The sequence below is a fragment of the Peromyscus eremicus genome, chromosome 7 (assembly GCF_949786415.1).
Source record: "Peromyscus eremicus chromosome 7, PerEre_H2_v1, whole genome shotgun sequence".
Classification (NCBI taxonomy): Eukaryota; Metazoa; Chordata; class Mammalia; order Rodentia; family Cricetidae; genus Peromyscus; species Peromyscus eremicus.
Genome location: NC_081422.1, coordinates 51,529,190 through 51,663,420, shown reverse-complemented (window position 1 = coordinate 51,663,420; position 134,231 = coordinate 51,529,190). Strand labels below are relative to the sequence as shown.

Here is a 134,231-nt window from a genome sequence, read left to right as displayed (position 1 = left end):
ACATTGCTCTGCCCAATGGGCTGTGTTTGCTCATGCAAAGCATCTTCCTGATTCCTGTTGGATTTCCCATATGGCTCTGGTGAATGTCAACTCTGCTCACCGGATGGTTTTCTTTGGTCTGCGGCAGTCGCTGTCCTCTTTGGGGTTGGGCCCAAGGCTGGACAAGTATATTCAGCCTGCAAACAGGTGTGTCCTAGAAATATCAGTGGATGAGTGAGTAGATGTGGAAACGGTCTGGCGAGTCAGTTGTTCTTGTGTGTAACTCAGTCCGTGGAGGCCAGGAAGCAACTGATAAGCACTTAGAGAGGTACTGTGAAGAGCACCCTAACAGGACAGGACTGGCTCCACGGGACAGGACTGGCTCCACAGGACAGGACAGGCACCACGGGACAGGACCGGCTCCATGGGACAGGACCGGCACGACGGGACAGGACTGGCTCCACGGGACAGGACAGGCACCACGGGACAGGACAGGCACCACGGGACAGGACTGGCTCCACGGGACAGGACAGGCACCACGGGACAGGACAGGCTCCACGGGACAGGACAGGCTCCACGGGACAGGACAGGCTCCACGGGACAGGACTGGCTCCAGTACAGCCTGCATTGTCTTTCCTTTCTTGTTGCCTCTGGCCCTCTCTTCATTCCTCTGATTTTATCCCTCAGAAAGAGGCTGGAGCCAAGGATGGTGGTGCAGATAGAAGGATCACAAGGTTAAACCCTGCCTGGGTAACTTAGTGCAACCCTTTTTTTTCCAAACCTGAAAAAGGGCCAAGGTTGTAGCTCACCAAGGAGTATGATCATGTTGGAGGCCCTTGGTTCAGTCTCTAGTACCATCGACACCTCACCTGGGGTGGAAAGGAGAGCAAGCTGCTAGAACCCACAGGCTTTAGCTCAGGCTCCTCTGGGGGAATCCAACCCAGACAGCATAGAAGTGACTCTAGAGGGGAGATTCTTAGAACAGGGTTCTAGAACTCACTGTCAGATGGCAGTGAGTCCCAGCCACACCGAGGTGCTACCTGATGTGTATTGAAGTGTGCTGACGTAGGGACAGACACTCGCGTGCTGTGGACAGGGGTGAGGTACCAGGGGTGTGGCAGAGACAAGGCTGGCTGACACAGCAGCTCTGGACCACAGGTTCTCCAAGTTAGCCTCCTGGACCAACTACATTAGCACCACTTGGCATGTTAGCAGAGATCCAGTCTTGATTCCACCGTCAAACTCCAGAATCAGAGTGTGGGGTGAAGGCAGCCCCCGTGCATTCCCAGCCTCTGTGTGAGTCTTAGCTGGATAACATCTGTAAATGCTATCACTGTCTGGGTTGAGCTCTTCTGATCAATACTGGCTTCTACATTTCCAGATAAAGTATTGTTTCTGTTTCTTCTGGAACCATTTTTGAAATAAATCAACTGCAGTTTTCAATGTTTCTTCAACCATTACAAGTACATCTTTATAGAGAATTTTACATAATACAGCTTGACAAATTTCTGCAGTTGATTGCAATTGTTCTGAGTACATAGAATCCTAATGGCCATTAATTGAATATCAGAGAAGGATCTTGTCTTCATAGCCATTATCTGTGACATAAGTTGGTGGCTTTCCAGGATAGCAATAAAGAATGAAGTCTCGATTATAAATTGGAGAAAGGACTCTTAGTTTCAACTGGCCAGCATTCTCCTTGGGATCTCCAAGCTGTTCTAGATATTTCTTAAAAGATTCCTCCACACGAGACTCAAAAGTTTGTTGATTTTCCTTCATATGTGAGACACAAACGCTCCTGACATGTAAACGATGGATATGACTATAAAAAAGCCTCTCAGAAATAGCTCAAAAGAGGCAAGAGATGATCACTTTCAAAACAGCTCTAAAGTGCCTAAACTCTAAAGCACCCTATCAGTGCCTCATTCAAGACTTCTGGGCGAAATTCTTTTTCCATTCTTTATGCGTTGTGCATGGTGTTAGATTATTTAAGGGCAGCTGTAGAAAGGAATATTGTCTCTTCATGCCACCTGATATTTACTATATAACATTGGCTAATGACCTAGTCTCACCTTGGAGTCAAAAATAACTGGGCGACTTGCTGCCATCTTGGCGGCCACATGACACAGCTACCATCTTTACTAAGGTTAAAAAAGGGCATGCCATGTGACCACCACCATCTTGGTTAAGGTGACCACGTGGTATAAATCAATCAAAGTAGTACCCATAAAATGACTAGACCCATTGAGCCCTCTGCTAATCACTGTATTTCCTTTTTATTAGACTAAGGAGGCCATACCAGGTCTTCAATATGGTTTGTTTTGTTTTATTTTCCCTGTATTAAGGAGGCAATAGCAAGTCTCCAAGATATTTTGAGTTAGGATGGACTTTTTTTTTGTGTGTGTGTGTGTATGATGAGTTTTGTTCTAAAAATGAAAAATAGCCAATGAGGACAAAACCATGCACAAGGTCAATGTAATATATGTTTGATGACTAAGTCCTTTAAATTCCTGAAGTTATATTGGTCTATTCTAGCTAATGAAACCTGACTCAAGGAGGTATGTCTAATCATTTATGCCTTTGCTAATTTTGTTAAGCTTTAGCTATTTGGTGAAATAAATTATATAAAAAAACCTGATGTTTTATAAAGGTACACTATAAAAGGATCAGGAAAATAAGGTTCCCCATCTCTCTCTGGACTATATTCATGGTTTAAAGTTTTTTTTTTTTTTTTTGTTTTTTTTTTTGGTTTTTCGAGACAGGGTTTCTCTGTGTAGCTTTGCGCCTTTCCTGGAACTCACTTGGTAGCCCAGGCTGGCCTCGAACTCACAGAGATCCGCCTGGCTCTGCCTCCCGAGTGCTGGGATTAAAGGCGGGCGCCACCACCGCCCGGCGTTGGTTTAAAGTTTTTATTTGATACTAAAGGACCTTTAATTCAAGAATTATAATTTTTAAGGCTCAAACTTAATGGAATGAAATCATAAAATCCTAATCTTATAAAAAGGCACCAACTTGAGCTAGGCAGTGGTGGCACAGCCTTTAATCCCAGCACTTGGGAGGCAGAGGCAGGTGGATGTCTGAGTTTGAGGACACCTCTGTCTACAGAATGAGTTCCAGGACAGCCGGGGCTACACAGAGAAACACTGTCTTAAAAAACAAAAACAAACAAAAAAGGTACCAACTTATTGTAAACTGTTAAAGATAATTAAGACATGCAAGTTAATGGTCAGTCACCTTACAAATGATAGAATTATGAAATGTGCTCAGAGCTATGTAGCCATGCTAAGTACAAATGTAATTCATTTACAGAGACAAGATTGGAGGGAGAGGCCAATTTTTATTTCCCATCATATAGTATTCCATGTGTGTCATCAAAATTAAACCTAAAGCAAGTAAAGGAAAGCAAGTTTAAAGTAAACTTAAAGTTTAATGTTAAGTAATATTCAGAATCAAGTATATAAAAATTGGTTATAAAAAATTAAATGCTTGAGTAAAATGGATTAAAATTGCAATAAACTTGCATGGCAGGGAGTCCCTAGGCTCAGGTAGTTCTGTAGGATGGAGTACTATTGTTGTACCCATTTCTCAAAAACCCCAGAGACCACCAAGGAGCTGGTTTCCAATGCAAGCACATAAGAGTCCTTTTATTCAGGTTCAACTTGGGCCACTGCAAGGCAGATGGAAGGAAATGTGGCAGCGGCCACAAGCCCAGGTGAAGAGTTTTTATAGGGAAAGCCACAAGCCAGGAATTGGCAACTTGGAATTGGGTAGAAGGGGTATGGGGCAAGGTGATTTTTTGAAACTATTGGTCTAGACTTTGGGCATGAAACCACATTTGAAACCATTGGGTTAGACTTTTGGCGGGGAACCACAACCCGCTGAACAGGATTATCTGGACTGCTCGGCAGGATTATCTAGATATCTTCAAGGGCCATAAACCACGGACAGGATGTCTGCAGGAGGATACTGCACATTCCTGAGGTCCTTCCTGGAACTGAGTACAGCAGGTGGTCTGAGATGGTGGCCCTTTCCCTAAGATGGAGCCTGTAAAGTCAAGTCTAGACCTTCACACTATCCCACCAGAGTAGGTTTTGGGCTATCCACATTACAGGACAAGGATACATAGGAAGTAAGACCTGCTAGAAGTCTGTTGCTTCTGCCTCCAACTGTATAGCCTCTTAGCTCTGGCTGTGTAGATCTGACCAGCTCTGGTCATTTTGGCCAAACCAGGAAAAACTTTCCTTAGCTAAAGATGATTTACACTTCATGTCTCTTCATGACAGGGGGATGGTTTTTTTTGCCAGTAGAAGATCTCAGAATCCACATCCACATCCTAAATGTCTCAAACAACAGAGAGGCAAATAACAATCACTTTGTTCTCAATGTCTCTCAAATTGGCATATGAGGATGCTGTGACCAGGGGAGCCTTTATACAAGCCTACCACCCGACTGCTATGGGACATGCATACTTTTTCAATTGGCCATGCCCTTTATCAGTTTTTTCTCTTAGCAAAAGCTAATTTCAGAGTTTAAACCCCAACCTCCATAGTCCCTGATAAAAGGAGGATGCCAGATACTCTGTCATCAACCACACAAGCTTTGGAAAGCTATTCAGAATATACGAACAGTGTCTTTGACAGTTGGTTTTATATCTGTGGATTCCACAAATGGTTCTATTAAGTGGTATTCCAAACTCTCAGATTCTTCAAGAGGAAGTAACTTCAATTGTGGGGCATACACGGGCTGCAAAGATGGTACTGAGAGGAAGTTAGACAGAGGGAGCCCAAGTTGTTTATGCTTAGATTAGATACAAATGGTGCTAAGAGGAAGTTAGCCCAAGTTGTTTACACTGAGATTAGATACAAAGATTAGGAGATGATGTCAGTGCATAAACAGCTCATAAACAAAGAAATGAGCATAGCATGACCTTTAAAATGATTGGTTGGTTCCTTCCAACCCCTCCTAGGGGTTTGAGGCTTTCTGATATAAAAGAGGCTTACTGCCTAACAATAAACGAGTTCTTGCTTGACTTGACTCCCCGCTGCATCTGATTGTCTCTGGGAAAGGAGGTTCTTTCTAATTTGGGCTCTGATTGTCTCTGGGAAAGGAGGTTCTTTCTAACTTGGGCTCACTCATCATGCCTTGACAATACAATCTGGTCTCTACCCAGATGGGGAGCTCCAGGGCCAGTGTCTGTACTCTCATCTGAAAGTCTAGAAGGCAGAGAAGTGTTGTGTGATATTTTGTTTGTGTTCTGACAAATAAAGCTTGCCTGGGGAATCAGAGGGTGGAGCTAGCCACTAATTAACCATAGAGGTCTGGAGGTCTGTACAGATAGGAGAGACAAGCCAGGGCAGAGACAGGAAGTGATAAGGTGGGGCACAGAGGCAGGATCTCAGCCGTTTTGACCAGAGGATTCTGAGAGGTAGGAAGTGACTGTGACTGCTCCTCTGCTTCTCTGATCTTCCAGCTTTCACCCCAATATCTGACTCCTGGTTTTTATTAATAGGACTAATTAGGATCATGCTGCATATAAGGGCTTTAGCAGTGAGCTTGTGGATATTTCCTAAGAAATTCCAAAAGCCAAAAGCTCATTTAATTTGGTTATCTTGTGATTAGGCTGGCCTCGAACCCACAGAGATCCACCTGCCTCAGCCTCCTGAGTGCTGGGATTAAAGGCATGCGCCATCACTGCTTGGCAAAATGTTCTTTTAATAGGGTTAATTTTAGAGAAATATTCTGTTTTTTCAGGGTAATCTTTGTAAAGTGAATCATTTACTGACATGGGTCACTCACTTAGGTGGTAACTTTGGATGTTCTAAAGTCTTCTAGAGAAGAACGCACTGAGGAGAGTGTTCTACAGAAGTGCCCATTGAGGATAGTGTTCTAGAGAAGTACCTGTTGAGGAGAGTGTTCTACAGAAGTACTCATTGAGGAGAGTGTTCTAGAGAAGTATTCATTGAGGAGAGTGTTCTAGAGAAGTGCCCATTGAGGAGAGTGTTCTAGAGACATGCTCATTGAGGAGAGTGTTCTAGAGAAGTGCCCATTGAGGAGAGTGTTCTAGAGAAGTACCCATTGAGGAAAGTGTTCTAGAGACATGCTCATTGAGGAGAGTGTTCTAGAGAAGTACCCACTGAGGAAAGTGTTCTAGAGAAGTACCCACTGAGGAGAGTGTTCTAGAGAAGTACCTATTGAGGAGAGTGTTCTAGAGACATGCTCATTGAGGAGAGTGTTCTAGAGACATGCCCGTTGAGGAGAGTGTTCTAGAGACATGCTCATTGAGGAGAGTGTTCTAGAGACATGCCCATTGAGGAGAGTGTTCTAGAGACATGCTCATTGAGGAGAGTGTTCTAGAGACATGCCCGTTGAGGAGAGTGTTCTAGAGACATGCTCATTGAGGAGAGTGTTCTAGAGACATGCCCATTGAGGAGAGTGTTCTAGAGACATGCTCATTGAGGAGAGTGTTCTAGAGACATACCCATTGAGGAGAATGTTCTAGAGAAGTACACTGTAGGCAGAAGTTTCTCCCTTGCCTTTCTGTTCCCAAATACCCAGCAGCCACTTCCCAAATAGTTGACTTGGAGGCTTAATATTATTTATAAATGCTTGATGGTAGCTCAGGCTTATTACTGACTGGCTCTTACACTTAAATTAACCCATAATTCTTATTTATGTTTAGCCATGTGACTTGGTACCTTTTCTCAGTCTGACATTCTCATCTTGCTTCCTCTGCATCTGGCTGGTGACTCCTGACTCTGCCCCTCCTCTTCCCAGAATTCTCCTAGTCTGGTCACCCTGCCTATACTTCCTGCCTGGCTATTGACCAATCAGCATTTTATTAAACCAGTTCCAGTGACATATCTTTATAGTGTATAAGAGCATTAGCCTACAGCAGTACCCATTGAGGAGAATGTTCTAGAGACATTGAGGAAAAAGCAAGGTAGTCACTATCTCTGGGGGTATTTTTAAATTGAAAATTAAAAATAATTTCTTTTCCAGGAAATACAATTTAGAATTAAACTATCTCTTGGAATATAGGTATAACAATTTGATTTTAAGAAAAATATGTATTGTTATGTTTTTAAATACTAGATATGGTCATTTAAGGTAATAGTCCTAATTTAAAAAATTAGTTTATCAAATTGTTTCTAATCAAAAATTGTGTTTTACTTGAAATACTCTGTTTTTGTTCATTATTGTTAATATTTCAAACAAATATACAAAGTTAATCACATGTAAAAGCAAAGAACATCATGTAGACACTTTAGACCCTGTTCAGATTCATTCCTTGGATGCTGACTTTAACTGACTTCTGTTACACAGCTTCCAGGTGCTTGTTGCTGATGCAGGAGTCTAGTGTAAGCAAACACTAATTGCAGTTACCGTCTCCTTCTGCAGAGCTCTGGTACATGGTCCAGTGCAACTTGTCTTGGTTGTTCTCATGCAACTTTGTCGCTTAATGTTCCCCAAAATTGTAGAGTTCTTATCTCCTGACTTACGTTCTAGATCTTTGCACACTGTTGAGTTTTATCATGGCCCTTTGGATGGACCCAGCCCTGATCAGCTTAAAATCCTTCAGGACCAGCTCGACTCCTCAACTGCTGCAGGACTAAAAAGGGCTAGCTCTGACTGCTGCTAAGGGTGGGATCTGTGCCCTCCTCTAAGAATGATGCTGCTTCCATGGCAACAAATCCTAACTGGTTTGAAATGGGGCCTAAAGACACAGGGACCAGACAAAAATTCCTTCTGGATCCTGCACTTTGGCTCTTCCCCTTGACCACTCTTCCCTCCTTATCCTCATACTTACATTTTCACCATCTTTTAAATGTTTTACTTACTTAACCTCACCGTACAAAATGTTCCACACAAGGTCTCCCAATAGCTCTCACCCTATCACAGCTTGCTCCTAATACATCTGCAAAAAAAGATGCTTTAGAGAAACTGGCTAAAAAGGGCCTTCATCCCTTTCACCACAGGCCAGATACAGTTCTTTACACTAGCCCTGTTTCCCTGTCCCCTCCTGTGATGCTCTGATACTCCCTGCTACTCTGCTAGCTCGTTTTGGTGCTGCAATCCTGGTAACAACTCGAGGCCCACTTCCTCTCACGGGCTCACTCTGTCTCTCCACCTCTGCTGCTCCCCATCCCTCAACCTTCCTCAGAAGTCTCCCAGTTTTTACTCTGTAACCAAATCGTCTGCTTACAGCCCTCTAGTGATTATTTTCCAAGTCTTCTTCAGGAATACAGGATGGCAATCACCTGATCCATTGCAGCCGATCAAGTTAAGACTCTCCCCTTGCTGTCTCCTCTTCAATGGACCCAGAACTACCCACTCCGACAAAGACCTTCCTTTGAAGAAAACAGCTATAATGCCCCTGCCCTGCATTTTGATATCCTCTCAGAGTTAAGAATGATAGTTTCCAGCGGGGCGGTGGTGGCGCATGCCTTTAATCCCAGCACTCGGGAGGCAGAGACCGGCGGATCTCTGTGAGTTCGAGGCCAGCCAGGTCTACAGAGTGAGTTCCAGAACAGGCACCAAAATTATACAGAGAAACCCTGTCTCAAAAAACCAAAAGAAACCAAAACAAACAACAACAACAACAAAAGAATGATACTTTCCAGCTAGGTGGTGGTTGCACATGCCTTTAATCCCAGTACTTGGGAGGCAGAGGCAGGCGGATCTTTGTGAGTTTGAGGCCAGCCTGGTCTACAGAGCGAGATCCAGGAAAGGTGCAAAGCTACACACAGAAACCCTGTCTTGAAAAAACAAAAAAAAAAACCAAACAAACAAAAAAAAAAGAATGATAGTTTCCTGCTGAGAGATTACACTTCCCAGCTTCCCTTGTGGACTACGAAAGTCATTCATTTTGCATTTATGCCTCTAGAAGGTTCCATATCCTATCTTTCCCCATAGGCATTTTGGCCATCTGCACACACAGGTGACAAAATGCTTCTTTGCCATGAATAAACATGGTCCCACCTAAGGTCAGACTGTTGTGGGGTATCCACCAGAGAAGACTGCTCAGACATGAGTTTAAGTAATAGAAAGTCTTCTTTAGCTGGCTGGTGACTACACTGGGTGGTTGGGAATCTCAGTGTAGCCCCAAGCCTCTCTCGGGGTGAGCTTTTAAGCACAAAATCCATGTCCTGGGTTGATACACTTCAGTTAACAAGAACAGTTACAGAAGCAGAACTACAGAAGCCAAAAAGCAAGGTTAGCACATTCAGAGACTTTCCCAGAACTGTGGACTGTGATGGATTAGGTCTCTGTTTTCATTTTGGCAGGTGTTGCTGTCTGTGTGCTGAGTTTTACAGCCTGAATGGCACTTCCATCATGGAGTCAGTTGTGCTAAGGTCTGGAGGACTCCTAAGGTCTGGGGCCTCTCTTTCTCTCCACCTTCCATCTCTCTACAGCTGCCTTTTGTTAATCGAACACAGGCTACAATGTGCGAGGCTCTGGGAGCTGTCCAGGGTGTTTAGTTTGGGAAGAGGGTGTGGCAGGCATTTTACCAGTGGTGTTAGGGTCAGCGTTGCCTGGGCAAATCAGACCATGCAAGCAATGGCAGCCCTGCCCAAGGGTCTGGTTCCAGGGGTGGGGCTGCAGTTCTGTGCTGGCAGTTTGGGATTCCTGGACCTGCACGTGTGTGAAGATTCTCTCACAGGGGTCCAACTGGTCTCTAGTTAATGGCCTTCCCTCATAATAACCACACTGATTACAATTCCTAAGCAGAAATGACAATAATACCGCGTATCTGGAGACCATCAGGTCTGATCACACTGACCCCAAGTCCTGCATGCTCTCGCTTAGTTATGCTAATGTGCTGCTATTTGTGCTACTCACTGATGTGGGGGGCCAGACAGATTTGCTGACTGGCTCCATTTCAGTTTCTCCCTGTTACTGAAGGCTCTCACGGCCAACCTGGGCTACAGGGTCCGAGTTCGGAGTGCTGACAAGAGACTTGATCAAGCACAGCAGAGAAGTAGTGGAAGTAAACAGAGCGGAAGTGAGAGTCACAGGGGACCACATCACCCAGAACGGGAGCAGGCTCCAGGGGGGAGCAGACTCCAGAAGGGAGCACTCCAGGGCATCCAGCGGCATTTTACTTCTTTCAGCCCAGGTCTCCACCCCCATGCCAGTGGAATAATTTCCAACACACACCTCTTCATGGCTGCACCAGGTGCCCCTGCCCTTCCAGCTCCTCCTCAACTCGGTGACCTTCCTCTCAGCCTCCTGTTGCTTCTGCTCCAGCTCTGCCTGCACCAGGCCTGTGTCCTTTACAGTTGACCACATGAGACTTGTTTGTGAGTGGGAAAGCTCAGAACCCGTGCTAGGATGGAGAAACCTGTGCTGCTATGTGGCTTAAGTCTACATATGCACAAACATCTCCATGCCATACACCACACACCCACACCATACACTCTACACACCTCGTACACCACAAACACCCCCACCACTCCACCACACCCCACACACAGATACACAACTCACAACAGGGACACCACATACCAAACTCAGCACCTTGTGTGGCCCAACACCTGTAGGACGACTCCTCAGCAATCTTTTTTTTGTTTTTGTTGTTTGTTTGTTTTTGAGATGGGGGTTTCTCTGCGTAGCCCTGGCTGTACTGGAACTCAACCTGTAAACCAGGCTGGCCTTGAACTCACAGAGATCCTCCTGCCTCTGCCTCCTAAGTGCTAAGATTAAAGGGGTGTGCCACCACTGCCTGGGCTCCAGCAATCTTCTAGAGGCATGAAAACGGGGCCCGATCTTCAGTGTTCCTCCTGTAAGAGAGTACTAGTCAACAGTTGAGTTTCTTCTCTCATCCTCTGGCTTTCACATCTCTATATTAAAAATGTCGTTTTCTGACAAGGCGTGTTCATGATCATAGCTTATCTCCGAGGGGAAGTGGGTTCTTGGAAATTTGGGCTGGACACCCTGTGTCCGGCTGAAATTAGTTGTGGGAGGAGCAGAAGCAGTGGGGGATTGGGAGGTGACTGGTCTGTTTTTAACGTATTTTTTAAAGTGATATTACATTGTCCTTTCAAACTATGGCTTTCATAAATTTGCCTCAGTTTTGGCCTTGGAACTTCCTCAGCTATATGCTTTTTCTTTTAGTCTTTAGGCATTTTCTAGAAGGTTCTAAGTTTAGTAAACAGAAGAGAAAATGGCCACAGCTTACTTCTCAGCGTGTTTGGGAATGTCTTGATGGTGATTGGGTAATGGTGTGGGTCTCTGGGCTCTCAGGCTTGTGCTGGAAGATAAAATGTAAACATCCGTTTCCCCCTCTCCTTTCCTAGGCCAGGGGCGGTGACAAGGCAAGGAACAGGGCAGGGGAAGCCGCTATCCCAGAGGCCCACATCTGGAAAGCCGCTATCCCAGAGGCCCACATTTGGAAAGCTGTGGCAGATTAGAGCCCCTGTTTCTCAGTTCTGAGTCCATTTTCTGCCGTTCGGACCTGCTGCCTGGGTGTCTGCTCACCTTCCCCTCCAGCATGGCTGTGCATATGGGAGCTTCTGTCCTAGCTACCTTCAGTCTTGCATTCTAAAACTTGACTTCCTTCCAGCAATCCCTACCCGGGGCTGCTGTAGCCTGAGACTAACTCCAGCTTTCATGTCTGCCCCCACCCCCTGCTCTGGCCACACTGGCCTGGCTGTCCCCAGAGCATGGCTCGTGGGGACCTGGATTACCTCCATCTTCCCGCACTCCCCTCCCTGTACACTGTGTGGTCCAGTCACGTGGCTGGGGGTTGTGTTTCAGTACTCTGAATGATGCCTCGTCTCTCACCATCTTCCTCTATGACTCGGTTTCTTCACAGCATCTATTACTGCTAGACACACTCTCAGTTGTTTCTGTGGGTCACTCCACATCTTTCAAGGCCGTCCTCCAGGGGTCAGTTCACTGTGGTACACCCACACTCATGGCCACAGAGCTGCAGCAAACAGCTGTTGGGATGAGTGTATCCTGCGGAACTTCGGGTGTCTCACCGACATCAGCTTTTATTGGTTCTTTTGTCCAGCAGTGAGGCTCCGTGCTTGACTTGGGGGGACTTAGGCAGCATGTGCTGTCCAGGCTTCAGTCTGCAATTTTCTATGACTCCCCACTAGCTCCCAGGATACTTTCTCTGCAGAACACCGCTCTCAATGTCTTACCCAACATCTGCAGTATACGTGTGACAGGTACCCCAGACTTTACATGTTCAAAGCTCAGCCCTTGAGCTTTCTCCGTGGGTTTGCCCGCTACAACCTTTCTCACCCCCGTTAATGGAGAATCTAGCTTTTTAGCCGATGGAAGACTCTTTTATGGCAAAGACCGACGCTTTCATTTAGGGTCTGAGTCATGGGGATATTTGCTGGACAAAACAGTGGCCTTAGTCAAGTGCAGGATGTGTGTCCCCAAGAGCAGGCAGGAATACAGTGAAGGCACAGGAGAGCAGGACACCCAGCTTTAACTCCCATGAGACTCTCAGCTTGTTCCCCTTGCAACAGGTTCTGTGCTTAAGAGCAACACTGCACGCCCGAGAGCTGGAAAGCTTAGGCTGGGATGCTGAAGTCAAAGCCGGTCCAAAGTGAAAGCCTGGGCATCCTTCCTTCTGGGCCCCCGTTAATGGAATTGAGGAGTGGGGTGACAGTGGGTCGCAGGAGAGGAAGGAAGAAGGAAAGGAAAAGGAAAAGAGGGGAAGAGGGGTGCATGGAGTCAGAATGCCTGGCTTCTGTCTTGGACTGGCTACTCCAGTGTGTCCTCCACCTACCTTGTTATTCTTTTTTTGTTTTGTTTTGTTTTTTGTTTTTGTTTTTTCGAGACAGAGTTTCTCTGTGTAGCTTTGTGCCTTTCCTGTATCTCGCTCTATAGACCAGGCTGGCCTCGAACTCACAGAGATCTGCCTGTCTCTGCCTCCTGAGTGCTGGGATTAAAGGCATGCGCTACCACCGCCCGGCCTCTACCTTGTTATTCTTATTGGGCCTTGGTTTCTACTTCTGTAACCGAGGGTTAGAATGAGGTTCTTTTCGGCATCTTCTTCAGGATCCTTTTGCCCCGGTCACCCCGACTCCCAAGCCCAAGGCACTCCCCCATTCACTTGGAAAGGTTAGGCTGACTGGGGCGGCTTGGAAGAGTGGGGAGTCTGCAGCCTGAGGGCAACCCTTGTGACCATGGGTTCTGCACAATCTGCAGCCTGGTAAATGACTCAGGCTCACCTGAGAAGGGGAAGCATCCCTAGCCAGGGAAAAGTGGTAGAGGAAGGGATAAAGGACTTTGGAGCAGATGGGTAGCTGCTTTAGGCTGCCATGGGGTGTAAAGTCAGTTGGTGGCCAAACACAGCACAATGGAGCTGCTAGTCATTGCTGCCTTTTTGCCCTTGCCTGGCCTTGTCTTTCTGCCTTATGGCCACCAGAGGGCAGGAAGAGATTGAGTTTCTGGCAGCCTATAGCTTCCTGGTTTCCTTTTCGTCCCTTCGCTAGGAACAACACAGGTGGGAAGAAGGCGAATACCCCCTCTCTCCCACCTTGGCCTGCTGCAGGGTCTCTGTGGGTTCTGGGGTGTCTTCCTCCCAGTCATGGTACCCATTCTCTATGCAGGACCAGATATGCTGCCCAGGTGGTCTAGCCCTCCCATGCCAGCCGTGCCTAGCTTCCTGAAGCCAAGGTTTTCTTTTTCCTAGGGTAGGCTGGTCTGAGGACTAGTCCTGGGGACTGGGGACTGAGAGCAGTCGTCTGTAAGAACTACTTTCACAAGCCCAGCCTGTAAACAGGACACATAATTCTCTGCCCCATTTCCTTCATGTGTGCCCTTCAGAGACTGTCTTCCATGGGTCCCTAGCAGATCCCAGGTCCCCTACTGTCACCCCTCCCCTTATCCTGCTCATTCCCCTCATGCATATGCCCAGTTTTACCTGTGGGTAAAATCTTTCTCACTGCATCCCTCCTGTGTTGGTGTCATGGCCCCTCACTGGGTCCCTTGCCCCCTGATAGCACAGCGGCTAAGGGGGACGGCTGAGCACGTCACCCTCCCTTTCCATGTTTCAGGCGCCCTGAACTAGGGGCCCCAGATTGTCGGTGGCCATGTCAGAGAGGCTGTAGTCAGCAATGGAGCTTACGGAGTTCAATCACTGAATAGCAAAGCTAAACCCTGGAGAGGCAAAGTCCCCCTCCTTCCCCTACCCCGGGCTGGGGGAGGATTGTCTCCAGAATGTTGCTTCTGCTGTACTTCCTCTTGCTTGCTGCTGCCAATGTGCCTGCTGTATTTGGCATGGTGTGATTACTATGTGAAGGGATCCCACTGTATCTAGTATAGTGTGATTGTTTCTTGGGAAAATCCCTCTCCTCACTGGGCAATTTACTTGCAGATCATAATGAAGATGATTCTTATAAGAGCAGTGAGGATGAGTTATATCTATGATTTAATTGGACTTTCTGAGTTAGCCTAAAAGATACAGGTGGTTGGGACAGTGTTTAGGTTATTTTGCCAATTGCTCCAATAACAGATGCAAAAAAGGCAAAAACAGGTTAAAAGTTATCTTCTTTTTTGTTAGATGTGGGATTTGCAGAGAGTAGAAAATAAGAACAAGGAGGTTTCATGCATTATAGACCCATGAATTCTGCCTGTGGAAAAACAGGCTAAGATTAAAGAAAACAATTATGTCCCTACACCCAAGGTTAGGCCTGAGTTCCTTGGTCATGTAGCTTACAGAATTAATCACAGGCCACGGTATGCGCCTTGAAAAAACGCAGTTGTCAAAGGAAAATTAAGTGACCCTATTGTGTGGAAAGAAAAATAGGTGGTGCTGACCACTTACGTGAAGTTTTGTAGGAATCTGCTACACTGAAGCCTCAAACAGCTGCCTACCACCACAAAAAGAACTGGCTGAAATACACTTAGCTCGATTAAAACTGTTAATCGGACTGGAGACATGGCTCAGAGGTTAAGAGCATTGGCTGCTCTTCCAGAGGTCCTGAGTTCAATTCCCAACAACCACATGGTGGCTCACAACCACCTAAAATTATATCTTTTGCCCTCTTCTGACATGCAGGCTTACATGCAGGCAGAACACTGTATACATAATAAATAAATTAAAAAAAAACTTTGTTAATCAATTATAAAAGAATCATTGCTTTGGGTCTAAGATGTTATGGTGGGAAAATTAATAAAAAGAAAAACTCATGGGCTTCTAAGGGAAAACATGCAAATTGTGATATTATTGTGATTTTTTTTCTTCTGTAAAAATTTTAATTTGTATTAGGAAAAGATATAACTTGTGGTTGTGAGGTAATCTTTTCTTGAATAGAAGCCTTTGTCTTGGGTGGTATAGAAGAGATAAGAAAAAAAATTAGAGATAGAAGAAGGAAAGATGTAGAAGGAAAAATATCAAGGAAGGTTTAGGAGGAGAACATCAGGGAAGATGGAGGAGGAGGACATCAGGGAAGATGGAGGAGGAGGACATCAGGGAAGATGGAGGAGGAGGACATCAGAGAAGATGAAGGAGGAGGACATCAGAGAAGATGGAGGAGGAGAACATCAGGGAAGATGGAGGAGGAGAACATCAGGGAGGATGGAGGAGGAGGACATCAGGGAGGATGGAGGAGGAGAACATCAGGGAGGATGAAGGAGGAGAACATCAGGGAGGATGGAGGAGGAGAACTTCAGGGAGGATGGAGGAGGAGAACTTCAGGGAGGATGGAGGAGAACATCAGGGAAGATGGAGGAGGAGAACATCAGGGAAGATGGAGGAGGAGAACATCAGGGAGGATGGAGGAGAACATCAGGGAGGATGGAGGAGAACATCAGGGAAGATGGAGGAGAACATCAGAGAAGATGGAGGAGGAGGACATCAGGGAGGATGGAGGAGAACATCAGGGAAGGTGTAGGAGGAGAACATCAGGGAAGATGCAGGAGAACATCAGGGAAGATGGAGGAGGAGGACATCAGGGAAGATGGAGGAGGAGGACATCAAGGAAGATGGAGGAGGAGAACATCAGGGAACAAAAGTAAAAGCAAAAGAACAGGATGAAGAACAGAGTAAAAATAAGCAACTAAATGAAAAATAAAATGAAGAATTAAGCTTTGGCCCTCAGATAAAGTTCCCGTGTGTGTCTGTGTGTCTGTCCAGTAGTTTGCCCACTCTCCATCTCCTCTCCAGTTTCTCTGACCTGCTGGGGGCTGGGCCACTCAGCAGCACCTGGCACCATGACACCTCCTTGTTCTTATTTTCCATCCCCTGCAAATCTCACATCTAACGAAGAGGAAGGTAACCTTTAACCTACGTTTGCCTCTTTTGCATCTGTTATTGGAGCAATTGGCAGAATAACCTAAACCCTGTCCCAACCACCTGTATCTTTTAGGGTAACTCGGAAAGTCCGATTAAATCATAGATATAACTCATCCTCACTGCTCTTATAAGAATCATCTTTATTAGGATCTGCAAGAAAATTGCCCAGTGCTTTAAAACTTTTTTTTTTTTTTAAAAAAAAACAAACCTTTGAGCATGGGGCCTAATGGAATTGACCTCAATTTAATTGAATATCCTGTGAGATCTTTCTGTGGGCTTGCTTATTCCCAGTACTGTGGCACTTATGCACAAAACCATTCTATCAGTATTTACAAAGTTGAGTCTGGGGTATAGTTGGAGAAAAAAAAAGACCCTCTTAAATCGCACCATCTAATTTAGTTGGGAATACACCTTCCCAACAACTAAATATTGAATATGAAGTTATGATTATCCATGGCAACTTTAGAGCTCAATCTGAAGCTGTCTGGAATCGGCACAGTCTTGAACACCTACCTGCCTTGCACTGTTCTCATTTAATCAATTCAGGTCAGGGCGTGCTGTGTTCACTAACAATGGAGGCTCCACCAGCCTTCAAGTAGGAAGTGTTTGTGATAAATCCATCTCCCACCTTGTTCATAGCAGACTGGGGTGTAATCACTTGTCCTGTATCTTAGTGTAGATGAGATGGTACTTTATTATTTCATATGAAACTCTTAGTTTAGAAAAAATTTGAGGGCTGACCCTGGCACTGAATCTGCCAGTAGTCCCTGCTACTCAAGAGCCTATGGCCGAAGGCTCATTTGAACTTTGTAATTCCAGGCCAGTCTGGGCATCAAAGTAACCCAAATCTTTAACTAAGTGACTTTTTACTCCATGTAGTCACTGCTCGCCCATTGGCTGCAGCCTCTCATTTCCATCTGGGTAACTGGTTCCACTTGTTCCTGTCTTTTCTTTTGTGTTTTGTTGTAATGGCCAATGAAATTTCATTTACAGTGAGTGTTTGATTATATGAGACAGGCAGAGAGAGAGAGAGAGAGAGAGAGAGAGAGAGAGAGAGAGAGGGAGGGAGAGAGGTACTCACTTGCCAAGGTGTGCATGATGTGGAGATCAGAAAACAATTTCAGTACACTAAAGAGAGGAGAATTGAAAGCCAGGGTAGAAGGCATGGCCAACTGAACTAGCATGCAGGCCTCATGCCAGTCAGGTGGCGGGCTTAGATACAGGTACATATAGCATCCTCTTCCAGCATCCTCATTTCTCAGTTCTAGAGACATTGTGCAGGTTTATTGCTATTTGCCTCTCTGTTGTTTGAGACCATTTAGGATACGGGTATGTACTCTGAGATCCTCTACTGGGTGAAAGAATCCATCCCCTGTCATGTGAGACACGAAGAGGAATTCATCTCTCCTACAGATGGGTTTTTCTGGCCTGGCCTACACAGCTGGAGAAAGGAGCCGCAGACTCCTGGCAGGTCTCATTTCCCAGCATCTTTATCTGGTAATGAGGCTAGCACGCCGTTTACTCTGATGGGGTCTGTGTCCCATCCAAGAGAAATGACACTGTGTGAACCTGGGGCTGTCCTCTCATGCAAGTGTATCTGCAGATGCCATGGACAGCAGAGTAACGATCCATGTGAGGCAAGAAGGAGTATGGTTCAATATTACTTAGCAACCAGTGTTGGTTCAAACTTCTAGAGTCTGACCCTGTGCGATTTTTAACACATTTTACTCAAGCATTCAAATTTCCACAATAGACCCAATTTTGAATATTATTTTATATCAAACAAGCTTTAAGTTTACTTTAAACTTCTTTATTTTTTTAAAGATTTATTTATTTATTATGTATACAGCATGTATGCCTGCAGGCCAGAAGAGGGCACCAGATCTCATTACAGATGGTTGTGAACCACCATGTGGTTGCTGGGAATTGAACTCAGGACCTCTGGAAGAGCAGCCAGTGCTCTTAACCGCTGAGCCATCTCTCCAGCCCCTAAACTTGTTTCTTAACTAATTTATTTTATTGGCATTGTCAGCTGAATACCATGCAGGAAACCAGGAAAACCCATAACTGCTCTGTGTTTCAACACTGATGTCATTCTTTCTTGAAGTACACCCATCTGACTCCAGTGACGCTTCTGGAAGATCGGAGAACAGTGTACACATCACACCTGCACTACAGTCAGTGTAGGGAAGGTTCAGTTTATAGGAGTGGGACAGTAGACACGGAAGAGTAGTGTGAATGTGGGTTTGGGCATGGTAGCAGGTGGCCACATCTCAATTGCTTTAATAGACACTTGAAAACGGAAATTTGCGCAATTTCTCGGTTCTCCATTCTGTGAAAGATGACACTAACATCTCACAAGGACTCATTATGACCCCAATGAGACTAAAAAAATCCTCCAATGAATGTAAAGCCTTAAGGAAAAGCATGTACAGAAGTTCTCTGTGAAGCCTGCTAAGTGTCAAAGAGCCAGCTAGACCACAGTGGCTGGAACCAGAGATGGTGTTCGCATGGCCTCGGGGCAGCACACTTGGCTCTTCTCTTCGTTCTTCACACAACCATGTTTCCAGTTGGCCAAGAAACGCCTGAGAGCGAAGATGGCCTTGGACCTATCATGTGCACACATCCTGCCCCATATTCTCCATCAATGTGGAATTTTCCCCTTCAGCTATAATCAAGAGTAACCCTTCCTCCTCTGATTAGCTTCCCATCAGGCCTTTGGTGACAGCAATGAGGAAAGTTACTAACACAGTGATTCAGGGGTAGAGTCCCTTCGTTACTTTTGCCTATTTGGAGGTACATTAAACTGACTCGCTCCTTCCCACTGCCTCTCAAGCAGCTGTTATACCAGGACTGTTCCTGGACTCTTCCATGGGAGCAGACTAGAAGTGCCATCCTTATCTACCAGTTAACCCTCCTTGCTTTGCAGGTCCCTCACACTTGCCTGCATCTTCTTGTCACTGTTGATGGTCTGCTCAGACCATCGCTGTCTGGGAGAGAGTCAGAAGAGAGTCCCTCACACACACACTGGTGTCTGTAACAGGTGAAGAAGCCACACTGCCTCACACAAGAACAACCTTGGTATTACTGTGCTCCATATCATTCAAAGAGAACAAAATGGCTATTTAGATGCATTTTATAAATATGTCTGTGTTGCCTACATGTATGTCTCTAGTACGTGTGTGTATTCCTGGTGGAAGTCAGAAGAGAGTGACAGATCGCTTGCTACAAGAGTTACAGATGGTTATGGACCACCATGTGTGCTAGGAATCCTCGGTCCTCTGCAAGTGCAACCAGTGCTCTCAATCACCTTGAAATTCAGACCTTTAAATTCATTTTAAATAGCTTCACACATGCTGTGGTTGTAGTTCTCATGAGCCAGGTAAATTAATATTCACATATTAAAAAATATTGCTTGACACAATCATCTCTTTCATGAGATGCAGTATAATCTATAACAATGGTGAACAACAAACTAATCTTATAACATCCACAACAGCTTCCAAAGCGCTGCAGTTCTGGGCTTCCTTATGATATTCTACTGCAACTACAGCACCATGTCCCAGCAACTCGTGCCTCAAATGTAATCTTCTCACCACAGCTGAAACTAGAAAGTATTCACAACCTAAAGAGGGTAGCCAGCTCAACAGCATTTACAACTATAGTCTATCCGATGTCTTGAGTCACTTCCTTGCAGGCACACAATGTAGGTTTGGCATTGTGCTAACCCACTAAATGGTATTGAGGAAAGCCGAGTAAAAAGAAGATCCTCCAAAAATAAAAGGTTCGTGGAAGTGGAATTAGTTGGTGGGAACCCCTACCACTTAACCATTTAACTTAGCTTCCATTATACTGCCCGCTTCTTCGGGCCCCCAGCAGCTAACCACTTAGCCTAGCTTCTGTTAGGCTGCTTGCTCCTGTGAGGTCCCTCTCCAGCTGCTGAGCACGATGCCAGGGTGTGATTTTTGTCTCCAAACACCTCCTGCTCTGGACACTGAGAACTGAACTTTGGTCCCGACACCTAAGTGTAGTCCTAGCCAGCTGGAATAAAGACTTGCAATTGGCTGTAAATCCCGAGTGCTCATCTCTGGTGGGCTCTCTGTAACAGGGTGTTCCATGGAGGGACAAAGGTGACCGACCACTCTAGGTGTCTCTTTCCCCATCCTTCACTGCTCTCTGCAGTTTGGGAAATTTTTTTGGCTGACTTGGGTCTTTCTCTGTGTCCCATGCTAGGGATGACTCTTCTCTAGGCACCAGGCTCTCAAGTGCTGCTCTCCTGTTTGGACAGCAGGTTGCCAGCAGCCCTTCATATCTGCATCTAAATAAAAGGAGTGAACCAGATGACATACTAAGTCCCAGATTACTGTCTTTCTAGAAATGTTCCTAAGAAGTGTTCAGTTCTGTCCTGTCACCGCTGGGCTCAAGTCTGTGCGAGCAGCATGTGGGGGCGTCACGCAGGGCTGGGTTCAGGAGAAAGGTATCTTAATGGTGAATGAAGAGCTACTAACACAGCGTCAGGTCTGAGGCTGGGAAAGCACACAACAGAGGTTTAGGTCAAGGCATACAGACAACAAGATCAGGGACACGGTTCTGGAGCATGGTGGTGGGTAAAGGGATCCCAAAGCATCCATGTAAACTACCAGATAAACCAGTGCCAAGAATGGCCCAGAGCTACAGGAAGGGCGGGAGAGGGTTTGGGTAAGAGGTAATAGAGAAAGGGTAACTGAAGGATGTGACGGGGAGGTGGGTTCTTGGGGGCTCTGCAGGACATGCTGAAAAGCCGCAGGAGCACCTAGGACACACAGGACATGTCGGCCAGACAGTTCCATTTTGTGATGAGTAGACAGTTGAGGGGAAAGGCTGATTGGATTCTATTTATTATGATTAGAGTATAATCTAGTGTCTTAGAACTGAGACAGCTCAGAACTAGCCAAGAATGGTGTACACTTGAGTACCAGAGAACTCAGAGGACAGACATTGGAAATAGACAGACACAAGTGATGGGAGAGACAGGGAAGGAGAGTGAAGCTTGAACACAAGGGAAGCAGAGGCCAGGAGTGTAAGCCCCTTGAGCCACACAAGTGGCCAGGCCCCTCCCCCAAGGGCCCCCAACTGCCAGACTCCACCCACAGGACACTCTAACTGCCCTAACTGTGGGCCCAGCCCCAACCCCACAGAGTAAAAAGCCCAATCTCTGGACATGAAATCCCACCAACCTCCACCCTGAAAAGTTTCACTCTCCCTCCCCAAGAAACTCTATATAAGCCCTGTATCCTGTTCAGTTTTCTACTGGTTCCCACCTGAGCAGAGGGAGCCACCCTCCTGTTTTTTTCCCTCCCAATAAATCTTGTGTGAGGTTTGTTGTGGGGTGTGACTTTGTGGTATTCCCTGGCTCCCGACTGCCAGGATACCTTGCCATCCTCACTGTAAGGCTTACAAGGAGAGATCCCAGAGTTGACATACTACTGTCCAGGAGTTTCCCCTTATGAATTTTAGTGGTAGCTGGGGTGGGGGGACTTGCAAGCAAAACTCAAGCATCTTGAGTACTCAAGAATACTTGAAGGGGGGAGGAAGTTGAACCAAACACTCATACACATCATCAATCAGTGGGTCTAAGGATCCTGGACAGACAGGCAGTCCTCTGACCTCCCTTGCCTGGTTCCTGCAAGCCCCCGAGGGTCAGGAGAACAGCCTGGAAATGAGTTGAATTCCTAATTGCTGTGATCGCTTCCCAGGACACTGCAGCTGCCACAGGGAGCAGACAAGGGTGACTTGTCTTTCCTTAGGTGTGCCCTTTCAATATTTTAATTGTGTGCTTCATTATGATGCTTTATGGCAACTGCAGCTCTGTGTCTCAGCAATAAAAAAAACCCAACAACTTAGTATTCTCCCCATAGCTAAAAATGGAATGGATGTATTCACAACAAAAAGAGGCTGGTTGAATGGCATCTAAAAGTTTAGTCTATCTATTGAGTCACTTCATTACAGGGAAACATGTAGGTTTATCTTTGTGCTGACCCACTAAATGCTATAGCGGGGACCTGAGTACAAAGAAGATCCTCCAAGGATCAGAGGAGTAGGAAGATCTGAGCTGGGATTCAGATTAGACATGGGATGTGTAAGAGGCATTCCCAAGGCCTTCCAAAGAACCCAGAAGGGACACAGGTGGAAGGCTAAGGCTGGATTGTTAAGGTAGACGATTGGCATTCATGCATTCACCACTGGATCTGTGTGAGACCAGGTCAAAATACTTACATTGGATATATGAGTGACCTGGTGCACTCTGGCATTCACAGTGCCCGGGAAGTTTGAGCTGCTCAGGGCCAGGGCCCAGCTCTACACCCAGACTGAACCCTAGTTGGAGCAAGCATGTATGGAAAGAATCCAGCTACTTGGTAGAAGGTTAGGCCCCACCCAACTCTCATGGCCCCAAGATGTATCTACTAGAAAGAGACTACGTATATGCCTAGTCATCTAGGTTTAGAAGCCACATGAGTCTGGGCTGAGGAGAGAAGGCTGCTAAGACAGTGGCCACAGCTTCTCCCCTGGACACCACAGTCCTGGGAAGAGCTGGTCTTGATTTCCACTAAGGGCTGGGGCTGTGTTACACCCATGTGCTTCTCTTCCTCTTTCCCTGTCTCTGATGAGCAGAGCAGGGTTACACCTCTGACCTGGGGTGACGGGGTAAAACAAAGCCTGAAGTCCCACAGGGAGGCAGATGGACAGGAGCGCCAGTGAGATGTCTTGTGAGATGGCACAAGACTGTCCACGTATCATTAGAACCTGGGGTCTTCTAGCCAGCTGGAAAGAAACAAAGAGGGACCCTGTTTGATGGAAGGGCAGGGCCCAGCACGCAGACCTGCCTCTGACAAGGACTTCCCACCTTCTGGGAAGCCTTATTATAGCCAGACTCCTATAATAAATGCATGTTCTCCTGGCCACACACCAGAGGTGTGGAGGACGTCTCTATGACCCTGGGCAAATTAATTTACTAGGCTTACTTAGAGAGCAGGCATGAGGGGTTATGGGCGGGAGTGGCCCTAGAGTAGCCTTGCTGGGAGTCTGCATCCAACGTGGATGATGGCTCCCCTATGGCTGCATAGATGGAGCTGCTATAAGTTAAACTACCCAGACTATATGCTATGTAGCTCCTCTTCATCATCCCTGAGGCTACCTACAACCAGATCTAATTTTTATACAAATGGTTGGAGAGGTGACCAGATACTCAGTTGAGAGTACAGTACATTCCGTGAAAGTGTGTCATCAAAGCCAGCCTTGATTAACTCTTACAAATAGGTGGAGCTGGTACCACTCATGAAGATGGTAGCTGTTCTGCTCAGAGGATATTGCTGTACATGTGTCCATTAGTAATCACACTACCATCCCTGAGAAATGCTACAAGAGCCAGGCTGCTTGGGACCTGGGGCCAGCAATGCCCATGACACCAGGAGAATGGCTGAGTCAAGTGTTGGCACGTTGTCAATCACAGAAACACTAGGTTGTTTTCAGATGGCTGACGAAAGCTGGGGACCGTGACCGTCACTGGATGTGAAGACCACACTGGAGAATCACAAGACAGATTTGGGGAAAACCAGTCCCTTAATAGTTGAAAACTTTTACTACCTGCTAAGCTTGGTGATGCCAGCATCATGGAAGGCAGGGCTGGGGTAGCACCTGGCTGTGGAGGGAGACTGTGGCTCTAGGAATTGAAAGCATAGGACTCTGAAACTGCTGGTTAGAACTGTGGGAGGCAGTAGGTGTTCTGACAAAGGTCATCTTTTTTTGTTTGTTTGTTTTCTTTTTTTTTTTTGCTTTTTAAATTTATTTTCTATTATCAGCTTGATACAGTATAAATTCTTATCCTAATTGTGAAATGTTTCATTGAGGCTTGCCCAGTAATTGAGTAAAACCAAAACTTATTATAAGCCACAGTCATCCTAGGGTCCCCCCTGCTATGTAGCCTCCCTGGTTCTGTGGGTTGCAGTCTGATTGTTCTTTGCTTTATATCTAGAATCCACTTATGAGTGAGTACACCATGTTTGTCTTTCTGAGTCTGGGTTACCTCACTTAGGATGATTTTTTTTTCTAGTTCCATCCATTTGCCTGCAAATTTCATGCTGTCATTGTTTTTCTTTGCTGAGTAGTACTCCATTGTGTATACGTACCACATTTTCTTAATCCATTCTTCAGTTGACGGGCATCTAGGTTGTTTCCAGGTTCTGGCTATTACAAATAGTGCTGCTATGAACATAGTTGAGCATGTGTCCTTGTGGTATGATTGAGCATTCCTTGGGTATACGCCCAAGAGTGGTATGGCTGTGTCTTTAGGTAGATCAATTCCCAATTTTCTGAGAAACTTCCATACTGATTTCCACAGTGGTTGTACAAGTTTGCATTCCCACCAACAGTGGAGAAGTGTTCCTTTTGCTCCGCATCCTCTCCAACATTGACTGTCATTAGTGTTTTTGATCATAGCCATTCTGACAGGCATAAGGTGGTATCTCAGAGTCATTTTGATTTGCATTTCTCTGATGATTAAGGATGTTGAGCATTTCTTTAAATGTCTTTCAGTCATTTGTGACTCTTCTTTTGAGAATTCTCTGTTTAGCTCTTTAGCCCATTTTTTAATTGGATTGTTCAGTATTTTGATGTCTAGTTTCTTGAGTTCTTTATATACTTTGGAGATCAATCCTCTGTCAGATGTGGGGTTGGTGAAGATCTTTACCATTCTGTAGGCTGTCATTTTGTCTTGTTGACTGTGTCCTTTGCCCTACAAAAGCTTCTCAGTTTCAAGAGGTCCCATTTATTAATTGTTGTGCTCAGTGTCTGTGCTGCTGGTGTTATATTTAGGAAGTAATCTCCTGTGCCAATGCGTTCAAGAGTACTTCCTACTTTCTCTTCTATTAAGTTTAGTGTGACTGGATTTATGTTGACATCTTTGAACCACTTGGACTTGAGTTTTGTGCATGGTGACAGATATGGATCTATTTGTAATCTTTTACATACTGACATCTAGTTATGCCAGCACCATTTGTTGAAGATACTTTCTTTTTTCCATTGTATAGTTTTGGCTTCTTTGTCAAAAATCAGGTGTTCATATGTGCGTGGATTAATGTCAGGGTCTTCAATTCGATTCCATTGGTCTGTATGTCGGTTTTTATACCAGTACCAAGCTGTTTTTATTACTATAGCTCTATAGTAGAGCTTGATGTCAGGGATGGTAATTCCTCCAGAGGTTGCTTTATTATACAGGATTCTTTTAGCTATCCTGGGTCTTTTGTTTTTCCATATGAAGTTGAGTATTTTTCTTTCCAAGTCTGTGAAGAATTGTTTTGGGATTTCGATGGGGGATTGCATTGAGTCTGTAGATTGCCTTTGGTAAGATTGCCATTTTTACTATATTAATCCTACTGTCCATGAGCATGGGAGATCCTTCCATTTTCTGTATCTTCTTCAATTTCTTTCTTTAGAGATTTGAAGTTCTTATCAAAAAGGCCCTTCACTTGTTTAGTCAATGTTATCCCAAGGTATTTTATACTATTTGTGGCTATTATAAGGGTGATGTTTCTCTGACTTCTTTCTCAGCCCTTTTATCATTTGTGTATAGGAGGGCTACTGATTTTTTTGAGTTGATCTTGTATCCTGCCACTTTACTGAATGAGTTTATCAGCTGTAGGAGTTCCCTGGTAGAATTTTTGGGGTCAGTTATGATACTATCATATCATCTGCAAATAGTGAAAGTTTGACTTCTTCCATTCCAATTTGTATTCCTTTGATCTCCTTTTGTTGTCTTATTGCTCTAGCTAAAACTTCAAGTACTATATTGAATAAATATGGGGAGAGTGGACAGCCTTGTCTTGTTCTTGATTTTAGTGGAATCGCTTTGAGTTTCTCTCCGTTTAATTTGATGGTGGCTGTTGGCTTGCTGTAAATTGCCTTTATTATGTTTAGGAATGTTCCTTGTATTCCTGATCTCTCTAAGACCTTTATCATGAAGGGGTGTTGGATTATGTCAAAGACTTTTTCAGCATCTAATGAGATGATCATGTGTTTTTTTTTCTTTCAGTTTGTTTATATGGTGTATTATATTGACAGATTTTCGTATGTTGAAACATTCTTGCATCCCTGGGGTGAAACCTACTTGGTCATGGTGAATAATTTTTTTGATGTGTTCTTGGATTCGGTTTGCCAATATTTTGTTGAGTATTTTTGCATCAATGTTCATGAGGTTGATTGGTCTGTAATTCTCTTTCTTTGTTGCATCTTTGTGTGGTTTGGGTATCAGGGTAATTGTAGCCTCATAAAAAGAGTTTGGTAATGTCCTTCTGTTTCTATTGTGTGGAACAATTTGAAGAGTATTGGAGTTAGTTCTTTGAAAGTCAGGTAGAATTCTGCACTGAAACCATCTGGTCCTGGGCTTTTTTTTTTGGTTGGGAGATTTTTGATGACTGTTTCTATTTCTTTAGGGGTTATTGGTCTATTTAAATAGTTTATCTGGTCTTGATTTAACTTTGGTATGTGGTATATATCCAGAAAATTGTCCATTTCTTCCAGATTTTCCAATTTTGTGGAGTACAGGTTTTCAAAGTATGACCTGATGGTTCTCTGGATTTCCTCATTGTCTGTTGTTATTTCTCCCTTTTCATTTCTGATTGTGTTAATTTGGGTGCTCTCTCTTTGCCTTTTGGTTAATTTGGCTAGGGGTTTGTCTATCTTGTTGATTTTTTTCAAAGAACCAACTCTTTGTTTCATTGATTTTTTGTATTGTTCTCTTGGTTTCTATTTCATTGATTTCAGCCCTCAATTTGATTATTTCCTGGCGTCTATTCTCCTGGGTGAGTTTGTTTCTTTTTGTTCTAGAGCTTTCAGTTGTGCTGTTAAGTCATTGGTATGGGATTGCTCCATCTTTATGTGTGCATTTAGAGCTATGAATTTTCCTCTTAGCACTGCTTTGGGTATGTTGTACTTTCATTTTCATTGAATTCTAGGAAATCTTTAATTTCTTTCTTTATTTCTTCCTTGACCCATTGGTATTTCAGGTGGACATTATTCAGTTTCCATGAGATTGTAGGCTTTCTATAGTTTTTGTTGTTGTTGAATTCTAACTTTAAGGCATGGTGGTCCGATAAGATACAGGAGGTTATTCCAATGTTTTTGTATCTGTTGAGATTTGCTTTGTGACCAAGCATGTGGTCAATTTTAGAGAAGGTTCCATGGGGTGCTGAGAAGAAGGTATATTCTTTTGTGTTAGGATGGAATGTTCTGTAGATATCTATTAAGTCCATTTGAGCCATAACATCTGTTAGGTCCTTTATTGCTTTGTTAAGTTTCAGTCTGGTAGATCTGTCTTTTGGTGAGAGTGGTGTGTTGAAATCTCCCACTACTAATGTGTAGCGTTTGATGTGCGATTTAAGCTTTAGTAATGTTTCTTTTATGAATGTGGGTGCCTTTGTATTTGGGTCATAAATGTTCAGAATTGAGACTTCATCTTGATGGATTTTTCCTGTGATAAATATGTAATGTCCATCCTGATCTCTTTCGATTGATTTTAGTTTGACGTCTATTTTATTAGATATTAGGATAGCTACACCAGCTTGTTTCTTAGGTCCATTTGATTGATAAGCCTTTTCCCAGCCCTTTACTCTGAGGTAGTGTCTGTCTTTGAAGTTAAGATGTGTTTCTTGTATACAGCAGAAGGATGGATCCTGTTTTCTTATCCGTTCTGTTAGTCTGTGTCTTTTTATAGGTGAGTTGAGACCATTGATATTGATGGATATTAATGGCCAGTGATTGTTAATTCCTGTTATTTTATTTTATTTTATTTTAATTTTTTTTGTTTTTCGAGACAGGGTTTCTCTGTGTAGCTTTGTGCCTTTCCTGTGACTCACTTGGTAGCCCAGGCTGGCCTCGAACTCACAGAGATCCGCCTGGCTCTGCCTCCCGAGTGCTGGGATTAAAGGCGTGTGCCACCACCGCCCGGCTAATTCCTGTTATTTTTTTTTTTGTGGTAGTATTACGTTTTCCTTCTTTGGTATTTATTGGTGTGGGATTATCTATTGCCTGAGTTTTCATGAGTGTGTTTAGCTTCTTTAGGTTGGATTTTTCCTTCTAGTGCTTTCTGTAGGGCTGGATTTGTGGATAGGTATTGTTTAAATCTGGTTTTATCATGGAATATTTTGTTTACTCCATCTATGGTGATTGAGAGTTTTGCTGGGTATAATAGTCTGGGTTGGCATCCGTGGTCTCTTAGTGTCTGCATAACATCTGTCCAGGACAAAGGTCATCTTTCAATGGAGGAGCCTCCAGCAAGCACAGTGGAGTCCACGGCCAGCACTGCTCACCCTAATGCTCTGAAAGGCAAAGCACACACACTTCCGGTGTCTCATCCCTTCTCTGCTCCCTCAGCCTCTGGAGCACAAGGTGTGACCTGGATGCTCCCGGTCCCACTCACTGCATCCCACAGGGACGCTTTGACTTTACCCCATTCTCCTCCCCTCTCTTCAGGGTCCTTAGATCCCAATGTGCCATAACTGCTATATTTGTCAAAAAGAAGAGACACTGGCTCCATCATTCCTGCCTGTGCCAGGTGAAGCCACACGGTTCAAGAACTTTCCTCTGGTTCATGCTTTCCCTCCTGTTTCATCAATATCAACTACAAAAATCACTTAATTATTTCTCATGTTATTTGTGTGGACCCCGTTTTGTTTCCCGTTTTTGAAGAGTTAGGATTCTTGTGTCTCTCTCTGAAGATGTTGCCCTTGTTCATACTCAGGAAGCTCTCTAGAAAGCACCTATGTTACTAAAGCTGAGAGGCTTATTCCTGAAGGCTGTGTGCAGAGGAAGTAAAGCTGTAGGTGACTGTTACAAAGAGTGTGTGTTAGTGTGTACATGGTGCACATGTGTGGGTGCAAGTGCCCGTGTGCTGGCCAGAGGAGCACCTTGGTGTCATTCCTCAGGCGTTGTCCCCCATTTTTTCTTTTCTGAGAAAGGTGGTCAATGACCCACAATATGACACACAGGCTAGGCTGCCTGGACATGGAGCCTGAGCTGAAAAGGGGGGATTGAAAACTCCAACTGCTCCCCCAGTGCACAGCTTCTCTCATGAGCTTCTAGGACTACAATCGGGGTCTCATGCCTGCAAGGCGAGAACGTTACTAGCTGAGTTGTCTCCCCAATGCTAGAAAGAACGTTCAGTGTTTTGACCGACTGTTGCTTGTCAGTGAAGCCTGATCTTTTAATCCAATGAATGACATTTTTGCATTGAATATCTGTGATTTTAGACATATAAATTCTTAAGGCTTCAGATTGTTTATGTGATATATGTTCCTTTTATCTCGATTCTCTGTCAAAATAGATTCTCTATCTCACGTTATGCTCTTTCAAAAAAGAAAATATGCAACATATAACAAACTGTTATAAATGAAAGCAGAGGTAAGCAAACAGGCTTTGCTTTGATTGCCTGAATGATCAGGGGAAAATGTGAAAATTTCTGAAAAGATGACTTGGCAGATAAAAGCACCTGCCAGCTGTTCCAGAGGACCAGGGTTCGATGCCAAGCACCAACATGGTGGCTCAGTGTCATCTATAATTCCTGTCCCAGGGCATCCAACGGTCTCTTCTGGGTTCCTGGGAAGCCATGGTGCACAGACATATATGTAGGCAAAACATCCTCATATATAAAAATAATAAATAAAATGGTTAAAACATTTTTAAGATGCCGTACAATCTCGTGCAAATGAGGCTCAGTGTTTTAGAGCTTTTGGAACTCTTGTAGTTGACTTTGGTTCACTCTCTTGCACCCATGTGGTGTTTCACATCTATCTGTAACTCCAGTTGCAATTATTTGGTATGCTTGTTCTTCTGACCTCCACAGGTAGAGGCATGCAAGTGGTACATTCATATACTCCCAGGCACACCATATATATGCAAAATTTTTTAAAAGTTGTATCATTGATATTTTACCTTCTCACCCCCTCCCCTGGGGAGTCATTAGGATCCAGCAACAGACAACCTGAAAGTTACCTTTTCCCTTGTGGAAATTTGATACTGTGGAGGACAAGACAATCTCCACTGCGATGGAAAAACTGCAAGTTTTGCTACTCAGCTTTTATGCCATCAGACAAACACAATAATGTTAAAGCCCTCCTCTCCCCATTTTTTCTTTGATATATGAGCATTCTGTATGGTTTCCCTGAAGTCACAAAAGATTTTGGTTTTCACAAGTGTGGTTCAAAGTAGAGGTAACACGTGTGAAATCATTGAACTACTTATTAATAAAAATGCCATGAGGATAAAGAGGCATTAAGTACTGGGAACATACCCTCTTCTTCAGTGGAACCTGAAGGATGATAAAAATGTATCATATGGGAGAGTGAGTCCTTGTGTTTCTACTGAGCATCCATTGTGTGACATGAGATGGTCAATATATACAAGGTCTTAAGTCACATAGCTTATGTTCTGGTTTTGAAGGTAAAGTGTCCCTCACAGCTTCCTGTGTCTGAACTCAGCTGGGGGTGCTGTAGGGAAGAGTTTGGAACCTTTAGAAGATGGAGTCTCTCAAAAGAACGTGAAAACTGCAGGAAGACTAGAGGTTCAAGAGTCGAGTCCCAGTTCTGTTTGCTTTCTGCTTCCTGAGTCTGGATGCAATGTGACCAGTCTGCTCCCTGGACCTCTGGCCACACCTTCTCTGTCCACTGCCCTGTCTTCTCTGCCATGATGAGATGACAGCCTTGAAGCAAAATCCAGAATGACCCCCCTGTACCTCAAACTGCTTCTCATTGGGTCTGTGGTGGTAGACTGTCACCATTATTCTACCCCGACCAGGGAATCCATGTGATTTACTTTCCCACTTCCTCTGCCTCTCTGGTAGGAAGAGACACCCAACTCCTGCTGCACTGTGTCCCACTATCTGACTAGGAATCTCATTAACTGATGCCCCTTCCTTGCTTTGGAGGTTCCTCACATTTGCCAGATCATCCTCGGTCTTATCATCCAGCATGTTTTCAATGTTTTGATCTCACTGTCTTGAAGAAAGTCAGTAGACAGATGCTCACACACATGTTGCTGTCTAAAGCAGGCGGACCGCACTGCCTCCTACAAGAAAAACTATTTTCCTCTGCTTCGTGGCATTCAGCGAGAAGCTAAATGAGTATTTTAATTCTATTTAAAAGTCTTTGGTGTCGAGGGCTGTGTGGAGCCCATGGTCTGATCAGCCACCTGGGCCCATGTTGTAGTCCCAGGGCCATGCTGCCACTGGAGCCATACTGATCTGGGTGTCCTGTGCTGCCACCTGGGCCATGGTGACATCCAGGGCTGAGCTGCTGCCATCTCTGGGTCCATGGTCCTGCTGTACTGGATTCTGTAATGATGTCCATGGCTGGTGTTAGAACAGGGGGTCATAGGAACCTCACGTGTGGAATTCAGAGTGGGGTCCTGAACTAGGCCTGCCCTTTGCTGGTCCTGGGATGGATGGTCCTGCCCCTCACTGGATACTGAGGCAGGAGAGATAGGCCTGCCTCTCAGGGGAGGGCACCCCAATCACTCAGGAAAGATGGCCCCACCCCCACCGGCATGTAGCACACCAGGGCAGCACACTAGAGCTGAATCTGTTGTGAGGGATGCAGGTCAGCTGACACCGAGGCCTAAGAATAGAGAGCTGACCCCTCATCTGCCATACGGTGGCATGGGTGAGAGAGATGCCCTTCCCCTCACCCACCGCCTCCTGGGGCAGGCGAGAGAGCTGGTACCTGGGTTACAGAAGTGGGAGAACTAGCCCTGCCTCTCCACACAGGAGAGCAGGCTGGCCCCCTGCTTATGGATTTATATCAGCATAAATGCATTGCTTCTCCCTGCTGCCCCAAGAGAGAGTGCTTGTCTTTCTGGATCCTAAGACCCACTGATGGCTTCCAGGGCAGACGGCTCAATGAAACCTGGTTAGAAAACAACCCTGTAATGGGAAATAAGGTTGTTCTAGGTAACATGCTTATATGGGATAAAGTCTGGGTTCCCATTTGCCCATTTTCTCCCAGCATGCAACGCTCACACACTCAGCAGTTTGAACAAGTTTCATAAATCAGCCCTCGTCTACCACAGCTGTTGTCCCGCTGCTCTCCGGCTCAGATGCGTCTCCTAAGCATAAACGGAACACACGTGAACTCTGGAAACGTTTGCAGGGAGGGTCTTCTGCCACCTTAGCAGTCACTACTTAGCACTCTTCCCCAAAATTTCCTTCAGCCATGTTTGTCACCACCCTGCTCCTGCCACAGCCACCCCACCTCCTCCACACCCCACACACCCGAACCCCAGAGCTGAAGAGAAATCAACATTTCCTTGCTTTGTGTTCGTAAACGAACTGGCTGATTTAGATCTCATCTAAACTGTTTCCTTCTCCTTCCTCTGGCCCCTTCCTTCCTTCCTTCCTTCCTTCCTTCCTTCCTTCCTTCCTTCTTTCCTTCCTTCCTTCCTTCCTTCCTCCCCTTTCCTTCCCTCTTTGTGGATTGATTTCAGCTGGGGTAGGGGATCAGGAGCTGAGTGGATTTGGCTTCCTTTTGGTTTTCTCCTGGAGACAAGGTCTCACTGTGTACCCCAGGCTTGCCTAGGGCAGCAACCCTGCTGCTTCAGGCTTTCCAGGGCAGGGGTCACAGACCTGCCAACAATACTGTCCAGCCTTTTGCTTTTCTGAGGCATCTACTCCCAAGGACAGAGGGATCAAGATCTAAGCTCCCCTGTAGCAGTCACCTGGCTACAGCCAACTCTCTAACCAGCACCTCCCTGGAACACTTCTGTCCCAGGTAGCCTAGGCTGTGCCCGCTGTCTGGGCTGCTGGACCCGGCCCATAGAGCTGTTCGGTGAATCAGCAGTGGCCTCCTCTCTTCAAGAGCCACACCACACGTGCTCCAAGTCTTGACCACACTGGGCCTGGGAGCAAGAAGGGGCTGCAGGCCACAGGGAAGTATGGTCTCCAGCACCTCAGAGCACAGCAGGTTGACACGGAGGCCCATTCAGTCTGCCACACAGCTGGCTTGAGGCAGGGATCCTGGCTCAGGGAACCTAGTTCAGGGCACCTGCAATGTAGGAAGCGGGGATGGTGTGCCCACCACACCCTACTGGAGTTCCCTCTCCTGATAACTGTCAGGGAGCCAGCGAGTACAGACAGCCAGAAAGGATGAAAGGGGAGGGTACCTGAGAGGAGAAACAGAACATGTGTAGGAGGGGGAGGAGCAGGATAAGGGGAAGGGTGACAGGAGGGTCCCTGGGATCTTCTAGGGACCCATGAAAGACAGTCTCTGAAGGGCAATCATGCAGGAAATGGGACAGAGAAACATGTGTCCTATTTACAGGCTGTTCTTACAGATGACTGCCCTCAGCTCCCAATTCCCAGGACCAGTCCTCAGACCAGCCTACCCTAGGAAATGGAAGACCTTGGCTTCAGGAAGCATGACTGGCATGGGACAGCCAGACCACCTGGACGCTCCACCTGATCCTGTATAAGGAGTAGATTCAAGGACTGGTAGAGGTCACTGCAGAACCACAGGAACCCTACCCAGGGTTAGCGAGAGACGGGAGAGTTGGTGGATACTTGTCTCTTTTACCCACCCATGTCATCTCCAGTCAACTGATAAAGAGACGACCATTAAGGAATAGGCTGGCCAGCAAAGGCAGCTTCTTTCTGTCCTCTGATGGGGAAAAGGAGACAGAAGTAGGGGAGAATGGTAACAACTACCACAAGCACGTGTGTGTTGTCTTGGACCATCTACTGGCCCAAACCCATGTCAGCCTGAGGGAGCTACCTGTCTGCCCCACAGCCTGTGATCCTGCCTCAATCCAATCTCCCTGGCCAGGGATGCTCACACCCTCCAGGCTGGCCTGAGTCACCCACCAGACTGTTGACCTGCATTGTATTGGGCCCATGGCCACAAAGCATGTCCTCCAGGCTGCAAAGTTCCACTTTCCACACTCCAACCAGCTGACATGTACTGGGTGAGCAGAGGGAGGGCTCTGGACAGGGTGGGGGTGACAGAGGCAGGCAAATCCTAAGGAAGGGGCTGTAGGTACATACCCTCATTCCATCCCTAGGTCTACATAGAGAACTGAGGCTCAATGAGTAACTACTTGGAGACACACACTGACGTAGTAGTCAGTCCAGGGTATGGACTGAGCATTCTGACTCCCAGTCTTAGGCTCCAGCACCTTTCCCATCTTCCTCTGTTCACATCCTCAGCCTAAGTTCACACACCTTTGGGTATGCCGTGTCTGTCTCTTCGGCAGGGGACCTGTTATGGGAAAGATGAGAGTCCCATGGGCCATTAGAGGTGAGTGTCCTCTTCCTTGAGCCCACACTGTATTCCCACCTGCTCTCAAGGACACACATTTTGCACTAGACTAGGGACAGAGAAGGATGTTGTCTCAAAGTGATCATGCCTTGCTGAGACTAGGGCTGGGCATGGGAAAGAAGTGACCATCCTGAAGGCCAGCATCCACATGGTAGAATTCCTGAGGCTGTGCAGGTCAACTGAGCACATCTGAGTCCAAATCCTGGCTTCACTTTTACTTTGTGGCAGTGGTGTAAGACTCCTTGTCTCTGTGCATCAGTTTGCCTTGAATAACACGGAGCTGGTAACCTCTGTGGGTCTTGGGATTGAATGAGACAAAATGTCAAGCACTGGCCTGGATCCTAGAAATCTGTGAGGTCCCGGGAACCAGGGGCTGCCCAATACATGGAGGCCACACTGCAATGTTTGCACACACTGGCCTTCAGAAGAAAGCAGGGTCTTCATCCTCCAGTTAACTGGCTGTGTGACCCTGACTACATTGCCACTCCTGCTCTGGACTCTGTGCTGTATGTAAGAAGAGCAGGCAGATGAGCCCAAAGAGACACGGAATCACATCGCTCCTAAGTCCCCATGACTGAGGAGAGAACCATCCTAAAGGTCACTAGGGGCAGGGAAAAGGTGTGTGTTGGGATATTTTCAAGGACTGAGCTGTATTATAAGTGAGTCTAGAGAACGTCTCAGATGTCTGCTGCCTGCAGTCCTCCCGTCAGACACCAGCATCATCCTTCAGGCATCCAGGGGCAGGTAAGGGTCAATGACAGATCCCAGTGCTGTGCCCCACAGCCCTGAGCCTACATTGCTCAGAAATGCTGCTAAAAGTGAGACCATCTGCCTTCCCTCCCCTTCCCATGCTTTCCCAAATCAGCACACCTGGATGGCCTTCTCTCAGTCTTCATATCTGCCTCTGTCTCTAGAGGACAGGTGACACCTGCCCCCGGGTCAATTAAGAATCATAGTCCCAGGCTGGAGAGATGGCTCACTGGTTAAGGGCACTGGCTGCTCTTCCAAAGGTCCTGAGTTCAATTCCCAGCAACCACATGGTGGCTCACAGTCATCTGTAATGAGATCTGGCGCCCTCTTCTGGCCAGCAGGCATACATGCAGACAGAACACTGTATACATAATAAATTAATTAATTAATTAAAAAAAAAACAGCACTGACTGCTCTTCCAGAGGACCTGGGTTCAATTCCCAGCACCTACATGGCAGCTCACAACTGTCTGTAACTCCAGGATCCAACACCCTCACACAGACATACATGCAGGCAAAACATCAATGCACACAAGATAAAAATAAATATTAAAAAAAAAAGAAAGAATCATAGTCCCATTCCATGAAGCCTGAGTATCTGTGATTCAGACTGAATCACTGAGAAGTCCATTGACTGCCGAACAGCTGAGTCTGGCCTGGATCCTAGAAATCTGCCCAAGGGCCCTGTCGACTGTACCCACCACCCACCCACCCAAGTCACTGCCTTGGATAGGAGTTATTTCCATGACTCAGACCCTAAATCAAAAGGGGCCAAAGGCCACACAAGGGCCTTCCATGGCTTCAAGAAAGCTGCAGTGGCTAGGAGGCCCCAGGGAGTCTTTCAGATCCAGATGCTCCTCTGGGGGCACTGTTTCACACACTCCCATCACCTTGTCACCTGTCCATCATTCCACAAACACTTAGGGTGCCTACTTGGAGCCCAAAGTTCTCTCGTGGACAAAACACAAAGTCCTTCCCCTCTTCAGCTGACAGCTAGTGAGGGAGGCAGGCACTGGTAAGATTGGCAAATGAAACTCAGAGAAGATGGGTTGGATACATTCTAGACAGAAAAATTAAAATACAGAAAGAGAATGCAATGATGGGCATGATGTTTTGGAGAGTCTAGTATGGCCAGAGAAAGCCTCCCAGGATTCATGGTGGTTGCAGAAAGGCCTGAGGGAAATGAGGAGGGGGTCATTTGGGCACAGGGCAGTAGGATGCTCTGAGCAGAGGGAAGAGCAGAGCAGGATCCTGGGGTGGGATAGAACATAGGTTCAGGAAGCAGGCTCTTCCAGCCCCTCTGGAGAGGTTGAGGAAGCAAGTGTACAAAAGTGCAGGACAGGATGCCAGTCTGAGGGCCTGGAAGGTCCCCCAAATGACTGCAGTTGATTAACGTACAATACAGAAGGTATACATGAGCCATATGCCTTACAATGTACCACTCTAAGGGAACCAGGTCCCAAGCTATAAGACTTTGAAAAGGAAGTTCTGCTGAATTCCACCTTGTATCTCAGACACTGGCTGAGGTCAAGGTCCTGTCCTGTCCTGAGAACAGACTAAATAATAATGGACATTTATCCAATGAACTATCACTGAAACAACCTTTGTGAAAGGCTGTGATGTTTTCTTCTTGACTAGAGATCAAGTCAACAGCATTGGAACCAAGGACTTCTGGTGCCAATGCCTGCAGGTTTCCTCAAGGAAGGGAATCCTTTGCAACAAATGCCTTCAAGTTGAAAGATCAAGAATCTCAGTCCAGTCTCATGGACTCCATTCAGTATCCACTCCTGTCTCTGGGCTACCATGCTAAAGGTGGCTCTGCTGTCCAGAAGCTTGAAAGTAAGCTGTGTGGTCCTGAAGCCTACTGGCCCCAAGCAACAGTGCTAAAGCCCTGGCCCCAAATGTTCTAACAGGTCATGCAATTGGACCCTCAGGTTGGGACCAGTTGGGCTTTCACTGAAAGAGGAGGATGAGGGAACATGGGACCCACTCCCCAGAGGGTATCTCTATTTTCTCCAGGACAGGGGTTAGTGGCTTCCTTCTGCCTTCTCAGAGCTGGTGCCTTCTGAGCAAGAGCTTGGCTTTCTGGCTCTTCTGTGTCATTCATGTCTTCTGACAAGGACAGAATTCTGGCCTCAGTGTCCAAGTCACCTAGAAAAGGTACAGAGACATCAGAATCTCTATACATCAAAGTCCCACCTCAAAGCCACCCGGAAGAGTAGCTCTGCTTGCTCTGGGACAGTAGATGACATCCACAGTGTCAGAGCCACCACAGACAGCACTTCTTCACATGTGTCCCTTGTCCAGACCCATGGGAGCTTACTAAAAAGACACGCTCCTTGCCAAGGAATACCAGAGCTCCACCTGAGGAGGACAGAGCTCAAGAGAAGCTGCTTGGGAACACTGCAAGAGGAATGGAACCCTTCAGATCAAGAAGCAATGGCTCAGTCCAAAGCCCTTCCACTCAGAGGGTGAACTGAGGCATGGAGAAAGAAGGGTGGATCATACACCAGGAAGCCCTCATCCTTCTGCCAGAAAAGCCAGAGTCAAGGGGACAGAAGCCTGCGGGTTCCTGGAAACTGCTGTAGGGGGAGGAGGAGACAGAGAGCAGCAAGGGAAGCGTGGAAACCCAGAAGAGAGGAGGGGGCAAGTCTCTAGGAGCACCACAAGCCTGGGAGGGAATGTGGTCTTCAAATCTAGTTAAGCAGGCAGCTTAACTCTGGGGCTCAGATTCCCAGCAGCAGATATCCCAAGGAAAGGGACCTGATCTCTCTGGGCCCCAAGACAGGGTAAAGGGGGCATAAAGAGAGGATTGGCTGAGCCCCTGAGTGACCCTGAGCTACCCACATTCAGTAGGACACTAATACTGGCATTTCAGCTTAACCAAAGGAAAATGTGGGGTCAGGAATATAGATCAGCCAGACCCCAAGTTTCCTGGCAGTACTTTACCTGTGAGCTTCTTCATTCTGAACCAGGAGAACCAACCCCATGGCAAATCACCCAGGTGGTAGGAGGATACCAGATTATGGCACCCCAGAAAAGGTTAGGCAGAGGCTAGGTGGTTGGAATGTGGGCTGCAGGCAGCAAAGACTGTAGACAGGGCTGAGGGCCCGTGACCCAATTCACCAGCACAGAAAAGGCCATGCCACCTCAGCAACTCCTGGCTGAATAAGTTTGAGTTTCCCCACCACAGAGTATTGCAGTATTTGTGTGTCCTCTAGGACATTAAAGTAACAAATAAAATTTAAAACCAACTGGAAGGCTGGGTTTGGTGGCACATACGTATATTCCCAGTCCTAGAGATGCAGGAACACTGTAAGTCTGAGGCTAGTCTGCGTTATTTAGTGAGACTCTGTATAGAAGTGGAGAAGGTAGAAAGTGCAGATGGAGAGCCAGAACAATGCATCCTTGAAAGGAAAAGAAACACAAAGAATCCTCTAACTCAGGACAACATTCCCTTGCATACAAGGCCAGGAGACAGGAGAGGTATCCATTCAGACAACAGTGTTTGTGGGAAGGAGGATGTGGCCCTGTCACGTCCTGAGCAGGTGAACAGGGATGCTCTCCCAGGCCTGGAGAGACTGCAGGCAGGAAGGAAGCGGAGAGCAAACCCGAGTCCTGTGGACAGGGATGAGGACACAGTGGGAGGCTCTGGGACCACCAGGCAGAGTGCAGTGGGTTATTTGGGGCTGGGGCTAAGAAGCAGGGAATCGTGGAAGAGAAAAGCTCGGATGGATCCAACAGCCCTGCCAAAGGCCCAGGAAGAAGCCTACCCAAGACACAGAAGTGGGCATCCAGGGAAGAGTCACAAAGTTTTCACGAAAACAAAGATGCCTGATGCTTAGGGTCAGGAGGGTGAGAGGAGCCGAAATGCCCAGGAAACCTAACCCTTGTCCAGTTTAGGATCTCAGAACCACTCAGCCCTCCCTTTATCCAGTCACCTAATCCGCACACTGTTATCATTTCACGAATAGCTCTAGTGTCGATAGGGCTGCCGCATGCTCACCAAGCTGGTGGCAAACCCACTGATACCTCTGCAGGCCCAGCAGGTCAAGGTGGCTGTTCAGCAGCTTCACCACGTGGGGGATGCAGTCCTGCAGAGCGCATTTCTGAAGCTCGTACCTTCCGTAGCGGGGGTGGACAAGCTCCACAGGGTTCTTAGGCAGATTTGGTGCCCAGTGGTTGTTGGCAGTCTTGTAAAGGGCTGCTCTTGTACCAGGTGAGCGGGCACTCACACCACATCTGTGTGTGGGAGAGACGCACTCTCTGGTGCACACGAACCAATGCAGCTGGCACAGCAGTTTGCCAGGTCGTCCCACACGCTGGCAGTCTGGATGTACAGACTGGTTCTATAACTCACTGTCTCAAGCCATGCTGCAGCGTCTCTGTCGACAGTGAGCCACAGCTGGAATTAGAGAAGGATGTGCGCATCTCCCAGTAGTGCCCAACACAGCGTCATCACATCAAGGGCACTGAGGGGCTAGGAGAGAAGAGGATGCAAGTGACACTTTATATTAAAAGTTTTGAGCCGGGCGGTGGTGGCGCATGCCTTTAATCCCAGCACTCTGGAGGCAGAGGCAGGCGGATCTCTGTGAGTTCGAGGCCAGCCTGGTATCCAAAGCGAGTTCCAGGAAAGGCGCAAAGCTACACAGAGAAACCCTGTCTCGAAAAGCAAAAAACAGAAAACAAAAAAAGAAAGAAAGAAAAAGAAAATAAATTTTGGTGCCACCTCCAGTGTAGCTAGAGTTTTCCTGCCTGGCCCACAGTCAGGACAAATCTCTCTCACCTGCCAGTCCCACAGCCTCAGACCCGACCAAGTAAACACAGAGACTTATATTGGTTACAAACTGTATGGCCGTGGCAGGCTTCTTGCTAACTGTTCTTACAGCTTAAATTAATCCATTCCCATTAATCTATACCTTGCCACGTGGCTCGTGGCTTACCGGCATCTTCACATGCTGTTTGTCATGGTGGCGGCTGGCAGTGTCTCCCTGACTCAGCCTTCCACTTCCCAGCTTTATTCTCCTCCTTGTCCCGCCTACACTTCCTGCCTAGCCAATGGCCAATCAGTGTTTTATTTATTGACTAATTAGCAATACATTTGCCATTCAGAACATCCCACAGCACTCCAGGATTTTGGGGAAGGCATGAGGAATAGTTACTTCTTGTTCTCCTATGCACCATGAGGGGGTCCATCAGGGGCTTCTCCTGTGTTTGGGGAAAGTTTCTGCTGCTTTTGATTCTTTTTCTGTGTCTTGTCTCAGGCTGGGAACAACACTTCTTAGGGCACTGAGCTCTTCCCTCTTCGGGCAGTTCTCCTGCTTGAACAGCTGGTCCCCAGCAACCTTCACATCTGCTCCCCAGTAAAAGGACCAAATCAGATGGTGTTCTGAGTATCACATGACTGTCTTTCTAAGATTGTTCCTAAGAAGCGCTCAGTTATTTCTTCTCACCACTGGGCTCAAGTCTGTGGGAGCAGCTTTGTGAGGGACTCATGAGAAAGGGACAAGGTACTCAGACAGAGACATAGCAGATAAATGAAGAGCTATTAATAAAACACTCAGTTCTGAGGCTGGGGAATCACAACAGAGGTTTAGGTCAAGTCATGTGGGCAATGAGGCCAGGGACACAGGTCAGGAGCAAGGCAGCATGTGAAAAAGATCCCAAAGCCTCCCTGGACTGCAAGGAATAGAACTCAGTGCCAAAATGACCTGGGGTAACAGGAGGGGCAGGGCTCTGGGTAAGAGGTAATTAGCAAAAGTGTGACTGAAGGATGTGGCCAGGCAGGTGGGCTCTTGATGCTCTAGGCAGGACACACAGGACAATCTCAATGCATGGACAATGAGAGAATGTGGTCATCACATCTGGTGATGAGCAAAGGCTATGACATCACTGCAGAGGCTCCTGGGAAGACAACTGGAGGAGAGAATACTTAGCTTACAAACTAGTGCCTGCAGAAGAGGAGAAAGAGCTCAGAGCTCTCTTGAGCAGAACACACAGGATTTCCACAGACCTCGGAGGACAGACTTCCCGAGCAGTCGTAACACTGTGGTAGTGGAAGATGGGGTAGGGAAGTGAGGCTTGGACATGTGTGAGTCTATGGCCCTAGAGTTCCAAGGAGAGATGATGCCCAAGTGTCCCGGCCTTTTAGCCCTAGGAATGTCTACCATAGTCACAGGGAGGACTGCAAGGCCCACCCTCTGCATCTGGAGTACTCATGCTAGAATATTTGAAAAGCAGCACAAAACCGGATCAAAAGCCCTTATCTCTCATCACTCACTAGGTCTGAGGCTCCCAGATGGACAGGCAGACCTCTAACTCCCTTGCCTCTAACTCCCATCCCTTCACATTTCTCAAGAGTGAAGAAACGAAGTGAAGTTGTAAGTTCTGTGCTGCCCTCCCAGGACCCCGCAGCTGCCACAGTGGGCACAGACAGGGTCACTCTGTCTTTGCCCCAGGGGTACCCTTTAGGTCAGGACTGGCAGGCTAGAGGAACAGGAAGGACCAGAAGGAGCTCTCTTGTTTTGCACTGATGGGCCCACACTCTAAGACCTGTCTCCTCAGGTTCATGCTGCTGCCCATGAGAAAACTGCCAAACAAGCTTTTTTGGTCACAATTCACGATACCTTGATGGACTAAGCACAAAAGCCTGAAGGTTTGGGCGTGGCAGACACAGGAGGAAGCAGATGTTCTGGCAAAGATCCCACTTGAATGGCGGAGCCTCCAGCACGCACGGCAAAGGCCACGACCACCACTGCTCACCCTAATGCATTGAAAGGAAAAACATGCATACCCGCACATGTCTCACCCCCTTCTCTGCTCCCTCAGCCTCTGAAGCACAGGGTGACCTGGCTGCTCCTGATCCTGTGGGATGCGTTGACTTTACCCCATTCTCCTCCTCCCTCTTCAGGGTCCTTAGATCCCAACATCCCGTAGCTGCTATATTTGTCAAGAAGAAGAGACACTGGCTCCATCATTCCTGCCTGTCTCAGGCGAAGCCATCCTGCCTCTCACAAGATCCACTTCAGGTTTCCTCTGGTTCATAACCTATCAATGGAGTTTTCATATTACCAACGTACAAGAGTTTAGAAAACCAGTTATGAGGCTAGAGAGCTGGCTCAGCAGTGTAGACCTGAGTTGAGGTCTCAGCATCCATTTCAGGTATTTCATGACCACCTGTAATCTCGGCTCCAGGGATGGGATCCAACACACAGTTCTGACCTCCACAAGCACCGCACACATGTGGCAGGCACTCACAGGGATGCACACACACAGAGGTACAATTTTAAAAAATGAAACATCAAAAATGTACTCAGGTATTTCTCACATCATTTTGTCTGCACACCCTTTTGTTTCCCTATGAGGAGGAGTCAGGGGTTTTGGTCACACTCCCTAGAGTTGCTACTCTTGAGGTCTGGCTCCATTCACAGAGGTCAGAATCATGGGGCTTCTGCACTTTCTGATGCTGGTATTATAAACTGGTGCCCACTAGATTTACATGAAATTTTAGGGCTGAACTCCAGTCTTCACAAGATTGTTCCTAGCTCCTATCTTCTGGATATGAAAAAGGACATCCGGAGGTTTGGTGGTACCTGATTTATAAAAAGACTAACGCTTTTGCATCCCATGTCTATGCCCTCAGACATACAAAATGGTTTTTAGGGCTTCACAGGTTTTTGACTCAGTGATACATGTTCATTGTCTTTCTCCAATGTCAAAATATATTCCCTATGCATGAGACTCTCCACCAAAGACATGTAATAAGTAACTAAAATTTTAATAAATGCAAGAACAGAGAGGACCAGGAGACAGGAAAGCAAACTTGACTGGGTTTGACTATTTAGATATTAACAAACTAATGTAAAATCTTGGGCAGATAACACAGACATTACTTTCTTTCTGGAGTCCACGATCTTCCTGTGTGAAGGATGACAAGGAACAAAGTATTAAAGAGAAATTGAATCCTGTCTTGATGCTTAGACAACACAGTATGTGATGTGGAATGTCACTCCAGACGAGCACGGAACCACAGCACTCTGCTCCAGTGATGCAGGCGGAGCACTGCTTCTGCACACCTCGAAAACCACCGACCTGACTCTCCCAGCCCTTTGCCGCCCCTAACGGAGATGCAAACTCTCCACTCCTGGGTCCTTTCCCATTGAATCTGATCAGGGATGCATTACTTACCAGGAGTGCATTCAGTATTTCTCATGCTTATTATGCTGACCACGTCATCTTCTGAATCAATACTGTCTGGAATAAAGTGAGGACAGAAAATAACTTATACACGCCTTATTGCCTCTAGCAGGGGAAGCCACACTGCTTCATTAAAGGACCACCTCAGCTTTCCTTTGATTCATATCATTCAATGAGTATTAAAATGGGTGTGAAAATACATTTTTAAATCCTGTTGTTATAATTGTACTGATGACTTCTTAATGTATACTTCACATACTAAGAGATATTATAAAACATCATATTTTTTATCTATGACTATTCCAAATAATTCAGTCTTTATAGAAACAACCTCTCTTGAATCAGGAAAATACTGAAATAAGTGTTATAATTAAAAGACATATTTCTATCACTTCTTCAGGCCATTTTCAAACAGGCAAATGGACACTATTTTCAATATCAGTCAAACTGCTTTTCTCCACTACAGATCAAATTACATACACACACACACACACACACACACACACACACACACACACACACACAGTATTTGTTAACCAAATATGCCTTTATTTTTAATTGCTTTTATATTATTATTATTATTAATACAATCATTATCATTATACTTGTGTATGTACACGAAGTATGTTAGAGTACATGCCAGGGCACACGTGTGGGGTTCAGAAAACAACTTGGAGCAGATGGTTCTCTCCTTTCACCTTTATGGAGGGTCCAGGAACCCAACTCTTGTCACAGGTTATAAAAGGCAAGTACATTTCCTAAGGAAGCCATCTCATCAGACCCAGCATAGACAGTTTAAATCTTGATAGAGTATACACTGTTTTAGAAAATGAATATACCACCAAGCATATGATGTAATCATACTGAAGTATTCACTCTTTGTGATACAGTAATAACTTATTGGAGCGTGGACAATACATTATTACACTAAAAAAACCCACTACATATCATTTATTTCTCCTTCTGTTTTTCCTTTACAATGAAATCATTTGTATACCCTGCATAAAGTATCTGTCCAGGTTCAGGCCAGCAAACTGACATTAAGGTGAGCAAGAACGGTGATTTGGACCCTGCTCAACACTGTGGCTTGGAAACAAAGTTCCAAATGAGAATTTTCACAAGAGTGAGGAATTACGTAAATACTGAGTGCTACTCTGAGTAGTTATCTATTTCTGCCCCAGGGTGTGTAGCTCACACAGCCTCACAACTTCTAGATGACACTTACACTGCCTTGACCTATCACTAAAGGATCTTCCCATGCCTGAATGGCTTTAGGCCCGGTGAGGGGTGATCTGGTATTCATAGGGTGTGGTTTTTCCCAAATGGTGAACCTCAACACTTTATATCAGCATTGCCTCTTTCTACATGCTTTGGACACCATCACAGTGATGGGATCAAGATTCCTGCAGCAATACCTACCCTGGGCTATGTTACCTCAAACTCCACCTTATCATATGCATTCACATTGGCTTTGGAAATGCAGAAATTTACACAGACTACAGAACCTCTTATCTGCTAAGGACAACAGTGTGGAGCCTCCAATGGATCCACACATCAGAGTCCCACATTGACCCTTTCACATAACAGCACTGGGTGTTTCCATTCACTCATCACTGTGTCTCTTTGATTCCACACAGGGAATGCAGATCTTAATTGAAGATGATACACATCTGTGCTGTTCCTGAGTGACTTAATGAACACAAGACATGGGGACATAAATGCTGAGGAAAGTTAGTTATTGGCAGAATGTTCTGTCATGGACCTCACATGGTCCCACAGAAAGCCTACATCATGGTCTCTAAAGTGATTGTTTTTGGATATATCCTGCTTAACATGATGGCAATGTCCTCTCACACAGGGCTGGGTTGAACAGACAGAATCAAAAGTTTTAAAATAATTCCTGTTTGCCTTAGCCCATAGTCAGTGTCCGCTTCCTAAGGAAGGTCAGTAATGGTCTCCACAAAGCTGCAATTGCATAATCATGGTGAACAGAGCCTCTCTGAATGACATGAGCTCAGAACTCTGGGAAGATTAGCACTATCTATGAAAATGTCTCCTACTGTTAGGCCTGGAAAACACACCATCTTACATTATTAATGTGGTGATTCATTGTGTACCTCAATAAAGCTTACCTGGGTATCAGAGGACAGGGGTAGCCACTAAATTAGACATAGATATCAGGCGGTGGTGGCACACACCTTTAACCCTGTCACTCAGAAGGCAGAGATCCATCTGGATCTCTGTGATTTCAAGGCCACACTGGGCTACACGAGAGAAACAGACCCAGGCAGTGATGACACACACCTTTAATCCCAGGAAGTAATATGGCAGGACACTGTAGACAACTTGCTAAATGGTCTTATTAAATAAAAATCTGGAGCCAGATATTGGGGTTGAAACCTGAGAGATCAGAGGAATAGGAAAAGTCACAGCTAACCTCACCTCACCAACTCTGCAGCTTCCAAAAAGACCTACTTCCTGTATACCCAAGCCTGTATGCCTTTCTGTTCTGCTTTATCATTTGCTCTCTCTGTCCAGCTACATCACTTTCTCTTCCTGCCCAGCTCTGTCACTTCCTGTCTGTCTGTACAGACCTCCAGATCTCCATGGTTAACTAATGTTGGAATTTAAGGCGTGTGCCAGCATGACTAGCTCTGTTCCCAGTGTGGCCTTGAACTCACAGAGATCCAGACAGAGGGCTGCAGAGGTGGCTCAGAGGTTAAGAGATCCAGACAGATCTTTGCCTCCTGAGTGATAGGATAAAGGCGTGTGCTACCATTGCCTGACTTCCGTGTTTAATACAGTGGCTGGCTTTTTCCTCTGATCCTTAGATAAATTTTATTGGGGGACACAGATAAAATATCACCACAAGACACAGAAAGGTATATAAGGCATGAGGAAACAGAAACTCACTCTCTTGAGGCTGAGGATTTTGTAGAAATAAGCTAGTGGCTAGCTGTTCTGCTTCTCTGATCTTTCAGCTTTCACATCAATATCTGGCTCTGTGCTTTTTATTGTAAGACCTTTTAAGATTCCTGTTACAATTAATGCCTCACGAAGATGAGGAATCCCCCCCTTGAGCCTTTGGCCAGTCTGTAGGAGCAGAAGCCCTGAGTGAGTGAAGTCCTGAGTAAGTGTGTATTATGGACACGGGCACGGCCCACGGGGAATGGGCAAAGCCTTTCTCCCATGTGGGCCAGGCCGGAAGTCGGCACAGCCTTCTTCTGGTTCAAGTCTGAGTGTTTACTGGTGCCTGATCAGTGTGTACAAAAACCAGCAGCTGCATCTTCCTGCTCTGGAAGTTTAGGCCTGCTTGCCTATGGAGACTTCCTGCCAGAGAGCAGCCAGTCATTCCCCCTGTGATGTACCTAACAAATACACAGACATTTCAGGTTGCTAGAGTTAGTAGATGCCCTGCATCAGGGCTTACACCTCAACTCTACACTCCAACCCTGTTTTTCTGTACATGTGTCTGTGTGTCTGTCCTTTCTTCACTCCCTTATACACCTAGTCAAGACTCGAGCCCAGTGATGTACCAATGGATGGCAAAATTGTGATGTTAGTGAGGCAAGCACCCCATCACCTGAAAAATCCACCCTATCAAGATGAATATAAACAGGGATAGGGACAGTGCCTTTTTTTTTTTTTTTTTTTGGTGAAATCCTACCCTTTCTACAAAAGTATAGTTTTTGCATTTGAAGTCTCCACAGACTATCTGTGTGATATACATTCATTCTGTGTGACTTCTCTGCTGTCACAATAGTTTCCCATTATCATCTATGTCTTCAAAGAAAGTTACACAAAAGAAATAACTAAACTAATGGCCAATGGAAGCGCCAGGAGGACAGGAACACTGGCAGGCTTGGTCGCAAGCTGGTAACCACCTAAAACTCTTGACCACATGACACAGCTGTGTCTTTGAACTTGGAATATACTAATTTCCTTCATGGAAGATGGGTAAAGGTGAGGCCAAAAATGAAAAGTTGAGCCCTGAGATTTCCACTTAGAAACTACATTCTGTGCCATGAGATAGCCAACCTATACAAAGCCCTAAGATATGTGCCCTGCTATGGATATGAAATGTCCCCTGTGGCCTCATGTGTGTCAACATTTGGTGACAGGTTGTTCACACCATTGGAGAAGGTTTGGAACCTTTAGGAGGTGGAGTCTCCCTGGAGGATGTGAATCACTGGGGACAGATCTTTAGGCATTGGAGCCTGGTCTCAATGATTTTTAATTATTGTAGATTTCAGGTGACCACCCTGTCCCTGCACCTGCTAGCTCCCATATCTTTCTCACCATGACAGAATGATCCCTAGAATCACAAGCCAGGTAAATCTTTCCTGCACTAAAATGCTTTCTGTTTGGTTATTACTTCAAACAATAAAAAAAAAAACACTGAAAAAGAATGATGGAATGATAAAGTCTCATAATGGCTTCTGCCCATTGGGAAGTCTCCTCAATTGACTTTCTCTTTTCATCTGTCTCCCAAGCAGAAGCAATAACCTGACTACTCCTAGATCCTCTCATTGGGTCCGACCAGAAATGCCATTGCTTATCATTAATGCATTACTTATTTCTCTTATTAGTCAAATACCTCTCAGCATTCTCACACACACTATCAATAACTGGAAGACAGTGGAGAGAGCAGCTCACACATTGGTGCCTACAGTAAGGGAAACCACACAGCCTCACACAAGAACAAGCAGTTTTCCTTTGGTCCATATCATGCAGTGAGAACCACAATCGATGTGGAAAAGCACGTTTAAGTTCTGTGGTTGCAGTTCTACAAATGAGTGAGGGAAATGAACATGCCACATTAAAAATACTACAAGACATCTCCATTCTCTTCACAGAGAGAGGCAGTAAAAGCAACAACTACTATGAATAACTCATACTAATGACTGAATTTCCATGCCACCGTAGTGGTGCAGGCTTTTTGACTGATGTACAGGACAATTATCCTAGGTTCTTTAATGTTCTGCTGGGATTTGACAACTTGAAAACCCAGTCTCTTCATGAATTTTGAAACTGTAATACAACAAAACCAATTATGTCAGCTGAACTGCATTTTAAAACAGAAAAACTAATAACAGTAGTGTTTAAACATTTACCGAATTATCTGATTCTGAATCCTTGAAGATCATAGACATCAATGAACACTTACATAGGTCCATCCAATTCATGTGCATAAGATTGTGTCCAGAGAAGGGTAGTGTGGCAGAATGGTCAGCACACAAAACACTTTTAAAAGCCATGTGAACACAGTGAAAATATGTGCAATTTCTCAATTCTGCATTATTACTAATATGACACTGCAATTTCTAAGCACTCAGATTAAGATTAATGAATCTAAAAATGGAAATGAATGTAGACCCTTAGAGAATCACACTAATCACACTTGAGGTCTACACAAGCGCTCTATGATGTTTGGTGAACTCTAGAAGAATCAGGAAGCAATGACTGCATCAGTGGATCGTGGTTGCATGGCCTCAGAACAGTGGTCAGTGGTTGTTCCTTTTCATTGTTTAGGTAACCATTATGTTGTGTAACTCATATACAGCAAGTAATATCACCTTCAGTGAGGGGGGCTGGTAAGGGCCTTTCTGTACCTAATAGTTTTAATCTAAGGGCACTGTATTAGTTATCCTCATGTTCCTGTGACCAAATTACCAGCCCCAGCCCCCCCCCCCCAAATAAGGATGGATGTTGCACCTTTAAGTCCCTGACACCAAAAGAGACTAATTCTTCCAAAAGAAGGGGCATAACGGACTTTGGTGAGTGGAGGTGTGTGACATTGCCCTGGCACTACCTTCCTGCTGTCAGCTGTCCATCAGGGACTGCTTCTAATGACTGGACAACCAGAGTGCTGAGAGGCTGCACAGGGACTCAGGGTCTAAGCCATTCTAAACCAGCTATCAAGTGAGGGGTGAAGGGGGTCATTTTTCTTATGCTGACACACCCTCAAATGTCCTACTGTGTGTGGTGGGGGGACAGTAGGGGCAAAGGCTTGGAGATGAGAGGAACAGGTTTGTGGGTGGGTGGGGGAGCTCGGAGGACACAAGGTATCAGACTCCAGCAAAGATCTGAACTGTGTTCTAAAACTAGGTGTGGGAGCCCGTGGAGGGAAGGCATTAGTGAGCAAGACAGCCCACCCTGCCTCCCAGCTTCAGCCTCCCGGTACCCTGTCCTTGCCAGCACTTTGGATGGGAAACGGGGGCTGTGTCTAGGTCAGCATTTTCCTGCCTATCCTAGACGGCCGTGTGCCTCTCTGCCTTTTACTCTGTAAAGCTTTGGTGACGATTTCTACTTAACAGGCATCTTCTGGCACATCCTGTTGTCTTCTTCCCTCTACAGGGGCCGCCATTCCTCCTTCAGAATGCCGGAGGGCCCAGAGCTGCACCTTGCCAGCTGTTTTGTGAATGAGACGTGTAAAGGGCTCGTATTTGGCGGGTGTGTGGAGAAGTCCTCTGTCAGCCGCAACCCCGAGGTGCCCTTTGAGAGCAGTGCCTACCATATCTCAGCCTTAGCCCGAGGCAAGGAGCTGTGCCTGACCTTGAGCCCCCTGCCTGGTGCCCAGCCCCCTCAGAAGCCACTGTCCCTTGTCTTCCACTTTGGTATGTCTGGGTCCTTCCAGCTGGCACCTGCAGATGCCCTGCTGCCCCATGCCCATCTACGTTTTTACACGGCCCCACCTGCCCCCCGGCTTGCCCTTTGTTTCGTGGACATCCAATGCTTTGGCCACTGGGACCCTGGGGGTGAATGGCAGCCAGGCCGTGGACCCTGTGTCTTGCTGGAGTATGAACGGTTCAGGTAGGACTGGGTATGTAGAGTACCATCCAGGCCCGCAAGAAACAAATCCTAACCCCTCCTGAGCCTCAGTCCCCCGTCTGTGGATTGAGGTGGTGTCAGGGCAGCAAACGTGTGAGAGAGGGCAGTCCAGAGGAGGGAGGACAGTCAGAGGTCCCAGACACGGAACAGCATCAGAGTTGCTTCCTGTGGCCCCGGGCCATCAAGGACAGTAGAGGGACCTTACGAGACAAGCCTGCACAGTGGAGAGGGTGGTCTAGTGACCGTAAGTCAGGTCTTGGTGGTCCTCACATTCTGCCTGCCCACCTGTCTCTGTCCTGGGGGCTCCTGGGACTGTCCCTGCTATCACTACTTTCCTCTAAAGAGAGTCACTGCTCCAAGGCAGGCCCTGTAGGGAGCAGCAGGGGACAGGGTGAGTGCGGTCCCTTCGTTCACTGCACTGACGATGTGCAGGTAAGGCAGGTGGCCAGGACACACAAAATAAATTCACAGACCTTTGCCCACTGGTGGGGAGCACATCAGGCATGGCCTCCTGAAGGAAGTGACCTTTGAGCTGAGATCATCTTCTGCCAGTGCGGAGGGAACCAGCTGTGTAAATCTCGGAGGGGAGTCTTGCCTAGCTGGACGTTTTTGATTCTTTAACCATAAACGACCCCATGTTGTTCCCATGTCACAAATGGGGGAACAAAGGTTCCAGCTGCCCAGACAGCACTGAGACCAGAGGAAGCTGGGACCGTGTCCCCTTGCACTCAGAACTGCTTCCCCAGCCCTGCATCCCTATCCCGGGGTGTGGGATGAGTCTCATACATCCAGCCTGTGTCCTTCCAGGGACAACGTACTTCGGAACCTGTCAGACAAAGCCTTTGACCGGCCCATCTGCGAGGCCTTGTTGGACCAGAGATTCTTCAATGGCATTGGCAATTATCTTCGGGCAGAGATCTTGTACCGGTCAGCAGGCAGGCTGTGGGTACAACGGCTGGGGTGGGGCATGGGTGATCACATCCACTACTTAGCCTGGGCCCGTTCCACCATCCCAGGCTGAAGATCCCCCCTTTCGAGAAGGCCCGGACAGTTCTAGAGGCCGTGCAGCAGTCCCGGCTGGTGAGGACAGTGTACAAGTGTGTGTGTGTGTGTGTGTGTGTGTGTGTGTGTGTGTGTGTGTGCTGGTGTGGGTGGCAAGGGTATGTGTAGAGTCAGGTATCTCTTACCTTAACTCATCAAGTGTGTGGAAGGGATGTGAACCACATTAAAGGTCTTGCCAAGCTTAGAGCGGAAGTCCATTGTCTTCAGTGTGAAGTGGGGTGAGTACCCTTTGTTAACACCTTGGTTCTGCCCATGCCCCCTTCAGAGCCCAGAGCTGACCCTGAGCCAGAAGATCAAGGTCAAACTGCAGAATCCAGACCTGCTGGAACTGTGTCACTTGGTGCCCAAGGAAGTGGTTCAGCTGGGTGAGGCCTGGGGAAGCCAAGATGGCCAGTGATCTGCTTCAGCCTCTGTGCGATGCTGGGCAGCTGTCATCCTGGCCCTAGGGAATGGGAGTTTGCTAAACAGACCAGGTCTCTTGGCAAGTTTCCCAGCCTCCCATGGTGCAGGAGGGGCAGGATTCACCTTGCTGATGGAGAGGAACCAGGACCCAGAGTGTGGGGGGAGGTAGTGTGGCCCTGACTCAGTCCATCAGCTTCTTTAGCTGAGGTCTGAGCCATGTCGAACCAGACTCCTTGTTCCCCCCACTCCACAACACCCTCTCACCTCTGACTGGTTCCTTTGTCCCTCAGGGGGCAAAGGCTACGGGCCAGACCGTGGAGAGGAGGATTTTGCTGCCTTTCGAGCCTGGCTGCAGTGCTATGGCATGCCAGGCATGAGTTCCCTGCGAGACCGGCATGGCCGTACCATCTGGTTCCAGGTTCGAGCCCTACTGCTCACATGGGCAAATGGAGACCCTAGGAAAGCTGGTGGGGTAACAAGATAGGAGACAGAGGTCTGAGCCAGGCAGAGATGACCTTAGCCTGTGGAGGCCTGCCAAAGATCGCATTGTTCCTGAGTGTATAGTTCTCCATGTGATGCTCTTCTCTTTGGAACCCCAGGGTCCAAACCAGTAGAACAGCTCAAAGCAGCTAATGTGTGTGTGTGTGTGTGTGTGTGTGTGTGTGTGTGTGTGTGTGTATAGGGGTTGGAGGAAATCAGAGACTTCCTAGACAGGGAAATATATTGATCTGAAAGAATATGGCCTTGCCACCCCAAGGAAAACTGCCCCTTCACCAGACCAGGCTGACTCCAGAATTGTTCTCATTCCATTTTAGGGTGATCCCGGACCCTTGGCACCTAAAGGTAAGCAGCTCTTGATGTAAGAGATAGAGAGCTGGAAGGACCATGGGCCGGCCTTGCACACCCATCCTCCCATCCCTCTCCAACCTTGGAGTCACCCAGCACTAAGAGTCTAGAGAGGGGCAGAAGCCCTAGGGCTGAGTCCAGTACATCCTCCTCCAGGGGGCAGGTCCCGAAAAAAAAAGCCACGGGAGACACAGCCGGGGGCTGGAGACACAGAAGAGGTATGAACCCAGCCCCTGCCTCCCCTGCACTTACTCCTGTCAGCCCCACTTCTCAGGCCAGGCTCCTGGCCAGCTGACTCCCTCTCAAGGGGGTGTGGGTGCTTGGTGGGGAATGTCAGTGGTAGATCCTAACTGCTGGGAAGAAAAGCTAGTAAGGACCATCTTCTCTATCCAGGACCATCCGCTCTCAGGCAAGTCCATTTCCAGGACTCGGAGGGCCAGGAAACACCCTCCTAAGAGTATAGCTCAACAGTCTGAAGGGAGCAGCCTCCAACGAAACCGGGAAACCCCCACAGCCCCCAAGAAAGGAAAGAGAAGGGGGCGACCGGAAACCACAGGTGGACCTTCTTCAACATCCTCCTGGAGCTGGAAAGGGACCCCGGGGAGTGGCTCTTCAGGGAGGCTGGGAGGTAACAGGGTGGACAGAGGGAGGAAGGCCTAGTACAGGACACACAGTCACTGCTTCCCCTGCTCTCCCCACAGGTGGACCTGCCTCCCCTGCTCTGCCCAAAGGTGGCATCAGACCCAGGAAGAGCAAGGCTGATACCTGACCCCGGGAGGCTGGGGGAACTTCAGCCTCCTAGAGGGAGGTTTCCTTGCTTGGTCCGTCCTTCCCAGCTGCCTTGCTGTGAATCTCGGGGCGTCTGATCCCTGGAGGCTGTGTTGGTAGGGCAGTGTGCCCTAGGCCCTGGGACTTGTCCTACACAACCTTTTGGAAGCAGGGTCTCACATATCCTAGGCTGGCCTTGAGCTCATGTGTACCTGAGGATGACAAGGAACTCCCGATTGACCTTCCTGCCTTCATTCCCCCCTCCCCCCAGAGCATTTTTCTGTGTAGCTTTGTGCCTTTCCTGGAACTCACTCTGTAGCCCAGGCTGGCCTTGAACTCACAGAGATCTGCCTGACTTTGCCTCCCAAATCCTGGGATTAAAGGCGTGCACCACCACCATAATTGCTGGGATTACTGGTGTAAGCCACACACACCCTGATTTTTTTTTTTGTCTTTTCAAGACAGGGTTTCTCTGTGTAGCCCTGGCTGTCCTGAAACTTGATCTGTAGACCAGGCTGGCCTTGAACTCCTGAGTGCTGGGATTAAAGGCATGGGCCACCACCTCCTAGCTTGTGATGTTTATAAATATAAACCATCTTCCACATTTTTAAAAGCCCATGTGAAAAACATTAACAAACTAATGAATTTGAACTTTTGGGATGGCTGCATGAGGTATGAGAAGGCCAGGTTGGAAAGGCCTGCTGCATGGCTCCACCTATTTATGAATGTAATCCCTGCCTTCCACCCCGACCCCCACAAGACTCAATCAGAGGACAGTCTGCCTCTGCAGGGCCAGCCCCTCTGCAGACCTGGGCTCAGGACATCCAGGAGTCATAGCTCTTGCAGTCCAGGATTCTTCAGGGCCTATGGTTGGCTGCACCCCCAGCCTAACACTTGCCTAAAGCTTTCCTCCCAGTTGAGGGTGGTGGATGGGAAGGTGTGTGCGTGTGTGTGTGTGTGTGTGTGTGTGTGTGTGTGCGCGCGTGCGTGTGTGTGTGTGTGTGTGTGTGTGCGTGTGTGTGCGCGTGTGTTCGTGTGTGTGTGTGTGTGTGTGTGTGCGTGTGTGTGTGTGTGTGTGCGCGTGTGTTCGTGTGTGTGTGTGTGTGTGTGTGTGTGTGTGTGTGTGCAGGGTGGTGGCAGCCTCCAGGCCTCCTGTCCAGCCCTAGCCCTTCTGCTGCTAACACAGGAGGAACCCTTTATCTCGGGGGTCTCCAGTCTCTGAGATGGGGCCACAAGCCGGACCCTGCACACACAGGTAACCTCAGATCTTGCCCCTGGAAAGTAGCTCTCTCCATCCTCCTTTCAGCCGGAAGAGTGGCCCTAAGGGGAGCAGCGAGGCTCAAGCACAGGGCGGCCAACCTAAGCATTTATTGCACAGATGCTTGTTCCGGGCTGGGGAGGTGGAAAGGAGGAGTTCCCAAAGCTTTCCACAGACACGATTCAGTTTGGTGGAGGCTGCAGCGTGAGCAACAGGGACCTCACTTGAAAGGGAGAAAAGGCGAGCTTCAGGCGGTTGTCCCGCAGGGACAGGTGACCAGTAGGGTCTCGCTGCTCCAGGAGGTCACAACTGGATGGAGGAAAGGGGAGGTCGTAAAGGCTGACACGGGCAGGGCTCCCACCCCCACCTCTCTCGTCTCCACTCACAGGATGGCCTCCTGAACGGGCAAAGATGTGTACAGCCAGCAGTCCACGTGGCTGCCGTGGGCCTCATACAGCCTTAGAACCAGCGTGCGGTGCTGAGCGCTCTTCTCGGCCTGCGAAAGGAAGGCAGGGCGGTAGGCGGGGCCAAGAACCTGCGCATCCCGGGGACCTCCCTAGCCTCTCCCGCCCCTTGCCTGCTTGATGGTCTCCAACAAGACTGCTGGGGAAGACACAGAAAAGGCACTCCAGGTGGTGGCAGGTGCCGGGCCTGGAGCTGGCAGAGCCAGCAGGGGAAGTTGAGGTTGTAGGCAGCATTGATAACACCAGCTTCTTGGAAGGAACCTGGGGAATGACCGGAAGGAAACACATGTGGACACGCGAGTTCCCCACAGTGCCTCTGGAGGAGCTATGGGGCTAGGCTGCCTCAGTTTACCCCAGTGACTGCTGGAGGTTCAGGAAAGGGCAAGGAGGTGTCAAGAGCAACTGAAGGGCCCGTCACCCTGGTACTTACCCTTGTGTGGCATCAAGGCGTAAGTGAATTCATGGCGCCCCATGTCAGCAGTAACATCTGGGGCCTTGGGTGCACGCAAGCTGGAATGGGGAAGGGAAGGGCTGGAGCTCTCACACAGGAAGCCCCACACCACGCCAGCCCTGGGCCCGGCAGGCACTGCACTCACAGGGAGAGGCTGAGGACATTGCCTCGGACCGACGCTCCATACTTGCAGTTGTTGAGCAGGGCCAGCCCAAAGCCACACTCAGACAGATCTATCCAGCGGTGCGCCCACACCTGAAGGGCAGACCCAAGGCCTATGGGTGGCTCCACCCCAACGCTCTTTGCAGTAGGAGCCCACGGCTGAATCCTAGCTGACCCTCAAGGAGCTTTGGGCACGCCATCCCACCCGTCTGCCCGCTTCCTCGTCTGTGAAATGCTAACAGTGGCTATGGGGTCACAGCGGAGAGAAGCATTTAGCAAACGCCTGGCCCATGGTAGAAAGCACAGTGTCCGGCATTTTCTTCCTCTTGCCCACAAACCACAAAAACTAGTCTCTCCTCAGTCAGGGATGAGTCCAAGTCCCACCCTTTCCCGCGTCCCCATGTCTGACCTCATACCGAGCCCAGTCCCAAGAGGTGTTATAGTGGGTGGGTCTCTGAAGGTGCCCAAACTGGATCTCATAGGTAGCCTGGGGGCTCCGTACGCGAGCAGGGAACTCCACCTTCAGGAACTTGTGGGCCTCATGCCAGTGCACCTGGGGGTGGAATGGAGCGCGGGGACAAGGGAAGGGCATTAGGTCTCCTCACAGAACCATCTGGGAAAGAAGGCCACTACCCTGCCCCTTCTACCTCAGTGTGGAAGCGGACATAGGGGCAACCAATGTCGAGCACAACCTCCTGGCTGAGCCGACTAGTGGGGCTGATCTGCAGCAGAAACCAGGCACTGCCCCGAAGGCCACCTTCAGTGCCTACCGCCAGGGTCCCTGCCTGGCCCTGCACAGGCTTCCTGTGGGATGAAGGTGGGAAGCACTGAGCCAGAGCAGCATGTATCCACCAGCACCCCAGGATCTGCCCAGTATGTACCGTGTCTCTAGATGATAATCCATGACATCCCACGCATCCCAGTACAGTGGTACATCATCGAACAGCACGAACTGGTTCCCCAGGGCACCCTCAGCAATGGCCTCCCTGGAAGGACATAGGGACGGGTGCTTCACAAGAGGATGACCTTGCTCTCTCCAGTCGTACTTGGTGGGGGCAGGTTAAACAGGGCCAGGGGCTAAGGGACTGTTAGCCCAGGCTGCCCTGCCCATGTGAGTCCCAGCCTAGACGCACTTGTAGACTACTTGGACAGTGTGGTGGCTAGGGCACAGAGGGCAGAGTTCGGGATCTACTTGGACAGTGTGGTGGCTAGGGCACAGAGGGCAGAGGGCAGAGTTCGGGATCTACTTGCACAGTGTGGTGGCTAGGGCACAGAGGGCAGAGGGCAGAGTTCGGGATCTACTTGCCAGAATGGAGGTAAGAACAATGAAGGGTTGGCACCTGCCAGAAGCCACCAGGACCAGGGAAGTAAGGCAGCCAGTTGGATCCAGTCTCACCCGGATGATGCCATTGTCCAGAGTCACAGAACCATCAGTCTTGGGTGGGAGAGTCCTTAAGCTGATTTAGCTGTGTTCCCCGCCCCCAGCCCAGCCCTCTTAAAGCTGCACATTACCCCAGCACCTCGGTCAAGACCAAGGAAGGAGCATCCCAGAGTAGGCCCTGTAATCCAGCATTCAGGAAGCTGAGGCCAGAGGACTGCTACCAAAACCTGCCCACGATACACAGCAAACACCTGAAGTTAAACACAGTAACAATGGGCAAATAAACAAAAGCCCAAAGCTCTGAGATACCACAAGCTCATCAGGTTCAAAGCCGAACACTTGACCCTTCCTGGAAACCCGCCCCTGTGCTTGGGGGGGGGGGGTCCCTGTCTCAACTAATTCCAGTTTTGTCATCCTCACTAATTCAAATGTCACTTTGCCCAGGAAACCTCTCTGGACTTCCTAATCTAGCTAGGTTAAACACCTCTTTGGGCCCCAAGTTCCATATGCAACATCACCGTGCCTGGCCACTCTGGGGTCATCAGTCTCCACAATCTATCCAGTGTCTGTCACGGGCCTCTCAAGGCATCAGCTTTTGTTGGAAGAATAAGCAAGCCATCGCTAGAAGAGCCCATGATCCAATATCCCTAACTCATTATACACATGGGGAAAAATAAGGTCCAAAGGTGGCAAAAAATTACCAAGGATCATGTGCTTTTCAGGCACAGCCAGGGCTTAAAGGGTACCCCTGACACCCTAACAACCAGTGGTTGGTGTCCTACCTGTATCGATGTGGCAGTGACCCATGGCATGGATGGTATGTTGACTTTCACCTCCATGTTGGCCAAAGAACTTGGAGGCCAGGGCCTTGGCAGCTAAGTAGGTCTCGGGCTGGGCGGGGTCACACACATTCACGATCTGATTGGCTGTATACAAGGCCTGGAAACTGCGCTGGTTGTCATCCCCGAGGCCCTGTGGCAGGGTTCTGTACTTCAATGCCTCCCCAAGCACTGCTACAGAACTAGGCTCCAGCTGGTTTCTCAGGGGTTCTCCGCAAAGCTCCCCCATTTCCAATCCTTTATTCCCATTGGTGCCCCAACTCAATACCATTCCTGTTTACACAGGAACACTCTACTCTGACTCTGGATTCCTAGAGTTCTAGTAATTTGACCCAAGAAACAATCTGCCTGGAATAGGGCTCGAGATGGGGGTGGGGGCTGAAGGGTGGGGGTTCTCCAGTACCTTGGCCACACCCAGCAGCAGCTCCAGGTCCACCAGGAGCTTGTGGACATCACGATGGAACACAGCCAGCTCAGCTTTGCTCAGTTGGAACATCTTCTCGGGGTCAGGGGCTGCAATCATGCTTCCCTTCCCGGCCCCCAGAAGCCCATTGCAGGCCACTTCCACGTAGAGGGTCAAGCTATAATGTAGAGAGGCAGTCTCAGGTCAGTGGACGGGCGGGGATTCTGGGAGCTTGAGAAGAGAGCAAGTCGGAGGCATTCAGCTGACTCCTCCCTATTTACTTCGAGGACCCACTTCCCAGGGGAACCATGGGTATCAGGTGTATTTGTGGGAGAATCACAGTAGAAATACCAGTTCAAACCCATGTCCTCCTGAGGAGTGTTCTGCTATGGGCAGAGAGGACAGTGGCTAAGTTTGGATTCCTACGAGCTGCACTGCCGTTCAGCTTCATCTTTCCGAAGCTGTCTGTGTAAAGTATTCTTGGTCTCAGAGCTCTCAGTGCACAGGAAACAAGTTCGGCTCTTCCCAGGCTGACTTTCAGCATCGAGCTCCACCAGGCAGCATAGCACAGCTGTTCCTGGAAGCAGCACCTGGGCAGCAGAGTGCTCTGCTGGAGCTAAACTCAGAGGCATGGGGGAAGCCCTTCTGCCGCTTCTTCCGGCCCTTCCTAGTCTGGCGATTCTCATATGGAGTTCTGAGTATGTTCTTCCAGACTCTTCAGCAGTGTCATAATTCTATGAATATTTCTGTCTCCCCTTGTTGTCAAGGGCACTTTATCATATTCCCAGTGTTTGGAATAATCTGAAACCGTGTACAATTAAATATAAAATGCAATAATGTCATCACTCATGGTGGCATCCAATTTTAATCTCAGCACTTGGTAGGCAAGAAGCATGTAGATCTATATGAGTTCAAGGACAACCTGGTCTACATAGTGAGTTCTAGGACAGCCAGGACTATACAGTGGGACCCTGTCTCAAAACAAAAAGCAACGCTGGATGTGGTGGCACACACCTTTAATCCCAGCACTTGGGTGGAGCTCTGTGAGTTCCAGACCAGCCCAGTCTACAGAGTGAGTTCCAGGATAGGCTCCAAAGTTACACAGAGAAAACCCTGTCTCGAAAACCAAAAAGAAAAAAGAAAAAAAAAAAAAAGAAAAAAAGAAAAAAAAACCTCCAAATCAATAATGTCTTGTCTTTTGATGGCATCATAGATACCCCCTCAATATGAAAAAATGGAATGTAAAAGGTCTGAGTGCAAACTATCAAAGAGGTAGATTCTCAATTAGTAAAAGGAGTTTTACTAACAGAAATTTTGAGACTATGAATGTTGAGATGTTAAGAATGGCCATGCCTGGGTAGAAGGATAACAGGAGTAATTTATTTCTTTGTGTTCTTTTATGTGTGTCACAAGAAAGGAAAAGCTATTTTAAGATTTAATTTATGTCTGTGTAAATGAATGCCACATGCATGCAGGTACCCTCAGAATTCAGCTGGAGCTATAAGCAGTTGTGAGCTGCCCGATGTGGGTGCTGAGAACCAAACTCAGGTCCTCTAGAAGAGCAGTAAGTGCTTCTAACTATTGAGCCCTGTCTGTCTCTAGCCCTAGACAGTAAATGGTTTTATATTCAGGAAAAAAAATCAAGCTTCCTATAACCAAAGTATGTGAGGGTAGATGTGCTGGGAGGTACTTCCGAGGTCACTCAGGCCTCCGCTCCTCCTGGTCTATTAGTCCCCGGGGACTCGCTCACCTCCGGGGGTCTCCTTCCCCCAGATTATTGGTCAGGACATAACTGGTCTTCTCACCCTCTTTGGTCAAACCCTGGTAAAGAAAAGAAGACAGGGTTTGAGGACTTTGGAAAATTCAAAGGAGGTGTAAAGCCAAAGGAGGCCAGGATCTGCCACCTAGTTGCCCAACCCTGAGTCTTCTCCACCAGGAAAGGCTGGGATAAACTAATCAGGGACACTTGGTAGCAAGTGCCCTACCAACTGATGACCAGCCTACAGCATGTTTGCTAGCAGATGATCTAACGGGAAGGACCGTTAGGAGTTAGGTCCTGGAGCGGCTTCTGATGGCCTCTCTCCTGTGAATATATACAGGGAAATCGCATGGAATGAGTCAGATATGGTGATACAGGTCCATACTTCTAGCTACTTGGGAGGTCGATGCAGGAGGATAACAAGGTCGATGCTACTAGCATGAAAACTCAGCAAAACCCTTTTCTCCAATTAAATGGGTGTGTGTGTGAAAGGTGGATTAACAACGTGGTAAGAACACTTGCCTAGCATTTATGAGGTCCTGTGTTTAGTTAATTAAAGAAAAAGTCCAAGGAGTTGGAGACAGATTTGCTCATCCCCAGTGTTTAATAAGGTGGGTCCCAGGGAGCATCTGTTCAGCCAGTGAAGGGAGGAAGGATGAGTAGGGCTCTGCCTCCCTTCAGGACAATTCTCACCCCAGATACTGGAATTTGGAATGGAAGTTGTATGAACCATAGAAGAAACCTCTATCTTAGTTTTTTAATCTATAAATGGACATAAAGTCCGATCATACAGGACTACAAAGATTAAACTTGGTATGACATTTAACATACAGAAGCGGTTATAGATCTGGAAAATGAGATGTGGAGATAAGAGATTCATTACTCATGGGAAGACAATTTAATGCCTTACTTAATGCTATTCTAGAATGATCTGAAGTTTCTCCAATAAGTGTGTACTAAATACAATAAAAATAGTTTATGAAAACTGGGGGCTTATAACACTGGCGTCCAAAAGGCAATTCCCTCAGTCCTGAAATCATGAAACCAGTTGTTTCATGGAGGGCCAGTCATTCAGTTGTGGCTTCTCCAAAAACCAGGGCTAATCTGTGGCTGTGACTGGGTTTAGGGGGTGTACCTCACCTGGACAGGTTTCTCCATCACGCCAGACAAGTCTTTCTCCATCACTTTCCCAGCAAAGATGGACTTCCTGGCCCACCCATGCTTCGGGGATGACCAGTTCTACCCAGAACCAGCAGGTCCACCATCTGTAAGAGAGCTATCATGATGGGCCTAGGAGTGGAAACCCTGTTCTTGAATTAAATGTCAACAGGGCCTTAAGACTTTCTCCATGCATCTGCAGCATCACAAGGTACTCAGCTTTGAGCCACAGGAACGGAGAATTGGAGAAGAACAAAGACCCAAGGTAAAGATCATTCACCTAAAGAGGGAAAGGGACAGAAGCGGCAGGGATGAAAATACTCAGGTGAAGACATCAAAGGATGAAGGCGATTCTCTCAGCAGAGGGCGCTACTCTCTGCCATACAGCAGTCTAGGGCCCAAGACAATGAGGCGTGGCTTTGGTGAGGAGGAATGAGAGGGGCGGGGCTTCTCCAAGCTGGGTGTTACCCACGTGGGTCCGAAGCTGTCGCCGATCTGCGCAGGGCTGAAGTTCTTCTGCACCGCCTCCTCATAGGGAAGCCTCTCCCGCGTTAGGAAACTGGACAGTGTCACCGGACAGCTGTCCCCGAAGAGCCTGGGCAGAAAGAGCCAATGGGCGCGTGCTTGAAGCCGCCCCCTTTTGACCCGTGAGCCAGCCGACGGGTCGGAAAACTCTCTTCTCTCTTCTCTTAACACCTTGAGGACTGCCTGGCAGCTCAGCAGCACAAACCACCCTCTACCCACGGCTCCCCAGCCCCTGCCTTGTCCGCGGCGGGCACTTTGTTCCGCGGCCCGGGTGGCCACAAGCCTGGGTTTCCCTCCGGAAGGGAAGGGATGAGCGCGCGGATGCGGTTTGCGGCTACGCAGCCCAGGGGCCACACCTGCCGCGGAGGTTACAGTCGGTGAAGTAGATCGGAGACACGAACTTCTCCACCCGCTCAAAAGTGGTCCGCCAATGCTTCCAGAACGGCGCTGCGGCCATGGCGGTGCACCCACTTCTCTCCCCGGAAGATCCTTGGTGCTGCCGGCTCGCTGCACTGCCTGGAACCAAAGGTTCCGGCTTTCGACCAGCGCGTTCCTAACCCGAGCAGCTTTTCTTGGGACACCAGCGGCTTTTGCAAGATGCTGACTTTGGGGAGCCATCCTGGTAAGACCCGGAAGCTGCGGTTTTCATCTCATCCCAGCTGTCATGACATCTGGGTAAATTATCCTTAAATAAAATGGTAGGTTTGAGCTGGTGATGTGGTTCGGTATGGAGAGTGCTTGACTAGGATGCACGAAGCCCAGGGTGCGTGGAGGCGGGGAGTGTAAATTGAAGGATATCCGCAGCAACATAGCGATTTGAGGACAGCCTGGGCTACTTAAGACTCAGAAGGGCGAGGATATGGATGGGACCTCTGGAAGGTCCTGGAAAAGATTTAGGGCCAAGCAAGAGTTAATTTGCTTTCCAGTCGCTGCACTTCCTTGAGCACTAGTACCTGCATAATATGAAAAGCACAAGGCTGGCAGTCTCGGGTATGTGTTCAAACTAATCGGCAGTGCATCAAGAGAAAGGGAAAAGGGGCTTTGCACCCCAGTAACCCTCCATTACATACATTATATACATCACTGTTGCTCATCACCAAAACGTCTGGATTTTTGACCTGATGCAGTAGGTCAACAAGTGCCAGGAAGCTTTAATGCCAAAAGCCGGCCTCCAGCTTTAACGTTTGCCGGAGTACATGTAAAACCACTAGGAAAAATCTAACTAGCCGGTTTTAATGGGAATAACTGAGTTTGCATTTCAAATTCAGGTTCCTTAGAAAAATGACCAAGTGGTTGGTGCACACCTTTAATCCCGGCACTTTGGGAGTGGGGGTGGGGGACAGAGGCGGGGACAGATCACTGTGAGTTCCAGGACAGCCAGGACTGTACAAAGAGAAACCCTGTTCCGAAGGAAAATGGACCAGCAAATGTCATTTAAATAAAACTTTCTATGTGAAATCTTGACCAAAGTTACCTGTTATATTGGTCACAAGAACTTTTTCTCCTGAACTGGACCTGAAATCCTATCCTGACCTGCAAGGAAGGTGCTGTACACAGTAAGACTATAAACATGGGTAGCAACAGCCAAGGCTGCCTCTACTCAGACCCATTTTCTTCCAGGCCATCATGGCTTTGAGGGAGCAGAGAGGAAGAGGTGAACTATGGCTGAGGAAATCAGACTCTGTCTTCCTAGCATTCTGCCTCAGCCACTGTTCTACAAAGCTTTTCCATTAGGCTTTTTATTGCCTTCAAGAGTGTTTTGCCCTCCTGTGACAAAAACACCTGCATTCCCAGAACTTGGGAGTCATGAACTTTGAAATAGCCTGGGCTATGTGTGACCCTGTGTCAGATGAATAAAAAGCTCACTTAGTATTTTGAAACCCCAGGAGTCAATTTTCTGTATGGTGGTAAGAGATTAAAAAAAAAAATTGTTGTATTTTATTGAGGGGGGGGGGCAACGACACAGTTCCCTCCTTTTACCATGTGGGGTCCAGGGCTCAAACTTAGGTCTTCAGGCTTGGTGGCAAGAACCTTAACCAGCTGAGCCATCTTTTTGGCCAAGGTAACCAGGGATTTTTAATTGGAAAATAACATGATACCAATTATAACTATGAGGGCTATTTTGTTGTTCAGCAAGTCCAGGCCAACCATATTTGAAGATCCCTAATGTTCATGTTTGAATTGATGTAACTTTTAAAAAGTGGGGCTAGTTAGATGGTGAAGGTAATAAACAGCACAGATAAATACACTGATACCAAGCCTGACAACCTGAGTCCGATCCCTAGAACTGACTCCCACACTTGCACCTTGGTGCGTATGCACACACATGCAAGAGTACACACACAAATAAATGTCAATTTTTTTAAATTTCATTTTTTGAGACAGGGTCTTTCTGTAGCCCTGGCAATTCTGGAATTATGTAGACCAAGCTGTCCTTGAACTCACAGAGACCTGTTTGCTTCTACCTCTGAGTGCTGAGATTAAAGGCTTGTGTTATATTTTTAAAAGTCTTATGTCATTTGCTGTTGCTAAGCAATGTATCAAATTCATTCCCTTCCATCTTCCAACTAGACACTTGACAATTACTTCAGCTTGGTATCTTGAATTGTTGCCTCATTCCCAGTAAGGAAAATTAAAAATCTGAGGGGAAAACAAAAGACCTGGGTGTACCTGTGCATGAGTGCACAGGAATTCAGGCACTCATGTACCAGAGGTCACTTGTGGAGGCCAAAGGACCACTTTGGTAGTCATTCCTTCCACTGTGGGTTTCAGAGATCAAACTCAGGTGGGCAGGCTTGTGTGGCTTGTATGGACCCATCTTTTGATATATGTTGATGTGACAAGTGCAAGTACCTATTTATTTAAAGCAACACCATATTTGTAACCTGGAAAAGAAACTTTTTACAGCTACTTTACAATAGCTCTCTGGTGAGGACAAGGGACTTGGGTTACTTATTTCCTTAGGAACCAAGCTTTATTTACATTTTTTAAAAAAAAGTTGAGGGGGGGGGCAGCAAGTTTTACACAAAAGTACTACAATGGTATCTCCCTTTGGTAAAAAGTGTAATAAATGTCTTGTACATCTCTTTATAGGTACTAAATCTGAAGCCACATAGTACTATGGTACACAAGAAGCTAGAGCACTTATGCTAGCACATCAAAGCATATTTCCTTTAATAAAAAATTGACAGTATGTACATTATTTACAAAAAAGAAAATCCAAGTTAAAACTGTGTGTGTGTGTGTGTGTGTGTGTGTGTGTGTGTGTGTGTGTCTGTGAGTAAAGCTGGTGGATGGCACTAGGGTAGACTAGTAAAGAAGCAGGTACAAAACAGTCCCACAGGAGCTAAAAAGGAGGACGGACTGGAATTTGTTGAGGCTGAGAATCAGCAGAGGGAGGAAGGTGGGCTGCGAGGACTCAGAAACCAAATCCACAACGTATCAATCCCAAAGCCAAACAGCAGGCCTCAGATAAAATCTAACAGGATCTTAGGTATGGTCAAGTGGGGATGTCGTCAAATTCAGTCTTCACGATCGATGCCTTTTAGGGGAAGGGTGAGGAGCAGTGACCACCAGTTACAGTCCAACTGTTTTGTAAATGCACCTCCATCCGTCCAAAGGTGACAGCATCTGGTTGCTCGTCTAAGGTCAGGTCATACAAGTTCTAGTTTGATCTCTGCTGGTGTGTGCAAGCAAGCTGCCTGTCTCTCTCTGCTTGCATGGACTTCATTCCCTGTTGGGCAGGCTAGTACCCTTGGGAAGTGCCAGTTCCAGCTCTCTAAGGTATCCGTCCACATTCCTTGTGTGTATCCTGCTTGGTGCCAGGTCGCACTGGTGGCTTGAATGGCATCTTCCTTGATTCTTGGTGTGTGAGTACACATGCCCACACAGACACACACAGACACACGCACACACAGGCACACACACACACAGGCGCGCACACACGCAGACACACACCTCTGAGCTACCTGCTCTGGCTCTGCAGTTAAGGGGCTTTGAATACTGTGCCGTACTTGACACGATACTTGTTAATGCTCACGAAGTGCAGAGTCTCTGTGTCACAGGTGGTGGTGCAGGGCACCAGGCCCTCTAGCCCCTCACCCATTAGCCACTTGCTGGTCTCTGCTGCCATTTCACGAGGCACATGCTCCTTGGTCCATTTATCTACCCAGGCCTGGAACCGCTGATGGAGACGCTTGCTTACTCGCTCATGGGACTACAAGTAAAAGAGAGAGAAAGAGAAAGGATAAAATAGGCAAAACAGATTCTTCAAAATACAAACGTCAGTATTTGTTTATTTATTTATTTACTTATTCATTTATGTATTTATTTGAGACAGAGTCTCACTGTGTAGCTCTGGCTGCCCTGAAACTCAAGAGGTCTGCCTGCCCATGCCTCCTGAGTGTTGGGATTAAAGAAACAAGCCACCACACCTGGCTAATTTTATTAGTTTATTATGTGTACAGTGGGCATTCTGCCTGCATGTGTATGTACACAATGTATGTGCCTGGTGTTTGTGGAAGCCAGAAGAGAGCACTGGATCTCCTAGAATTGGAGTTACAGACCATTGTGAGCTGCCACGTGGGTGTTGGGAATTGAACCTGGGTCCTATGGAAGAACAGCCAGTGTTTTTAACCACTGAGCCATCTCCCCAGCCCTGCAGAATGCTATCTTTGAAAGAAAAAAAAGTCATGTTGGCAAAATAGCTCAGTGGGTAAATGTACCCGACACTAAACATAATGACATATACTCCATCCTTGAACCTGTACGGAGAGACCTGACTCCTACAGCTCGTCCTCCGACCTCCATGCTCACACTGTGACATGCACACTCCCATAAACACAAGGCCACATAAACATGAATGAATACACAAAATAAATAAATGTAAACAAAAGGGCCCCAGTATATCTGAAACAAAATCCAACGTATGGCCCATGGAGACTAATGTGATCTCGCCTACCCTCACAACTGTACAACGTCTCCTTTCTCTATAGCTCTCCCCTGAACCACTGTTCTTATTCTCACTAATATGCCAGTGCCTTTCCTTCTTTCCAGCCTTGCATTTAACATTTCTGTTATATAGGAAACACGTCTCCCTTAACTCTACACCTTGTTTGTTATTCAGGTCTCAAGTATCCTGTATTTGAGAAGCTACCAATGAAATCCATGTTGGTTCCCTTGACCCTTTTACTTCCTTAGTAATGCAAAGAAACACTACTCACTTGCCCTAGTTTGTGGCTGTATCCCAGAACCTGCTATAACACATGCTACATCACAAGTAAGACAGCCCTTGAAAACAGGGTTCACACAAACAAAAGATGAGAAACAATCTGAAATGTAAACCCTGGGAGAAACGTTTTTAGAAAAGTAACATCAGGCGTTTAACCATCTCTTGAAGGTTAAACTGTAGCCCACACTCTGAAGCCTTCATCCTATACACCCATCCTTCAAAATGACATTTATTCAGACATACAAGAGAAAAACCATGAATGACCCAGGAACACTAAAACAGCACAGTACCAACGGCTATTCTCCCCTTAGGGACCTCAAGAGTCCAACGCTTTTTGACAGATAAGTCTTGGGGGTTTTAGGTCTCAGAACCTCAAGATGTTGTATGTTATGTGTGGGAAGCAGGCATTTGGGGCCCATGCCTAGAAAGACCTTGGGTGTGCTGGGAAGTATTCTACCACAAACTACAGATCCCCAACAATTTCTACCCTTTAAGCCATGAAGTCTGTGCTACTCTGTTACAAGATCCTTAGCAAACAAATACACCTGCTTACATAACAACTGTTTGTTCCGGGAAGAGGTTTTTATAAAAGGGAAATATATCACACCATTGTAGTAGGACTGGGGGAAATGCAGAGAAATCGCAACCACCAGTTCTTACCTGATGAGCTCTGAGTAAAGCGGTCCTCCGGTACATGTAGTCCTCCGACTTGATCACATAGACCATTTTATACGAGTTCAGCTTGAACCTACACTCCAGCTTATCCAGGCTCTCTACGTTCTCCATGGTCTTCTTGCTGTTCCCTTCCTTCCCTTCTTTCTCCTGTTGCTCTCGACCACGCTGACACTTTCGGATACGCCGCAAATTTCTACAAAGCAGAAAGCCCTTCATGTTGAGAGACCATCTACATATAGATGAAATCCCCACAACTCCTACCAAATGTTCTTCTTTCAGATGTGCCTCAAGAATACTTGTGAGGATGGTAGTTACACATGTAGAAAATGGGCAATGGTTTCACTTAATTTACATGTATACTTACTTGAAACCCCAACCTTGATCACACTATGTGTTAATCTCAATTTTTCATTTACCCTTTTTCCATTTCAGTACACAAATCTGTCTTGTTCTCTTTACCAGCTACAGAGCAATATCCCAATTTATTCCTTCATTGCCTCTAAACTGGAGTCCCTCATCTAAACTAGGGAACAGAAAATTACTTGAAGGGCTACTTTACATCTTTCCCGGATGTCCTATTAGTATCTACATACAAAGGAAAGAAGATTGTTCCAGTCAATGGGTCCAGGAAGGGTTAGGGATGGTGCTGAGAACCTTTCTAGTATCTACTGGAGAAAAATAGTCAGCTAGACAATTACATTATGCCTCATACTTGGCTACTAAAAACACAAACCTGGGTGTAGTGGTTCAGGCCTGTAATCCCAGTACCTCAGGAGGCAGAGGCAGGAGAACTGAGTTCCAGGTCAGCCTGGGCTACAAGGAAAGACGATCTTACTTTAAAACATTAAAAATACAAAAACCATTCCCTAAGTAAGTGAGCAGTTGTGTGTACTGGCCCGTGATAGCAATTCTTAAGATTCTTCTAAGAGCAGTATGCAATCAAAACTATTTTGCGAATAGCAAATGTTACTTGTCCCTTCTACTACACATCTGGATTGGCAGTGTGATGGTGAAAAGACTGAGCACAGTAGGGCTAACTGTAATCTCAGCACTCAGGGTTAAGAGCTGGAGGCCAGCCTTGGCAGTATAAATAGCCTGTCTTTGTAGGGGTACACATGCCTTTAGTCCCAGCACTCAGGAGGCAGAGGCAGGCTGATCTCTGTGAGTCTGAGGCCAGCCTGGTCTACAGAGTGAGTTCCAAGACAGCCAGGGCTGATACACAAAGAAACCTTGTCTAGAAGAGAGACAGAGAGGTAGAGGGAGAGGGAGAGGAGGGGGGGAGAGGGGGGAGAGAGAGAGAGAGAGAGAGAGAGAGAGAGAAGGGGGGGAGGGAGAGAAATTTTTCTGGGGACTACAAATTATACTCAGAAACCTTTGTATTCTTTTCTGATCACAGATGGACACCAAACAAAGCTGATTTTACTTTAAAAAAAAATGGACATAATACAGTAGTTACATTGCTTATAAAACCTTTTGTCTTTTTAAAAAAAATGTTTATTTTAGGGTTGGGGGATTTAGCTCAGTGGTAGAGTGCTTGCCTAGCAAACACAAGGCCCTGGGTTCGGTCCTCAGCTCGGGGTGGGGGGTGGATTTATTTTATTTTTATGAGTGGTTGGTATGTTCACTGTCTTCATACACTACAGTGAGAGAACCTGGGTCCCCTCTGGAAGAGCAACCTGTGCTCTTAACCACTGAGCCCTCTCTCCAGTCCCTCATCTCCATCTTTTTAGTGTGTCCTGTGGTAAAATGGGAATTACATGCAGCCCCTTTGTGTATTGAAGGAAGAAGATATTCTTGAAAGGTATGTGAGCAATTACCAGACTTACAAATGAAAGACAACGGAATAAAAATTTAGCCCTGGGAACATGCAAGCTATTTTCTGAAATGTACACATTACTTCAAGGAAAACAACATATTTATTGCCAATGATAAGACTGGAACTTTTGAATAAACTTGAGCTTTTGATAAACTGACAATAGCTACCATAAGCTCTATGGCTTTCCAGTACTTGAAACTTGTCTGTGATGAAACTAATAGCACTGGCAGAAATAGAGGGGACTTTTGGAGGAATAATGTAAAACACATTGCTATTTATTTAGTATACTTAACAAAGTTAATGCCTCCCAAATAATTGATCATATGAAGAAGTTACAAAGTCATCTATGAAAACAATTTACTCAGGGCACAAGATAAACCACTGTGTTTGCTAGTGCCCTACAAAGCTCACAGACACTGCATATGACCACTTGTAAAGTCTTTTTAAAAACTTAATAGCATGTGTGTGCACAAGCGCATGCATGCACATGTATGTGTGGACTCAAGAAGATGGATGACCTTTGGGAATCTGTGATCTCCGTCCATGGACTCTGGGTATGGAATTCAGGTCTATCAGGCATGCTAACAAGCATTTTCTACCATCTGGCCCACCCACTTGGAGAATGCCTATCAAAGGACAGGACCCATAACCATCTGAAAATACTCTACAGCTCTATACACAAGTAAGGCCACAATTTCTTCATTTGTATTAAAAAGATTTGTTTTAAATTAGCTTTGCAGTAAGATCATTTATGAAAACACAGTGGGCTTTGTATCTTGGCTTTTTGTTTGTTTGAGACAGGGTCTGACCTCTAAGGATGATGTTCATTCCTGATCTTCCTGTATGAGTGCTGGAATTCAGTCATTCACCACCATGCCTACTTGATACAGCCTAGGGGTCAAACAGAGCTTTGTGCCTACTAAGCAAGCATGCTACTAACTCTTTTTCCAGGTTTGGTTTTGTTTATTTTTGGTTTTTCAAGACAGGGTTTCTCTGTGTAACAATCCTGGCTATTCTGGAACTCACTTTGTAGACCAGGCTGGCTTCAACCTCACTGAGATCCACCTGCCTCTTCCTCCCGAATGCTGGAATTAAAGGCATGTGACACCCTGCCCAGCCGTTTTTCAGTTTTAATCTCTAATATGGCAAACACAACTAGCATGATAACAATGAATAAAAGTTTTCTTGGGAACTTAAGCCCTAAGAATGCATAAAGGCCCCAAACACAAGGAGTCAGGGCTGCTGAGTTGGCTCAGCACTTGCTGACAGGCACATCAAATGGAGTTCAATCTCTGGGACCCAAAGGGTGGAAGTAAAGAACCACCTCCCACAAGTTAGTTGTCCTCTGACTTCAACATGTGCGCTATAACACATGCACATACCTGTATATACCTACCCACCTCCTCAGCTGACAGACAAATCATTGAAAACCAAAATATGGTTTTCATGCTTTGCTGGGTGTGGTGACATACGGCTCTAATCCCAGCATCTGGAAAGCAGAGGCAAGTGATCTCTCTGAGTTCAGGACCAGTCTGGTCTACCTACTGAGTTCCAGGACAACCAGGACTACATAATGAGACCCTGTCTGAAAACCACAAAAACCAACCAACCAAATAAATCTTAAAATGTGACATGATGAGATGATACAGAGTCCATGTCCATTTTGCTGAGAAGAGCATAACAACAACTCAAGTCTACTAAATGGACTGTTGAGTGGAGAACCTGGAAAGACCTTTTCTCTAGGTGCACCCTTTCAATGTTCTCACTGGGACTAAGCCCAGTAATCCTTGAATACAACTTTTAGGAACTGAAGGTTTTCTTTTCTTTTTTCCCTTTCTTTCTTTGGTTTCTCAAGACAGGGTTTCTCTGTGTAGTCCTGGCTGTCTTGGAACTTGCTCTAATTCACAAGGCTGGCTTCTAACTCACAGAAATCCACCTGCCTCTGCCTCCCAAGTGCTGGGATTAAAAAGGTGTGTGCTACCATACCTGGCTCTAAAATAGATTTTAATCTCAAAGTTTTTTTTTTTTTAAAAACCCACCCCTACTGCTTTTGTTTTTAGAGGGTAGGATGTGCTTGTCAACTAGACTAATCTGGAATTAACGAAAACCTACAACATGGAGGAGGGCACACCTGCAAGGAACTTTTGCTTAATTGAAAGTGGGAAGATCTACTTCTAATCCGGGTCTTTGAGGTAGGAAGACACCCCTTTAATCCATATCTTTTGAGCTGAGAAGACCCATCTCTGATCTGGGCCACACTTTTTTTTTTTTTTTTTTTTTTTTTTTTTTTAAAGATTTATTTATTATGTATACAGCATGTTTGACCAGAAGAGGGAGCCACTATGTGGGTGCTGGGAATTGAACTCAGGACCTCTGGAAGAGCAGTCAGTGCTCTTAACCTCTGAGCCATCTCTCCAGTCCATGGGCCACACTTCTGATGGACGCCTATATAAGGAAGGAAGCTTTTGCCCCTTGCCTGCTTGCTCTTGCCTTGCTGTATCAAGTCTATTCCTTCACTAGCATTAGAGCTACTTCTTTGAAATTCTGGCGTATACTGAACACCAGCTAAGACATCCAGCTTAAATCTGCCTTCTAAACAACTACTGGATTTAAAACAACTACTGGATTCTTGGACCTTCCATTCATGGGCAGCCACTGTTATATTACCTGGACCGCAGCCTGTAAGCTATTTCAATAAATTCCTTTTCTATATACACAAAGAGGCTCATTCTGTAAATTCTGTTCCTCTAGAGAATCCTGATTAACACAGAAGGATTGTATAGTGTAGCCCAGGCTAGTGTTGAAGTCCCAGCAATCCTGTGCTGGAACTTTCTGAGTACCATGATTACAGGTATAAATTACATACCTGGTTCTTCTACCCAATTTCTACTTCTAAAATAGTTTTCAAAATTGGAGGATTAGCATTAAACTTGCCTGTATATGAGGAAAATTTTAAAGTTCTATACAGAAAAGAATTGCACCGTAGCTACAAGAGATTTGGGGCCCTTTCTACCATCCACAAAACCACAAACCTGGTTCACTGAACTCAAACTGTTTATTCTTCCATCTGGAATTTTGGTACATGCCATGAAGAAGGTCTCTACTTCTTTCTCTTTTTCCCCCCTTCAAGATAGAAAGACAGGGTTTCTATGTGTAGCCTTGGCTGTCTTAGAATTTACTCTGTAGACCAGGCTGGCCTCGAACCCAGAGATCTGCCTGCCTCTGCCTCCTCAGTGCTGGGACCAACAGTATGTGCCATCACCACTTGGTTGGATAGGGGACTTCATGTCAACCTCAATAAAAAGCCTGGCATCCAGTTTAATGAGCTTCTCTGGGAGGCAGTTCTCCAAACACAGTATTGGTTTTGAGGAATTGTATGACTTATATGACTGTGCTGGAAGAGGACTCTTAGAAGCTTATGTAGCTCCCTCGAATTCTTTCATTTCCTGATTCTGCTCTGTATTTTCTTGTGACAACTCTAGTTCTGAGTACGGCTGTATGCTAGTGAATCACTACTACTCCATGGACACACACTCCTCCGTCTGATGGAGTGAGGACTACAGGTTCTCTAATGCTTCCACCTCTTGAATGCTGGGGATTTTACAGGTAAGCCAGCAAATGCTCTAATGGCATCCTCAGGAGAGAGAACAGATGAACAATATAGGAAACCAAGAATCTGAAGCTCCTCCCTGCCCCCACCCCAAGCTGTGAACAGTATATATTACCACCAGCAGTGACTTTGCAGACTTGCCTTGGGAGAAATACTGGTTTCTGTGCCAGATGTTCTCGAAGTTCAGGAGATGTAGTATCAGAACTCATATATCGTTCCACATAGTCTGACCAACGCTAGAAAGAGAAACATAAGAGAAAGATCATAAAAACAGCTACATCAGGAGTCTAATCCTGCCACAAAATGTACAGACTACAGATTTCAAGAACAAAATAGCCTACTGTGGTAGTATACAAAAGTAATTCTAGCCGGGCGGTGGTGGCGCACGCCTTTAATCCCAGCACTTGGGAGGCAGAGCCAGGCGGATCTCTGTGAGTTTGAGGCCAGCCTGGGCTACCAAGTGAGTTCCAGGAAAGGCGCAAAGCTACACAGAGAAACCCTGTCTCGGAAAAAAAAAAAAAAAAAAAAAAAAGTAATTCTAGCACCTGGGAGAATAAGATAGGATGACTGCAAACTTGAGGCCAGTGAAGGCCATATGGAAAGAGCCTATCCAAAAAGAGGGGGGTCACTCAGGTTAGCTCAGTGGTAAAGCGATTGCCTTTGAACCCCAGAACCGTAAAACTAAAAAGTAATGCCCTTTCAAGAACATGCTTGTTACTTGGTATTGAAATACATATTTAAACTGTTAGCCAGGCAAGATAGTACATTTGAGGTGGTTATCAAAACTAAATTGGTAGAAAGTGTGAAAGGACCAAGCAGATGCCATTGACAGGCTGCTCAGTCTTCTCTCAGAGATCAGGCCTCAATTTAAGTTACCTGAGATTTGAGCAAGCAGTTTCTGGGAGGGCCACGAACAAAAGACATAGTCCTTGCAGTAGCTCCTTTTCTGCACGTACTCCAACTGCTTGGGACCCCTCACCAACTTAAGAGCTACACGCATGAGTCAATGTGAACGTGTGAGGCCAGCCTCCATGACAGCACAAGAACAGAGTCTGGGCCACTGAGTCAGCCCCCAGTCAGTACGTGCTTGCCCAGCCAGCATCCATGGTAGCTTAAGAACAAAGCCTGGGACTTGTCCAGGCCGCACAAAAATGATAACTGTAACCCCCAACCAGTAAATTCAAAGGTTATATGATGCGAAGGCTTGTAACACCCTGCTTGTGATTTTTCCCTTTAAAAACCCCTCACCCTGAAAGCTCAGGGCCATCCTCCTCCACCGTGTCGAGTGTTGGACACGGACCAAGCCCGGGCTTGCTTGTTATCAATAAACCCCTGTATGTTTTGCATCAGATATCAACTCTATGGTGGTCTTGCTCGGGGGTCTCTAGACGGGTGTCACCACCCACAACTGCAGAACAGTATCACTGATAACCTTCCACATTAATATGTGGAATTCTGGCAACTCTTGAAAAAAATGTAAAGTTTTGGCAAACATAAGCCAAATGGTCTCTTCTTATTCTTCAGAACATCATCTATGTGGCCTGGCCCCTTTTTATATTATTATTGTAGACCAATGACAATATATTACCCGAGTCAAAAACTCCTGGGTTCACAGGGTGGTGGTAGCTCACATCTTTAATCTCAGCACTTGGGAGGCAGAAACAGGCGGATCTCTGTGTGTTCGAGGCCAGACTGGTCTATAAAACCAGTTCCAGGACAGCCAGGACTACACAGAGAAACCTTGTCTCAAAAAACAAAAACAAAACAAAAAAGTAAACATGAGGGCTGGAGAGATGGCTCAGAGGCTAAGAGCACTGGCTGTCCTTCCAGAGGTCTTGAGTTCAATTCCCAGCAACCACATGGTGGCTCACAACCACCTGTAATGAGATCTGACGCCCTCTTCTGGCCTGCAGGGATACACTGTATACATAATAAGTAAATCTTTTTTAAAAAAGTAAGTAAACATGATACTATATCAAATGATACCACAAAACAAACAAAAGCATCTCATTTACTATTTATAGTCATTTAGAGGAAAACAAAAACAAAAGGAAAATTTAAGCTGCCAACCGTATTTACTGAGGAGGAAAGGGGAGGCACTGACCCTAAACAGCTACTACCACTGCAGCCTCCAAAGTGAATATGGGTAGACTTAGTTGGAATAATCTACACTCTAAATAACCGTTAAAACACCTTCTGGAGGGCTTGAGATGCCTGAGTGGTTAAGAGTACTTGGTGCTCTTTAGAGGCTCCAAGTTCTGTTCCCAGCACCCATAACGCGCGCGCGCGCGCACACACACACACACACACACACACACACACACACACACACACACACGCATGCACCCTAAATCAGTGGTGGTAGCACAGGCCTTTAATCTCAGCACTCGGGAGGCAAAGGCAAGTGGATATCTGAGTTCTAAGCCAGCCTGGTCTACAGAGGAAGTTCCAGGACAGCCAAGATTATACAGAGAGACCCTGTCTCAAAAATAAATAAATAAATAAATAAATAAATAAATAAATAAATAAATAAATAAATAAATAAATAACATAACATAAAATAAAAGTAAATCCTAAAAACATAATCACAGGAACCCTAAGGAGCTTCAGAATCCCCCAGAATTCAGGGCAACTAGGCAAGCTCTATGTGTAATGTACTTGTCCATACCTCTGCTTCCACAGGGTCATCTGAGTTCTCCTCTTCTGTGTCCAGAAGCTCAATGGTCAGCTGAACCTGGCCTTGACTTTGAATGAACATTAGCTGAAAACAGAAGCAGAGCATAAACAAACAAAACAAAACTTCTAGGGCCATAAACCTAGATTGTCATACTGTAGGTGGAAAGGTATTAAAATTCTAAAATTTTGTTCCAGAGCTGGAGAGATGGCTCAGTTATTAAGAGCACTGACTGCTTTTCCAGAGGACCCGGGTTCAATTCCCAGCACCCACATGGCAGCTAACAACTGCCTCACATAGACATACATGCAGGCAAAACATCAATGCAGAGAAAATAAAAATAAATTATTTAAAAAAATAAATAAAATTTTGTTCCAACGAAAAAAGATGAGGACATTGAAAAGCTGCTGATTAAAAAAAAGATAAAGTGGGACTGCAGAAATGGCTCAGAAGTTAAGAGCCCTGGCTGTTCTTCTAGAGTACCTGGGTTTGACACATGGTGGTAACTCCAGTTCCAGAGGATACAATGTCCTCTTTTGGCCTCTGAGGGCATTGCATGCAGATGGTATAGAAACATACATGAAGTCAAAGCATCTTTACACATAAAAATACATCTTAAAAACAATTTTTAAGTTAGTAACTGTTCATTTGCTCAGGTTACACAGCTCACACCCCAATCCAGCTAGGTCAAAGTGGAGCTCTCAGCCCTTATCAGAGAAGCCTCCTTCTGCAGCAGGTAGGGACTACTACAAAGAGCCACAACTGGTCAAAATGCAGAACATGACTGACCATGGTGTGCCTGACCCTGTGGGAGCCCGTTCTCAGGTTCCTCGTGGTTTTACCCAGCAGGTCCGCATAGAGGATGATTAGGACCACGGGCCTGAGTGCAGGTGTCTGAGATGGTCTGCACTTGGCTGTGCTGGGGAGGAGGTCTTTTGCTCCACCCCTTGGCGTCTCTATAAAAACCCTGGGGCAGAGACAGTTGGCACCTGTTGGAAAAGGTTCCAGGCCCTCGAGGCTATCCTTTATTTTCTATCTGTTTATCTCCGCAAGATTCTCTGCAATAAATCCTTCTATCTAATATTTCCTGCTGCTCGCACTCAAGAAAACTCTGGGGAACTGTGGAGGTGGTTGGGTAAACACCCCACATGACCCCAACTGATATATCTGCAATGCAAGCCCTACACTTAAGGTTCAGCAAAGATTAAGAAAGAAGAGTCACAAAGACTGTAAGAGCCAGAAGACCAGGGGATCGGTTTTGAGATAGTGTCTTCTAGACATAACAGGGAAGCCACATCCATGAAATCTCAAAAATAGGGTTACCTAAACAAGACCTGCATAATGTCATCAGCTGGTATTCCATGGTAGAGGGGAGAATTTCACAAAGGTCCATCATTAGATGGAAGAGCTACAGGTAGTCAATGGCTGTTGAGAGAGGGAGAACCTATTTTCTCTAGTGACAAGCCCTGATAGGTTACTGCAGGTGGTCAGTCCTAAATATATGTACATCTAAGTAACACCAAATGGATTCCATGGGCTGTATTCACACAGGACAGTGAAAATTAAAGAGAGCAAATGGGAAGGAACGCAGGAGAAACTGGAAGGGGGAAAGAAAGGGGTAGAAATGACATAAACATAGTATTCATGTGTGAAATTTTCAAAACTTAAAAATTGAAAGAAATTACAAAGAATGTTCTGTTGGACTAGCCGGATGGCTCAGTGGGTAAAGGTACTTACTGACAAGCTGACAACCTGAGCTTAAACCCTGAAGTCTACACAGTGGGAGGAGAGACCTGGCTCCTGTCACACACACAGTCTTTAGAAGGTTCTGTGAAGCTAGGTGTGATGGTGCACGCCTGTAATTCCAGCACAAAGGAGGCGAGGCAAGAGGACTGACTGCCAACAGTACGGCCTACAGAGTCAGTTTCAGACAAACCTGGGCTAAAAACAGAGCCACAAACAAACCCTTCTGGATTCTAATACTTTGCTAATAATATGTGTATGATTTTAAAAACATTCATTTATAAATCAAAACACTGATCGCTTCTCGGCCTTTTGGCTAAGATCAAGTGTAGTATAAATCAAAACACTGATAAGGGCAGTTATATGCCATATTTTATAAAAACCCGTTAACAGCTGTCCTTTTCTGGAACCTTGGCTTTCTCAATGTCCTGACTCAGTTTACTGAAGATAAGAAAATTATGCATACATGCAGGCAAAACATTCACATAAAATAAAAAAATAAAATTCCCATGGGCAATTCCATTTTTTACAAGTAAATTTGTGGTAAGTTGGTCACAGCAGGACACTGCTTTAATTCTAGAACCAAGAATGTGGAGGCAAGATGCTCAAAGGCTAAAATATGGTCACCTGTGACGTGGCAGTTTAAGGACAGCTTGATAACTCTATCTCAAAAAGTAATAATAAAAAAGCAAACTTAATTTCAACCTTCTTCATTGACACAGAAAGAAACTAGAATTCGAGGATTGTGAAAGGCCATGTTACGATTCTGGCAGATGCAGCAAGATGGAAGCTCACTGGCTTGCAGTATGCCTTTTAGAGAGGCTATTTAAAAAAACACAAAACCCTAATCTGTTCCTAAAACTTAAAATCTAGCAAAAATAATATAGTTAACCTAAAACAAATCTGAGACAAACAAACAGTAAGAACAATAAAAACATGTTACATTATACACTGTGCAAGTGATTCAACACTTCACCCTCCTCTCAGCTCCCAGAGGACCATAACAGGCTGTGTTTGTTTATTTTTTTGAGACAGGGTTCTCCTATGTAGCCCTGGTTGTCATGGAACTCACTATGCAGAGCAGGTTGGCCTTGAGCTCACAGAGAGCCACCTGCCTCTGCCTCCTGAGTTGTTGGGGTAAAAAGTTTTTTTTAACCACTATTGTTGGCTTAGCTGTATTTAATTTTGAGGAATTGTAATATAAATGCCATCCAGTATTCACAAGAGGCTGCAATTTAATTCCACAGTGTGTTAGACATGGGGGTTTGTTTCTGATTACTTGTTTTTATAGTTACCTATTACAATAAAAACTACCTGATATACCCAATTATAGGCATTTCTTTTATGGGTTGAGGTGAGTAAGGAGGGTGACCTTGAATTTCTGATCTTCCTAAATTTAACCTCTTGAGTGCTAGGATTCCAGAAGTGAGGTAGGAATAGCTCAGGGCTTCACAAATGCGGTCCAAGTATTCTATAACTAATCTACATCCCAATGAAATATAGCCGGACACAGGGTCATATCTACAATGTAATGCCATCATTCTGGAGGTTGAGAAAGGAGGATCTATAATTTAAGAATAGACTGTTACATAGCTAGACCCTGTCTCATTAAAAAAAAAAAAAAAAAAACAGAAGGGAAGATGAGGGGAAGGGAGAAAAAAGTAGCTGTAAAAACTATGTTGATGATCCTGGGGAATGAATAATTAAACCAGCTCTTTTAAAATGTGCATTTTCAAGGGGCTAAACAGACAGCTCAGCGCTGGGAACATGTAAAATATCATTTTAAGGTGTGTTACTTTTGTTTATGTTGCATTTGTTTAACTCTGTGAAGCTGTGTTACTCTGTCTATCTAAAACACCTGATGGTCTAATAAAGAGCTGAACGGCCAATAGTGAGGCAGGAGAAAGAAATAGGCAGAGCTCGCAGGCAGAGAGGATAAATAGAAGGAGAATCTGGGAGAGAAAAAGGAGGAGCCAAAGAAGGCGGAGGACATCAGCAAGCCAGAGAGTACGTAAGAGTAAGATTTACAGCCAGGCAGTGGTGGCGCAGGCCTTTAATCCCAGCTCTAGGGAGGTAGAGGAAGGTGGATCTCTATGAGTTCAAGACCAGCCTGGGCTACAGAGTGAGTTCCAGGAAAGGCGCCAAAGCTACAAAGAGAAACCCTGTCTCGAAAAACAAACAAAAACAAACAAACAACACCAACAAAAAAGAATAAGATTTACAGAAGTAAGAGAATGTGAAAAGCCCAGAGGCAAAAGTTAGATGGGATAATTTAAGAAAAGGAAACAAGCCAAGCTAAGGAAGGCCAAGCACTCATAAGTAAGAATAAGCCTCCATGTGTGAATTTAATGCTAGCCACCCAGCTAGCATTGTAGTTTTTTAAAAGCTCTGAGATCAACCAAGTTTGGTTTTGCTTATTTCATTGTTTGGGTTTTTTTTTTTTTTTTTTTTTTTTTTTTTTAAGTGAAACCAAAGTAACTGGGCAGACAGCTCAGTTGGTAAAGTGCTTGCAGCCAAACAAGCACGGGGATCTGGTTTGATTCCCAGTACTCATGTACAACTCTGGCTCATAATCACAGCACTGGAGAGAAAGCCAGCCCACCAGAGAAAATTCAGTGAGCTCCAGGCCAATGAGACAAACTATTAAAAAAAGAAAGAAAAGGAAGGTGGTGGGGGGAGACACAAAACCTGTAAGGTGTACACCTCCTGCAGCAGACCATGTGCACACACATGCATACACACTCAAACCTGTACTCAAAACACATACACATAACAAACGAGAGAATGAAGGAGTGAACGGCAGAGGAGGTCAGAAGTAGACTGTCCAACACAGACTTGTTTTTGGAGATTAACGGCGGCAGCAGCTGGCTAAATGAGTAACTCCTACCTTAAAGCAGTTCTCATCTGACATAAGTTGCTCTGCTTTCCGCTGGTACGTTGACTCCAGAAGGCTCCTTGATGTCTGAGTGTTCAGCTGGCCTCCGGTGGCTCCGTTACTGTTTTCTGCCAAGTATAGGTCAGTAACCTGCACACAGACCTCATCGCTGACGATGTGCTGCAGCTAGAACAAAGCACAGGCCAGCCAGTGAGCCAGGAAAGCACCTCTCCTATCCTCTGGTCATTCCACTTACAACATTTTTGGTTTTTTTTTTTTTTTTTTTAAATTTACAAAGTTAAGCACTATCATTTTCATAGAAAATAACCAAGTCAGGATCTCCTGCCTTTATGAACACTTCATAAAGAAAACTCACATATATTTAAAAGCAAAACCAAGTCTCAGTGGGATAATGATTTCCGCTCATGTTTCCTAGCAAAGTAAATAAAATGTCATTCCAAGTATCTTAAAAAAAATGCTTTGCAGTTACTGGCTTTTGTTTTTGTTTGTGACGGGGTCTAATGTACTCTAGGCTAGCTTCAAATTTAGTATGTAGCTGAGAGATAACCTTGAAATCCTAATCTTCCTGTCTCCACCTCCCAGGTTTAGGGATTATGTATACCACCATGCCAGGTTCCATAGTTTGTATTCCATGCCACCTCCATGTATTTTTAAATTGTTTACAATTTTGTTTTCACATATATTTCTCATCCAATCCACAAGTACTTTGGAAAACAGGTTAGAATGGAAGAAATCCCCTATTGTAAGAAATTTTTTTGTGTGTTAAATAATAAACTTATGGGACTTGGGGTGTGGAGAGGCACATCAGAGAACTCTAAAAACAAGATCCATGTGACTTTGAAAAAATTTTTTATATGCATTCTGTGAGCCTGTGGTGTGTCAGCTATATGAGTTTGGGTGCCCACAGAGGCTGGAAGGGAACACTGGATATCATAGAACTGCAGTTACAGGAGGTTGGGAGCCACCATGTGGGTGCTGAGAAGAATAGCAAGTGCTCCTAACTGCTGAGCCACTTTCTAAGTCCATTTCTGGGATTCCTAATCCTTGTACAAAACCTGAAACTTAAGAAGTTGCTGCATAAACCAGGTGTGGTAGCTCACGCTTTTAATCCCAGCATTCAAGCGGCAGAAGTACATGGATCATTTTGTGTTCAAGGCCAGTCTGGTGTACATAGTGAGTTCCAGGACAGCCAGGGCTATATAGAGACCTGGTCTCCTCATTACCTGCCCCCAGGAGCTCAACTAATGAGCAGACTTGGAACTAGAAGTCAAGTTCTTAACCCAGGGCCAACTTGCTCACTAGCAGGCCAATGATTATTCCATATTTGGCAGAAGTATAGTCCTTAAATTGTGCACATTAATTCTTTTAATTTTTTCCTAAGGCTGGGTTAGATTAAACCCAGGACCATATAAAGTTACATCCTTCACCTCAACTGTTCATTTTCAATACAAGCTAAATGTGGTTGAAAATTGTTAACCTTTTTTTGGAGGGGCTTGCAGCAGACTTACTAGACTTAATGACTTATGTTAACAACCGTAGAAAGTTGAATCTTGTATGCACTGGTTGCTGGGGCAACCCCAGGCCATGACATATGTTAGGCAAGTGCTACAACCACGGGCAACATCCCCATCCCCATCCCACTAGTCACTAGTTCTGTTTTGATTTCCCTCACTATTCTTTTATTTATTTATTTATTTATTTATTTATTTATTTATTTATTTATTTATTTATTTTTGGTTTTTCGAGACAGGGTTTCTCTGTGTAGCTTTGCGCCTTTCCTGGAACTCACTTGGTAGCCCAGGCTGGCCTCGAACTCACAGAGATCGCCTGGCTCTGTCTCCCGAGTGCTGGGATTAAAGGCGTGCGCCACCAATGCCTGGCTCCTTCACTATTCTTATTGTGAAATTAAAATTCTAGATGACTCAGAGGGTAAAGTTGACTGACCTCAAGCCTGATGACCTGAGTTTAACCCCTGAAATTCACATGGTGGAAGAGAACACACACCCATAAGCTCTCCTCCTTACCTTCACATAGACACATGGCATACACATATATAAAACACATAAATAAATGTCAAAATAATAATTCTCACAAGTGAAATGAAACCCTACCCATAAAAATACCAGAAAAAATTAAAATTTAGGATTGGGGTATATATAGCTTAGTGGTAGAGAGCTTGCCTAGCCAGACAAGGTCTTGAGTTTAGTCCCTAACACCAAACCAACCAATCCCTAAAAACAGAGAAGAAAAATGTTAATTTCAATACTGATTCATCTGTTTTACTTAGCCATTCTACTTTTAGGAAGATATGGTCTTTGTGAAGTAAAAACAATTTGGACATCATCATTAAAATAAGGCTTATTATGACTTGGTAACACAGTAAAAGCTCCACCAAGTTTTAAGTGGGGGAGAAAGAGCAAGGTAAAAGTCTAGCCAAGACATGAACTCTCCACACCATGAAGATTCTCCTCCTGGCTTGTATCTTGTTAAAGAGGACTAAGTACTACTTACTCCCTATTCACATCCTCTTACGTATCTGGCCTCTCTCAGAATCTTTGGAAAAGGCAGCACTATAAATCCAGAGACAACTAGGGGACATGTACACTCACAGTCACGTTTAGCCTTTCATCTGGTAACCTGAAATGATGTAGGGATGGTTTTTGGGATTTTTTTTTTTTTAAAATAAAGAAGCACCTGCACTGAAAAGCTGGGTAATACCAAAGTCAGAGGTGCTGAAGTCTCAGAAGGGCTGGCGGAGGCGGAAGTATATGCTGAGTGTCCAGTGCAGAGAAACACGAGAATGGAGATGGCCAGGCGGAAGGGACACTTCCCTTGTCAGGTCCTCACATGATGACATCATATTTGAGCTCTGTTACTAAGATATCTGAGACTGCCTACTTAGAGTTAACCCCTCTTTTTGAGACACGGTCTTATGTATCAGAGGCTGTCCTTGAACTTCCTATGTAGTTGAAGATGACCTTCAATGTTTGACCTCCTCCTCCAAAATGCTGAGATTATATGTATATTGCCACACCCATTTTATGGAGGGTTGGAGATCCAACCCAGGCCTTCATGTATGCTTGGCAATTAACTATCAATTGAGCTACAGAAAGCCCCAGCCTGAAAAAGACAAGACAAATGTATAGCTTGACCTTGAAACTTGTTCAACCAGAATTGAACTCCAGGGGACCACCAAGTAAAAAGAAAAGATGATTAGACCCAGCTCACTTTAAAGTTATGAGAAGTGTGATGGTTTGAATAGGAATGGCCCCCACAGACTCATGTGTTTGAATGCTTGGCTCATAGGGAATGGCACTGTTAGGAGGTGTGGCCTTGTTGGAATAGGTGTAGCCTTGTTAAAAGAAGTGTGTCTTTTAACAAAAAGAAGGCTCTGAGGTCTCATATTCTCAAGCTACATCCAGTGTGGAAAAGTCTCCTCTTGCTGCCTGCTGACCAAGATATATATCTCTCAGCTCCTTCTTCAGCACCATGTCTGCCTGCATGATGCCATGCTTCTCACTATGAGGATAACGGACTAAAAACATTTGAAACTGTAAGCCAGCCCCAATTAAATGTTTCTTTTAATAAGAGTTGCTGTGGTCATGGTGTCTCTTCTCAGCAATAAAACCATAAGATAAGAAATTTGAATGTCTTAAAAACACATGGATTTGGGTTTTCTGGAGGAAACTCCCGTTTTCCAGTTTTTAAAAGTATGTTGATAGCGTTAACCACACAAATTCATACCCAGATTCTTTTAAGTAAATAAATTCTATTTAAAAAACTAACCTAAGGCTTATGAAAGTTAATTTTATTGGCTTGGTACTATGAAAGACTTTGTTCCTAGCTGTAGCCAATAGTAAGATTGGAAGCAGAAACATACATGGGGGAAATGGAGCTGGTAATTTATATACATTTAGGGAATCAATAGGGATTTGTCTTTCAAATTATGAGTATAGCTGACTGTCAGTCATCACCCAGACCCCTTATGGGAAGGTCTAGTAGCTTTTCAACTTTTAGAGTTGCCTCACTAACAACTTTGGGTAAGACACAAGATTCAGTTACATTCAGCTTTCTTACCAATCCTGACTAGATTCTATGAGCATACAGAGGCACATATCCTTCCAAAGCCAAGGGAAAAGCAAGGGTCCTTTCAAAGAGTCAGTATTTTCCTCAAGGGAACTCTAAGCCTTTCTCTACAATACAAAAGCAATGTGGACTTCAGGGAAGAATTTGCTTTTTCTATCTTCTTAGCTCACAGAATTCGTGTACTCTGATCCCCTAGCGAGTTCAGAATACTAGTAGGAAGTCTATCCACGCAGCAGAAAACCTGTGACAACCTTCCTGTCAGAAGGATAACACAGTTAGAAAGAATCACATTGGTTGGCTCACACCTGTAATCTCAGTACTCAGGAAACTGACACAGAATAACACTAGTTCAAGGTCAGTCAACGCTATATAGTGAGATCCTGTCACAAACATACTCAACATATTGAAAAATTCCAAAAATAAAACATAAAAGCAACTATAAACTTAACACAGTGAGTCTCAGATAAATGAGGTGGGCAGAGCATTTTAAAGGACTTCTAATATTAAATAAGGCAAATAGACAGAATCACCATCATCTTCAGAAAAGGCAATGTTACATCTATGTTTCCTTCTCAGAAAACGTTAAGAGGTGAACCTCTATGTTTTCTTTAAGTGGCCATTAGGACAGGCTCTGAGGAGGGTCATACTACTGCAAAGTTACACTGAGAACAACTTAAGATCCATTTCAAGGCCAGAAGAGTCATGCTTTGTTAACAGGAGAAACAGATGTTGTACAGCTATCTCCTCTGAACAGAAACATCAGACTCAGGAAGTAAGTAAAAGCTACAAGAATCAGTAAGTAAAGGAAACAAAGTTTTGAAAGCTCCTGAAAACTTGACTTAGAATTGACACCCCCTAACACACAATGGGGGTCTCATATATCCCAGGATGGCCTAGAATGTAGCTGAGGAGGACGCTGAATTTCTTATCCTCCTGTAAAAGCAGTAACAACATCTGGGGAGAAGACACCCTCCAATAGATCAAGCTGCCTTCTGGTTGTGCAGGAGCTCCAAGGATTCAACTTCTGTGAATTGCCAGCCAGGCTGGAGCATGTATGGTGGACTTTTCAATGAAGTGCTGACTTTGGGTTACCCATGTTCTTTAAGTAACCCCAATAAACGTAATGGTTCACTGAGCTAGATTTGGTTAGAAAAATTCCATTTGAAGAAATGTTTGTTCATTGTCTCTCCTGGAAAAGCCACACAACAGACTTCACTTTAACTAGGTCCTTTCCATTTCAGAGAGACACATTTATAAACACTGTATATGGTTAAGTTGCTTTCCTTTTCCCATAGAAATCTTTTTTCTTTGCCTAACCTACTTTTAGGTTAGGACACCTTCCCTTGGTAGTCCTAGCCTCCAGCACACCCTCTCACCTGTCTGACGATGCTCTGGATTAGTTTGTCCATAGTAAAGGCAATGTAGGCGTGAATGGTGAACATCTCTCTCAGTGAATCTTCATACTGTGATGAGTCTATGTTGCCATCAAGCAGGCTCCGCACCATGTCCAGGAAAGCTGGGTAATAATCTTCTACATCAACATCCACTACAGGGAAGATGAGAGAGGTAAGACCTTACTCTGCCAAGACAAGCTCAAAGACAGAGAGCAGGGAATCCCATAGCTGGCTTATACATTATACAGCCTTTGAAAGAACACACACCAGACATGCAAAACATGTCTGACTCGACCCAATTCCAGCAGAGATGCCATCTGATAGGAGGCTGTAATCACCAGCACTGTCCATCCCAGAACAGTGACTGCAACTTCTACACCGGCTTCCAACACAGAGAGACTACACGGGAAAGAGACTTTACAGCACTGCTGAGTTCTCTGTCATCTGAGATCAAAACATTCCAAAACATCCCATTCAAGTTGCTGCCTCCTCCACTGACACAAAACCATTTGCAAGGGGACATAAGCTCATAAAGCTATTTCAATGAAGAGTGAGTAGAGACAAGAAAAGGCAGGCAGAGTTAGATGCTAGCTAGCACTTGGAGACCTCTTGGTAAGCCCGCCATTAAAACATCTGATTTTATCATGTCTTTTCTTTCAAATGGATCTGCAACACTGTACCCCACAAATGACATGAAATGACTTGTCTTTGTCGCACATGGAGCTCTTCATCCAACAGCTGGGACAAGTCGGACTAGTAGAGACAGCAATTAGGACAGGGCACTAGGAGTGGGGACTCCTCAACTCACCAAAATAGCACCCACAAAAATAGCACCCATTTATACAGAGCTCAAAACTAACCTCATCTTGGCCAGTGTGGCACAAACCTATACCCTGGGGAGGTTAAGACCAGAGGATTTCTGAGAGTTTGAAACCAGCCTAGACAACATAAGTTCCTGGTCAATGAACATTTTGTAGCAGAAGACCCTCTCTCAAATACCAATAAAGGCTGGAAATCAAAACAGTGGTGCAAGGAGGTTACTGAGTCTTCACCTTATTGTTTTCCTTATTCTCTTTTTTGACTAAAGTATGATCACTATAGAAAAATGTATAGAACTATAAAATTCGATTTGTGGGGCAGGGGAAATGGTTCAGTGGATAAGAACACTTCCCACATAAGGGGCCCCAGCACCCCTATGGAAAGCTGGCTGTCACCACCTGTACCCTCAGCTCTGCAGGGTGGGAAGAGAGAGAAGCACTGAGGTATGCTGACCACCGACCTAGCTACAGGTTCAGTGAGACCGTCTCAAGGCGGAAGCTACAGAGTACTAGTGCATACTCCATGTTTTCCTCTAGCCTCCCTGTACATAGGCCCCTGCACTCCCCGACACAGACAGAGAGAAAAATTCACATTTTTGTCCCTTTGTGCATACTGGTTGCACTTCAACAGAAAATTCATTAAAAATGTTAATTACAAAAAGAACTCTTCTCATTGATTTAACTGGCCACTTATTTGTAAGGGGAAACAAAAAAGGATCCACCTAAGCCAAACTAGGTGGATCTCACAGACAGGCAAAAGAAACAATTACTGTTTAAAACACGCTACTGGCTGGAGTTTTGTCACAGAATATCACCTTGTCTAAGCCCATGAAAGAAGCAAGTAGCCTCTGAAATATGCCAGGATAAAGCGGAGTCCAAACCACAGATCTGTTGCCACAGCTATGCAGCCTACATCCAGGTTAAGACAGTTATCAAAAGCCGGGCGGTGGTGGTGCACGCCTTTAATCCCAGCACTCGGGAGGCAGAGGCAGGAGGATCTCTGAGAGTTCGAGGCCAGCCTGGACTGCCAAGTGAGTACCAGGTGAGTCCCAGGAAAGGCGTAAAGCTACACAGAAAAACCGTCTCGAAAAACCAAAAAAAAAAAAAAAAAAGACAGTTATCAAGCCAATTTGGCTACTGTATTTGTAATTTCTACTAAACATAAGGAATCATCACACTTAAGGCCCAAAGTTGTTTCTTTCGTGCTAGGTCTAATACAGATAAAGGCCTTTCAAATGGATTCCTGGAGCCATCAGTTCAACAGATAAGAAGCTAGAGTTGTACACAGGATTCCCACAACAGTTATTTACTACTTCATGAAGAGCAAGCATAGAAAGGAAGCCTGCAAGGAAGTGTCTGGCTCACAGGTTAAATAACTAAAGAACGAAACCGTTATCTGAAGTAGGCAGCACAGCACGGCATGGCGTAAAGCACACGGCAGCTTCGTTAACGAGCCCTTCCTTGGCTTTCCTTTTCTTGAATTCTCTTTACCCCTTTGCTGTGTCTCACACCACTTTGAGTCCTAATCCCTTTTCAGAAAATATTAGGATGAGCCATGAAGCCCATTAAAGAGAAGCTTGCTAACAAACATCTAAGAACATTCCTATTTGTCATAAGCATGAATAACGAGGAATTTATATGTTGTTATGGGATGGAATGAACTATGACATCTCATCTGAAACACTGCTCATTAACCTAGCCAATGAATCTCCCATCCCTCACATGTCCACAGTGCTAACGATGGACCCCATGTGTCCATGAACTGAGTACTGCACAAGGTGCTATATATAGATCTTTCCCTAAGCCCTCAAGCAACCCCATAAAGTAACAATCACTGCCTCCATTTTATTGGTTCATCTATGGGTTCATGGGTTTAAGGAAGGTCACATAACCACTTAAGATGCAGAGGTAGGGTCTGAACCCTAGTTCCAATCTAAGGCAGCTGCAAATTGAATGAAACCTCGAAGCCAGCCAGCCATCCACCCTACATACGTTCTGAAAGCCAACCGTCGAAGCACTCACTAGGCTCTTTGAGACGTAGCTGTATGGCAGGGCTATCACTCTTGTCTCGCTTTATGCCTAGCACCTCCCGTTCCCACTCTCTCTCGCGGTTTTCTTCTTCAATTTGCCGCTCCGCTTGGGAACAAATCCGTAGCAGCCTCAAGCAGAGAATCTGATGCAGTCGCATAAATATATACCAGTTGTTATTGACATAGAAGAGGTTGTATACTTCATCCATCCCTCTTAACTTCTGAGCTGCTGTGTTACTAAATAACAACTTGGACTTAGGGGGACTACCCCCGACACCATTGTGCTTCTTAGGTGCCCCTGTGGCCTCGTCCACATCCATTTCTTCCTCCTCTTCTTCTTCCACATCTGAGAGATCACCTCTCTGAGCAAACAGTAGATCAGGAATGAAATGATGCATGATTTGTTTGATTTTGTACTTGTCCTCTTTTTGAATGCCTGTTTGCCTCTTCACATGATGGATAATCAGAGCAGCAGCATCTTCTAGGATCTGTTTGTCTTCATAGGCAAGTGAGAGGTGTGGGCCAACAGGTACACCAGAGTTCTCTTCTGTAGCCTGTTCTTGTCTCTGATGGAACAGACAAAAAAGCATCGTGTGACATGTATACAGCAACAAGCCCACAAGACTACATCAGCAATGCCAGGTGGTGGTGGCGCACACCTTTAATCCCAGCACTCGGGAGACAAAGGCAGGCAGATCTCTGAGTGAGACCAGCCTGGGCTACAAAGCCAAGTACCAAGTTCTAGGATAGCCAGGGTTATACAAAGAAACCCTGTCTTGGAAAACAAAAACAAACAAACAAACAAAAAACTACACCAGCAGTGAATTTTATTATTAATCATAATGGAAACTAGGCACAGTGGTACCTATCTATAATTCCAGCCTTTGGGAGGCTAAGCCAGAAAAGGTGAAAGCTCTAAGCCAATTTGGGTTTACATAAGGAGATCCTATCTCAAAACAGTCAGAGACATGACAATGGCTACCCAATCCAAAATACAGGAACTGACCTAACAGTTTTTGTCTCTCTTCCAAATATTCATAGGTACTAAAGATTAGTACTTCTAGATACTGAGGACTTAAGAGAATTGCCTTTAAAATTCTAGATTATCATTTATGGAAAATATAAAATATTAGGGTGGAGTTTGTCACATGGAGGTTAACATGGTCAAACATAGACACTTAAGTGAAAAGTTCACTTAGTATTTTTATTCTTCAAAACTCAGGACCACTTTTGAAAGCTCCCTACCTCCTAGAACAGGTCGTATTCCCTCTGACTCTTGGCTCCTACTACTTTACCCTCTCAGTAAGTGTGCGGAGTGACAGGGATTACCGACACTCTTTAAGATGTGGTGGGTAAGAAGGTCTCCACAAACACAAGACATTTGTTAGGAGAAGTGGGGAGCAGAAGGTGTAAACAGAAAGTAGAATGGTAAGTTGGGAAATGAGAGGAAGACCTAAGTGTAACAATGAGTCTTAGGTTTAAAGTGGTAGACCAGGAATCAAAAGCTATGATGGACTCCAGTCATGAAGCAAGAACCAGCAGCTCTCAGTGACTGCAGAGCCAAAGCCAGGCTGAACACAGAGAGCAAAGTTGACAGAGATGTAGAACCACCCAGCTCACCTCGTCATAGATGCTTTCAATCTCATTGAGTAAGCTCTTAGACCTCAGGACCTTGGTGTCATTCTGTTTGAAGTTGATGCCCTGGTGATCCAAAGACTTTAAGTAGTACTTCTCATTTTGCTCCCGCCACACCTTGTTAAAGCCTCTCTGAGCTTCTCGCCATTCTTCCTCTTTCATCTTCAACCTTAGCAGGGTGGCAAGAGGTGTGAATAACAATGTGAGAATTCAGAGGGTTTAGAAATGGGAAATATGCCAGGCTTATATGATTGGATGAAAACTTGAACCTATGCAAAATCTGGTCAATTGTTGGTACTTGAGATAATAACCTTGATATTATCTAAATAAGGTTTTTTCCCCCCAGGGGGCTTGTTTTTCTAGACACGTCTTGCAGTGAAGCCTTGGCCTGGTACACAGACCACACAAGTCTCAAACTTACAGCAATTCTGCCTTCCACCTCCCCAATGCTGACATTACAGGCACGAGTAACCACATCTGGCTTCCTTCTGTGAGAATTCCGGAAATTGAATGGAAGGCAGGTTTGGTGGTGCACACCTTTAATCCCAGCCCTTGGGAAACAGAGGCAGGTGGATCTTTGTGAAATCAAGGCCAGCCTGGTCTATGAAACAGTTCCAGGACAACCAGGGCTACACAGAGAAAGCCTGTCTTGGAAGGAAGGAAGAAAGAAAAAAAAGAGGTTTTTATGAAGGAGCATGGAGGTGTTTCTGAGACAAGGCCTCACTTTGAAGCATTGGATGACTTGGAGACCAGGCTAACATCAAATTTACAGCAATCTTCCTGCCTCTGGCTCCCTAGTGTGAAGACTGTAATAAGCATGAACCACTACATCTGGCTTTGATGAGTATTCTTGAAAAGTGAGTTCTCCTTGGCCAACTAAAGCAACACTGAACTTGCTTCTATGTCATGACTTAGAATGTTTACTGAGCTAACGGAAATGCAAAATCCAAAAGAGGGCATTTAGTGACGGGGAAGATTGCAAGTTCAAAGCCAGTCTGGACAATATGAAACCTTATTCCAAAAAAGTGTACACAAAGACACACACACACACACACACACACACACACACACACACACACACACAGAGGTTGGGATATGGTAAAGCATTTGCCTACCAAGCACGTTATACAAATGGTCCGAAATTCAATCTACTGAGAAACAAAAACTAAAACCCAACCCTCAAATATAAATTCAAAGCACCCTATCATACACTAACTCACTTTTCTCTCTCTAAGGCACAGGGAATTGAACTCAGGGACTTATGCATGTTACACAAGCACTCTGCTACTCAGCTACATCTCTAGTCCTTCAACCGTTTCCTGTCAAAATTGGTTCTATTTGGTATACAAAACCCTATTTAAGTTCCCCCATTCTACTCTGTCCCCAAAGGCTAACCAACAAGAAAAGAGAGAACTGGAGTTCTGATAACCATGTGGAAAATCAAAGCCCTATTTAATCAGACACTGAACCTGTCACAAAGCATGTAAAAGCCAGAAGATACAGACCTTTTGAGGACAATTGGAACAGCAATGGAGGGATTCTTCCGCAGACCATCGATGATATCAGCTGCTTTATCAGCATATATCCTCTGGAGTGCTTTTCGATGAATAACTTCTGATGTGCCTCCAAGGGTGTTATCCAAGCGAAATTTGGCTTGTTCCTCAGCAGACAAGCGGGAAAGTTTTTTCTGTATTGCTTCCAGAACCCGGATTGTTGCCAGATTGGTCTCTAAAACTACATCAAGCTTAAAACAGAAAAAGAACAAAAGAGGGTGCTCAGGCCCGAAACCAGAACACAGCAGAGCTGGGAGAATAAGAAGGAGAGCATCAAATTCCTCGGGATAGAAGTCGTGGTTCCTTATACAAGCCATGTAAGACTATCTGTAAAATATCAACAATGGCACCTACTACTTTGATAAGATTGGTTTCTGGAAGAAATGCCATATACGTAAGTTATAAAGCACACAAACTGATTAGCAGTCATCACTCCTATCAAAACTCCTACCACACACTGTTTAGCACTGCTGACCACAGGCCACAGGGACCTAAGAGGAGGCTATTATACTGATCCATTTCCTTACGCTTTTGTTTGTACTGAGACAAAGTCTTACTATGGGTGACCTTGAACTTGCTATATGGACCCGACTGGCCTTCAATTTGTGGCAAGTTCTTGCCTCTGCCACCTAAAGGCTGGGATTACAATGTGAACCACTATGTCTGGCCTATGAACTTCTCTTAAGTCGCAGAAACCCATTACAAGCAGCAAGAATACAATCCAAAAAGACAGTTGTGAGATTAAAGGGTTTAGGAGGGTACTAACTTAAATATGTCTGAAAGATTTAAATATTAAGTTACTGCTTCACATCCAATGGCAACAAATTCAGGATTATCCTTTACTTTTGAAACATCGAAGCATGTAGCCCAGACTGGCGTCCAACTCATTATGCAGCTGACAATGACCATAAATTCTTAAAATCCTTCTGGAGGTATACTCCATTGCCTTCGGCTAATAATGTTCTTCAGCTTGATTAAAAACTTCCCATAGAAGCCAGATGTGGTGGTGCACACGTTCATCCCAGCACTCAAGAGGCAGAGGCACGTGGATCTCCGAGTTCAAGGCCAGCCTAGTCTACAGAGTTCTAGGACAGCCAGAAATACGCAGAGAAACCCTGTCTCGCCAAATAAATAAATAAATAAATAAATAGAAATAAGAAATAGTAATAAATTAAAAAAAAAACTTCCTACAGAAATTAACACTTCATACAATTTAGTTTTCTGTAATGACTGACCAGGCCATTAGTTCTAGGGGTGTGGTGGCTTGAATGAGAATGGCCCCAATAGGCTCATAGATTTAATACTTAATCCCTGGTTGTGAAACTGTGTGGGAAAGGTAAGGAGGCGTGGTTTTATTAGAGGAGGTGTATCACTAGGGGGTGGACCTCTAGGTTTCAAAAGACTAGTATGATTCTCAATGTCTTTCTCTCTGCCTCCTGGTATGGACCATGATGTGAGCTCCTAGCTATTCCTTCCCTCTACTACATGGACTCTCTCACTCTGAAACTTTAAACCAAGTTAAACTCTAAGTTGTCTTGGTCATAGCATTTTATCAGTGACAGAACCTAACTAAGATGGGGAAAAGACAGCGTAAGACTCTTCTGAAGACGGAATTCTGGCAGAGTTACATTGGTAGATCTCTCCCATTGATTTGAAGAAGCAGACCCAGTCAACTCAGTGTAATGAATAAACTAAGTCAGATACATACATGCAAAATACAACTGACTCCCTTTGGTGTGGTATTAGTAAATGTCATCTAAATAATGGAGATTTCTGATCCTAGTTTCAGAAATTCCCTTCCTACAATAGGGGATCTCTACCAGCTGATTCATCCATTCTAGATGTCCCATCCCAGCAACCACCTTTACAATGTAAGTCTTACAGGCATGTACTACTAGGGTCAGCTCTCTTTTTTATTTTTATTTTTTTTAAGCTAACTCATACATAGTATTTAAATACCCCTTAATTTCACATTGTCCTTGTGCCCCAAACTTCAAATCACAAAGGAGAATACCTCAAATCGTTCATCTTCACAACGATAAATATGTTCTTCATACTGAGTCTTCTTGGAACTAACAAAAGTAGAGTCTTCAGACCATGATGGGAAGGAAACCCAGGTATCATTTAAAACCTTTGGGTAGCAAAAGAGGAGGAAGAAAAGCTTGTAAAAACTTACTGGTAATTAAGTATTCTCAATAAAAAGACAATGCTACAGAGAGGAAAAAACATTTGGTAAGTGTCCTGGCTAGTTTTATGTCAACTTGACAAAAGCTAGAGTTTTCTGAAAGGAGGGACGCTCAGTTGTGAAATTGCCTCCATAAAGTCTGGCTGTGGGGCATCTTCTTAATTAGTTATTGATAGGGAGGGCCCAGGCCATTGTGGTTGGTTCCATCCCTGGGATGCTGGTCTTGGGTTCTATAAGAAAGCAGGCTGAGCAAGCCATGAGGAACAAGCCAGTAAGCAGCATTCCTCCATGGCCTCTGCATCAGCTCCTGCCTCCAAATTCCAGCCCTGTGTGAGTTCCTATCCTTACTTCTTTCAATGATGAACAATGATATGGAAGCATAAGCCAAATAGATTCTTCCCACCCCCACCAAGTTGCTTTGGTCATGGTATTACAGCAGAGCAATAGAAACCCAAACTAAGACAGTTTATAAAACATAAAGTAAGGGAAATTCTGGCCTTTCTTGTAAAAGGATTGCGCATAAAAATAAGGACACTTGCCACCAAACCCGAGCACCTGAGTTTGATCCTTGGAACCCACATGGTAGCAGGAGAGAAGCAACTGACAAGTTGTCTCCGATCTCTACAAGCAGACCACAGCTTATATGTATATACATGTATCAAATAAATAAATAAATAAATAAATAAATAAATAAATAAATAAATAAATGAAAACTTTAAAAAAATCCTGGCCCTGGTACTATCACTACCCTCTTTGGAAGAAGCTGAAGAACCAAGGCTGACTCTTACCTCTTTACACAGAGGAGTCCGTCCTGTACACTTGGGCTGCTGGTAACTTTTTGGTAGGGCTCGGTAGCTAGAACCCAGTCGTTTACAAGAAGCATAGTCTATCTCCATGGCAATGCCTTCTGTAGCTCGTTCCTTTGGAAAGCTTTCCAGATGTACAGACTCCTTATAACCCAGGAAGTTTTTAAACCAATTAAACAATTCAGGAAATTTCCTGAAGAATCAAACCAAAAGCTAGTAAGTAATTCAAGGCAGGATGCAGTTACTATGAAGAACAACATTACAATTCATGGTTGGGTCACAACTCTGCTACCACAGACAATTATTTTCTACCTGAGAGGCATCCTTTAACCAGTTAGGTTCCATTTTCCTTATATAATGCTCTCCAACAAGACAATAAGAAGCTAAGAAGCCATTCTTTGGCTCAAGAATATTGCTTCATTATTCATATAATCCTCAGGATGGTAAATGCAATCAAGATTCCACAGCCCTGGGAGATCAGTGTCTATAAACATTAGTGCTGGTCAGACAGTCAAGAGACCATGAGTACACCATCATAGCTGACACATTGTGAACACTTTTTTTTTTGAGACAGGAGCTCTCTATGTAAGCCAGGCCATTCTGAACTCATCTGCCTCTGCCTCCCTGGTACTGGGATTAAAGGCATGTGCTTCCATACCAAGTTCTACCTGTTTTCCCATCCTGCAAGTTATACTAGAAGACTTCTAAGGCCCCTTCTGACACTGTCATCTGTGACAACTTAATCACCTTCGTCTATAACTTACCCTTATAATCTCTGCATAGTCATAGCCCAAGTACTAGGGCTACACTCCTCGCTTCACTTACCCCAGAAAAGGAGAGACTAGTTGTACAAGCTCAGCCCGAGAGATCACCTCCTGGTTAAAGATAACAAGACAGCGCAGAAAGTTTTCATAGGCCTCGGCACTCCGAAGAGCCTTTCGGACCTTATGGAAACAAGAGAAGAAAAATGGTTACAAGGAGACTCAGGGTCATTAATTTTTTTTGTTTTGTTTTTTGAGACAGGCTTTCTCTATGTAGCTTTGGCACCTTTCCTAGAACTCACTCTGTAGCCTGGGCTGGCTCTACCTCCCAAGTGCTGGGATTAAAGGCCTGCGCCACCACCACCCGGCCCAATATTTTTTAATAGGGTAAATTTAATCTGATATTTACTAAGGAATCGTTGTTATTTCGTTTAGATATGATGAAAGAAACCACCTTAAAAAGAAAAAAACTAATAGCCGGGCAGTGGTGGCACAAGCCTTTAATCCCAGCACTTGGGAGGCAGAGCCAGGCCGATCTCTGTGAGTTGAGGCCAGCCTAGTCTACAGAGCAAGATCTAGGGCAGGAACCAAAGCTACACAGTGAAACCCTGTCTCAGGGGAAAAAAAAAAAAAGGGCTGGAGAGATGGCTCAGAGTTAAGAGCATCGGCTGCTCTTCCAGAGGTCCTCAGTTCAATTCCCAGCAACCACATGGTGGCTCACAACCATCTGTAATGAGATCTGGTGCCCTCTTCTGGCCTGTAGGCACACATGCAGGCAGAACACTGTGTACAAAATAAATAAATAAATCTTTAAAAAAAAAAAAAAAACTAAGATACTGTCATCTATCTCTAAACAATCTAAAATGGATACGAATACACGTGGAACAAATACACAGACCCTGCAGGTGATGGAACTACAGATGCTGGATGGTAAAGCACAAAGGATCATTTTACCAGTCTCTTTCGTTTTACATGCGTTTACAATTTTCTATAATTAAAACATGGATCATGCATTACACCTTCTCATATGCTTGCTACTCCAGACTGTGTCAGTTACCTAAGCTTCTGTAGCCCATCTTAATAGATATTTACAGGAATCTTTGTCAACACTGTTTCCATATCCTTGTTTCTAAACTCTTGGTTGTTTTGTGTCAGGCACGATGTCATATAGCAGAGGCAGACCTTAAACTTGCTGTATATAACTAAAGATAGTCTTTAAACTCTGGATCTTCCTCCTGAATGTTTGGAATCGCAGCATTCTTGAGGCAGAGGCAGCAGGCATCACACCAAAAATCAAAACGGGCTGAGAGGGGGCTAGAAAGATGGCTTAGTGGTTAAAAGTGCTTCCCATTCTTTCAGAGGACCCAGGGTTGGGTGCCAACTAACATGAAGTAGTTCATAACCACACCTACATACACATGGCATATGGGAGTTCATAAAGGCACTCATACATACACCTAATAATTAAATCTGAAACCAACAACAGCCTGAGGACATGGCTCAAATAGAGTTTGGATTCCCAGCACCCACATAAAACACTAGGCACAGCAGTACAAACTGTAATCCCAGCTCCCAAGAAGTCGAGAAAGGAAGACACCTGAGGCTTACAGACAAGCCAGTGTAGCCAATCAGTGAGCTCTAGGTTCAATGAGTCCTTTTCTCCAAAAATAAGGTAGAGAAGCAACTGAAGACGATATCCAGCATTGACCTCTAACCTCCACACATAAATATGCACACACCTACACACACACACACACACACACACACACACACACACACACACAAACCCCACACAAGGGGCTGAGAGATGGTTCAATGAATAAAGCACTTGCCATGCAAGTCTGAGGACAGAGTTGGGATCTGCTGACCACATAAAGCTGTAATTCCAGCACACCTACAGTGAGACAGGAGGCAGAGATAGGAGATTCCCTAGAACTCCAGGGCCAGCTACCTTAAGCTGTCAGTGGTGGGCAACAAAAAACCCTGCCTCAAGTAAGGTGAAAGACTAGGACAGACACCTATGTTTTGATGTACACATACCAACATTCTCATTCTCATTCTCTCTCCCTCTCTCCCTCTCCCTCCCTCTCTCTCTCTCTCTCTCACACACACACACACACACACACACACGTAGGCTATTATCCTACTTATAGAATTGAAAACTAACATTTTAAAGTCTCAAAAATGTAAACCATTTAGCAGCTGACAGAAAGCTAAGGCAGCTGTTAGCACTGCAGACCTGCAGGCCCAGGACTTATCAACAGGCCTGACTGTATGTTCAGATTGCCTCCTCCTATGTAGAAGGAGGCATAAAACATGCTCTACACAGATCAGACTGGAATTCACAGGTGTACAATGCTCTGATATGAAAGGCTTTTTATTGAAAAAAAAAAAAATGTTTGAGGCAGGATTTCACTGTATAGCCTAGGCTGGCTGATAACTTGTGGCAAGTCTCCTGCCTCTGTCTCTCACGTGCTAGGATTACAAGTGTACACCACTACAATTAACTTCTGAAATAGGAACTTTTAATACTATAGATTAAAGAAGATTACACTTTTTATACTATATGCCCGTTATTTGCTTTAAATTTATCAGCTTTTAAACCTATGAAAAAAATAGAAAGATGTCTAACGGACCCTAATCATAGTCACTCAACCTAGATGATAAACACATTGTAAATTTTGTGTCATCCATTAACCATTTTTTCTTCAATGAATTTAAAAGAAACGTCAAGATAGTCATTATATACATACTTTTAATTATATATATGTATATATGCATACACATACCTACAAAAATGTACTCCTAATACCATTATCCTCAAGGCACAGAGAGACGGATATCTGGAGCTATCATTAATGCAGCCATTAAATAATTTGTTTTCTGTAAACACCCAGAGGTACAAGATAGGATCCTGTGAGAGGCCTATCAGCTGCCCACTTGACTGATGGAAACTGCTTGCTAATCATCAACTCGGCTCCAAAGACAGAATCCAATACACAAGTACAGTCAAACTAAAACAGCATTCATGGTGTCCACCAGAAATTTCAATTCTTAGCTTTTGCATAAAAACACCTACAGATCTTTGAAAACATTCAAATAGTCAAGAATTCTCAAGCTAGGCATGGTAGTATACACCTACAGCCTATTTGGGAAGTAGAGGAAGAACAGTAGTAGTTAAAAGTGATCCTTGGTTTCAGAGCAAGTTTGAGGCAAATCTGGGTGACAAGAGTCTGTCTCAAAACATGCAAAAGGGAATTCTCACTCTTGTACCACCAGAAAGTGTCAGAACAACTGGATTACAAGTCACCTAAGGCACTGCAGCTCCAATGCAGAGAAGATGCCTAGTGTCTAAGGCACTGCAGCTCCATGACTAGTACCACTAATAAAAGAAAAAAAAGGGCATGGGAGCATATACCCTTATTCTTAGCACTAGGGAGGCAAAGGCAGCCATAATTCTATGAATTTGAGGTCATCATGATCTACACAGTAAGTCCCAGGCCAGCTAAGGCTACACAGAGAGATGTAGTAAGATGCCTCCCCCAAAAAAGATAAAAGAAATAAAGAACTATAGGTGGACTACATGTGGTGGCACTTGGGTGGCCAAAGAAGGATCAGGAACTGAAGGCCAACCTAGGCTACAAGGTGAGTTCAAGACCAACCTAGTTACATACAGAAAGATTCTGCCCCTAAACAAAACAAACCCAAAAGATTAAGTAAAAACAATGCCAAAAAATCTTAATCAGTTGACACTTTTGAAACAAAATTTTGGGGATTAGATGATTGTCCTTAACTAACATCAAATGTTACCCTTTACTCACCTTATCAAAAAATAACGACTCAGTCCCAACACCATGCTTGCTGGCATCTGCCATTGAAGACTCCTTTAGACTAAGCAGTTTGGGTTTTTTCTGGAATTAAAAAAAGAAATAAAGAAAACAGCACAGAATGAATTTAATTTTGCTAAAATGGTTCTACTACTGCTAATAACTTAGAACAAAGGAGAATTCAGTCACAAATTTCTATCACAACCTTTTCTTCTACTTTAGTTTCCTTGACAATTTCTTTCTTCATCCAAGACTTACAGATCACTCTACTCACAGATGTTCCCTCCTATGACCAATGTTTAGAATTAGCATCCTTCCCTTTTTATGCTGGCTTTAATCTCATGATATTCCTGCCTCGGCTCCTTTCAGAAAATCCTACTGGCATTTGCAAGCATAACTTAAGCCTGGCTTGTGAAGGTCAGAGGTAAGTTTAAAGATTCTATTGGAGCCACCTGCTGTTCTAAGTAAGATTTTGTGGTTCTAGACGGCTGAGGCTGAAGAATCAGCTGTGATTAAAAGACCAGCACCAGCCAGGCATGGTGGTGCACGCTTTTAATCCCAGCACTTGTGAATCAGAGGCAGGTGGATCTCTGCGAGTTCAAGGCCAGCCTGGTCTACAAAGAAAGTTCCAGGATAGCCAGGGCTATACAGAGAAACTGTCTAGGAAAAAAAAAAAAAAAAAAAAAAAAAAAGGAGGGGGGGAGAAAAAGAGGGAGAGGGAGAAAGGGAGAGAGGGAGAGAAGAGAGACCCCAGCACTGTTAAAGTGAAACCTCTGCATCACTGGCACAACTGATGCTGACCAGCTGGAGCTGAGAAATGAGTGGCAATTAAGAAGAGAGCATCACTGAGGTGGTATCTTCTGGGAAGTGTTCTCTGAGAGCACACAAAACCTGCCAGAGGTGGCCAAGGTCATACCTCGAAGTGGCAGTCAAACTTGGTCATGTGTAAAAGTCTCCCAGGTGTTACTAGTTTAGAAGGCATGAAAGAGCCATAGAGAGCAGCTGAGGCTTGGTACTGGAAGAGGCAAGGAGAAACCACCGGTGAAGGTGCAGCTGAGTAGCAACTGAAGCCCCAAGATAGGAGTCATGCAGGGAAGTTGAAGTAGGCAGCATGAAGAGCCCCGGAGAGGCTATTGGTGAAAGGGCAGCCTAGTTTCATTACAAGACCCAAGCACTCTGGAGGTGCGAGGGCCATGGGAGGACTGCTAAGACCAGTAGCAGTGGAGTGGAGCCAGCCTGAGTCTAGAGGACAACCCGTGTGCGCAGCAGTGATCGGAGCCAGAGGACTGTAAGTGGATCTCAGACATTGGACATACTTATTTGAGCAGCTAGTTTGGTTTGCTTTATTCAGACTGTGACTGTGCCCTGGTGGTTCCCTCTTAAAGGATTTAGCTCATTTTTGATTTTACAGGAGCCCATAATGGAGAGACTCCGAACTTTTAAGATTTCAGGTTTTTAAGAGACTGAATATTTTAAAGAGACTGAACTTTTGATGTGTTTGAATTTGTAGAGACTGTGGGACTTTCAAAGTTATTTATGTTTTATTATAATCTGATACTAATATTAATAAACCATTTTGGGGACAAATGAAAAAGAAAAGATTCTACTTGAAAAATGATGTGTTTTTGTGTCAAAGTGACAAAGGGTCAGTTGTGCTGGCCAGTTTCATGTCAACTTGACACAAGCTAGAGTCATGTGAGAGGAGGGAACCTCTAAGATCAGGCTGTAGACAGGTGTAGGGCATTTCTTAATTAGTGAAGTGGGAGGGTGCAGCCCATACCTTGTGGGCTCTATCAAGCAGGCTTAGCAAGCCATGAGAGCCTGTAACACTGCTCCTGACCTCTGCATCAGCTCCTATTTTCCAGGTTCCTGCTCACTTCCTTCCATCATGAACAGTGATGTGGAAATATAAACAAAATAAACCCTTTCTCCCCAAGCTGCTTCTGGCCAGTATTTTATCACGGCAATAATCACACTAACCAAGACACTTTCCCAGAGCCAGAAGTATCTTTATATATTTTAATATATATTATATATAATATATATCGTATATAACATATATTATATACTTTAATGTATGTATGTATGTATGTATGTATGTATGTATGTATCTTTAATACCCCACTAACGGCTTCTAGGCTGGCATAAACTATCTGGAATTTAAAAAAAAATTTTAACCTACACTACTACTTCAACTTAAAAATTCATAGAAAAAAAATAATTAGTTCATTGTCTAGTAGACAGCATAACCATCTTATCAGCATATCCATTCACACTAATACTGTTACGTTGTGGTTTTTGACTGTTACTCTGTCCCCTGGCTGACCTCAAACTCAAGAGGCCCGGCTGCTCCTTTGCTGCCCTGCCCACCTCAGTGTTGACAGTACAGCTGTCGCTGCAACACCTAGGCAGACTAATCATTTAAAATTGAAAGCCAGGCCGTGGTGACAAACACCTTTAAATCACAGCGCTTGGGAGGTAAGAGGCAGGTGAATCTCTGTGAGTTCAAAGGCAGCCTGGTCTACAAAGCCAAGGCTAAGTCAAAGTTACAGGACAGCCAAGGCTATACAGAAAAATCTTGTATCGAAAAATTGACTTTTAAAACTCCTCCACTACCTACCTGTGAGGAAACTACACCAACTCTGAGCAGCTCCTGTCCCTCTGGGGTGTCAGAACTAAGCACTGACATTCTGTTTCTACCTGTGGATTACCAGGTGTAAAGGAAACAGACCTCAGAGAGCTCTTAGCTATTTGCTGACTCTTGCGATCCACGGTACTTTTTGAAGTTAAAAAACAAACACCAAACCATTACTATAATCAACCTGATTCCAAAACCGAAGAGAAACCACTGCAAGCACCAAACCAATCTTTCAGAATGTGTCAGCCCTGGGAGCCGCTGCACACCCACCACCTTCCACTGTCTTTTCTTCTTTAACCAAATTCAATAGACACCTATACTCCAGATTCCCAGAGAAATTCAACACTGAATACATACAGCTTCCTTCTTATCACAGACACACTCAAAGAGAGAAAGCGGGCTTTCTACTGACAGACCATTAGTGTCTACTGCAGTGTGAGTTACAAACAGGAGCTTAAGATTGCCCACTAGTATAGCCCAGATTGCTTTCCTTGAAGACTAAGGTAATATAAGGAAGATCTGTCAACCCAAAAAGAACCAGGGGTAGGAGAGACCCCTAGCCAAAGTGACTGAACAAAGCCTCTGTATCACAGGGGCACTACGCTCACAAGAGTTGAGTTTCCTCAGAGACCATTCATTTATTTATGATTTATCAGTTTAAAAATATTCTTCCTGTAACACAAGGTAAGTTTAACACATTAAATCATGAGAAAAATTCGGAAGTCTCGGTAACGAAGTAAGAGCCGAAGCTTATAGCAAAGAGGAGATAACACAGGAAAACACACAAACACACACTGACCCACACAGTGAGTGCGGAGAGAACACAGGAAAACACACAAACACACACTGACCCACACAGTGAGTGCTCTTCCCGCCTGCCTTGGCAAAGCTGCTAAGAAGCTCTGTAGGGCGTTTCTGTGACCTATGCTACCTTGCTCTGGATATACAGGTTCCAACCCCCTTACTTCTGTCTGTCTACTCTCACCTTCACTGGTGGTGTGGCTCCCGTTCCAGAGTGTCTGCGGATCTGGCAACCATTCTGGCTGGGCCTCTGTGGCTTGTTGTTCAGTTGGGGCTTCTTCACAGTGCCTCCATGATCATTTCTCACAGAATCAACCTTCTCAGCAGTTGTTTTGCTTAAAAGCTGATTAAGACATACAAGATATCAGTACTCTAATCAAAGTGTCATCTAAAAAGTCCCCTGTAGCTTTCAAACATATGGTGATAATCTTAAATAATGTAGTTTGTCTAACTGAAACCTACCACCGAGCTGTTGGCGTCCGGCAAGAACTGTCCAAACTCAGATAACAGATCCTCCTGGTTTTTGAAGAGACGAGCTACCTGGGCATACACTTCCTGCTCAGTCAAAGCTGGAGTATAGTTTCCTCCAGCTTCCTTAGCATTCCGTTGTTCTTTCTGAAGAATGACAGAAGGGGACAGATGATACATACTAAGGGAGCTACTCTTCTGAATCCTACAACACACACAGAACAATTATTTTCTGAAATGTTTGGTGTGGCTAAAATAGGTTATCTACTTAAAATACATTAAAGGAAGTATTTAATTACTGTTTTGAGAGCAGTCTTTTGAGAAGACGACGTTGAATGACAGGTATTTATAAAACTAAGAACATGTGAATGCTCCTTTAATTAAACTGATAAAACACAAAACATTAGAAAACTTTGTGCATGTTCTCTTGTAAATTAATCATGAAATCAAATTACCCTCAGAAACTTCCACTATGAAACAAGCATCCTCTTAACAAGCTAGTGACCTTAAAAAATCCTGACAAGACGTTACAGGGCAAGCAAAGCAGGCAAGTAAACCTGGCTTCATAAACACATATTACATTTTAACCAGTTACTATTCTCAGTAAGAATTACTGGGCACAATGGATATTGTAGCTTTTCTCAGATTAGATACTCTCTGAGGTTGGCAGTTATGTAAGTAGAGCCTAATTTGACCATGACAAAAACAAACATTTTTGAGCTGGGTGCGCTGGCAACCGGCACCCCATCTACTCAGGAGGCTGAGGCAAGAGGATCACCAGAGCCTAGGATCATAAGACCAGCTTAAAAAGGGATAAATGAGTAACCCTCTTACCTGGTATGTGTGTAAAATCTCCAAAAATGCTTTGTAGATGTCTGGTTGGCCCTGGAATCTGTTCTTGATCTTATTAACATAGTTGATGGCATGATTAAACTCCACAGGTTGATTGTTCTGCAAAGATGGGGCCGTTCCCAAGGAGATTGTCACTGGTGTGTGAGGCTGGACCGGTGGAGAACGTGGGGATGCATATGGTGGGAGTGGGGGAGTCTGCTGACTGGCTGGAGTATGTGCTTGTAGTTGGGAAGGCTAAAAAGAAAAAAGTCTTTATTTTCCTCAAGAGCACAGGTGGTATGACAATGGGGAAGAAAATTCAAACCCAAAAAACCAAAACAAAAACCTAAAGTATCTGATCAACCCGTATCCTTTATTTACTCACTTAAGCTATTAAGTACTACTTTCAAGTCAAGTCATTTTGGTTCAATTCAAATCATATATATACAACAGGATAGGAGAAAGTTCTCACATTCTGACACTATCTCAACATCAAATTTCCTAAATACAACTTCAAAAAAGAAGCCGTTTCTAATTATAGGGATAAATTTTTCATATGCAATTTTTAAGCTCACTAGCTTAATAGGTGCAAATTAAAAAGAAAAACTCATCCTACATAGATTTTTTTTTTTTTTTTTTTGGTTTTTCGAGACAGGGTTTCTCTGTGTATCTTTGGAGCCTGTCCTGGAACTCACTCTGTAGCCCACGCTGGCCTTGAACTCACAAAGATCTGCTTCTGCCTCTCGAGTGCTGGGACTAAAGGCATGCGCCACCACAGACCGGCTCATCCTACATAGTTTTTTAATGCAAGAATAACAACTCAATTGTTCCTGTAATCCAACATGAAATGTTTCTAGACCAGCTATGTTCAATAGGACAGAAATGATAAATCTTCTTTCTTTGTGCCATTAGATACAAGAGCCACCAGCTACATGGTGATTCTTGAGAACATGAAATTTGGCTAGTACAACTAAAACGTTGAATTTGCTTGAACTAAAATTGAATCCTATACAGCTGGCGACTATTCTAACACATCTAGATCAAGAATATCTTCCACTTATTGTGGTTATCAGCTGATTTGGCAAATGGAGTAACTTGATTGTGTTTTTTCAGACAGTATTTTATACAACTTGGGATATCCTCAAATTCCTTATCCTCCTGCGTCTACCTTCCACGTACTTAGATTTACAGAGATGTCATCATGCCCAGCTCTGCAACAATGTAAATGGGAATCATGTAAGTAAGAGACTAATTTGACCATGAGAAAAACAATCATTTCTGAGTTAGGTGTGTTGGCAGCACAGTCCCAGTTACTCAGGACCACCAAAGCCCAGGATTATTAGACCAACCTGGGCAACATAGAAAACCCAAGTCAAAAAACAAAGCAAACCACACACCCACACCCACACCCACACCCTTTTCCTACTTGTGGTGTCAAAGGACTACTACAAAGCCAGGTCAGAGGCTAGCTAAACAGAAGCTGAGGACAGGGTCCTACAATCTGCTGGCATGATGACTTAGGTGAGTATCTAAATAATGCAGTATATAAACATGAACCATGGATTGGGGTGAGATGTCAACATCTTCTCTGATGACATCGTGGTTGCAACTTATGTATCTGAGTCTCATATAGAGGAATGTCTGAGAAGTAAGTACTTTCTAGGGGATTCAGTGTCTGCCCACAACTCACCTTGCTGACTTTGGCAGGTGTGGGCTGAGGAGCTGGCTGAGCAGGAGCTGGAGCTGACTGGGCTGAAGGTTGGGAAGGATGTGGAGGTGGTGGCTGAGGCTGGGGCTGGATGCCATGGGTGGGGATCTGATGAACCTGCCCAGGAGTTGTCACGTTCACCATATCATTAGTCTGCACCTCAATTTTGTAGCCAGGAGGCAAGAAGGTATTGAAGCCCATGATCAGATCAGGGTGGCCTTTAAATAATTGGGATACACGGCTAATCACGCCTGGAGTATCAATGCTGACAAAAACAAAGAGGAAAGTGATGAAAGGCAAGCGTGACAAAACAAATCTAGAGGAAAACTAACTTCTCACTATGTTTCCTCTAAACAGAAAGCCTAATAATCAAGGCCAAAGAATTCAAATTCCAAAGCCATTGAGCTTTAGAGCTATAGGCTTGGTCACAATTTTATATTCATGGCAACAAGTCTATCAAACAGTTGTACAGACAGTACACCTAAAACTGTAATTCCCAAGCCAGACCCAACCTTTAATATACCAGTATGAATTGTAACCGGCTTGTGTCTCGTGAGCCATGCCAGAGAATCAGGGTACTTACACCAATTACAATAAAAATCAAGCATCCTAAAAATTTACCAGTATTACTTCCCTGACTGAAATAAGCACCAAGAAAGATTTTAGTTAAAATTTACTAGTACAGATTAAAAAAAAAAAATAGCCTAAGTGCTCTACAACTTTCATCATGAAACCAAAATACAGTGATGCACAGCTGTAGGCTGAGGCAATAGGACTGCTCAAAGTTCAAAGCCACCCTGAGCTACATACAGCAAGACTCTAGTCTCAAAAGCATTCCCCCAATAAAAATAATAATCTATAAAAAGGAAGTAATTGTGTATATATATTCCCTCTAAAAACATGCCAAGCATAAACTTAAATGCAGTCACAGAAATCTTTTACCTCTGCGATTTAAATTCCTTCATGATATCAAGGAAATCATTGTAGACCTGAGGCTGACTACCAAACTGCAGCTTCACCTGGTCAAGATAGGACAGCGCATCCTCCACCTGAGGCAGGGATACATTTCAAAGATATGAGAAGTCAAAACTTTTAACAACGGATCATCCATACTCAAATCAAGACAATAAGTGAATTATATATCAAGTACTAGAAATTAGTATGAACACTTAAAATATGATTCAAATTTAAAACAAAGATCAACTCAAAATCTGTACCCTTGCCTTAGATAATTCTGTAGGGAGTGATCACTGACTAATAATTATATTACCATACTATTCACATTTCATAAGTACTTGCTAAGATATAATGCAGGTGTTAAAGATTCAATCACAAGTTAAAACCATAACTCCATAGAAATTTGCTCATATGCAGTGTAAATCCTAACACAGTGGGTATAAAATAATTACTAAAAGCCATAATAGCACACGGAAACAGCATCACTTTCTCCTTCAAAGGAAGGGAAATCCAAGAGGTGATTTATAAACTGAAACCTAAAGACAAGTACATGTTAGCAACGTGAGGTCCTGTGAAGAATGCAGAAGCAGCAGCAAGGGTATAATCTCATGCAGTCCATCTGCAAAATCCAGTTCAGTCTGGCTAAAAGTTAAGCATTGGTAGGAAGAATAAACATGAGAAAGCAACAGGTTCCGGATCTTGAAGGAACCTAATCTTGCAAAAATCAACTTTGATATTTATCTTCTTCATTTTCATGTATTTCAGTTGACATGACCACGGTATAGAGTAAAAGAAAGTATGAATGGAGCTGTAAAGATGGCACAATGGAAAAAATGTTCTCCGTGTAAGCATGAGGACCCGAGATTGAATCCCCAGAACATACACATTAGCATATGTCTATAAGCTCAGTACAAGGGTTATAGGTACTACTTGGACACAGGTAGATCTCAGGAGCTCGCTGGCACTCTGGTGGAAATGAGGAGATCCTGGTTCAGTGAGAGACTGCCTCAAAAAACAAGATGGAAAGAGATATAGAAGATACCCAATAATCAACCTCAGGCCTACACACACCAATAGGTGCATACCCCCTACCCGACACACACACAAATACAGACACACAGACAGACAGAACACACACACACACACACACACACACACACACACACACACACACACACACAATCACAATCACATACACAGAAAACTAGGAAAGGAAAGGGGAACGAGGAAAGCGGGAAGGGAAGGGAGCACAGTTATGCTCTGGGGATAATTGTAACTGATGTGAGAATGGCTTGATTAGGGTGTAGATTTGAGGACTAACTGAATAAGAGAGACAAGGGAAAGTGAGCACTCAAAAGTGACCTACCACTAACAGGAAGAAGTCTCAAGGCTAGAAACAGATGAGTGTATCTTAGAATATGTTATAAATACTCTGAGATAATATTTTAAATTGTACAAAAAAATCAGGATTTAGGCAAGTTTAGGAAATAATATCAGATTTGGTATAAGCTACAATTTTTGATGTACCATGAAACAAAGTGTTTATGTTCAAATAAACCATTTTAAGTGATGTTATATTATGAATGTCCTCTAAAACTCGAGTGTCTAATCTTTTTAGTTTTCATTTTGTATTACTGGGAATCTATGGGCTCCTGTATGCTAGGTAAGTGCTCTACTACTAAGCTATGGCCATAGCTCATACCCTCTTTTAGCGGGTGGAGGGTTCATACTAAGGATCCTAAGCACTGTCACTTACCTATACACTTCCTAGCACCAAATTAAAAATCAGGGTTTTTTTTTTTTCCCCGTGCTGTGCTAGCAATTGAAGCCAGGAATTTGAACATACTAAGTCAAGAGCTCTACCAGTGAGCTACACCCTCAGAGTCTAAGACAAAAGCTAACTGAACTCTTCTCTTTCTGACAATATTCATTTGTGTGTTTATGTACATGCGTGTGGGACCAGAAGACAACCTCTGGTCATTCCTCAGGTACCATCCATCTTCTAGAGTCAGGGTCTCTCACCATCCTGAAGTCCCCAAGGAGGCTAGGCTGGCTGGCTACTGAACCGCAAGGATTTGCCTATGTCTGCCTTCCCAGGAATCACAAGCACACACCAGCACACCTCGCTTTTGAAGGTGGAGTCTGTGGATCCAACTCACTTCATCAGGCGGGCTATACCCTCAGCTCACTTCCTGAGGAATTCAATGGGCCCTTAGAAGACAGATACATAATGAGGACAGTGACTTGGCAGAACTGGAGACTTAGGTTGATATTTGGGGCCTGTATTTTCTGCCATAAGAGGACAATGTTTCGTTGTTGGTATTTTTGTTGTAATTTTTTTTTTTTTTTTTAAATCAAGGTTTTTACTATGTAACCCTGGCTGGCCTGGAACTTGTAATGTAGTGGTTGGCTTTGAACTCAGATATCCACCTGCCTCTGCCTCCACGTGCTGGGACTAAAGGCATCACAACCAATTTCTGCTTCTAAACACCCTCTGTCTTTGTGTTTGTCTCTGTCTCTCTGTGGCTGTCTAAATGAGAATGACCTCCATAGGCTCATGTTTGAATGCTTGGTCCCCAGATAAGGGACTGACTGGGAAACATTAGAAGGTGTGGCCTTGTTGGAATAGGTGTGTCATTAGGGGTAAACTGAGGTTTCAAAAGCCCAGGTAAGGCCCAGTCTGTCTGTTATCGTCATCTCCCCCAACTCACATCTGTGAATCAGATGTGAGCTATTAGCTACTTCTCCATTCCTGCCTGCCACCATGATGATCACTGACTAACCTTCGGAAATTTTAAGCAAGCCCCCAATTCTAAATTGCCTTGATCAGTGTCTCTTCACAGCAACAGAACTGTAACTAAGTAAGACACATACATATAAATACAAACACTGACCCCCAAAATGGCATATAAGGGCTGGGACTATAGTTCACTGGTAGAGGACTTGCCTGAACATGTGTGAGGCCCTAGGATCCAGTACTGTCAGGAAAAAAGGCAAGAAACAAGCTGCGAGTTTGAGGCCACCCTGGTCTACAGAGTGAGTTCTGGGACATCCAGCGCTATATAGAGAAACCCTGTCTTGAAAAACCTAAATATATATTTTTATTTAAATTAATTTTAAAAAAGGCAAGCAAAGTGAGAATATGTAGTTAAATTATATGGAGACACAAAAACCATTCCCTTCTCATTAAAAAGAATGTTCAAGGGTGTTGAGATGGTTCAGCAGGTAAAGGCACTTGTCACCAAGTCTGACAACCTGAGTTCAATTCCTGGAACCCACACGGTATAAAAAGAGAACCAACTCCCAAAAGTTGTTCTCTGACCTTCAAGATGAAGGTACAGGGTGCTAGTTTACACACAAACACACACACACACTCTCTCACGCGGAGAACTGGTACACAGAAGCCCCCCAGCTCCAGGGAAGGAGACGCAGACAGCAGACAAGTCAGAGTAACCCTCAACCAGTTTCCAGGCCAGCCCGAGTCAAGACTCTGCTTCAACCCACACTTCCCCAAAGAAAAGTCAACAAATTATATTTAGAAATCCTATTAATCAAAAAAAAAAAAAAGAAAAGAAAAGAAATCCTATCAATCTAGATCTTTTAACTATAAAAAAAAAAAAAAATCCCAACTCTACCCAAAATTTACTGTATAATCCCAATCCAAGACTCTATTCTGCTGGTTTTCTTAAGAAAAAAAAAAAAAAAAAAAAACAAAGCATATTTCATCCGCTTTTATGCACAATTCCTAGAAGAAGGAAAGTGAAGAGCTAACTGGAAAAGGCTACAGCAATAAGCCCAGCATTGAGACACACACCTATAATCCCAACAGGAGCCAAGAGAATCTCAAATTCAAGGGCACTCTCACCTACATAGTGAGACTCTATCTCAAAGCCCAAAAAGGGCTCTAGAAGTGTTTTTTGTTAAAGGACCAATCTATAATTTTTTTAGACTATTAAGACATCCTTTACAGAACAGAGTCCTTAAATTTTTGTTCCCAGAACTCAGTAAAATGCTAAGCTCACAGTAGTTCCTCATTTTGCAACACAGCCACCACTCTGTAAACAGAATGTCGTGGAATATTACTTTAACTATGTAAAGATGTGTTGCATTTGTTTATGTTGCATTTGTTTAATTATGTAAAGATGTGTCGCCATTTCACTGTGCCTGCCTAAGGCACCTGATTGTTCTAATAAAAAGCTGAACAGCCAATAGCTAGGCAGTAGAGGGACAGGTGCAGCTGGAGGGCACACAGAATAAGTAGGAGGAGGAATCTAGGCTGAAGAGAGGAGGGAGAGGAGGGAGAGGAGGGAGAGAATGAGGGAGAAAGAGAGAGAGAGAGATGGGGCCAGGCAGCAGTCAGACATGGAGGAAGCAGGGAAGTAGGGCATACAGAATGAAAGGTAAAAAGCCCAGAGGCAAAACATAGATGAAGAGCAACAGGTTAAAATAAGTTATAAGAGTTGGTAGGAGAAACCTAAACTAAGGCCAAACATCCATAACTAATAATAAGTCCTCGTATCATGACTTAGGAACCGGTTGGTGGCCCAGAAGAAAGCCTGCTACAGAATGTGAAAATATTTGAAGAACACCAAATTTTCCCAAATGGCACAAATAACTTGTACTCTTCACAGACTACTCCTTAGTAAACTCTGAAATTACTTAAACCAAGATAGTCATCAAATTTCATAAAATTCCTCTATATTGTTAACCTTTGCTCTTCATTATGCTATTTGCATAGTCTAAATCCTATCATACTAAATTATTTTTTCCTCTACATACATATTTATGATAAAATCTGACTTATAAATTAGTAACGATAACTTTTCTTCCATCTTACCATCCTCAGCATAACTTTTCCTCTCTTACCAAGTTGAGAACTGTCACATTTTCACTTTAAAGGAAGCACTTTATGGCTTCTCTTCTGGATATTCCAATTGTGAGTATCATTATTCTTGTACTTGGGGACCTATGATCTGATTTTCTAAGTCACTAACAGGTAGGATACATAATGAATATGCTAGGTAAAAAGGATAATTTATATCCCACTTGGGATGGGGGGTACAGTATGAACTCTCACCAAAATATTATTCATGATGACACAGTATTTAAAATTTATATATTGCTTATTCTGGAAATTTCTTATTTCAAATTTTCAACCAGTTAACTGTGGGTAAGTGAAATACCAGAAGCAAGTTTTCAGGTAAGAGGGAGAATACTAAATTAGGGAAAACAAATACTAAATTAGGAGCAGACATTTTGACACAGATGCACTCTGGGGCATACTGTTCACTCCCACATGTAAGCCACCAGATAGAATTAGGCTATTACAACCAAATGAAGATAAAACATCTCATCACTTCAGTTTTAATTTACATTTTTTGAACTTGGTTTCAAACTGATTTACCTAAGTATAAATGAGTAAAGCTGGAAACTAAGCAATTGCTACAAAAATCAAGCACAAAACACCCCAAAGTAAAAAAGGACAAAACGGTTAGCCAGGGACACAGGCTTCAACCAATTCTCCACAAATACCTCATGCATTTCAAAGCACCACAATGTATTCAGCAGGACATAGGAAAATATTGACACTTCATTCACAATTATTTTCCCCAAACTTTATTACAAAAGATGCCTCAAAAGTAGCATGTTTTACTAAGCACAGATTTAAAGATGCCCACAATTTCAGCTGTTCAGAGCAAGAATAAGAAGATTAAATCCAAACTATATTATGGTGCTAATTTGCTATTCCCAAATTGGGCTGCTCCCAGATTTGTGTGTACTCAATAAAAATCGTATTCACTAAGAACTCTGAGTCTAAAAGAAAGCACCTCAAACTCATACTTCATTTTCTATGACAATAACCCTTAATTCGGGTGTGTTTGAGTATCATGTATTCATACATGCCAACACTTTCTGAGTGCATGTTTCTCGGATCAGGCACGGCTGACAAAAAGGAAATACACACAGGTTTCAAAACAAAAACAAAGCAAAACTTCTTGTAATTCAAACCCTGCTCTCTTAAGGCATTCTTTCCTGTTAGAGATACAGTGATCCAAGAAAGAAACAGAATACCACCTTCAGCCTCTGAAACTGCTGCTGTCCTTGTACTGGTGCAACTGGTGGGGCTGGATGGGCATGGCTCTGGACCACCTGGCCTCCATGAGGCTGGACAGCTGTTGGGTGATGATGACTGCTATGAACTGCTGCTATGGCGGGCCCATGACTGCCAGAACTTTGTGGCACAGCTGAAACCTGGGGTGAACAAAATGCAGACAAATTAAGGCCTATGCATTCTTCCTCAAGTGCATTTAGAGAAATAACACAAATCCACAAAGCATGCCTGTGTATTTCTGCATGCACAAAGATACTAAGAAAATGAAATGTCCCAGAAAAAAAGGGGAAATGCTGATTTTATAAGCCTACCTATACTTAATGTTTTATAGATGTTAAAAATCATCCAATTTCAGCAGAGCATGGTGGCACATGTCTTTAATCCCAGCACCAGGGAGGCAGAGGCAGGTGGATCTCTGAGTTTGAGGCCAGCCTGACATATGCAGTGAGTTCTAGAACAGCCATGGCTATATATATAGTGAGAGCCTGCCTCAAAATGTAACAATAACAGTAATAATAAATTTCCTGAGCACCTCTCCTATTTCAAAACTATTAATCAAAGCCAAAAGTGGGAGCTCATGTCTGTAAACCTAGCACTTAAAAAGCTAAAGAAGGAGGCACTGTTCCAAGTTTGAGGTTTACTGGGGCTATATAGTGAATTCCAGGTCAACTTGAGCTACAGAGGAAGATCCTGTCTCTAAACCAAGAACAAGCAAATAATGGGGGGCTGGGGGGCAGTTTTAGTGTCAGTAGAGCTGACTGCTTCATTTCCAAATAAGGAGATTGAGTAATGTAAAATTTACTTTCTCTAAGCAGTATAAATTGTACACCTCAACTTAGTAAACAAGGCTTTTCACAAATACTCATAAATTTATAAAAATGACCTTGAGTAGGGGAGACAGAAAACTAAAGCAACTATGTAAAATTACAGATATAAAATTTATTAAGAGAATGGACAAGAAAATATCTAAGGGGCTGGAGATGTGGCTCAGCTGACAGAATGCTTGTCTAGTACTCAGGAGGCCTTGGGCTCCATCTCCAGCACTCAGACTTGATGTGCCGGTGTTTGCCTGCAATCTCAACAACTGGAAGACAGAAGCAGGAAGACCAGAAGTTTAAGTCATCCTCAGCTACACAGCAAGTTCAAGGACAGTCTGGGCTCTAAGAGACCTTATCTCAAAAAAAGAAAGAAGGGGAAAAAAAAGAAAGAAAGAAGAAAATATATTAAATGAATTCTACAAACTCTAATACGTACATCTCTCAGAAGGGGTATCAGTCTGAGCTTTTCTATTTCAAAATACACGTTTTAGGGGTTTTCATAAAACTTAATTATATGGGTTGAAGATTTGAGCTCAGTGACACAGTCCTTGCCCAGCAAGCAAGTGCTAGGGACTGGGTTCCTAGAACTTGGGAGGGAACGACACAGCAGCATTAATTATTCTTTATAAATGTTTGAGACAGCTGCTTTGACTATAAGCATGTACCATTGAGGATATAGACAACTGTATCTAATACAGGACCTAACTGTAAATCTATCTGGAAAATAAAAACAATCCCACAAGCCAAACACCTTTTTCTTCTAGTCCTAACGTAATAATCATCTGTTACTTACAGCTACACTAGCCTCATGTGCGAGCCTTACATTTGCTTCACAGGAGACTTCTGGGAAACTGACACTCAAGCGCTTACTGGCACACATGAGGGCCTGACTTTAATCTCTATCACTGACAAATTAAATTAAAATAAAAAAACCAAGCCAGGTGTGGTAGTATATGCCTTTAATCCTAGCACTTGGAGGCAGAGACAGGCGGCCTGGTCTATACCAAGACTTCCGGGCCAGGCAGGGCTACATAGTGAGACCCTGCCTCAAGACAGAAAAAAAAAAAGAAAAGAAAAGAAAAGAAAAGAGAAAGAGAAGAGGAAAAGGTAGTAACAAGGATGGGTTAGGGGTGTGGGTTAGTGGTTAGAACACTTGCCTGACACGCACAAGGCCCTGGAATACACCTCAACTAACACAAAGAAGCGAGCGAGACAAGGTGGCACAACCCTGTAATCCCACAAATGGAAGGCTAGGGCAGGACAGAAGTCCAAGGCTAGTCTGGACTATATAATGAGATCCTAGTTCATAAAAAAGAGAGAAAAAGCCTTAAGGAGTGAGCAAGAAAAAGAAGAGAAAGATTAAGGGTTACCTGTAGAGGGACAAAAGGGGCCAGCAGGCAATACACAGAGACACTCAGAGGTCATGATGTAACTTTTGTCATTGTTTTAAACTTATCTGGTGGTTTTTACACTACCATATGCATACATTTTAAAACATCTCCATACATATTTCACGTGAAGTTTTTCTTAGGTAGTTCTAGGATTTAGAAAAATCACTTTCAATGAATGAAACCACTACCTTCACCTCTTATTCCTACTCCCTCAGCTGGCTGCAGCTTACCTGGTAGTTAGGTGTCACTGAGTATTGAATTCCTGTAGCTGACTGCATGGTTTCAGACACTGCTTCATACACAGGAGGGGCGGGGGCAAGCACCCGGTGCTGGTGAGGAAAAGCCTCTGTGCTTCCAGGAATCCTTCGCTGCTGGGCTGCATACACCGGTGACTCCTGGTCATCCAAACGTCGCTTCATTCTGCACTCATGCTCAGGGATGCACTACAAAACCTGTAAAAATCAAACAGTGACACAGAATTAAAATCTCCCTCTAGAATGACACAGCTTCCCAAGTTGAATATAAGCCTGACTTTCAGAACTGATCTACCCCATCTTAGAGACGAACACTAAATAGTTTCCATACCCCTTACAGTGAGCAAATTAGAACTGGAAGACAGAAGGTGAAGGGACAGAATTTTAATCAATTTGGTAACACTAAGTTGAAAATAATCCTACAAATAAAAAATGCAAACACTTTTAAAATCTTCTTTTCTAGTCACTCTTCTGTGGTGGTTTCAATGACAGTGGCCCTCTAGGTCATACATTTGAATGTCTGGTTTCTAGTTGGTGGACTGTTTAGAAGAATTAGGAGGTGTGGCCTTCTGGGAGGAGGTGTGTCACCAGGGGTTTCAAAAGCCCACACCATTCCCAGTTACCCACTCTCTCTCTCTGCCTCCTAGCTGTGTCTCAACACGTCAGCTCTCAGCTACTGCTCCAGCCCCATGCCTGCCTGCCTGCCAGGCCATGACAACCCTGAGCTGTAAGCAAGCCCCCAATTAAAACGCTTTTTCCTCTAAATTGTCCTGCTCATGGTGTTTCTTCACAGCAATAGTACAGTAGCTAAGGTAGCTCCTGAAACACTATTATAGTTAATACTAGTTACATATTCACATGATGCAAATATAACTCTCAAAACTTAGTACTAGCAGGGAGTATGCTTGCTGGGGGGGGCACGGACTAGTAGTAGATGGATTTAGTTTCATAAATAACAATTGTTACAACTAAAGCTATCATAGAGTGATGACATGCCAGGAGCATGAGGGCAAAGGTTACCTTAAAAAATAATGTACATTTTTAAAAGTTCCTGTTTAAGTCATTTTTAGCACCTCAAACTAAAAAAAAAAAATTAAGAATGATAGAAAAGATGACTTCCAAGTTTTCTTCAGGCTTTTTCTCACATTCTTTACATACAAGAAGTTTCTTCAATAATACCTTTGTAGGGGGCATTCTCATCAACGAGCATACAAAGTCTAAATGCACTTTGCCCAGGACCCCACTTAAATTTTTTTCCTGAGCATTTCTGACATCAGTATCATTAACACAAACATAATATAGTACAGTTAAGAAAGAACACTTGGAAGCCAGCAAGATGGCTTAGAGAATAAAGGTGCTTGCTGCCAAGACTGAGAGTCTAAATCCAATCCCTGGAACCAACACCATGGCAGAGAAAAGGCAACTAACTGCAATTGTCCTCTGACCTACACACACACACACACACACACACACACACACACACACACACACGTACACAGAAGAGATAGCTATACAAATCAAAGATGGGCTGGAGAGAGATGCTCCAGTGGTTGAGAGAGCTCACTGCTCAATCATGAGGACCAAAGTTCCAATCACAACACCCACACTTCTTAGGTCACAGTTCTCTGTAACCTCTCCTAAATGGGTTCTAACCTCTGTAGCACTTATGTGCAGACACAGCCCCCTTCTCCACCACTAACACCCCCCACACACACACACACAATTGAAAATAAAACAAATGAACAGACAGGCAGACAGACTGTCTACTTGGCTGGTGTGAAAGGTCAAGCAGTGTGTGCTTACTATGCAAACAGGAGGATCTAAGTGGAACTTCCAGAATTCATAAAACAAACAAAACTGGGGGCAGGAGAGATGGCTCACTGGTTAAGAGCACTGGTCCTTTCGAAGGTCCCAGGTTTGAGTTCCAGCACCCACACACCAGCTCACAACAGTAACTCAGTTACTCCGGTTCCAGGGGATCTGACACCCTCTTAGGGCCCCCAAGGGCAGCAAGCATGTAAATAGTGCACAGACATGCATTCAGGTAAAAACTCGCCATACACACACAAATTTTTAATGGATAAAAACTTAAAGACATCAACCCTATTTCAAAAAGATAAAAATTATACTTATGGCATGATACTGGGGGGCAGCCTGCAGAACTGCAATTTCAAAGTTCAAGGCCAGTCTTAGTCAGACAACTTACTGTGTTTCAGAATTTCTTTAAAGGGCTGGGCAGCTGGTATCTGTAACCCTGATGCAGAAGTGGTGGGTAGGCCAGAGATAGAATCTCCAGAGCTTGCTGACCAATTAGTCTAGCCAAGTTGGAGTGCTCCAGGTTCTGGAATAGACCTTGAACACATCTGTGTATATTCATAAACACACGCATGCATGCGCGCGCGCGCACACACACACACAAAATTAAAGGAAGGGGCCGGGCGGTGGTGGCGCACGCCTTTAATCCCAGCACTCGGGAGGCAGAGTCAGTTGGATCTCTGTGAGTTTGAGGCCAGCCTGGGCTACCAAGTGAGTTCCAGGAAAGGCGCAAAGCTACACAGAGAAACCCTGTCTCGAAAAACAAAACAAAACAAAACAAAACAAAAAAATTAAAGGAAGGGAAAATTCAGTAATGCCTAGATTTAGTAAATTATTCCCCACATCTGAAGACTTTTAATAGATAAAATCATAAGTCATTAATTATATCTAATTTCTGAGTCTACTCATCCTTTTCACACAAGCCTAAAAAAAGCAGCAGCCCTCCCAAGAACCCTCGTCCCACCAAGACCACTTCTCTTCTCTGTTACCATCACTCACAACCTAACTTGTCATTCCTACACTCATCTTTGAAACATGACCTCAGGCTTCTCTGATTCCACACAAACCTATGCTGGGCTCTCAGACAGTAACCCCATGGTTTACCTTGCAAGCTATTTTTAACATCTTTTCAAAAACTTCAAGCTACAGATATATTCTGATCTGTAACTTTAGATCCAAGAATTATTCCCCAAGTTTGTATGTGATAGTACGTCCAACTTAGTTAACTAGCGTTGAACAGATACCACAGACAGCTCTGAGGGGAAATCATCTAAAATGCCTTTACTGGTTATATTTCCCTACTAAAAACTAACTTATTTAGTTCAACATTTAAAAAAAACCTTATACACATTAAAGGGTTATAAGCATATGTTTATACATGCTATTTGAGAGCTAGAGAAATAACTCAGGGTTAAGAACACTGCTTGTTCATGCAGAAGACCCAGGTTCAGTCACCAGCATCCACCCCACATGGTGGCTCACATGCTATCTGACAACCAAAGTATCACAGGTCACTAAATCTCAACCTATTTGGGGATGAGAAACCAAGTCTTATAAATGGACAGACTACAACGTCCTTATAATTATTGGCTGCTACTTCTAGCCACAAATGAAACCAGAGTTTGGCTTTAGTTTTTATTGGTTTAAAACCTAGATGTTAATATTTTGAGATTAATCTCTACCAAAAAGCCAGTATTTTACAAATGATAAATAAACCAAATGTGTATGAAGAACACAGCACAGGACTATGAAAAAAATAGAATATTTGCTAGGCACTAGATTCTAGCCAAACTCTCTTGAAATTTTGTAGCTTTGGTCCTATTTTATGTGTTTTTGTGATGTTCAAATGCTAGTCTGTGAGCCAGTTTATAGAAAAATGAAAAAATAAAAGATTATAGTGTTTTTCATTAAGTATTAAAAGCACTTTAATTTATTGTGAGATCATGTTTTTAACATTTGCTTTGTTTTTTCTTTATTTAAAATTTTATATGTATGGGTGTTTTATCTGCATGTATATCTGTGCATAACATGTGTGCCTGGTGCCTGAGTAGTACGGACAAGTCAAACCAGGAGGTGGTGGCACACACCTTAATCCCAGCACTTGGGAGGCAGAGGCAGATGGATCCCTGAGTTCGAGGCCAGACTGGTCTACAGAGCGAGTTCCAAGACAGCCAGGGCTACACAGAGAAACTCTGTCTCAAACAAACAAACAAAAAGTAATTGTAGTTTATGGGGTACTGTGCTGAATCGAACCCAGGGCCTTGTACAGTCTAGGCAAGTACCATTAAGTTACATCCCTAATCAGTAACTAATTTTATGACATATTTAACCACATTCATTTCCAGAATGAATTTCCATTTCCCAGACCATTTATATAAAACTGAAGAGATGCTGTCCAGAGCCAGAGTTTTCTCTTAACTATGCACCTTTGCCAATTTCCTATCTCCCCAACTAGTCACTTCCCTTTTAGTAGTATAACCACTCCTTTACTTCGGGCCTTCAGCAGGCCTCATCAAGACAAATGACAATATACTTTCCAATCATTTCTCTCCATCTCTACACTGCTTTCAAATGTACCTCAAATGTAAATCTAATCTACCACTAGCTTCCCAACACTTTAAATACAACCCATGGGTCTGGAAAAATGGCTTGGTAGTTAAAAGCACTGGCTACTCTTCCAGAGAACCAGGGTTTGATTCCCAGCATCCACATGGCAGTTCATAACCTGTCACGGTGCTACACCAAGGAATCCAACACCCTCTTCTGTCCTCTTCAGGCACCAGGCATTCACAAGATGCACATACATACACACAGGCAAATACACTACACATAAATAATTTTAAGTTTTACTTTAAAAATATAACCCAAATTCCTAGAATTCCTTAGTTTAGTCTACAAAACTATTCACTGAAGTCAGAATGCCCAAGCCCAGCACTCAGGGAGCAGAGGCATCACTGTATCAGATCAGCAAGGCCTAAATAGGCAGTCCTAGACCAGCTAGTGCTTACATGACTCTGCTTTAGAAAACAGCACCAAAAACAAAACACATACACTCAAAATTAAAAACACAACCAAACAAAAACCCCTTCTTCGAGTCAGGTATGTCTAGAGGGAGGGAATCTTTACTTCCAGAATCCACTCCTTCCTTTAGCTAGTCTGCCAATTTCTGGGGCAGTAGGCAACACCAATGTTGGGGTCAACTTTATTTGACGCAAGTGCTCTACCATTAAGCTATAATCCCAATCACATTTTTGTTTTTGAAGTAAGTTAAGCTGGCCTCGAACTCACTGTTACTTAGGAAGACCCTGACATCTGAGGAGCTGGGATTACAGGCTTGAGCCACAAGGCTCAGCTATCACTAACTTTGTAGACACTCCTCATACTACAGAAAACTGGTTCTCAGATACGAACCACCTTTCCTATGGATACGAAAATCCATGAACATTCAAGTCTTTTATATAAAATCATGTAATATTTGCATATAATCTATGTATCTTCCAGTGTATTCTGCCATTCAGTTTAATCTCTAGGCAACTTGCCATACTCTGCAAACACTTGCTTAACAACTCTGTTCTCTAGAGGACAACTAGAAAGTCTATACATGATCAGTATAGATGTATTTTTTTTCTCCAAATATTTTTGATCTGAGGTTGGCTGAATCCATCAATGTGGAACTTATGGAAATGAGGGCTTGAGGTTCTAAATTCACAGAAGAAAAATGACAGTAATAGTTAATATACATGGAATAAAACATTAACTTAACCCTTCTAACAAATTTCATTCTTGCTGCTTTTGAGGCCAGATGTTTGTGTAACGGCAGTAAGGCTTTTCCCTCATACTCTCCTGCCTTTGCCCCCAGAGTGCCAGCGGCGTAACAGGCATGCAGCACTGAACTTGGCTCTATTCTGTTTTATAAATGCAGAAAACTCAAACACAAAGATTAGGAAGACCCAAGATGATGCTTTGCCCCTCCCCCAAAAGCTTCAAAACTAGCTGGGAAGCCTAGTTAATCAAAGACATGCGAAATAAAATGCTATCTACTTTAAAGTCAAAACTAAAAGAAAATAATGTTGGTCCCGTGGAAAATACTGTTGGGAGGGACCTCCTGTATTGTTCATGACAGTGAGAATCTGACTGAGTGCTTGCACAAGTGCATCACAGCTCACGTACAAAGGTCAGAGGACAACTTTTGGGAGTCAGTTCTCACTTTCCACCGGGCTGAGACAGGGTTTCTCTTGTTTTCTGCCTGAAGTTTACTCTAGGATAGCTGGTTCATGAGCTTCTAGATTATTCTGTCTCCACCTTGCACCTGTCGGAGCTCTAGGACTGCAGGTGCACACTACCATGTCCTACTTTTCACCTGGATTCAGACTGAACTCAGGTTGTCAGGCCTGTGTCGGAAAGAGCTTTTACCGCTGAGCCATCTCACTGGCTTGGAAGCTTTTAAAAGTATAGTCTAAGCCAGGCAGCGGTGGCACACATCTTTAATCCCAGCACTTGGGAGTCAGAGGCAAGTGATCAGGCAGAGGCCAGCCTGGTCTAAAAAGCAAGTTCTACAACAGCCAGGGCTACACAGAGAAACCCTGTCTACACACACAAACACACACACACACACACACACACACACAGATGTCAAGAAATCTATGAAATGTAAAATGTGCACACTATTTAACCTACCCAATCCACTTCTAGGTCTCTGTCCTACACATCTGCCAAGTCTAATTACTGTAGCAGAGTATGAAAAGAAAAGTGCCTGGGCATTAGCTAACTGAGCTCCATCCATATTATGAGAAATTGAACAACCATTATGAAAATCAGTGCTCATCCTTAACTGAGACATGCTAAGTGAAAATAGGCCCCGGAATAAGTACACACACCATACACTCAGTACTTGTACATTCTATTATACGTCAATTTTATATCAAAAGGAAAAATGCTGGCTGGCAAGACAGCCTGGTGGGTACGACATCTGCTGCTGAGCCTAACAATCCGAGCTTGGTCCCTAGAACCCACATGCTGGAAGCAGAGACTGATGACCTCAAGTTGTCCAATCTCCACAAAAGTGCCATGGAACATACACACTATGGAATACACAAAATAAACCAACAAATAAATACAGTCAAGTGAAAAACTACTATAAGCAAATACTGGCATAGACATGTTTGTCAAGTACTTGTATAAGTGTACTATAGTATTACTGAGAAATAAATCAAGAAATTAGACTTCAGGGGCTTGGTGGTTAAAATGGCTTGGTGGTTAAAAGTACATACTGCTCTTGCAGAGGACCTGAGTTCAATTCCCAACAGCCATGCTGGGCAGCTCATAAGCAGTTGTAACTCCAGTTCCAGGGAATCTAACTACTTCTGGCCTCCCTGAGCACCTGTATGTACACGTATGTACATATGTACATACACACATGTACACACACTCATACACACACCATTAGAAATAAATCTAAAGCAAAAAGGGCTCACAAGGCTGGAGAGACAGGCCCAGCAGGTAAGAGCACAAGAGAACTGGATTTCATGATGATGCTGTCCTCCATCATCAAGAGTACTGTTAAGATACCTAAGGATGCTGGGTGGTGGTGGCGCACGCCTTTAATCAGGAGGCAGAGGCAGGCAGATCTCTGTGAGTTCGAGGCCAGCCTACAAAGCAAGTTCCAGGAAAGGCTCCAAAGCTACACAAACAAACAAAAAAAAAAAAAAAAGAAAAAAGAAAAAAAAAAGATACCTAAGGACACTGAACAGCTCAGAAGGCATATGGTTTTCTTGTGTCTCTCCTGTAGTGTCTCCTCTTCCTCCGCTTCCAAGTGCAATGTACCCCCTCTGCAGCTCCTACAACATGTTGTAGTTGATTCTTAAGGCACTCAACACTTGATGTGTGGTAAAAATCATGTACCTACTTGCCTTTCCTGACAAGAATGTTAAGTTTGTAGTGACAAAGACTGTTCTTCATCAGCCCAGAGCTATTTAAGCAGGTGGTCAATTAAATGGGTGTTGACTCAATTCACTCTCAGAATTCAAGTCCCAATCCTTTTTTTTTTTTTAAAGATGTATTTATTTTAGCCAGGCAGTGGTGATGTACACCTTTAATCCCAGCACTTGAGAGGCAGAGGCAGAGGCAGGCAAATCTTTGGAGGCCAGTCTGGTCTATATAGAGTGAGTTCCAGGACAGCCAGAGCTACTTATCTTGAAAAACAAATGAAACAAAACAAAAAAGATGTAAAAAGATGTATTTATTTTTCCTGTATTTATTTGCCTATGCACCACTTTTATGCCTGGTGCCCACTAGACCAGAAGAAGACATCAGATCACCTGGAACTGGAATTACAGATGGTCATGAGCCACCACAGTGGTAAGAATTCAACAACCCTGGGGCCTCTGGAAGAGCAGCCAGTGCTCTTAACCACCGAACCATCTCTCCAGCCCCCCCACTCCCACCCCTAATCTTTTTTCTCAAAGCCAAAACAGATAGTTCCTCAAAATAAATAATACAATTACTACAATTCCACCTCTGGATAATGATCCAAGGACTAAAAGTAAGAACTTGAACAATATTTGAACATCACATTCCCAGAGAATTATTCACAAAAGCCACAAGGCAGGGTGGAGAGATGGCTCAGTCGCTAAGCACACTAACTGCTCTTCCAGAGGACCAGGGTTCAGTTCCCAGCACCTACATAAGAGGTTCGCAATAGTCTGTAACTCTAGTTCCAAAGAATTCTGATGCTCTCTTCTTGCCTTTTTAGGAACCAGGGACGCAATACATACTTGTAGGCAAAACATACATAGAAAAATGAAATAGACTATAAATAAACACACAAGGTAGAAAAAACATGTCAACTGAAAGAATAACTGTGGTATGTACATATACAAGAGAACAATACTGAGCCTTAAACGGGAGGGAGATTCTGACATACACTGCACCACCAATGAACTGGGAGGACAGAGCTAGGAAAGGAAGCCAATCACAAGAGATAAAAGAGTGTGCAGGCATGGTGGCATGGGCCTTTAACTCCAGCACTCAAGAGGCAGGGGCAGGTAAGAGCTCTGTGAGTTCCAAGTCAGCCAGGGATATGTGAGACCCTGTCTCAAAAAATATTAAAAAATAAAATAAAAGTTAAGGGGTAGGGATGAGAGACACACAGACAGACAGACAGACAGACAGAGAAACTCAGCAGTTAAGAGCACTCGCTGTTCTTTCAGAGGACCAGAGTTTGGTTCCTACCAACATTATCAAGCAGTTCATAACCATCTTAACCACAGCTCCAGGGGATCTGGTGTCTCTGGTCTCCAAAGGTACCTGCATCCACATGTACACTTAAAATAAAAATTTATGTTAAAAAAGACTGTTTCATGTGTATAAAGTTTCAACGGTGGAAGATGAGTAAGTTCTGAAGGTCGATGGTGAAGGCTGTACAAGGCTGTGAATGTACGTAATGCCAATGAATGGAACTAAAAAAGACCAAAAAATTTAAATAACAGTAAACTTTATGTCTTATTTTAGAATTCATTTTAGTTCTTACTATTTATTTATATTGGGGTGGGGGAGTATGTGCATACCAGGTGGGGTGGGATAGGGTGGTGTGTGTGTGTGTGTGTGTGTGTGTGTGTCCCCGTCCCCGAGACCTACTTATAGGAGTTTTCTCCTTCTACCACATCAATCATAGAGATTAAACTCAAGGCTATCAGACTTGACAACAACTGTTTTTACCTGCTGAGCCAACTTGCTGGCCCACAATTTGTTTCTTAATGAGTTAGGATCTCTCTCATGTAGCCCAGGCTGGCCTCAAACTCACTATGTAGTTGAAACTGACCCTCAACTTACCTCCCAACTACAAGAATTGCAGGTTTGTCCCTATACTTGGTCTCATAAAGTTGTGGAGGCTTAACCTAGGGATACAGGCACATGAAGCAAGCACTCTACAAACGGAGCTCACATCCCTGTCACACACAACTAAATTTTTTAAGTACACACTTTTGTTGTGATTAAAATACTCTCTCTCCCTCTCTCTCTCCCTCTCCCCCCCCCCCCTCTCTCCATACTAGATCATTAAGCCAAAGGCAGCTTCACACAGTTGAGGGGACTGGAGTCAGGCTACCTGGATTCGGATCCTGTCTTGACCACTGGTGTAGTCTAAGCCTCTCTGTGCTACTCTCTCCTCAGTCACTCATTCTGTGTTTTTTTGAGGCAGGATCTTCTGTAGCCCAGGCTGATTTAAATCCCCTAAGTAGCCAAGGACTGCCCTGAACATCTGATTTGCCTGCCTCTATCTCTCAGGTGCTGGGATTATAGGTACTGTAATCTTTCCTGGCTCGTACTTCACTTAAAAAAAAAAATCACTATTGTACATGTATATGATTTATAAGTGTGGACTCGTGCAAAAGTCAAAGGACGGCTTTGTGTCACTGGTTTTCTCTGCCCACCTTTATGTGGGATTCCAGGGATCAAACTCAGGTCTTCAAGCCCTAGGAGCAACTGCTGTAACCTACCTGTTGTGCCACCCTGCTGCCCCTATTTATTTTTTATTTTATGTGTGCACATGGAAGCCAGAGGTGAACCTCAGCTATCACTCCCGGAAGTCCATCTTGGTTCTTGAAACAGCTTCCTTCACTGACTTGGGGTTGGCCCAAGCAGGCTAGTCCCAAGGATCCCCCTACAATCTACTGCTCCTCCAGTGTTAGGAGTTCAAGCCCAGGCTACCACACACTTACATTTCTAAGGCTAGTTTTTCAAGTACGTTCCAGAAATAGAACAAGTCCTTTGCTTGCGTGGCATCACACTGCCCCGGCCCCACGCCTTGTTTTCTTTGAAATATTTTATTGTTGGGAAGGTGACACTGATGTGACAGCCAGAGGACAACTTTCAGCAGTCAGTTCTCTCCTTCCACAGTGGGTTCCTGGGATCTAATTCAGTCTTAAGAGTTTGCATGGCAAGTGTCTTTACCAACTGAAGCAACCTCATCTGACAGCTTCACTTTTAAAACATGCATTTCAAGCCAAAGATGTAATCCTAGCTGGGGCAAAGACAAGAAAAATCACTGTGAGTTCTAAGCAGCCTGGGCTACCAGAGAGTCGAAATACACAAACAGCCCATTTCACCATCCCACAATTCAAAGCTGCTATTAAACTACATGTGTGTACATCACTCACACAGACATATACATACATTTACACACCTACACACACACCCCTAAACACATTAGCAAATGTACAGGGCCTGGGGCAGAATCAGAGTTCAATAAATGTAAACCCTTATTACAAGACGGAAGAAGCCATTGTTTGAAAATACATGTACTATCATTTTTTTATTTTATTTAACAAACTTTTAGCTGGGGGGATTATCTGAAACTGGAAAGCAATATACTAGATTACTAAAGGTCATGAACACACCCTCTAAGTAAAATTCTTACACTAAAACTTTAACGGATAGCTGTACAAAAAGGACTTTATTTGCCAGAAATCTTGTCGAATACCCATCTTGATTCTTAAAAAAGAAAAAATTTCTTTAGGTGAACTACTTAAGGCTTGAATTTTAAAAATGCTGTTTTATTTTTAGATATATTTCTATTATTAATTATGTGTAAGGATGTGGGGAATATGTGCACCTGTATCCAGGTGCCCACAAAGGCCCTGGAGCTCCCGTTACAGGTTGACATGGGTGCTGAAAATGGAACTCAGGTTAAGTATTCTCTACTACCTTTTTAAGTTTATACATCTGTAAAACATCCAGGTTCTTATTTTCTGGCCTCCACATCAATTCTATTACTACTGCTGTTGTTACTTCTTTAGCTGAAAAGCGAAGACTTGACCTCTTCATTACATACTGCACAGCACATGGTTTTCAGCCTCCACGACAAATCTAGAATTTAACTTCTGTATGACTAAACACAGACTATGGGCTGGAGAGATGGCTCAGCACAGAGGACTGAGTTGGGTTCCCAGACCCTTGTCAGGTGGCTCACAACCACCTGTTAACTCCAGCTGTGGAGGATCTGATACCCTATTCTGACCCTTGCAGGTGCGAGCACTTGTACACACACACCACTCACTTCAAATCTTTTTTTACAAAGTGGCTTAAACATGTTCATTCAGACACCAATGCATAAATAAGGATTCAATGTTTACTTTTCATGAAAAGTTATTTCTCTAAGATGGAACAACATCCGATCTAGCATGGTTACCTATGCTCTAAATCCATAATGGCCAAAGTAACTCTCCAGCACAGGTTGGTAGGCTATGCTACACAGGTTTCATACAGGAGTTCAACCTACTTTGTATCTAAAAAAGGTAACATTAAGCTTTATGGACTAACCATTACTTAAAATCAAAAGAATACTAAATTCTAATTTACTGTGAAGCTAAGCTTATGTAACAAAACCTTCTTTGGTGAGTATCAGTCAAGAAATCAGAATATTTTACTTAGCTTAAAAAAAAAAAAATCTTCGAAGCCAGACAAGGATACAGAATGAAAACTCTAAAAGAAAAGAAAAAAGAAACAGGCCTGGGATATAGCCTCGTGGTGGAGCAATGCTAATGTGACTTAGATAAACTACAACATGCACAATCACTTTTTAAAATCACCTTTGTCAAAGACCAGTTTTGAGATTAAAATGGAAAGTCAATCCTTTCTGTAAAAATAAAATCTCAGTTTTACGAGCAGCTCAAAGGGCAAAACTGAGTTTAAAGTCCTAAGGCACCAAAACCGGTCGTAAATTTTAGCTATTTACCCACTACCCTTCTGATGCGATGCTCCGCCTGGTAAAGCCACAGTAGCTGAACATCAAGAGAACTCCAAGGAAGGTTGGCGCCCTCCACATTTCCAGCCCCTGATGACTCTGCCCCTCCCCCACCAGCCACTGCCGCGGAAGCATGGGCACAGCACCAGCCGCACCCCACCGCAGGCACTCCTGAGAGGACGCTGAGCATCTCCTCCCAATAATTACTACTGAGAGTAGCAGCTGACCACGCTTCCACTCTTAGCCGTGACGGCACCATCCACGACGCTAGGAGCAAAGGAGAAACGACTACAGCTCCGAGCCCCGATGTCCTAGGCAGAATGGATGGAGGAGCCACAGCATTAAAGTACACCTCCACCGCTCCCCTTCTGCGAGAGCCCCTCCCACCCACAGGGACGCAGGGAGGGGCAGACACAGAGCCCCAACTCCCGGCCAGACGCGACAGCGGGCTTTCCCCAGCGCCGCTTCACTGCCAAGGAGGCGGAAACCCCGGCGGGGGCGGGGCGGGAGGGGCGTGGCATCGCAGCCCCGAACGCGCCTTCCGGCCAACCGGATCCCACGAAGGCGGGGGAACACGGGCTTCACGCCCCCTCGCCGCCGCGCCCTGAAAGCCGCACGCGGGAGACCCCCTTCCTGTCCCGCACACCCCGCGGGCCCAAAGCAATGCAGCCCAAGGCCCCACCCACATGGAGAGGAGGGGCGGGGCCGCAGCCGCGGGTATTTAGCGCGAGCCCGTCCCGCCCCTTTCTCCACCACCGCACGCGCGCCGGCCCCGCCTCTGATCGGCGGGACGAGGGCCCGCCCCTCCGTGCGCACCGGGACTACGCTCTCCTCCCCCTCCCGCACGGAGTGCGGCCCCGCTCCGCCCCCCATAGCCACGCACGGGAAGCCGAGGTCAGCCCCCCCCGAAAAACACACGCCCTCCAGTCCCAGGTTACCCGCCACCCAGCTACCGGACGGACCGCGACGCGGCGTGCTCTCACCGCAAAAGCTCCAGCCACTCAGCCTGCGCGTCGCTCCCGGCGTGAGCCTCGCACCCAGCACGGAGGCCCCGGAACGGCGCGGGCACAGGCCCGCAAGAGCGGACTGGCAACCTCCTTTGCGCTCACGAAGCGGTCACAGGCCTGAGTGCCCAGGCTGGGAAGGAGGGAGGGAGGGAGGGAAACTCCAAGGGGGGAAGGGGAGGGGGAAGATGGAGAAACCGTCTCTGCCGCCTCTACCGCCGCGGCAGCTTCTCTGTTACCCGGGAAATCCCGCCCACTCTCCCTGCCCGCCCCGCCGAGGGAAGGCTTAACCTCGCTCCGCCACGGGATATACTAGCGATCCGTCAAAGGCCGAGCCAATCACCGTGCCGCACAGACCTACTCCCGCCTCCTTCCCTCGCTGGGAGGGGAGGGCGAGCCGCTCACCTTCTCCACGCCCCTATTGGCGGGGAGCGTCCCTAACTCAACCCCGCCTATTGGAGACTGATTGCCGAATCCCTCCCCCAGGCTGCAATATTATTGGAGGAAGAAAAGCACCTCGTCACACCTCATTGGACAGTCCCACATATCCCGCCCCACTACCGCCCCAGCCACAGGCCTAACAAATCGGCTCCCGCCTCCGCCGGTCACCGCATTGGAAGGCTACCTTTGGTTCTCTCACAGCCCCAGGAAGGTAAGTAACCAATGTGGGGTAAAAATGTCCCTAAGTGAGGCAGACTCCACCCACCACACTGCTGGGCCAGGCCCCGCCCCCAACAATCTGATTGGATTATCTTGGCGCCGGTAGGAGCCGCCATTGGACACGGCGCCGGTCCAGGAAGGAGCCCATTCCGCCCTGCGCGAGGATGCTGAACCTTAGCAGTCCTTTTGTGGAATGTTTACACTAGAGACTGAAGCTCAGAGTTCCAGGGCCCGAACTGGAGATGGCGCGGAGCTCAGCGGTCGAAACCCGAGGCTTTAGGATTTGAAGGGGACAAAACAGTATTACCACCATGGAGGACTCACCAAAACAATGACAGAGAACCTTATCCTTCCTACCCACTTATTTTTACACTTTTCACTCTCCTAAATACAGCCATCTGGACTATTCAGCAGCTACTTTCGGCAGCAGACTCCCAAATTAAGGCCTGGAGCTCTAAACTGATACACAGACCCAGAGATTGCAAGCCAGTCGCCAGGGATGGCTGCATACTGTGACACTCGGACAACCTGAATGTGCAGCCCTCAGGGGGCGGAGACAGCCAAGCGGAGGCCTTTAAATGTCACCGCCTGGGCAAGCCTCCGGAAGGCGGAGCATGAGGTAAAATGTATTCCCTATTGGCAGGACAGATCCAGAGACATTTTAGACCAGGGGAACTGAGATGCAGAAAAGCTCAAACAGACCACGGTATAAATAAACCTTGAGGGTGCATTCATATTCAGAGGATGAGTAAAAATTCCAGTGTGTGTGTGTGTGTGAGGGGGTGCTCTCGAGAATAGCTGTTCAAAGGAAAGACACTGTAATCCCAACTATTCAGGAGAAGGAGGCAGTAATATTGCTTGAATTTAAGAACTCTAGACCAGCCTCTTTAAAAAAAAAAAAAAAAAGGAGGCCCCCATAGCCTCCTTGTCAGAGTGCATTAATGGCTGTCTAAAAGCCCTCTGGGTAGGTAACAATGCCTTAAGCACACAAAGTGCTTTGAGATACCTAGTTCCTTTTATTTATTCGCCAATGAGGCGTGGGCCCAAAGCCAACGTTACTTTGGGGGTGCTTTCGCTGCGCCATGAGGGACAGTTAGGCGGGACTAGTCTTCCAGGGCTCTACTGTTAAACAAAACTAAACAAAAAACCCAACACCTTCTCCCTAGACTTAAGTGTGTCCCCAAGAGATACTGCATGGGGAAACGTTTCGTAAACCCGACGCTGCCCTCCTGTAATCATGAGGAGACTGCCATAAATAAGTGTTGGCAACAGGTGGGTCTGACTCCTAGGATGGCTCCAGGCCGCGAGGCCATAGTAGTGAGTTGTGAACTACAAGAGTGGCCGACAGGTGGGAGCAGTCACACCGCTAACCAAGCCAAGTCCTGGCCCAGGACAGTGCTTTAAAAATAAGAAAAACGCGAGCCAAACCGTCCAGAGGTTGAGAAAGCAGCCCTCCAGAATTGACAGATTCCTACCTTGAAATGGACCACCTTACTCACTAGACTGGGTACCTACCATACAGCACCCACACCAAGGGAATCAACAACACACACACACACCCGAATCCTTGCCAGAAATAGGCCTCCTGGACTCCCCTTGACCGCAAGAAACCGAAGTATCGTAGATATTGCCTAAGGTTCCATCAATGGGCTACTACAATCAGATTCCGCCGACTTAGGACCACGACTGTCTTGCCCAGGGAATTAAGGATGCGGCCAATGTTCAAGCTTTCTCAAACTTAAATTTAAGGAAGTCAATGGGTACGGAGAAAAACAGCGACGGTTGACCGGAACTCATTCCCTCCCCTCAATGCGGCAAACCCGGAGCTATGCTTTCCACAGCAACAGCGCAATTGTAAGGCTTCATCTCGAGGGCTACCAGATCTCTAGACTGGGAAGAATCTTTGTGTGCCTCCAAGGCTTTCCCCGCCCCCCTGACTAAGGGCGCGGAGCCTGAGACTTCCGGGCGGGAGGGAAGTTGCAGGGAGCTAGGCGGGCCGCAAACATGTGCCGAGCGCGCTCACGAGAAGGGGGGGCAGGGAGCAGGAGGACGTCCCCTCCCAGTTTGTCCTAGAAGGGGAAGGCCTAGCCAATCCACCAATCAGAAGCAGGGGCGGGGGTTTGCACCTCTCATAAGCCCCAGGAATCCTCCCTCCGCCCTTCGAAAAAAAAAAATCTTAGCAACTTAAACTCCAGTCCAGCCTCCCGATAGGCGGAGCTCTAGAGAATGTCATCCAATCCGTACACAAGAAGGGAAAAAGGGACTGGCATCCAACCAGTGGAAGACAAGAGAAGGCGGGGCGTCTGGCGAGCCAAAAGTGGGTGGAAGAGGAAATGGCCCCGCCCCTCTCGGGTCCCCTCTCGGCCGGTTGCACAAGCTCCCCGCAGGAGATAGTAAACAGTCTGGGTCAGGCAGTAGAGGCAGAGGTGGCCGTTCACTCTGAGGACTGTCTCTGAGGCTCCCTCCCCTTGCTACACCGCCACTGTCCGCACTTTGAGCCGGCGCCCCGCCTCTCGGTCCGCAGCCGCCATCCGGCTGACAGGCGCGCCCCTCCCCGCCCGCTGATGCATTTCCTTTTCCCTATTCCAAGCGTGGAGTCTGTTTTCCCAGTTTCCGACCTTCACTGCCCCTTTCAGGCCACCCCTCGTGAGCGCGCGCGCGCGCACGGCTGCCCCCACCCCGTACGCGGCCCTGTGGCACGCAGCGGCACCTCGCGGAAAGAGGGAGCCCAGGCAGCGCACTACGCGGGGAGGGGGAGCAGTCGCCGCCACCGTGAGGTGGGCGGGGAAGGAGGCAGCTCCATGTTTGCAAGAGGATCAGCTGGGGCCGCGAATCGAATCCGCCGAGTTCCTGGTGCTTTTCGACACTCAGCCAGAGCTCCCTGCCGGATCGCAGCCTATCCGGCTCTGGTGGCGAATACTTGCTAGATTGCCACGGTTCAGGAGTTCGGAGACACCGGCAGTTCCCTGGGTTAGTGGCCAGAACCTCTCCCGCCCCCAGTCTCCTCCCGCAAATACAGCATTGCTCCCGCCCCCAGAGTCCTTAACAACCGCGGGCCCATGGTGCCCGCGCCTCCCTGGAGCTCGCCCACCGACCCCTCCAAGTTTGCCGACAGAAACAAACCCTCGGGGCGGCGGCTGCATTCACCCAGCGTGGTTAGCGCAGAAAGACCGCCGGCCCCGGCTTGCTCTAAACTCCAGGGGTCGACCAACTCCGGACACCGTGAGCTCGGTGGGCCTGACCCACCAGGCTGCGGCCGCCGCCCCCTGCCGAGCCCGCGCGCCGCAGCCCGGGCCCTGTTCCATTCGCTGTACAGAAATCCCCTTTTTTCTTCTTCATGAGATTTTTCTTTTAAAATATTTTGAAAGCATTACAAGAGCAGTTGGTCTCCTGTCGGCCCATTCACCAGTGCCCTGCCGAGCCCTACCGAAACCGACTGTTTGGTGAAATGAACTGAGCGGCGCGGCTGGCGGAAGGGCGACCCCAGGCCAAGCCGACCCCCTCCCCACAGCTCCAGTCCGGCTTGGAAACACACTATGAGCGGGCGGCGCCAAGCGCTCTTCTTCCTGGCCTGCCCCTAGCCTACCTCGGCCGCCGGACTCCGAGCCTCCCCGCAGCACGGTCTTGGGGACCGCGGCACCCACACAGCCTTAGGCCAACCAAAGCAAGCAGCCACGGAACTAGCCCCCCAAAAGAACGAAATTGGGGAGACCAAATTAAAAGCAGCTGTTTAACATACCTTCGGAACCAGGCGAGGAGTCCTGAATGGGAGGGAACGCCCCCCACTAGCCATTGGCTCTCTCGCGCACACGTCAGCACTCTGGGTACGCCTACTCCCTCTCCCGCCCCTTCCCCTTCATTGATCGCCCCCTGCCTCTACAAAAATAAAATTAAATAAATCAAACTAGCCACGAGTTGGAGTCGCATCCAAAGTATAGGCTTTTATAAGAGCCCCCCACTCTCCCACACTGCCACTTGGAATTTTTCGAGGACTTCAGACTAGGCCTTTTGGGATTCGGAGTTCCGCAGCGTGGAAGCTAAAGGAGGTGCATCGTAACTATCCGGTCCCAATTTCCTTCAAGCACACAATCCATTTGGAGCTGGGTCAGGCGAAACGTGTAGCAGTCTGTGATCCTACTACCTGGACGCGTCATATCTCAGAAGCGAAGCAGGGTCTGGCCTGGTTAGTACTCGGATAAGAGGCAGGCAGCTACTGGCTGCAACATCTAGACTTTCCTGATTTAACCTTGTGTCCAGCCTACATTGTTAGATGCCTTTCAGCTGTGAAATCTGAAAGCCGGGAACACTGGCACTTCTCTGAGTATCTACTGGGGGGTGAATCAGACATTTCACTGCATCTGCTACAGAGTGCAATTGTAAACTGGCTGAGATATTCACAATACCCTCCAAGCACTTGAGATCCAGATAGGTGCTGCAGGAGGTAAGGCAAGGGGCGTGTGTGTATGAG

General features: G+C 45.1%; 4 protein-coding genes and 1 pseudogene across 7 annotated transcripts; 3 read left to right on the top strand and 2 right to left on the bottom strand.

Annotated features, from left to right (window-relative positions):
* The first annotated feature begins 49,585 nt into the window (after positions 1 to 49,585).
* Positions 49,586 to 53,855, top strand: LOC131914335 (endonuclease 8-like 1). The gene is made up of 8 exons (XM_059266930.1): positions 49,586 to 50,330; positions 51,156 to 51,275; positions 51,365 to 51,428; positions 51,676 to 51,775; positions 52,103 to 52,230; positions 52,628 to 52,655; positions 52,815 to 52,876; positions 53,052 to 53,855. Exons 1-8 carry the CDS (start codon positions 49,897 to 49,899, stop codon positions 53,316 to 53,318), a joined length of 1,203 nt encoding a protein of 400 aa, XP_059122913.1. The 5' UTR covers positions 49,586 to 49,896; the 3' UTR covers positions 53,319 to 53,855.
* Positions 53,856 to 55,125: 1,270 nt separating this feature from the next.
* LOC131915620 (alpha-mannosidase 2C1-like) lies at positions 55,126 to 62,289 on the bottom strand. Its single transcript, XM_059269036.1, is given in 14 exon segments — positions 55,126 to 55,356; positions 55,359 to 55,409; positions 55,579 to 55,658; positions 55,745 to 55,854; positions 56,171 to 56,314; positions 56,409 to 56,565; positions 56,643 to 56,747; positions 57,378 to 57,393; positions 57,904 to 58,114; positions 58,385 to 58,562; positions 60,135 to 60,205; positions 61,279 to 61,408; positions 61,774 to 61,896; positions 62,183 to 62,289. Coding segments are annotated over 14 exon segments (1,593 nt in total). The 5' UTR covers positions 62,284 to 62,289; the 3' UTR covers positions 55,126 to 55,240.
* Positions 62,290 to 65,213: 2,924 nt separating this feature from the next.
* Sin3a (SIN3 transcription regulator family member A) lies at positions 65,214 to 129,935 on the bottom strand. Of its 4 annotated transcripts, none has more exons than XM_059267942.1 (21): positions 129,395 to 129,935; positions 115,520 to 115,741; positions 113,044 to 113,220; positions 106,954 to 107,060; positions 105,994 to 106,276; positions 104,307 to 104,558; positions 103,467 to 103,619; positions 103,189 to 103,347; positions 99,560 to 99,649; positions 95,803 to 95,921; positions 94,960 to 95,170; positions 94,001 to 94,117; positions 91,939 to 92,177; positions 90,419 to 90,602; positions 88,791 to 89,364; positions 85,933 to 86,102; positions 80,462 to 80,635; positions 75,826 to 75,918; positions 73,299 to 73,393; positions 67,717 to 67,924; positions 65,214 to 66,042 (listed from the first exon to the last, which is right to left on the bottom strand). In XM_059267942.1, the coding sequence occupies exons 2-21, from the start codon at positions 115,706 to 115,708 to the stop codon at positions 65,812 to 65,814; spliced, it is 3,825 nt and encodes a 1,274-aa protein (XP_059123925.1). In that variant the 5' UTR covers positions 115,709 to 115,741; positions 129,395 to 129,935; the 3' UTR covers positions 65,214 to 65,811. The 4 variants fall into 4 exon arrangements, with proteins under 4 accessions (XP_059123925.1, XP_059123926.1, XP_059123927.1 ...); XM_059267943.1 differs by having other exon boundaries at positions 129,729 to 129,935; XM_059267944.1 differs by lacking the exon at positions 129,395 to 129,935 and adding an exon at positions 129,083 to 129,272 and having other exon boundaries at positions 104,307 to 104,423.
* Positions 77,871 to 77,962, top strand: LOC131915789 (U2 spliceosomal RNA; annotated as a pseudogene).
* On the top strand, positions 127,563 to 130,503 carry LOC131915619 (proline-rich protein 2-like). The gene is made up of 4 exons (XM_059269035.1): positions 127,563 to 127,571; positions 128,493 to 128,993; positions 129,590 to 129,755; positions 130,158 to 130,503. The coding sequence occupies exons 1-4, from the start codon at positions 127,563 to 127,565 to the stop codon at positions 130,277 to 130,279; spliced, it is 798 nt and encodes a 265-aa protein (XP_059125018.1). The 3' UTR covers positions 130,280 to 130,503.
* Positions 130,504 to 134,231: the final 3,728 nt, after the last annotated feature.

Bases quoted from the DNA above. Each gene is read 5' to 3' on its own strand.
- LOC131914335 (XM_059266930.1), top strand. From the start codon at position 49,897: ATGCCGGAGGGCCCAGAGCTGCACCTTGCCAGCTGTTTTGTGAATGAG. The intron at 51,276-51,364 runs GTCAGCAGGCAG...CCACCATCCCAG, and splicing joins CGGGCAGAGATCTTGTACCG to GCTGAAGATCCCCCCTTTCG. The intron at 52,656-52,814 runs GTAAGCAGCTCT...ATCCTCCTCCAG, and splicing joins CGGACCCTTGGCACCTAAAG to GGGGCAGGTCCCGAAAAAAA.
- Sin3a (XM_059267942.1), bottom strand. From the start codon at position 115,708: ATGAAGCGACGTTTGGATGACCAGGAGTCACCGGTGTATGCAGCCCAG. The intron at 104,559-105,993 runs GTGAGTTGTGGG...TTTTCTTTTTAG, and splicing joins CACCTGCCAAAGTCAGCAAG to CCTTCCCAACTACAAGCACA. The intron at 89,365-90,418 runs GTGAGCTGGGTG...CTGTTCCATCAG, and splicing joins TTGAAAGCATCTATGACGAG to AGACAAGAACAGGCTACAGA.
- LOC131915619 (XM_059269035.1), top strand. The intron at 128,994-129,589 runs GTCAGCCCCCCC...TCCCTCCCCCAG, and splicing joins GCCACGCACGGGAAGCCGAG to GCTGCAATATTATTGGAGGA. The intron at 129,756-130,157 runs GTAAGTAACCAA...TCCTAAATACAG, and splicing joins TCTCTCACAGCCCCAGGAAG to CCATCTGGACTATTCAGCAG.